The 144179-nt window shown below is 46.4% G+C and overlaps 1 protein-coding gene across 3 annotated transcripts; it reads left to right on the forward strand.

Annotated features, from left to right (window-relative positions):
* The first annotated feature begins 34806 nt into the window (after window positions 1-34806).
* BCR (BCR activator of RhoGEF and GTPase) lies at window positions 34807-106764 on the forward strand. 3 transcript variants are annotated; one of them, XM_073674109.1, is made up of 23 exons: window positions 34807-36247; window positions 68289-68455; window positions 71119-71223; window positions 71333-71518; window positions 72629-72736; window positions 76738-76798; window positions 76999-77051; window positions 78642-78782; window positions 80233-80354; window positions 80437-80605; window positions 81585-81704; window positions 81816-81891; window positions 82000-82104; window positions 82205-82279; window positions 82385-82485; window positions 84191-84325; window positions 84421-84480; window positions 84675-84784; window positions 84924-85063; window positions 86422-86556; window positions 86653-86758; window positions 98220-98382; window positions 102269-106764. In XM_073674109.1, the coding sequence occupies exons 1-23, from the start codon at window positions 35281-35283 to the stop codon at window positions 102356-102358; spliced, it is 3495 nt and encodes a 1164-aa protein (XP_073530210.1). In that variant the 5' UTR covers window positions 34807-35280; the 3' UTR covers window positions 102359-106764. The 3 variants fall into 3 exon arrangements, with proteins under 3 accessions (XP_073530210.1, XP_073530222.1, XP_073530215.1); XM_073674121.1 differs by having other exon boundaries at window positions 34807-36244; XM_073674114.1 differs by having other exon boundaries at window positions 34808-36247; window positions 82388-82485; window positions 102269-106762.
* The last annotated feature ends 37415 nt before the right edge of the window (window positions 106765-144179 follow it).

The raw sequence follows: 144179 nt of genomic DNA on the forward strand, positions 1-144179 counted from the left end.
GATTTGGGTTTAGGGTGGGTTGGGGAACTGCAGTTGAGATACTTTGTTTATGTTTTATACTATGGACTTATTATGTCAGTTATGTTATTTGAAAGATGGAAAATTTGTATTTGGAGTTTTTCAATAAAAATTATTTGATTTAAAAAATAAATTTCTGTGAGTTTGAAAGTTACGACATCATTCTCTTGCTATTTCACCATTTCAGAAATCCAGCTCGATCAGGGAAGGCGTGCAATTCTTTGGACGCTTTGTCACTTTGCCAGTGGAGCTGGACATTACGGCAATCAGTGTGATTCTATGAAGTTGCAGAGACTTGTACCCCACGCTTATCTACTTGTCACAATGTCATTTTCACATCCATTGTAAATAAGCAAACAATTCACAAAAAGTGATAGAGTAGTAAATTCCTAAATTACATGACAGAAAACATCCCAGTGACCAGTACAATAAGATAATAAAGGGATTTCAAGTGGCCCCAGCACATCACAGAGGACATTCCAGGATTGGTATACGAAACCACATTGTGTGCTACTGCTTAGAGAATACTAATGACCTTGGAGTTGTACAGAGGGCATCCTAAAGACCAGATCAGCATTGCACAGACCATTATACTTCACACAGAAAAAATGTAAAGCTCTAGGTGTGATGTAGGTACTAAGGCATTACACAGAGGACATCCTAGTAATCAATCTACATTATTTTGTGAGCAATAGAAGTCATAATAGTAATTCATGAGAGTGTTCATAATGCTAATTGGCATGGGCCTGATTATATTAATCTTTTTGGGACTCCAAGGAAGTATTTTTTCTATTATTGATTTTTTGGATCTTTTGAGGACATTACATTTATGTCGGCAAACATGTACTATTTATCTGCCACTGTAATCTCTTTCAATCGTATGTACGGTGGGTAGTATGTGCTATTTATTCTGTAATCTTTTTAACAGGATCCTGTGTACATGAGCAGATAATTCATTGTCTTGCTCTATACACTATTTGTTCTAATCTGTTTATTTGGATGCTGCACAGTATTTTCCTGGACAGCCTAGGTATCATTCTCTGTATTTACAGCAGCTATACTATTACATCACTTTGTATAACACTTTATATCAGGGGTGGGGAACTTTCGGGCCGCTTGCGTCCTTTTCTGCGGCCCCTGGGCAGATTCTCGGGGACCGCAGTGCTCGGGCCAGCAGCTGCGTTTTGCCGGTCGTGGGCCCTTTTATTGCTCCGGAGACTCCAAGCACACGGCATGCAGCGTTCAGTACAGAACGCTGCGGTTTGTGCACTGAAGATGCTGACGTACTTTGGAGTATGCGCGCTCTGTCTCACCAACGACGAGGACAACAGCGGCAGCCCCAGACCGTCATGTGGTGTCTATATGCCCACAGCCCCCCTGTGATGTGTATATGCCCTCTATCCCCTCCTGTGATGTGTACATGCCCCCAGCCCTTCCTGTGATGCATATATGCTATACAAATCAGCCAAGAGGAAACTCTTAAAATATAACTTTTATTAAATCTCGAAAATTATTTTTGTACCTCCAATGTCCAATATAAACTACTCATACACCCCTATTGTAGTCAAAACATCGCAACAAACCCCTCATATTGTGAAATAGAGAGGGCCAACAATACTGGTTCGGTCCTGATAGATATATCTATATGACGCGCCCCCTGGGCCTGTGCGCTGCTGCTGTGCAGGGGGAATACCCTGAGCTGGATCGCTGGGGGTTGTAGTTCTCCGTGGCGGTGACCCGGTCCGTGCCCAGGGCGGTCAAACCAGTGGCAGTCTAAATGTTGTAATAAGTGTCCGACTACGCCACCCGTGGATTGCGGTCAGTGGGGACCGCCGCTGCGCTGCCGACCGCTGAGGCTGATGTTGGTTGCGCAGCCGAGTATGGGATAACTCCCCACGGGAGGAGTAATTGCCTCAGGGCAGCTAATGTGAGAGATGATGGGAGTGATGGTGTGAGGGTCCCAGTGCTGATGGTGCTGGTGCGACAAGGAATCACAGAGACGTGTGGTGCAGTTCAGGGTCTTTACTGATGGTACAAGGCAGACCCTCCCGGGAGTACTGGCTAGTATAAGGGGCCTGGTCAGGCTGCGAGCAAGTAGGAGTTCCCCTGGCCAGGTGGAGTTGTAGGCCTCCCCGTTAATCTGCACTCTTCCTGGCTACCTTGCTGTCAGCGGTTACAAGTAGCCCACGTCCCTGAGTATACCGTGTGGTGCTCACCCGTATGGCTGGTGACTTGGGGCCTTCTGTTAGCCTCCGCTCCTGGATGGCGGCGCTGGTCCCTTCTTTGTGACTGAGCCTCCGGGCTTCTATGGCCAGAGGACCTGGAATCCCCTGCCGGCTGGTTTCTGCTGCTGGGTGTATATCAGTCCCCACAGCCTCGGACTCCTGTGTCCGGTTTTAGTGTCTTCGTCCAGGGCGAGCTTTGCTCAGCTCCAGCCCCTGGACTTCTGCTACTGCTCCTACAGAGCTCCTAGTTCTTCCTTTCCCTCTCCAGGCTCTGACTGCTCTAATCCCGCCCCAGACCAGTTTAAAAGGGCAGATTCCTCCCCTCCCAGGTCTGGGCGGACCGTGTTGCATGATTAGGGATCCTGACCAGAGAAACCTCCCACTTGCTCTCAGACATAATATCTCTATTACTGCGGCAACCAGACCCCTGGGGTGTCGCATTCCCCCCTAGTAAATTTTAGTACTCCGGGACTAAACACATTTTTGAAGAAACATAAATACAAGGTATAACAATAACAAATAACATATTTACAAGAAGCTTTAGTCTGTAGAGGTCACGGCGTTTCCGTGACCGGGTGTCCATATCACCCAACAAGGCGAAGTCTTGGCACAGAATAGGGGACCTGTCCAAAGCAAACCCCTTGCGTTGTCCTTGGGCGTGGCTGCAAGGGTAGACTAACTACTTTGGGCCGCAAGGAGGCCACGCCAGACAGGTTTTCTCTTCCGCGGCCATCTTCGCAAGAGGCACCAAGGTGCAACTATCTACAATACTGTTCCGGTTATCCAGTGTCCATAACCTGTTAGTCCAAATAAATCTGCAGGGTAACTGAGAAACATAATTAGTAACAGGCAACAAACATAAACCATAAACATTTTTCAATAAACAGTCAACTCTACAGTGCACTGGTTTAGATTCTCCAGCGAGCGGGCATCTGACCTCTAGTGACTCTAGTGGACCTACGGAGCTCACTAGCTGGTTCTGCACTACAGGGTGTAGGAGGTGTTATGGGCAAGCTGGGCAGCTTTCTGCGCACTCTTTGGCTCACTAGGGGCACAGCAGGCTCACTACTAGCAGAGGGTTGATCCTCCTGTACTGCTGGTGTGGACTCTTCTGCCTCTTGGGCCGGCTGCTCTTCCAGCTCTACCGGTTCCTCTGTAGGCACTTGCGGGGCTGGCTGGAGAAAGGTGAGGACGGGTACCACGACAGCACCGTTTACTTGTGTCCAAGACCGGGGGAAGTCTCCGAGTACGGTACTGATCATTTCTTCCCTTTCCTCTGCGGGTTGAGGGTTTTCTTGATCTTCTTCAGGGCTTTGCAGCTGCTCGGGACACTTTTTCAGGTGGTCTCTGGAGACAATGGCTGTGGTTTCTCCTCCATCCTTACTGATTACGCAGATTTTTGGGTTCTCATGGCTTGATGGCAGTACGGTGTACGGGTCCTTCTCCCACTGGTCGTCCAACTTGTGGAGCCGCCTCTTCCTCTTCAAGACCTGCTCTCCAGGTACCAGGGGAACAGCGGGAGCATACTGGTTATAAGCCTTCTCTTGCCTTTCTCTAGCTTGAGACAGACTTCGCTCGACGCTCTCCTGCACTTTCCGATACTCCTGCTGCCGTTCTGTATCCCAGTCTGCCTCTGGCGAGGTGTCCTCAGGCGTCAGGACTCCCATATCCAGGTCAATAGGCAGCTTACCAGGTCTTGCTCTCATTAGGTAAGCCGGGGTACAGTTGGTGGAACCTACAGGGATGTGGTTATACAGGTCCACCAGATCGGGCAGTTTCTCAGGCCACAGACTGCGTTCTTCCAGGGGCAGTGTTTTTAGCAGATCTATCACCACCTGGTTCATCTTCTCGCAGAGTCCATTGGTTTGAGGGTGATAGGGCGTTGTTCTTATCTTCTTGCAGCCATACAGGTTGCAGAACTCCTGGAAGACCTCCGCTTCGAAGGCTGGTCCTTGGTCTGTCAACACTTGGTCCGGGTACCCGTGTGGACGGCAGAAGTGCTGCTGGAAGGCTCTAGCTGCTGTTTGAGCCGTTAAGTCCTTGACCGGGACCACCACCAGGAACCGGGAGTAATGATCTACGATTGTGAAGGTGTAGACATACCCAGATCTGCTTGGAGCCAGTTTCACATGGTCCAGGGCTACCAGTTCCAGTGGCTGTCTCGTGATGATGGGCTGCAAGGGAGTCTTCTGGCTGGCACGGTCCTTTCTTCTCAGGTGGCCCGGGCCACAGTCTCTGCACCACCTCTCGATGGCTCCTCTCATGCCTACCCAGTAGAACCGTTCACGCAACAAGAACTCCAGTTTCTTCCATCCGAAATGCCCTGCTCCGTTGTGGTATGCCTCCAGAACCATAGCCGCGTCTCGTCTTGGGACCACTACCTGCCAGGTCAACTCATGTGTTCGAGAGTTAACCATTCTCCGGCACAGCTTCTCCCTGTAGAGGAACAGCTTACTTTTCTCCTTCCACAGTTGCTTGGTCTCCTCCGGAGCGTCTGGGTCAAGACGGGCATCGGCCTGGGTCAGCATTTCCTTCACCAAATGGACTGCGGGATCACTGTCTTGCGTCTCCGCCCAGTTGTAGTGGGGCAAGGGATTGAACGTCACGGAGCGCCTGTCCTTCACACGGTGGGAATACAGGGTAATCCCATGACGGTGGAACGCAGGGAGCTCAACTTCTTCCAGATCTTCTGGATCTTCCCCTACGTCCGGTAAGTTCGGCATTCTAGACAGGGCATCCGCGCTGGCATTTGAGCGTCCTGCCCGGTATTTGATGGTGAATTCAAAGTTGGACAGGCGGGCCATCCATCTCTGTTCCAGGGCACCGAGCCTTGCAGTGTCCAGGTGTGTCAACGGGTTGTTATCCGTGTACACGGTGAATTTGGAGGAGGCAAGGTAATGCTTGAACCGTTCGGTCACTGCCCACACTACTGCCAGGAACTCCAGCTTGAATGAGCTATAATTCTCAGGGTTCCTCTCCGTGGGCCGTAGCTTTCGGCTGGCGTAAGCGATTACCCGTTCTTTCCCTTGCTGGATCTGGGACAGTACGGCTCCTAGCCCGATGTTGCTTGCGTCCGTGTGGAGGATAAAGGGCTGGCTGTAGTCTGGATATGCCAGGATTTCATCCCCCGTGAGGGCCATCTTCAGCTGGCAAAAGGACTCCTCTTCCAGCTTCTCCCACCTAAAGGGCGGCTTCTGGTTTTTGGCTTTCCGAGATTGACCTATCAGGAGGTCCTGCATAGGGGCTGCCATTTTGGTGAAACCGGGAATGAATCTTCGGTAGTAGCCTACCAACCCGAGGAACTGTCGCACTTCCTTTATGCTGGAGGGTCTTGGCCAGTCCTTAATTACGGTGATCTTATCAGGGTCGGGAGCCACTCCGTCAGCACTCACCACGTGTCCCAGGTACTGCACCTTTGGTTTCAGGAGGTGACACTTGGAGGGTTTCACCTTTAGGCCGTAGTTTGCCAGAGCTTCAAACACTTCTGCCAGGTGTTTCAGGTGGTCCTCGTAGGTCTTGGAATAGACGATGACATCGTCCAGGTATAACAGGACCGTCTCGAAGTTCCGGTGTCCCAGACAGCATTCCATCAACCGTTGGAAGGTTCCTGGTGCGTTGCAGAGCCCGAACGGCATGCAGTTAAATTCACTGAGACCCATCGGGGTGGTGAATGCGGTCTTCTCCCGGTCCGCCTCTGCTACAGGAACCTGCCAGTACCCGCTAGTGAGATCCAAAGTAGAGAAGAAGTTAGCAGATTTTAATGCAGCTAAGGACTCTTCTATCCTTGGTAACGGGTACGCATCTTTGTGCGTGATACGGTTGACCTTCCTGTAGTCTACACACATTCTCATGGTGTTGTCTTTCTTTTTCACTAAGACTAGTGGAGCTGCCCAGGGGCTACAGCTGTCCCTGATTACCCCAGCCTCCTTCATGTCTCTAAGCATCCCCTTGGCGTGTTGATAGTGTGCAGGGGGTACGGGTCGGTATCTCTCCTTTATGGGAGGATGGTCTCCCGTGGGGATGTGGTGTTCTACCCCCTTTACTCGCCCGAAGTCTAGCGGGTGTTTACTAAACACTCTCTCGTACTCTCGAACCACCCGATAGACTCCCTGCCTCTGGTGTGAGGGAGTGGAGTCAGTACCCAAATGCAGTTGCTGACACCAGTCCTCCATTGGTTTCTTAGAGCCGTTACCTTCCTCTGGTTGAAATGGAGGCAAGGGTTCCACGGCCTGTACAGAATTCTGGTTTATGGTGAACAATTTGGCTAGCGTGGCATACCGGGGCAGGTGTACTTCTCTCTCCCCGATATTTATGATGCGAACGGGCACCCTCCCATGGCGTACATCGACCACCCCCCGTGCTGTCAAAATGGTGGGCCTACTGTCTGAGTAGACGGGTTCTACCATTGCTTGGTAGTCTCTACCTCTTAGACCAATAGCTGCCCGGCACCAAATCATCATCTCACTTTTTGGGGGCATGGCAATAGGGAACGGGTCACACATTCTCACGCTACCTATCTCACCACCAGATAGTTCCACCTGTTGCCGCTTCATCAGTGCCCGGATCTCTTTTTGGAGCACACGCTGCTGGCCGGAACTGGCGTTCTTGGCAACCTGCTGTAAAATGAGAATCACCTCTGCAAGACAATTTTCAATCACATTAGTTCCCAAGGTTATTCTAGGGTGACTCTCATGACGGTCTATGTCCACTATTATCAGTCCTTGTGCCGTCAGTTCGACTTTACCGATCTTAATGGTCACCTCTTTGAATCCCACCTGCGGCACGGGCTGACCATTGCTGGCGATGATACTCAGGTCGTCATCTGGGTAGCGGGTTATGTCCGAGTCATTCCAGTACTGTTTAAAGAGCACGTACGGGATGGTGGTCACCTGTGACCCAGTGTCTAGTAGGGCACTCATAGGAATGCCATCCAGTACCACAGGCAAGATTGGACGTCCCCCTACGTATTTATCACGCCAGTTTGATGGGCCTGATGGTCTTATGCCTGGGGGTTGGCCCTCTACCCCAGGTTGTGCCCGTTTAAATGACAGTACCTTGCTACATGTCCGGGTTGATTGCAGCGGCGGCAGATGGGTCGTCCGTCCTCGTTGTATCTGTCGCTGGGCCTTCCTCTGGCCGGTGGGGTCCTCCTCAGTCGGCGCCACGGGACGTCCTCCGGTCCGGATGCCAGCTGGATCTTTCCTGGAGAAGAGACCTGTAAAGACTGCACAGTTCTGGTTAGCGCGGCAACGCTCTTAGTCAGCTCTTGGACCTGATGGTGCAGGTCTGTAGCCGGGTCACTGTTTAAAGCCTGCGCATCAGCTCCCACAGGCCCTGCAGACAAGGGTGCCGTCTCCTGGTGGTAAGTGATAGCAGGGCGCCTGTGGGTCACAGCGCCACCTGGTGCCGGTTCTCGGAGCACCCGGATGGCTCTGTCCTTGAACTGTGCAAAGTCCAGGTCAGGGTCCTGTAAGGCCATTGCCCGCAACTGGGTTCAGTGGGCATTGCACAGTAGACCCTCAATAAATTGTTCAGTCAACAGCTTATCTTCATTTCCCACACTGTCAGGGTCTGCCTGCTTAATGGCTCTCAGGGCCTCTTGTAGGTTTAGAGCATAGTCTCTTATACTCTCATGTGCCCGTTGTTTGCACCCATAAAATCTTAGTTTTATTTCGGCTGAGGTGCGGGTATCAAATGTGTCTTTCAGCCGGGCTAGTATTTCTCTGACAGTCCTCTTCCTCCCAGGTGGCCAGGACTTTACCTCCCTTTGGGCTGCCCCGATTAATTGGGCCACCAGGATGCTCACTTTTTGCTCTTCTGTGAGGGGGGTACACCTGGAAGAGGCTATCCAGTCTTTCTCTAAAGTCATTTAGGGTATGTGACTCCCCTGAGTACTGGGGTAGCCAGGCTGCCCCCGGGATATAGGGCATGGTGAATGGCATGACTGTTGCAGCGGTTGCGCTGGCGGTGGCTGTGGCAGTGGAGCTCCCCTCGGTATCCGGCATCCTCCTCCCCCCTAGTGGACCGTGGCCTACCTTGCGATGCTCTTCTTCCGTAGGCCGCGGCTCCGCAGTCGATCGTCGGGGTTGAGGACCTGGCGTCGCGCTCCGATGACGTCAGCGTCGCTCTTCCTCCCTTCCAGGACCTTGCGCAGCGTCAGAGCGTGGGGCGGAGCGTGGGGCGGAGCTTCGGATCTCGCGCGCTTTCGGCGTCCACGCCCCTCTTCTTCCCGTGCGGCGTCCCGAAGATGGCGTCCGGATGGCGGGAAGAAGGCAGAAGACGGCGGGAAACGGTCCAAGATGGCGTCTGATGGCGGGAATCGGCTCCGGACGGCGGGAAACGACTCCGGACGGCGGGAAACTTCACCACAGGTAAGTATAAAAGTCTCTTTTTCAGGCACGCAGTACCCGGTGGTTGCGGGCACGAAATCCTGCCGACTACGCCAAAGTTGACGCGCCCCCTGGGCCTGTGCGCTGCTGCTGTGCAGGGGGAATACCCGGAGCCGGATCACTGGGGGTTGTAGTTCTCCGTGGCGGTGACCCGGTCCGTGCCCAGGGCGGTCAAACCAGTGGCAGTCTAAATGTTGTAATAAGTGTCCGACTACGCCACCCGTGGATTGCGGTCAGTGGGGACCGCCGCTGCGCTGCCGACCGCTGAGGCTGATGTTGGTTGCACAGCCGAGTATGGGATAACTCCCCACGGGAGGAGTAATTGCCTCAAGGCAGCTAATGTGAGAGATGATGGGAGTGATGGTGTGAGGGTCCCAGTGCTGATGGTGCTGGTGCGACAAGGAATCACAGAGACGTGTGGTGCAGTTCAGGGTCTTTACTGATGGTACAAGGCAGACCCTCCCGGGAGTACTGGCTAGTATAAGGGGCCTGGTCAGGCTGCGAGCAAGTAGGAGTTCCCCTGGCCAGGTGGAGTTGTAGGCCTCCCCGTTAATCTGCACTCTTCCTGGCTACCTTGCTGTCAGCGGTTACAAGTAGCCCACATCCCTGAGTATACCGTGTGGTGCTCACCCGTATGGCTGGTGACGTGGGGCCTTCTGTTAGCCTCCGCTCCTGGATGGCGGCGCTGGTCCCTTCTTTGTGACTGAGCCTCCGGGCTTCTATGGCCAGAGGACCTGGAATCCCCTGCCGGCTGGTTTCTGCTGCTGGGTGTATATCAGTCCCCACAGCCTCGGACTCCTGTGTCCGGTTTTAGTGTCTTCGTCCAGGGCGAGCTCTGCTCAGCTCCAGCCCCTGGACTTCTGCTACTGCTCCTACAGAGCTCCTAGTTCTTCCTTTCCCTCTCCAGGCTCTGACTGCTCTAATCCCGCCCCAGACCCAGTTTAAAAGGGCAGATTCCTCCCCTCCCAGGTCTGGGCGGACCGTGTTGCATGCTTAGGGATCCTGACCAGAGAAACCTCCCACTTGCTCTCAGACATAATATCTCTATTACTGCGGCAACCAGACCCCTGGGGTGTCGCATTTATAACAATCTTTGTCAAAGACACAAAAGATGAAATCAGGACACAATGGATAACCTCTTATATAGCATGTTGGGAAAAAAAACTGCAGTATTAATCCAGTCCTGGTCCATATATAACTTAAACAAAGTGATATAAAAAGTTTAACAATATGAGGGACTTTGTCCGGCTCCTTCCGCGAGAACTGTAATTGTGAGCGTCGTGCTCGTGGTGATTTTAGTTTCCCTAGTGACAGTCATTTACTTTTAGATACACTTGTGTACTGCCCTTGTTAGGGCGGGAGCAAATATCAGGGGTACGACAGTAGATTTTACTCTCAGTAAGGCTATGTGCCCACGTTGCAGAAATGAAGCAGAAAATTTCTGCATGTCCTTTCCCGGAAAAACGCTTACGGAATTTGGCAAGCATTTTTCGTGCGTTTTAGAAGCGTTTTTGACATGTGGAATTGCCTTGCGTTTTTTATTGCATTGACAAGGCAATTCCGCATGCGTAAACGCAAAATTAATGGACATGCTGCGGATTTTTGAGCGCATCAAAAACGCTGCGGAAAAATCCGCAGCATGGGTATTGAAATTGCGGATTCTCATTGGGGACCAAGGGGGACGGATTACCAAGCGCTTCACAAGCGTTTACGCTGCGGAAATTCCTCAGCATATACGCTTGTAAAACGCTACGTGGGCACATAGCCTCAAACAAACTAACTGAATTGGAGAAAAAAACCTGGAGGATGTCCACAGACAAGAGAATGGGTGTGACACACACATATTGTTAAAGCTTTTATATTACTTTGTTTAAGTTATATATGGACCAGGACTGGATTAATACTGCAGTTTTTTTTCCCAACATGCTATATAAGAGGTTATCCATTGTATCCTGATTTCATGTTTTGTGTCTTTGACAAAGACTGTTATATAGATACATCTATCAAAACCGAACCAGTATTGTTGGCCCTCTCCATTTCACAATATGAGGGGTTTGTTGCAATGTTTTGACTACAATAGGGGTGTCTGAGTAGTTTATATTGGACATTGGAGGTACAAAATAATTTTAGAGATTTAATAAAAGTTATATTTTAAGAGTTTCCTCTTGGCTGATTATATTGTTAATACTGAGGTTATTCGCTGCCGTAAGTTTAAGCAGGTTGTAGCTAAATTATTGATGCGTATATGCTCCTCAGCCCTTCCTGTGATGCGTATATATGCCCCCAGCCCTTCTTGTGATGCGTATATGCTCCTCAGCCCTTCCTGTGATGCGTATATGCCCCCAGCCCCTCATGTGATGCGTATATATGCCCCCCGCCTCTCCTGTGATGAGTATATGCCCCCAGCCCCTCATGTGATGCGTATATGCCCCCAGCACCTCATGTGATGAGTATATGCCCCCAGCACCTCATGTGATGTGTATAAGCCCCCAGCACCTCATGTGATGTGTATAAGCCCCCAACCCCTCATGTGATGCATATATGCCCCAGCCCCTCATGTGATGCGTATATGCCCCCAGCACCTCATGTGATGAGTATATGCCCCCAGCACCTCATGTGATGTGTATAAGCCCCCAACCCCTCATGTGATGCATATATGCCCCAGCCCCTCATGTGATGCGTATATGCCCCCAGCACCTCATGTGATGAGTATATGCCTCCAGCCCCTCATGTGATGTGTATATGCCCCCAACCCCTCATGTGATGAGTATATGCCCTCATCCTCTCCTGTGATGAGTATATGCCCCCTAGCCTCTCGTGTGATGAGTATATACCCCCCAGCCCCTCATTTGATACGTATATGCCCCCAGCCCCTCATGTGGTGCGTATGTGCCCCCAGCCCTTCATGTGATGAGTATATGCCCCTTATGTGATGTGTATATGCCCCCAGCCTCTCCTGTGATGAGTATATGCCCCCCGCCTCTCCTGTGATGAGTATATGCCCCCCAGCCCCTAATGTGATGCGAATATGCCCTCAGCCCCTCATGTGATGCGTATATGCCCCAAGCCCCTCATGTGATGAGTATATGCCCCCAGCCTCTCCTGTGATGAGTGTATGCCCCCCAGCCCGTCTGATGCATATATGCCCCCAGATCCTCCTGTGATGTATATAAGTCCCCAGCGTCTCCTGAGTTCAGAACTTACTGCTGCGAGTTCTTTTCAGAATTCATCACTGTAGCGTCGGCGTCCCTGCCCTCTGCTAGGCAGGGACGCTGTTCCCCTCACCTCTCCGCTCCGAGCCCGGCGTCCTCCTCCCGCTCTGCTGGCAGCGCGCGCTCCTTCCCGGCCACGGTGCTTAGGGCGCGCGCGCTCCCCCCCTCTTAAAGGGGCCACGCGCGCCATCCTAAGGAGCCCCCGGCCAATGGCCGGAGGACTTCACCATATATAAGGCACCTCCTCCAAAATGGAGGTGCCCGAGCAATGTTGTTGCACTGTTCACTACTCTGCTTCAGCCCTCAGGTCCCGTTTCCAGTTACCTGCCAGTTACCTGCCAGTTTCCTGCCAGATTGCTGTCTGATTCCTGCCTGTTATCCGCTTACCTGCTTGCTAGCCTGAGGTCCGACGGTCTGCCTTCCGACACCTGTCAGTCTGTCTATGGACCAGCTTGCCCGCTCACCTGGGAGCGCCCACCTGCTACCCGCCTGCTAGCCTACCTGGAGGTTCCGCCGTCACGTGCTGTGACCACCTGCCAGTCCAGAGACTCTTGCCCGCTCACCTGGGAGCGCTCATCTGCTACCTGTCTGCTAGCCTACCTGGAGGCTCCGCCGTCACGTGCTGTGACCCCCTGCCAGTCCAGAGACTCTTGCCCGCTCACCTGGGAGCGCTCATCTGCTACCTGTCTGCTAGCCTACCTGGAGGCTCCACCGTCACGTGCTGTGACCACCTGCCAGTCCAGAGACTCTTGCCCGTTCACCTGGGAGCGCTCATCTGCTACCTGCCTGTTAGCCTACCTGGAGGCTCCGCCGTCACGTGCTGTGACCACCTGCCAGTCCAGAGACTCTCGCCTGCTCACCTGGGAGCACACATCTGCCATCTGCCTGCTAGCCTACCTGGAGGCTCAGCCGTCACAGGTCGTACCTACCCTTTACCCAGAGACTGTCCCGGTCACTTGCCGTGACCTTCTGCCCGTTCACCCAGAGACTGCCCCGGTCACTTGCCGTGACCTCCTGCCCGTTCACCCAGAGACTGTCCCGGTCACTTGCCGTGACCTCCTGCCCGTTCACCCAGAGACTGCCCCGGTCACTTGCTGTGACCTCCTGCCCGTTTACCCAGAGACTATCCCGGTCACCTGCTGTGACTACCTGCCTGTCTTCCCTGGTCGCCACCCGCTTCCTTACAAGGACCGCCCCCTTGTATAAGTTGCTCAGAGGTTCCGCCTCCCAGACCCGTTACAGTTTGCTCGGGCCATGGAACCCGGTGGCACCCAAGCTCCCTCGCTCTCGGACCTTTGTCATGAACTGTCCCGTCAGAGGTCCCAACAGGAGTCCATCCTGAGTCACCTGCGGAATGTCAATTCTCGCCTGGACACTCTGACTGCTCCACCAGCAACCACCGCTAGTGTCTTGACTCGCAACCCGGCAGCTCCGCTGCCCACCAATACCATGGTATCCTGCTCCGGACCCTGGCTTTCTGCACCTCCTCGCTTCGGAGGCAACTCCGCTCTGGCTCGGGGCTTCATAAACCAGTGCACCCTGCACTTTGAACTCCTGTCCCACCAGTTTAACTCCGACCGGGCCAAAGTAGCCTTCATCATGTCCCATCTCACGGGGGAGGCACTGGCTTGGCTAAATCCTCTATGGGAGAGAGGAGACCCCCTGGTGTCCGACTTGCCTGCCTTTCTCACGGCTTTCCGGAAAGTCTTCGACGAACCCGGACGGAAGACCTCATCCGCATCGTCTCTGCTACGCCTCCGTCAGGGAAGTCTCACCGTGGGCCAATATGCCATACGGTTCCGTACCCTTGCCTCGGAGCTGGCCTGGGATAACGACGCTCTGGTGTCTGTCTTCTGGGAAGGTCTGTCCGGCCGTATTAAAGATGAACTCGCCGGTCGGGACATTCCTACCACTCTCGATGACTTAATAACTCTTGCCACCCGGATTGACCTACGGTTCCAGGAGCGTGCCAAAGAGGTCACCCGTGAGAGGAGGTTTCCACGTCTAGCTCCTACCTTCCAGAAACCCGTCACTCCCTCCGTTTCTCCCCAGGTACACTCTCCTGAGCCTATGCAGGTCGACCAGACCAAGATGGTCAAAACCCGTCAGGACTTACGCCGTGCCGAGGGGAGCTGCTTCTACTGTGGCAGCAAGGAGCACCGGATCCGTACCTGCCCGGAGAGGTCGGGAAATGCCTGTGTCTAGGTTCGCTCAGAGAGGTCGACCTAGACAAGAATAAATCCTCTCCATCTCTGCTGCTGTCAGTCTCAATTATCTGCGGGGAGAACCGTTTTTTTGAACTAGCCCAACTTGACTCTGGAGCAGCCGGGAATCTTATTTCACAGTCCCTGGTAGAAAAACACCGCATTCCCACCAAACCTCTGGCTGTACCCTTATCTGTCGCTGCCGTGGATGGGGGCCTCTTACCACGTCCCATCCAACTCATCACCGAATCCATTACTCTGCAGGTGGGAATGCTGCATTCTGAGAGCATCTCTTTTCATGTTCTGCCTGGACTCTCTCACGCCCTCTTACTAGGCCTACCTTGGCTCCAGAGACATGCACCCGTGCTTGACTGGAAGACCGGAGAAGTCCTTCGTTGGGGACAGGACTGCCATAAGACTTGTTTGGTTCCCGTTCATCCCGTCCGTCCTTCTCCTACCCCAACTAATCTACCTGGACTTCCGATTCCTTATTGGTCATTTGCTGATGTCTTTAATAAAAAGGAGGCAGAGACATTACCCCCTCATAGACCATACGACTGTCCTATCGACCTGTTACCCGGTACTACGCCTCCCCGTGGGCGTATTTACCCATTGTCCGCTGCTGAGACCCGGTCGATGTCCGAATATATTGAGGAGAATCTGGCCCGGGGATTCATCCGGAAATCTACCTCCCCGGCGGGAGCAGGCTTCTTTTTCGTTAAAAAGAAGGACGGCTCTCTCCGTCCCTGTATAGACTATAGAGGCCTTAGCCAGATCACGGTGAAGAATAAGTACCCCCTTCCGCTCATTCCGGAGTTATTTGATCGTCTGAGGGGGGCTAGAATCTTCACCAAACTGGACCTCCGTGGGGCGTACAATCTGGTCCGTATCCGTCAGGGGGATGAATGGAAGACTGCATTCAACACCCGGGACGGCCACTATGAATATCTGGTAATGCCCTTTGGTCTCTGTAATGCTCCTGCCGTCTTTCAAGAGTTGGTCAATGACATCTTCCGGGACCTTCTCTACTCCTGCGTAGTGGTGTACCTGGACGACATCTTGGTCTTCTCTCCGGATCTCCAGACTCACCGGAGGGATGTTCGTCAGGTCCTGCTCAGGCTCAGGCAGAATCACCTCTTCGCTAAATATGAGAAGTGCCTCTTTGAGCAGACCTCTCTTCCGTTTTTGGGCTACATTATTTCTCAGACCGGCCTCCGAATGGATCCAGAGAAACTGTCTGCCATCGAGAAATGGCCTCGACCGGAGGGGTTGAAGGCTATTCAGCGGTTCCTGGGCTTCGCCAACTACTACCGCCTCTTCATACCGCACTTCTCTTCCCGGACTGCCCCAATTTCCGCGCTCACCCGTAAGGGCACTAATCCCAGAGAGTGGCCGCCCGAAGCAGAGGAGGCCTTTGTTTCCATAAAACAGGCCTTCTCTTCCGCCCCGGTGCTGCATCGCCCGGACGGTAACAAGCAGTTCTTCCTGGAAGTTGACGCCTCCTCCTCTGGAGCCGGAGCGGTACTTACCCAAAAATCGTCTTCCGGGAGAATGGTAACTTGTGGCTTCTTCTCCAAACTCTTCTCCTCTTCTGAGCGCAACTATTCCATAGGAGACCGAGAGTTATTGGCCATCAAGCTGGCATTGGAGGAGTGGCGTTACCTACTCGAGGGGGCTCTTCACCCGGTAATAATCTACACTGACCACAAGAACTTGGCTTACCTCCAGCATGCCCAGAGACTTAACCCGCGCCAAGCCCGGTGGTCCTTGTTTTTGGCTCGCTTTGATTTTGTTCTTCATTTTCGCCCGGCTGACAAAAACATCAAAGCAGACGCCTTGTCCCGATCCTTTCTGGTGTCCGATCTCGAGGAAGAACCCAAACATATCATCGATCCCGCCAGAGTAATGCAAGTGGCTCCCGTGAGTCTAAATCGTCTCCCTCCCGGTAAGACGTTAGTTTCAGTACCTGATCGGGAGAAGATCCTACACTGGGGCCATTCGTCTAAACTAGCTGGCCACGCCGGTCAGAAAAAGACCCTCCAGCTTATTACCCGGCACTACTGGTGGCCTACCCTGCACAAGGACGTAATAGACTTTGTTTCTGCCTGTGTGTCCTGCGCCCGCAACAAAGTCCCGAGACACCTGCCAGCCGGTCGCCTCCTTCCGCTTCCTGTGCCTGCTGCCCCCTGGCAGCATATTGCTATGGACTTCATAACTGATCTCCCCGTCTCTGCCGGTTGTACGGTCATTTGGGTGGTCGCTGACCGCTTTTCCAAGATGGCTCACTTTATTCCCCTGCCAGGCCTCCCGTCTGCACCCGAGCTGGCTAAAGACTTTATCCGCCACATCTTCCGTCTTCATGGCCTGCCCCTGCACATCGTGTCGGATCGTGGGGCACAGTTCACCTCACGTTTCTGGAGAGCCACTTGTAAATTGCTAGACGTCACCCTGGACTTCTCCTCCGCTTACCACCCACAGTCTAATGGTCAAGTGGAGCGGATCAATCAGATCCTGACCAGTTACCTCCGGCACTTCGTTAATGCCCACCATTCTGACTGGGTGGATCTCCTGCCATGGGCCGAATTCTCTTACAACAATCACGAGAGCGAATCTTCCTCCAAATCCCCGTTTTTTGTAGTCTTCGGTCAGCATCCTCGGATCCCATTTCCCGTCTCCACCTCGGTGGATAATCCGGCTGCGGAATCTCTTGTTAACAAATTTTCCTCCTTGTGGGAGAGTACCCGGTCCGCACTTCTTCAGTCGTCCGAGCGTATGAAAATACATGCTGACAAAAAACGCCTGGATCCTCCTCAATTCCGTCCAGGGGATAAGGTCTGGCTCTCGTCCAAGTATGTCCGGCTCAAGATTCCTTCCTATAAGTTAGGGCCTCGGTTCATCGGTCCTCTGGAGATCATCAGTCAGATCAACCCGGTGGCCTATAAATTGAAACTCCCGGCCAATTTGCGGATCCCTAACTCCTTCCATGTATCTCTCCTCAAACCCGTGGTACTTAACTCTTTTTCCAAGTCTACAGGTACGCCTCCTGCTCCGGTTTCCGCTGAAAACGAGTTTGAGGTAGAGAACATTCTGGCCACAAAAAGGGTAAGAGGAAAGACCTTTTTTCTAGTAGATTGGAAGGGGTTTGGTCCTGAAGAGAGAACGTAGGAGTCCCGGGAGAACATCCATGCCCCTCTCATCCTTGCTAAATTTCTGTCTGGCCTAAAAAAGGGGGGGCCTAAAGGGGGGGGTACTGTAGTGTCGGCGTCCCTGCCCTCTGCTAGGCAGGGACGCTGTTCCCCTCACCTCTCCGCTCCGAGCCCGGCGTCCTCCTCCCGCTCTGCTGGCAGCGCGCGCTCCTTCCCGGCCACGGTGCTTAGGGCGCGCTTAAAGGGGCCGCGCGCGCCGTCCTAAGGAGTCCCCGGCCAATGGCCGGAGGACTTCACCATATATAAGGCACCTCCTCCAAAATGGAGGTGCCCGAGCAATGTTGTTGCACTGTTCACTACTCTGCTTCAGCCTTCAGGTCCCGTTTCCAGTTACCTGCCAGTTGCCTGCCAGTTTCCTGCCAGATTGCTGTCTGATTCCTGCCTGTTATCCGCTTACCTGCTTGCTAGCCTGAGGTCCGACGGTCTGCCTTCCGACACCTGTCAGTCTGTCTATGGACCAGCTTGCCCGCTCACCTGGGAGCGCCCACCTGCTACCCGCCTGCTAGCCTACCTGGAGGTTCCGCCGTCACGTGCTGTGACCACCTGCCAGTCCAGAGACTCTTGCCCGCTCACCTGGGAGCGCTCATCTGCTACCTGTCTGCTAGCCTACCTGGAGGCTCCGCCGTCACGTGCTGTGACCACCTGCCAGTCCAGAGACTCTTGCCCGCTCACCTGGGAGCGCTCATCTGCTACCTGTCTGCTAGCCTACCTGGAGGCTCCGCCGTCACATGCTGTGACCACCTGCTTATCCAGAGACTCTCGCCTGCTCACCTGGGAGCACACATCTGCCATCTGCCTGCTAGCCTACCTGGAGGCTCAGCCGTCACAGGTCGTAACTACCCTTTACCCAGAGACTGTCCCGGTCACTTGCCGTGACCTTCTGCCCGTTCAGCCAGAGACTGCCCCGGTCACTTGCCGTGACCTCCTGCCCGTTCACCCAGAGACTGTCCCGGTCACTTGCCGTGACCTCCTGCCCGTTCACCCAGAGACTGCCCCGGTCACTTGCTGTGATCTCCTGCCCGTTTACCCAGAGACTGTCCCGGTCACCTGCTGTGACTACCTGCCTGTCTTCCCTGGTCGCCACCCGCTTCCTTACAAGGACCGCCCCCTTGTATAAGTTGCTCAGAGGTTCCGCCTCCCAGACCCGTTACAATCACAAAGTGCTGACTCCAGACTGACGCAAGCCTGAAAAAGCAGTTGCGAGTAGTAACAGCACACCAAAGAGAAGCAGCTCCAGCCATCACATTAGCGGTGAGTTAATTAATTGTTTGACCAAATATAGTAGAATAAATTTCAAATTGATAATTTTTTATGGCCCGCGAATGCTGGTATAAATATCCAAATGGACCCTGGCAGAAAAAAGGTTCCCAACCCCTGCTTTATATCCACACTGTCTCCACTACTCATCTAGGCACTATATAAAATACAATATTTTATTGCTATATATATGGATCTTGCATACAATATTTAACTGATACTGCATATACTTACATTTTCCGTGGGCATGTGACAATGAAACACCACTGACACTGGCTCTATTTGAAAAAACAAAACCGACAGACATCCATGCACCCTGTCAGATCACTGTTTCTCCCTATGGCAGCTCACTTACAAGGATTTTTAGGGCTTCATAAAAATTATAGATTGATAGATATTCAATGCAATAAGAGAAAAAAAATCATTGTGATATATAAATCTGATGAGCGACACTTTCCGGATAGATTTTTCCCAGCAGGGGGTTTGAATTCAGTTCTTCTGTGTATATTTTTCAGATGTGATGGAAAAGAATATTTTCAGTTTACTAAACCAATAATCATTTCATGTACAGTGATGATTTTACTGGGCAAAAATTCTAAGTAATGTGAAATATACCAATATGCTTATAATTTTTGTCAACCTGTTTAATCCAACACAACTCATGGGTCTTTTTTTGTGTTAGCCAGTCTTACTTTTACGTAATGCGAGTTCCAGATATGGTAAATGGCAACCTGTCACATTGTACATGCAGTCGGATCTGCAGGCATTATGGTATAGAGGACAAGCTGAGCAGAGTGATAAATAGGTTTGCTGGAAAAGTTTCAGTAAAACTGGTATTTTATTCAATAAAATCTCTGGTATTTGGATAGGAGTCTAGTGTTCTATGGCTGCATGCCCAGTCATACAGTGAGGACTGTCAATCATTTAGCAGGACCGCCCACTGGACTCATATGCATACAGTCATCAGGGATTTCAGTTAATAAAATGCACGTTTTATGGAAATGGTTCCCACAAAAATGTATATAAATCTGATCAGCTCCTCCTGCTGAATAATATCCGGCCTGCAGATCAAATACAACTTTCATCATGACAGGTTCCCTTTAAGGCCACGGTCGCACTATCAGTATTTTTTCCCCAGGAGTGGGAGCCAAAACAAGGCGTGGATGATAAATGCAGAATTGGTGACTTGTTTCTATTATATCTCTTCTCTGATTGTTCCTCATCTTGTTTTGGTTCCCACTCCTGAGAAAAAATACTGACCAAATACCGATAGTGGGGCCGTTGCCTAAGGGTCAACGTAAGATAAGCTATACATTGCAAATTTTCCTAATAACATTTGTAATTCTCTCCCTTACAGAATATAGTGCATCTGTTACGTTTATAATGTTTAGTTTAGAGCAAAATGCATTCAATAGCCTATCCTCTCTAGTAAAGGAATTCAATAAATCACCACCTACAGATAAGCGTGCACAAAGCCAAACAGATCATATGAATGTGTCGTCTCTATATAAAGAGTTAAGTAGTTGAAAATCCAAATCAGTAATTTAGACGACATGTTCACAATGTGTAATTGTGTAGTCACGAGATATTTAGAAAGATCATTCTCTGTGACGGCTCACTGAACAAACTGGTTGTGGATTTCCAAATACAATAAATGGAACATTAGGTGAGATGACGGCTATTGTTTGCAAAGAGGATGATGACAACTCCATCAAGCACGGCCTGTAAACCTTGGTGGAATGTAAAATAGGTACATATTTAGGAGATCTTGCATGCACTATTTAATTGATACTGCATATGTTAAAGAAGTTGTGCATTACTTTATATTACCTCCCCAATGTATTCCCCCATGGCCCCTAAGACTTTTTGTAAATACCTTCCGTTGCAGATAATACCTGTGAGTGGCGCTATCGGTGGCCGCTCACAGGCATCACGTGACCCCGCGCTGACCCCGACAAGTGATGCGTGACTCAGCGCTGGGGTCCCCGCGGTGGCTGCTGGATTGTGGGCGGGGTTACCCCCTGCATCACACCCAGCATCCCCCGGGCTCTTTCCCAATGAATGGGGAGAGGAAGCGCACGTGGTGGATGCCGGGTGTAACACGGGGGGAGGGGGGGTAACCCCGTCCACAGCCTGGCATCCACTGTGGAACCAGGAAGATGAAGACCCCCGGCTGCCGCCAGCACTTGTCATGACATCAGCGGATGTCAGAGCAGGGGGTCACATGATGCCTGTGAGCGGTCAGTGATAGCATCGCTCACAGGCATTATCTGCAACGGAAGGTATTTACAAAAAGTCTTAGGAGCCCCGCGGGGGATACATTGGGGAGGTAATCTAAAGTAGTGGACAACCCCTTTAATTACACTTTCTGTGACACATGTGGCTAATGTAACACCACTGACACGATCTCCATTTTCACTTGTGCAACTCGTGCAGTTTCACAAAGGCACAGAAAATAAGAGACGCACTTTAACACCGTGTTCACATGTTCAGTATTTTACATCAGTATTTGTAAGCCAAAACCAGGAGTGGAACAATCAGAGGAAAAGTATAATAGAAACACGTCACCACTTCTGTATTTATCACCCACTCCTGGTTTTGGCTTACAAATACTCATGTAAAATACTGAACAAATACTGAACGTGTGACCATGGACTAATAGTTATATTACAGTTCACACAGTATTTTTTATTTTTGAAAAACTGCAATTTTTTTTTTTTAGCTAAACAAGAAGTCAATTTAAATGGAACGGGACATATAAAGCAAGGACTGATACTTTACTTTAAAGGCAACCTGACAACTGATACATGCTGTCCAGTCCACGGGCAGCATGTATCAGACCACAGCTGCATGATTTCAGCCATGTATGTTTAAGACCTCATTGAGATGTCTGTTTTTTGCGTATAAATGATACAGGTGCATCTCACAAAATTAGAATATCATCAAAAAGTTATTTTATTTTAGTTTTTCAATACGAAAAGAGAAACTCATATTATATGCAGGGTGGGCCATTTATATGGATACACCTAAATTAAATGGGAATGGTTGGTGATATCAACTTCCTGTTTGTGGCACATTAGTATATGTGTGGGGGGAAACTTTTCCAGATGGGTGGTGACCATGGCGGCCATTTTGAAGTTGGCCATTTTGGATCCAGTTTTACTTTTTTCAATGGGAAGAGGGTCATGTGAAACATCATGTGCAGCATCTGAAACAACGGATACTGGAAGCCTGCGCTAGCATTTCTTCTGCGGTGTTGCTATCAGTGTGTCAAGAGTGGGAGAAGAGGGTTGTATTGACAATCCAACACAATGGGCAGCACTTTGAACACATTTTATAAGTGGTCATAAACTTGTAAAAAACTCATGAAAGAAAAAAGTTACGTTAAAACCAAGCACACCATTGTTTTTCTTATGAAATTCTTAATAAGTTTGATGTGTCACATGACCCTCTTCCCATTGAAAAAAATAAAGTTGGATCCAAAATGGCCAACTTCAAAATGGCCGCCATGGTCACCCCCCATCTGGAAAAGTTTTCCCCCTCCTCTATACTAATGTGCCACAAACAGGAAGTTGATATCACCAACCATTCCCATTTAATTTAGGTGTATCCATATAAATGGCCCACCCTGTAGAGTCATTACAAACAGAGTGATCTATTTCAAGTGTTTATTTCTGTTAATATTGATGATTAAGGCTTACAGCCAATGAAAACACAAAAGTCACTATCTCAGTAAATTACAATACTTTATAACAACAGCTTGAAAAATGTTTTTAAAATCTGAAATGTTGTCCTACTGAAATGTATGTTCAGTAAATGCACTCAATACTTGGTCGGGGCTCCTTTTGCATCAATTACTGCATCAATGCGGCGTGGCATGGAGGCGATCAGCCTGTGGCACTGCTGAGGTGTTATGGAAGCCCAGGTTGCTTTGATAGCAGCCTTCAGCTCGTCTGTAATGTTGGGTCTGGTGTCTCTCATCTTCCTCTTGACAATAGATTCTCTATGGGGTTAAGGTCAGGCGAGTTTGCTGGCCAATCAGTGATACTGTTGTTTTTAAACCAGGTATTGGTACTTTTGGCAGTGTGGACAGGTGCCAAGTCCTGCTGGAGAATGAAATTTCCATCTCCAAAAAGCTTGTCGGAAGAGGGAAGTATGAAGTGTTCTAGAATTTCCTGGTAGACGGCTGCGCTGACTTTGGTCTTGATAAAACACAGTGGACCTACACCAGCAGATGACATGGCTCCCCAAACCATCACTGATTGTGGAAACTTCACACTAGACCTTAAGCACCTTGGATTGTGTGCCTCTCCACTCTTCCTCCAGAATCTGGGGCCTTGATTTCCACATGAAAATTGGAATTCTGGGACCTAGTGGAGTGTGTAAATGACTGCTTTCTGGACATCTGTTAAGTCAACAGTCTTCCCCATGATTGTGGAGTCTACTGAAACAGACTAAGGGACCTTTTTAAATGCTTAGGAAGCCTTTGCGAGTGTTTTTTTGTTAATTATTCTCATTTACTGAGATAATGACTGTGTTTTCATTGGCTGTAAGCCATAATCATCAACATTAACAGAAAGAAACACTTGAAATAGATCACTCTGCTTGTAATGACTCTATATAATATATAAGTTTCACTTTTTGTATTGAAGAACTGAAATAAATTAACTTTTTGATGATATTCTAATTTTGTGAGATGCACCTGTATCTGTGGTTTTCATGGATAACACTCATACCAATAATATACTATGGGGCCATTGGCATGCCCATTATTTTTCAGAGACATGTCCAATTTTGATCCAAGGGTTGGCAATGCAAGCCTGTGGGTCCGTGAAAAAAATTGGACCGCACTTTGATGATATTTGAGTTTGGTGTGATTTTTATTCACTGACAGAAAGGAGAAGGTGGAGAAACTTTCTTTCACCATGTACAAGAAAAACTGATGACACTAGTACCACACTCTGATCAAAGTCTGATCAAAATAATCGGTTTTTCGTACGCGAGGGAAAAAAAACAGACATCTGAATGAGGCCTAGCTGAAATGCTGAAGTGTTTCAAAGAAAAACATAATTTAAAAAAAACATGTCTTCTGTGCGGCTCTGTCCCCAGCAGCTTCTCACCGTCCGTTTCCCTGGAATGACGACTCTCTCCCTGAATGTGTGTATAGGGAGTGCTGTGGTTAATTTTTTTAATACCTAGATATCATTATTAATTTAGATAAAAACAATTTATATTTTTGCTATGTATGAAGTCTGCTTGAGTGTTTTCTAATTTTACATTGTGGAATGTCTGACTAAGATACTTGTTTCCTGAAAAGTCCTTGACAAGAAGGTTTACGCTGAGCCAAGGGAAATTTGTTACTAATAAGTCTATTTCGGTTTTCTGTAACAATGAAGTTCTGTTCTGTCTAGCTAATAAATATGGCGAGTCTTTGCTGCCACACGAGGAAGACTCTACCTGCTGACAATGCATGTCACATGTATTCTGTCTCTCTTCCTTCATCGATGAAGTATCTTAATTTGAATCTCACTGGCAATGTGAAGACCCTTTGCTGTCTATTCCAAAGTTCTCCTTAAAACAAAGAGGGTCTCCATAACAGGAGAGACCTATCATTCCAGGGCAGCGGGCAGGAGAAGCCACCAGGAATCGAGCCAGACAGGAGAAAGGTTTTTCTCTGAAACACCGCAGCGTTTCAGAGTTAGGGCACAGTCAGACGGCTGTATTACTTGTGTGAGGATGGCATCGCAATCCTCGGACTGGCCGTTGGCTCTCCTGACCCGAGCGTGACAGCATGCATTTCTATGCAGCAGTAACGCTCAGGTCAGGAGAGCCGATGGCCAGTCTGAGGACTGCGATGTGTGAGTAATACGGCCGTCTGACTGCGCCCTTAAACATACATGGCTGAAATCACGCAGCCAGCGTCTGATACATGCTGCCCGTGGATCAGCATGTCTCAGCTGTCAGGTTTACTTTAAAAACTGCAGTGGCCTCTTAAAAGAGAAAAAAACTGAGTAAAACTATAATAGCAGCTTCCTATAATCTATTGGTTTAGTTCCCCATCTTCAGATTGTCTACTAAATCTGAAGAACAGGAAGTAATCTCTGAAGAGTGTTTAGACAAGGCCGCCACACTTTCCATGCGCACAGAACAATCAGTAATAAAACGTTCTGTCAACGTAGACTGGTATTGTTCTATGCAGCACATTGTCCTGTTGACTACAGTATGTGCTGCCGAAAACAATGATTTTTAAAGGGGATGTCCTCTTTCAGTAAAGTGTTCTCCAAAGTCGATAACATATCAAACTCATGAAGTACTCCACCCTCCCTGGGCCAGCGCTGGTCAGTAATAAGTTTGTCATGCTATCAACTTAACACAGTTGAGGACCACTTTATTGAAAGTGAAGCTTAAAAATAATTTCAGCCACAAACGTTTTGCTCGTTTGTCAGGTGATCGGCAGCCTGCTTACATTGTCTGATTATCAGGAAACTAGAGGTCCTGATAAGCCTTTATTAGGCATTGTATGTATACAATCTTCCACTACGAAGAAGGAAACTCCTATGTGGAGCCCAGGGGATGGGGACTACTCGGCGCCCGGGCCTTAATGCCTGGTCTTGGGGGACGTCGCTGTGGTCGGCTCCCGGGCCCGTACCCTGGGGTCTCTCTTAAAAAGGGGATAATGAAATGTCAAAGTTCGCTGCGGCAGTCCACTGAGGCCGGTGTTACGGCAGCTTTGATGGTGTAGCTCCCCACAGGTGGAGCTAGGCCTCAGGGCAGCTATGTTTGACGAGGTGCACGATATGGCGGTGACCCAGCCGGGTCACAGGAAGAACATTGGACACACACACACGGTTTGCTTCTGTACCTTTTACTGGTGGAAATGCAGGTACCGTCCGGAGCACTGTAGGGTGAGGGGTGCACTGCAGGACTCTCCCCAGTGAGCAGGTGTAAGGCCTCCTGTTTCTTCGCCACTTAGTGTTAGTCTCTGGCCTGCCTGGAGCTAGGCCTAACTTAGTCTTTGTTCTGCACCGGCTGATCCTGTGGTAGGGCCTTCTGTTGGAGTACACACTCCCTGGTATATGGGGCCTCGGTAACTCCTGACCCTGGTATAACAGTCAGCGTTTGGTATTCCTGGGACCTGTAGTTCACCAGGGGTTGTGGTTGTCTTCTCCTGAGTATAAAGAATCCCTGCCGACTCGGACACAGTGTCCGGGATATGGTTTCTGGGGTGAGCTGGTAAGGCTCCTCTGCCCCCAATGCTACTCACTCCTCTAGCCTTCGGCCTACTCGGACCCTCACTAGGCTATACACACTGGCAGTTAGGTGGCTGCCTCTTCTGCTGTTCTCTGAGCGTCAGCAACGCTCCTAGCTCACTTAACTCGAGCTGCTTGAGTCTGACTGAGCTCCACTGCAGACTGACCTGTTTCTCTGTGTCTCACTCTGCAGGAACTGGCTGTGGACTCCAGACTGTTCAGTCTCCACTCTCTTCCTGAGGAGAACTCACTCACAGACTCTCTCCTTCTGTGTCTGAGCAGAAACTGCTGAATCACTGTCTGGGCTGCCTAGCTCCACCATCCCTATTTATATCCCTATCAGGCTCCCTCTGGTGGTCTGAGGTGGAAGGTGGAGGTGTGTGTATGCTGTGAGGGCCTCTTGTGGAGAAAACCTGAAATGCACCCCTCCGGGATCTGTGGCTCCATGCACAGCAGGGCGTCACACCTACATATCCTGAGAACAGGAGTTTGAAATGTGGCTCAGTGGCTAGCACCCACAGTCAGTGTCTCTACAGCTCCATACTAAGGTCATGTTCACATGGGTGTTAAAAAATTATGAATTTTTCAAGCAGAAACCACTTCAAAAAAGACATGAAATCACCACAGCCCTCAGAAAATGGTAACACAATGCAATTGTTTCCTTCTTCACACTACAAGTATGGCATCACTGTAATCATACTGCCGGAAGAAAATGTTACCAGGTCATAATTACCACACAATGAACGCCGTAAAAACAAGGTCCAAAAACAATTACAGAATTACAAGGTTCTCATTAAACTACTTCACCACACCTGGAATTTTTTGCCAGTTTTTCAGTACATTGAATGGTAAAATGAACTACAAAACTACAACTCGTCCCTTGGAAAAACCAGCCCTCATATGGATACGTCAGCGGAAAAATAAAAAGCTTGTGGCTCTTAGGGACGTTCCCATGTTAAGGATTTGCTGCGGTTGTAACGCTGCGTATTTATGCAGCGCCCAAAACCGCATCGGTCAGATGTTACAGCATAGTGCATAGTGAGTGGGATTTCTAGAAATCCCATGTCCACTGTGCATCTATGTGCACCTGTTGATCATCTGCGGAAACTGACATGCAGTGTGTCTTTCAGATCCGCAGCATGTCAATTTCTCTTGTGGGTACGCATGCGGATTTTCCCCATACACTTGCTTAGATGGGGAAAATCTGCATGTGTAAAAAAAAAAGTCACTAATTTGCATAAACTAGTGTGGACATGGTAGTGGGGACGTGATGCGGAAGTGCTGCAACGTCAGGGCCGCAGCGGGTCCTGGACGAGGGTACATAGCCTTAGATCACACATGTCAAACTCTGGCCTGTGGGCCAAATTTGGCACTCAGGTAGATTATATTTAGTGTGCGACGCCATATGGAATACTATGTGGGGCCATTATTCTGTATGGAAGACTATGTGGGGCCATTATTCTGTATGGAGGACTATGTGGGGCCATTATTCTGTATGAAGGACTATGCGGGGCCATTATTCTGTATGGAAGACATTGTGGGGCCATTATTCTGTATGGAGGACTATGTGGGGCCATTATTCTGTATGGAGGACTATGCGGGGCCATTATTCTGTATGGATGACTATGTGGGGCCCATTATTCTGTATGGAGGACTATGTGGGGCCATTATTCTGCATGGAGGACTATGTGGGGCCCATTATTCCGTATGGATGACTATGTGGGGCCCATTATTCTGTACGGAGGACTATGTGGGGCCCATTATTCTGTACGGAGGACTATGTGGGGCCCATTATTCTGTATGGAGGACTATGTAGGGCCATTATTCTGTATGGAGGACTATGTGGGGCCATTATTCTGTATGGAGGACTATGTGGGGCCATTGTTCTGTATGGGGGACTATGTGGGGCCATTATTTTGAATGAAGGACTATGTGGGGGCCATTATACTGTGTGGAGAGCTGTATGGGGATCACAGCTGCAGCATCATACTGTGTTGGGATCACCATACTTTGCCAGGGGAGCTATAAGGGGTAGGTATAGTGGGGTCATCATACCATACGTGTGGAGGGTACTCTGGAGGAATTCAATGTGGGATTTTCATACTGTGTTTGGGGGGCAATTTTGTTGGCATCATACTTAATGGTGGCAATGACAGGGCAATCTAGGGGCTTCAATAGGAGTAAAATTACTTTGGGCTGCAAAGTTGTGAGATATGCTCTTCTTAAACCCCACCGAATATAAAGGTTTTTTTTTAAAAAATAAATATCAAGGTTGGCCCGTGACTTTGTCCAAGTTTTTAATTTTGGCCCTCTGTGTATTTGAATTTGACATGCATGCCTTAGATAAAGGCGAGGAGAAAACAAAAGCGCAAAAATGGAAAATCGCCTTAACATGAAGGGACACAGCAAGTTTTTTTATGTAATAATAAGGCCACGTTCACACGTTGAGTATTTGGGGAGTTGTTTACCTCTGTGTTTGTAGCCAAAATCAGGAGTGGAACAATCAGAGGAAAAGTTCAGTATTTATCACCCACTCCTGGTTTTGGCTACAAATACTGAGTAAAAACATGACCAAATACTGAAAGTGTGAACGTGGCCTAACACAGACTGAAAACATGCTCCAAAATGAAGTGTGAAGGGGGCCAAAAAACGTTTTACTATGACCAAGCTCCAGCATTGTGTGCAGAGCAGTGTGCACTCCCGGGAGCGCCGGCATTGTGTAGGGAGCAGTGTGCACTCCCGGGAGCTCGGCATTGTGTAGGGAGCAGTGTGCACTCGTGGGAGCTCCGGCATTGTGTACAAAGCAGTGTGTACTCCCGGGAGTGCCAGCATTGTGTAGGGAGCAGTGTGCACTCCCGGGAGCGCCGGCATTGTGTACGGAGCAGTGTGCACTCCCGGGAGCTCCAGAATTGTGTGCGGAGCAGTGTGCACTCCCGGGAGCGCCGGCATTGTGTACGGAGCAGTGTGCACTCCCGGAAGCTCCGGCATTGTGTACGTTGCAGTGTGCACTCCCGGGAGCGCCGGCATTGTGTACGGAGCAGTGTGCACTCCCGGGAGCGCCAGCATTGTGTAGGGACCAGTGTGCACTCCCGGGAGCTCCGGCATTGTGTAGGGAGCAGTGTGCACTCCCGGGAGCTCCGGCATTGTGTAGGGAGCAGTGTGCACTCCTGGGAGAGCCGGCATTGTGTAGGGAGCAGTGTGCACTCCCGAGAGCACCGACATTGTGTAGGGAGCAGTGTGCACTCCCGGGAGCTCCGGCATTGTGTAGGGAGCAGTGTGCACTCCCGGGAGCTCCGGCATTGTGTACGGAGCAGTGTGCACTCCCAGGAGAGCCGGCATTGTGTAGGGAGCAGTGTGCACTCCCGAGAGCGCCGGCATTGTGTAGGGAGCAGTGTGCACTCCCGGGAGCTCCGGCATTGTGTACGGAGCAGTGTGCACTCCCGGGAGCGCCGGCATTGTGTAGGGAGCAGTGTGCACTCCCGGGAGCGCTGGCATTGTGTACGGAGCAGTGTGCACTCCCGGGAGAGCCGGCATTGTGTAGGGAGCAGTGTGCACTCCCGGGAGCGCCGGCATTGTGTAGGGAGCAGTGTGCACTCCCGGGAGCTCCGGCATTGTGTACGGAGCAGTGTGCACTCCCGGGAGCTCCGGCATTGTGTAGGGAGCAGTGTGCACTCCCGGGAGCGCCGGCATTGTGTAGGGAGCAGTGTGCACTCCCGAGAGCGCCGACATTGTGTAGGGAGCAGTGTGCACTCCCGGGAGAGCCGGCATTGTGTAGGGAGCAGTGTGCACTCCCGAGAGCGACGGCATTGTGTAGGGAGCAGTGTGCACTCCCGGGAGCTCCGGCATTGTGTACGGAGCAGTGTGCACTCCCGGGAGCGCCGGCATTGTGTAGGGAGCAGTGTGCACTCCCGAGAGCGCCGGCATTGTGTAGGGAGCAGTGTGCACTCCCGGGAGAGCCGGCATTGTGTAGGGAGCAGTGTGCACTCCCGAGAGCGCCGGCATTGTGTAGGGAGCAGTGTGCACTCCTGGGAGCTCCGGCATTGTGTACAGAGCAGTGTGCACTCCCGGGAGCGCTGGCATTGTGTACGGAGCAGTGTGCACTCCTGGGAGCTCCGGCATTGTGTACGGAGCAGTGTGCACTCCCGGGAGAGCCGGCATTGTGTAGGGAGCAGTGTGCACTCCCGGGAGTGCCGGCATTGTGTAGGGAGCAGTGTGCACTCCCGGGAGCGCTGGCATTGTGTACGGAGCAGTGTGCACTCCCGGGAGCGCTGGCATTGTGTACGGAGCAGTGTGCACTCCCGGGAGCTCCGGCATTGTGTAGGGAGCAGTGTGCACTCCCGGGAGAGCCGGCATTGTGTAGGGAGCAGTGTGCACTCCCGGGAGAGCCGGCATTGTGTAGGGAGCAGTGTGCACTCCCGAGAGCGCCGGCATTGTGTAGGGAGCAGTGTGCACTCCCGGGAGCTCCGGCATTGTGTAGGGAGCAGTGTGCACTCCCGGGAGCGCCGGCATTGTGTAGGGAGCAGTGTGCACTCCCGGGAGCGCCAGCATTGTGTAGGGACCAGTGTGCACTCCCGGGAGCTCCGGCATTGTGTAGGGAGCAGTGTGCACTCCCGGGAGCTCCGGCATTGTGTAGGGAGCAGTGTGCACTCCTGGGAGAGCCGGCATTGTGTAGGGAGCAGTGTGCACTCCCGAGAGCGCCGACATTGTGTAGGGAGCAGTGTGCACTCCCGGGAGCTCCGGCATTGTGTAGGGAGCAGTGTGCACTCCCGGGAGCTCCGGCATTGTGTACGGAGCAGTGTGCACTCCCAGGAGAGCCGGCATTGTGTAGGGAGCAGTGTGCACTCCCGAGAGCGCCGGCATTGTGTAGGGAGCAGTGTGCACTCCCGGGAGCTCCGGCATTGTGTACGGAGCAGTGTGCACTCCCGGGAGCGCCGGCATTGTGTAGGGAGCAGTGTGCACTCCCGGGAGCGCTGGCATTGTGTACGGAGCAGTGTGCACTCCCGGGAGAGCCGGCATTGTGTAGGGAGCAGTGTGCACTCCCGGGAGCGCCGGCATTGTGTAGGGAGCAGTGTGCACTCCCGGGAGCTCCGGCATTGTGTACGGAGCAGTGTGCACTCCCGGGAGCTCCGGCATTGTGTAGGGAGCAGTGTGCACTCCCGGGAGCGCCGGCATTGTGTAGGGAGCAGTGTGCACTCCCGAGAGCGCCGACATTGTGTAGGGAGCAGTGTGCACTCCCGGGAGAGCCGGCATTGTGTAGGGAGCAGTGTGCACTCCCGAGAGCGACGGCATTGTGTAGGGAGCAGTGTGCACTCCCGGGAGCTCCGGCATTGTGTACGGAGCAGTGTGCACTCCCGGGAGCGCCGGCATTGTGTAGGGAGCAGTGTGCACTCCCGAGAGCGCCGGCATTGTGTAGGGAGCAGTGTGCACTCCCGGGAGAGCCGGCATTGTGTAGGGAGCAGTGTGCACTCCCGAGAGCGCCGGCATTGTGTAGGGAGCAGTGTGCACTCCTGGGAGCTCCGGCATTGTGTACAGAGCAGTGTGCACTCCCGGGAGCGCTGGCATTGTGTACGGAGCAGTGTGCACTCCTGGGAGCTCCGGCATTGTGTACGGAGCAGTGTGCACTCCCGGGAGAGCCGGCATTGTGTAGGGAGCAGTGTGCACTCCCGGGAGTGCCGGCATTGTGTAGGGAGCAGTGTGCACTCCCGGGAGCGCTGGCATTGTGTACGGAGCAGTGTGCACTCCCGGGAGCGCTGGCATTGTGTACGGAGCAGTGTGCACTCCCGGGAGCTCCGGCATTGTGTAGGGAGCAGTGTGCACTCCCGGGAGAGCCGGCATTGTGTAGGGAGCAGTGTGCACTCCCGGGAGAGCCGGCATTGTGTAGGGAGCAGTGTGCACTCCCGAGAGCGCCGGCATTGTGTAGGGAGCAGTGTGCACTCCCGGGAGCTCCGGCATTGTGTAGGGAGCAGTGTGCACTCCCGAGAGCGCCGGCATTGTGTAGGGAGCAGTGTGCACTCCCGGGAGCTCCGGCATTGTGTACGGAGTAGTTTGCACTCCCGGGAGCGCTGGCATTGTGTACGGAGCAGTGTGCACTCCCGAGAGCGCCGGCATTGTGTAGGGAGCAGTGTGCACTCCCGGGAGAGCCGGCATTGTGTAGGGAGCAGTGTGCACTCCCGGGAGCGCCGGCATTGTGTAGGGAGCAGTGTGCACTCCCGAGAGCGCCGGCATTGTGTAGGGAGCAGTGTGCACTCCCGGGAGAGCCGGCATTGTGTAGGGAGCAGTGTGCACTCCCGAGAGCGCCGTCATTGTGTAGGGAGCAGTGTGCACTCCTGGGAGCTCCGGCATTGTGTACGGAGCAGTGTGCACTCCCGGGAGCTCCGGCATTGTGTACGGAGCAGTGTGCACTCCCGGGAGCGCTGGCATTGTGTACGGAGCAGTGTGCACTCCCGGGAGCGCTGGCATTGTGTACGGAGCAGTGTGCACTCCCGAGAGCGCCGGCATTGTGTAGGGAGCAGTGTGCACTCCCGGGAGAGCCGGCATTGTGTAGGGAGCAGTGTGCACTCCCGAGAGCTCTGGCATTGTGTACGGAGCAGTGTGCACTCCCGGGAGTGCCGGCATTGTGTAGGGAGCAGTGTGCACTCCCGGGAGCGCTGGCATTGTGTACGGAGCAGTGTGCACTCCCGGGAGCGCTGGCATTGTGTACGGAGCAGTGTGCACTCCCGGGAGCTCCGGCATTGTGTAGGGAGCAGTGTGCACTCCCGGGAGAGCCGGCATTGTGTAGGGAGCAGTGTGCACTCCCGGGAGAGCCGGCATTGTGTAGGGAGCAGTGTGCACTCCCGAGAGCGCCGGCATTGTGTAGGGAGCAGTGTGCACTCCCGGGAGCTCCGGCATTGTGTAGGGAGCAGTGTGCACTCCCGAGAGCGCCGGCATTGTGTAGGGAGCAGTGTGCACTCCCGGGAGCTCCGGCATTGTGTACGGAGTAGTTTGCACTCCCGGGAGCGCTGGCATTGTGTACGGAGCAGTGTGCACTCCCGAGAGCGCCGGCATTGTGTAGGGAGCAGTGTGCACTCCCGGGAGAGCCGGCATTGTGTAGGGAGCAGTGTGCACTCCCGAGAGCTCTGGCATTGTGTACGGAGCAGTTTGCACTCCCGGGAGCGCTGGCATTGTGTACGGAGCAGTGTGCACTCCCGGGAGAGCCGGCATTGTGTAGGGAGCAGTGTGCACTCCCGGGAGCGCCGGCATTGTGTAGGGAGCAGTGTGCACTCCCGGGAGCGCCGGCATTGTGTAGGGAGCAGTGTGCACTCCCGAGAGCGCCGGCATTGTGTAGGGAGCAGTGTGCACTCCCGGGAGCGCTGGCATTGTGTACGGAGCAGTGTGCACTCCCGGGAGCTCCGGCATTGTGTACGGAGCAGTGTGCACTCCCGGGGGCGCCCGCATTGTGTAGGGAGCAGTGTGCACTCCCGGGAGCGCTGGCATTGTGTACGGAGCAGTGTGCACTCCCGGGAGTGCCGGCATTGTGTAGGGAGCAGTGTGCACTCCCGGGAGCGCTGGCATTGTGTACGGAGCAGTGTGCACTCCCGAGAGCGCCGGCATTGTGTAGGGAGCAGTGTGCACTCTCGGGAGCGCTGGCATTGTGTACGGAGCACTGTGCACTCCCGGGAGCTCCGGCATTGTGTACGGAGCAGTGTGCACTCCCGGGAGCTCCGGCATTGTGTACGGAGCAGTGTGCACTCCCGGGGGCGCCCGCATTGTGTAGGGAGCAGTGTGCACTCCCGGGAGCGCTGGCATTGTGTACGGAGCAGTGTGCACTCCCGGGAGTGCCGGCATTGTGTAGGGAGCAGTGTGCACTCCCGGGAGCGCTGGCATTGTGTACGGAGCAGTGTGCACTCCCGAGAGCGCCGGCATTGTGTAGGGAGCAGTGTGCACTCCCGGGAGCGCTGGCATTGTGTACGGAGCACTGTGCACTCCCGGGAGCTCCGGCATTGTGTACGGAGCAGTGTGCACTCCCGGGAGCTCCGGCATTGTGTACGGAGCAGTGTGCACTCCCGGGGGCGCCCGCATTGTGTAGGGAGCAGTGTGCACTCCCGGGAGCGCTGGCATTGTGTACGGAGCAGTGTGCACTCCCGGGAGCGCCGGCATTGTGTACGGAGCAGTGTGCACTCCCGGGAGCGCTGGCATTGTGTACGGAGCAGTGTGCACTCCCGGGAGCGCTGGCATTGTGTAGGGAGCAGTGTGCACTCCCGGGAGCGCTGGCATTGTGTACGGAGCAGTGTGCACTCCCGGGAGCTCCGGCATTGTGTAGGGAGCAGTGTGCACTCCCGGGAGCGCTGGCATTGTGTACGGAGCAGTGTGCACTCCCGGGAGCTCCGGCATTGTGTACGGAGCAGTGTGCACTCCCGGGAGCTCCGGCATTGTGTACGGAGCAGTGTGCACTCCCGGGAGCGCTGGCATTGTGTACGGAGCACTGTGCACTCCCGGGAGCGCTGGCATTGTGTACGGAGCAGTGTGCACTCCCGGGAGCGCTGGCATTGTGTACGGAGCAGTGTGCACTCCCGGGAGAGGCGGCATTGTGTACGGAGCAGTGTGCACTCCCGGGAGCTCCGGCATTGTGTACGGAGCAGTGTGCACTCCCGGGAGCGCTGGCATTGTGTACGGAGCAGTGTGCACTCCCGGGAGCTCCGGCATTGTGTACGGAGCAGTGTGCACTCCCGGGAGCGCTGGCATTGTGTACGGAGCAGTGTGCACTCCCGGGAGCTCCGGCATTGTGTACGGAGCAGTGTGCACTCCCGGGAGCTCCGGCATTGTGTACGGAGCAGTGTGCACTCCCGGGAGCGCTGGCATTGTGTACGGAGCACTGTGCACTCCCGGGAGCGCTGGCATTGTGTACGGAGCAGTGTGCACTCCCGGGAGAGCCGGCATTGTGTACGGAGCAGTGTGCACTCCCGGGAGCTCCGGCATTGTGTACGGATCCGTGCGCACTCCCGGGGGACACCAGTGCCGGCCTCCCTCTCCTTCTCTCCCTCACTCCCTCCCTGACAGGGAGCGTTACACTTCGGCTGACACCGGGGGAGGAGCCGCGCCGGGCCCCGCCCACACATACACAGGGACTGACACAATAGAGAGGCCGAGGATACTACGAGAGGGACGTACGGAGACGGCTCCGGAGCTGAGACGCCCTGAACACATCCTCATATCACCGGAGAGTTGGGACCAGTGACCGGAGCACGGCAGCACATAGGCTGCAGGAGTCCTGGTAAGAGAGCGCTGTGGAGCGGGCCACTAGTGACATGGGTGCACCGGAGCCAGGCATACAGTGACATTTGGTGGCACAGACACCTGGCGAGGACAGAGCAGCCAGGTCCTCTATGGCACAGAGCTGGGTAGAAGACAACCTGGATGATCGCCCCTAGGTGCCCCATACACTGGTTACTCCAAACAGGCTCAGCTGGACACAGACTGGTGATGCCAGAAGCCCCATGCTGAGTTTCCTTGGCAAAGTGTCCCCCAGGGGCCCGGGTCAGGATGTTGGAGCCAGCAGGGTTCGTCGAGGCGTGGCGTGCACAGTTTCCGGACGCGGAGCCGCCACGCATGGAGCTGCGCACCCTGCGGGACATGGAGCAGGAGCTGGAGCGATGCAGAGTGTCAGTACGTAGACTGGAGCGGGAGCTAAGCCGGGAGAGGTTCCGTATGATCTACCTGCAGACGCTCCTGGCCAAAGAAAGACGAGGGTATGATAGACAGCGCTGGGGATTCGAAGAAAGGGATCCCCCAGGTGGTGGTGAGGAGAGACCTTTGGGTCCAGGGCGAGAAGAGAGGGCCCTGGGTCCTGGACGGGAGCAGAAGAGCCCAGAGGAAAGAATTAGAGGACCAGGTCGCAGGGAACCACCTGTCGGCGCCCCTGATCTGTCTCCAGGGGACGTACCTAGGGCCCCCCGCAGGTTATCAAGTTTGACAGAAAGGGATGCAGAACCTCGTTCAGAAAGACTTCGCAGGGCAGCATCTCATCCTGAAGGGAATCCAAGGCCCCTACAGCCTATAGAACCTCGCCGTGGACGCTCTTCAGACAGCAGTTGTGGCTGGGATGGCGACTATGAAGAGACCGAGTTGAATCCACGCTTCATTAGAGATAATGCACTACCTGGTCCTGGAGGTCACTGGGGAGGACCATGGCCTAGGCGCTCAGTTTCACCACAAAGCTTTGAGGATCTTGGCGGCGGATATACTCCTGACTGCAGCTCCAATGAGAACTTGACATCCAGTGAGGAGGAGTTGTCTTCTGGACCCTCAGGAAGGGTTTCACCTCGTGGTCCTTGGGGTCGGTCTCCTCCCTCTCCTGGCAGTGCCAGTCCTCCCACACCTCAGGCACCTGCTCGCCACTGTCAGCTGAGGGTATCTGAAGCCGCAATTGTTGGTGTGAGACGTAGTGGACAGATCTGGCCAAGTTGCATAGAGCCACCAGGAAGAGATGGAGGATACCATGCAGATGGTGGTGAGATTATTCTGTTTTATGTCTTTTTTCCTTCAACAGTCACCAAAATGTTTCAACATCATTTCACATCCTCGTTCTCTGCTTTTTTTAAACTTGAACCTATCTATCCTATCTATCCTCTACATTTGTAATTCAGTGTTAACGTTAATCTGTGAACTAAATAAGAGACCTGAAAGAAGTGATAATTAAATCTTACCGTTAACCATATTAAAGCTGGCAGTGCCCACGACCCTGTACATAAGTGAATTTTTTTGTAAAAGGCACCCCTCCAACGTTAATAGACCCACCCTATAATTCTTGGTTCAGACTTAGGCTACATTCACACATCCATGTGCTGTCCAGTTTTTTCTCAGACAGAACACTGACTCGTACATACATCAATTCTACAAACTGATCTGTGTCTCCGGTCCATGAACATGTCCTCAGATCAGACTCGGCCATTAAAGTCTATGCCGAGCTGTATAATATGGATGAAAAATAGAAGTCATACTTCTCTTTTTCATCCATATATATATATTCTTTTTTTTTTTAAGAGACTAAGGATAAATAAAGATCAGGCGACCTACCTGTTTCATAGAGGAAAAACAAACAGATAAGAACATTTTTTTTTATACCAAATTGAAGATAATTAGTTTGTAAAAATAGAAATGTGTGAATGTGGTCTTAGTGGGGAGAGGGTAGTAGCAGACATCACATATCTCTCGGTCTACAGCTGAACTAAAGGGTCACAATTATTATACTGAACATCAGTGACATCATCCATCAGGGGAGAGGCTGAAAGCCCCCCGAACATATTAGATAGCCAGGCTGCCCCTCACAAAGAGTAAGTGTCATTGTAGTGACTAACTGTCCAGTTGTGGAATTTGTCAGCGCTGTATAAGTAACAGAAATATAGAAGTGTTAGCTTAATAACAACCCCATATGAGTATTTCTGCATAATCCCTTCTGCCTTCCACCCCAATCTTTACCTTTCTCTCATCACTCTCTCCTCCGAGCCTTTACTCACAGTGCGCAGACATGGATTGTGTTCTCTAGATAGACATACAATTAAGCTTTCATATTTTCCCTTTCACAGCTGCGGTATCTGATCTGCGGCTCGCCAGCTGTTGGAAAACTACAACTCCCAGCATTCCCTGACAGCTGGAAAGCACCAGGATGGAGACCAGAGGTTAGCTGGTACTTGAACTTTCCCAACAGCTGGAGAGCCACACTCTGTCGACCACTGATGTAACTTCCTAAATAGTTAAATCTATACAGAGCTCATAAATTGGAAGGGAACTATGAATAATACATAGGTAAGCTTTCATGGCATTCTGGGAAGTGTATTTTAGTGAATGATCATGCTTTTAAAAGTTTTATAAGCCCCTGACTGTGCAGTGTAATCCTAAGGCTCTGTGCACACTGCATTCAATGCTATTGGTCACTTAATTCAGTTGTAAAAAACCCTTATGTTCTTTTGCAGTTATCCTGAACATATACACAGCAAGTTGTCTTTACATAGAAATGCATATGTTCATTCTTTTAAGCAGTTTTCGGGGTCTTTTTCAGGCGAGTTTCCAAACGGATCCACCTGTAAAAGACATTGTGTGCATAAACCTTAAGGGTTTTACACATCCACTTTTCATGGATTGAGTATGGACCGTGATTAACAGATCAGCCATATAAAACAGATGACACACTTAACACATACTTTGTACTTCCGAGATCTGAGTTTCCTCCGTTTTTCACTGATCCATTGTTGGGTGTAAACGGATAAATAAAATTCAGACCGTCACTTAGCGAAAACAATGGATGCAATACACAGGCTGTATGATGACACTTGAAGAAATTGGCCGATTTCTCATGGATGTAGAAGTTCACACAGATGTGTGACTGTAACGTTTGGTATAGGTTGCACCATAATGACTGAAGTGGGTTGAATGTAGGATCTCCACAGGATTCTCTGAAGCCCTACCCTGGCATCGCCTCTTGCTGCCTTTATTTGGGTTATCAACTACCTTGAGTCAAAAGTGAAGTTAAAATGTGCCTTGGAAATGTTTTATTACAGGAAGACTAAAATTCTTATAATGCTTTTATTACATTGTTATGATCCACCGTGCCTCTTGGAGTCATCTTAACATGATTGCCTCACCATGACACCCTCTTTTTAGATGGACGCAAGCCCTGTGTTTAGCTGATTGTCAAAGGTCTTGAATCTCAGCATTACTAGGCTTATAGAAAGGGAAAGAGAAGCTGTGAAGGTGTACATTTCAGCTACAGTGGAAATGTAGTGGTGGATGAAGTACGGTGGGGCAAGATGTACCTGCCAGAGAGCCACTAATCATTGCTTTTAAAATTTGGCCTAACCGGACATATGGAAAAGGGGTGTCTTCAAGAGGCCACTGCTTCCAGCTCCTGTAGTGTGTGTGTGAAGGACATCAGTATGTTTAGGTTTTTTTTCGTTTTAAAGAAGTTATCCGATCATGTGATGTTGAGAATTGAGCAGCTCTTATTTTCCTTCCAATGGAAGGACCTCAGTACCCGACAGCAGCTGCTACATTGAATGGAGCTTTGCAGTTGACATCCGGTCACCTCCGGAGCTAAAAACAGCTGATTGCTGGGTGAGCTGTTTGTTGGACCCTCCCCGATCTGATATCGATGACATATCTTGAGATGAAGATGGGTAATCAGTATCATATGACGGGACAACCCCTTTAAGTTATAGTGATGTGAAAACCACTCCGCAACCTCAATGTGTGAATATATCTTTATTGTTTTACCTCGTCCAGCAAGTCAGATATCTGCTAATCATATTAGTTAACTAGAGCAGCAAATTCTGATGATTGTGAGAGTCTACGAGTATGTGTCCTACATTCAGTCCTCTATTTCTAAGTAGGAGGAAGAAGAAGATGTAAGGCTTATGCTGACTAAATGTTACTGGGTTTAGCAGACGACCATTTAATGAGATTACTTGTATCGGTTAATTCTTTCTGTAAGACTCGTTCTGAACTAATGAGTCAGGAGTCATCCATGAGAGTCGAGCTCTGATGTTCGGAAACACCTGAGATGGAAAGGATTTGTTTCATCATCTGAAACATGAATACTACAGCAACACTGCTGACATCACTCTCTGTTCCCCAAAGCATTGCTTGTTCCATTTTACTAAATGCAGAACTCCCACTTAGGAGATTTAGCCCATCTCCTCCACTATCATATAATGCTAAATGTATCTAGATAAGTATTTATATGTTTTCATTTTATGGCTCTTTTTTTCCAGTTTGAAGGAGTAGAAAACCGGAAAGGAGCTGTTTTCATTCCTCGCACCCAGGGTGCATGTCATGTAAAGCATTCTTACATTTCTTGTAGGTGCAGCATGTCTAGTCTATATCTCCAGCTGACTGTCCTACTTCATACCACTGCAGTGGCTTGTGTAAAATTGTTCAGGCTTGGGGTCCATGTACACGGAATGATCGGCGCCACGATTGCTGATCGGAAAAACTTTACCAATCGGTGTATTTGTAATAGCCTGTTTAAACAGGCAGACCAGAGAAAACAATGCAAACTGACTGAGTACACCGCTCAGTGCTCATAGGCTGCAATGGCTCTCGTCAGTGCGTGACCTGTTTACAGCTGACAACGCACCGCCGTGAACGGTGATCTTATTTACTTCGCAAAAAGATAATTTCACCTGATGAACAAGCTCTTTGCTTTTTTCAATGAATGATCGGCAGCTTATTTACTCAGCAAGATAATCGTGAAACTGATATTTTTAAGAATGTTCAGTGGCTATTTTCTTTAAGTGTAAATGCAGCTTAAAGGGAATTTGTCAGCAGGTTTTTGCTATTTAATCTGACAGCATTATGAGGAAAAGACAGAGACCCTGATTCCAGCGATGTATCACTTAGTTTACTGGGTGCAATACCTGTGATAGGATTACATTTTTCTATGCTGTAGATTTAGCACTGATTATCCTTCTGTGTACAGTGTATTGTGACAGCTTGTTATCAGTGCTGGGGGAGTGGTTGGACTAGGAGGCACCCGGGCAGCTTGTCCTGCAGTGATGATCTACTTCTGATAAAACATTTGTTGTATGGAAACGGCAAAGCACAGCCCAGTAAGTGACACATCTCTGTAATCAGGGTCTCTGCCACTACATAATGGTGCTCTTAGATTTCATTGCAAAACCTTTTAAGGTCTACATCACCTTGTGTTGCTGCCATTTTTTCTATTCTTTCTTTGGCAGGTTTTCACATAATCAGTTTTTTATCCGTATTGTCATTTGTACGGCTATTTTGTAGCTCCATATGCCATCCAGTTTTTACATGAACAACTTAATAAATAATAAAAAGGCCTAATACAGTAAATGTATGTATGTAATGGATCAATGAAAAAACGCATAACATAAAGATGGTAACCTGGATGTGGTTTTAATCTCTCCAATTGACTTGTAATGGGTGAGTCTGATCCGGAATATGGATCAAAGAAGTACACGCTGTTTTTTTTTTCCCCTTTACTCATAGACCACCATAAAAATGTTCATGGGAACTACTACATAGACTTGCATTGGTCCTTGTGCTGTAATATGCTACCCGTTTTGCACATGGACAGCACAGGGGTGTTTAATACGCTCAGCTTCATTAGGCCCAACCGCAGGTCTCATAATCTGCAGTTGGGCCACAAAATGTGGCTTTAGTAAGGGCTAGACAACACGGTCACGTTGTGGCTGTGCGAATTGGCCCTCACGTAGGCGTATTGCCTGGCATATACCTCTAACGCAGTGGTCCCCAACCTTTCTTAGCTTAAGATCCACATTTCAACTCTGATAGAGAGTCATGAGCCACAACCATGTCCCCTGAGTAGTGACAACAAGCTCCTGCTTCCCAATTTCTCCATTTTAGTGACACCCAGAGTCCCCATTTAAAGGTATATTGACAACCAATATTTCCCCATAGAGATCACACCGAGGCAGTATATTTACATCTAAAGCGTTCCCACCTCACCCCACCTTCGGTATTTTTGCATGAAGCTATCACATCACAATATTGCATCTAGCACCAAGCTCCTCCTCTGACTGTCAGTATTCTCCTATACCAGGGCCATTATATGCTCATCCAGGCCTGCTCTTCTGTGCAGGGCTAATCACAAATGTCTCCATCTGGAAATCTGCTCCTCATAACTGTGTGCTAGACCTGGTGCTAATGTACCAAGCTAAGCTGGCAGACAGCGGCGAGCCCCACACCACGGACCTGCGAGCCACAGGTTGGGTAACACTGCTGTAACCTATGCCATATACATACAGTGGCATATATCACCCATAGACTTCAATGCTACAAAAGCTTATACTGTGAGAAGCTAAATATACTGATGGATTTGCATGAGAATTGTTCTGCAAAATGAGCCACCCTTGGGGCTTTTGTATATGTAGGTTTACACTATTATTTGTCCCAAGGTGTAAATAATTGGTTCATATCCATTCCTCAGGCCAATTATTTTTTTTCCTAATTTACCAGGCCCTGGTTAATGAACCACCACCAAATTATCATTAATTTATACATATAATCATCTAATTGCAAATTTCCTGTAATCTCCAAGCCATATGTGAGAACTAGTTTGTTTTATAATAATTTTTTGGATACGCCACCATATATACATCTGAATACAGTTGTTTTTTTTACAATCCAGGCCTATATGTCTTGCAGAATGCACTGTATAAATGTGACCTAGCCTAAGAGCCTCTTAGTGTTTTAGACACAATTTGAGCAATATGGTCAACATATTTCTGCTGTTTAAGGAAAAACCTTATATGAATACATTTTTCCCTTGGAGGGAAGGGAGGTAAACCGTAATGTTTCTCTAAATGGTCCGTTTAAGAGTGGGATTTTACATTTTGCAACCAGGCAGGTAAAGAATTTCACGCAAGTCCAAACCCTAGAAGGACATTTGTCTTCATTTGGGTAAATTAACAAATCACTATTCTTGCAAAAAGCAATCATGGTAGATTTCTTTCTTATCTATCTAGAAGCCTAAGGCACTCTGTGCTGCTGTGAGCTTTACTTAAAGGAAGAAGAATCTATGACTCCAGCAGGTGGTGGAGTTTGGGCATGCGTACACGCCTGTGTGCTTGGATCCTGTGAGGCGACACACTGTCACTATGGGTCTATGTTATGAAGCAATAGGCTCTCTGTATGCGGCTGTATGGTACCTCCATGGGGCATTGTGTTGTCACCTAGGGGCTATACTTAAAGGGAAGACACTTTGCAATATGGCATACAATGGAGCCAAATCTCTGTCTCTATGTATAAAACTAGAAGCACAAAAAGATATAATATGGGCCGATACCAGGCATTGATCCAAAAATGGGTGAGCCCCTAAACTATGATCAGACAATTTTTTTTTTTAGGTCTTGAAATTCCACCACTAGGACACCAGTGAGATCGGAGCAAGGCAAAGATTAGTAAAGTGATTCAACACTCTTTATAGTAAAAACAGATAAAATACATCTTTACCGCATCAGCAATCTTTAAAGCAGAATCCACATCAGCCGGAGTCCTCCATCTACGTCACACTTTCAGTATCAGTGTATTCATTGAATGATGTTCTTGTCAGTCCTGCTGAGACCATGAGTTCCATAAGCGATCACCGCCAACAGTACTGTAACAGGTTTCCATTAAACCTATGATAGTATTGTTGGCGGTGATTGCTTCTGGAACTACTAATCTCAGCAGGAAAGATAACAATATCATTTGATGAATACATCAATACTGCAGTTGTGAGGAAGAGAGAGGATTCTGGATTATGTGGATTTTGCTTTAAGGATCATTGATGCAGTAAAGTTGTATTTTTCAGCCTCTTCCTTTTGAACATGGTCAATATTAAGGAATGAGGTGTCTGTGGTACACCCTCATCTGTTTAAGAAGCCTAGTCACCCAGACATGGAGTGCACAACCTTTTCTGGTCCAAGGGCTGCAATGAAACTTACAGGGGTATTACCATTGTAAAAAAAAAAAAATTCTACTTATCAAAATTATACCATAAATGCCTGATGGATAGTAGTCCATAAAGAAGAAAAATCATCTAGGAGAATAAACGGTGTCCTTACTTTTTAGCACAAAGGAGGTGTGAAAGCTGTGTGTGAATCTGGAAACAGAGGTGGCTGTCTGTAAAACTCATTCATTTTTCCGTAGTAACAAAGAAGGAACAAGGGAAACCATTCTTCTAAAACTTATGGGAGACACAAAGGTGACTGTTTGCCACCCTGCTTTTCTTTGATAAGGAACTTCATGCAGACGACCACACACAGCAAGCATTTCTGTGACCAGGTGGTTGGGGGCTGCACTGAAGGCATCACAGGCCACATGTGCACCCTAGACCACATGTGCACCCTAGACCACAGATTGTGCACCTCTGTTGTAGATAATAGGCCAAGACATTAACTTGTCTAAGCTACCGCATTGTAGCAGTGGCATGGCAGTGCCATCAGGTACCAATATAAGGCACAATCCTAATGTGACCCACACCTTATCTAGTGCTGCTTTGATTTCTATTTCTAAAAGCAAATCCAGACGTGATTGCCCTGTATCAGAGGCAGCTAGGCTCATACACTTCAGTGGAGCAGCGCTGCAACCTTTGGACAAGTGTAGAGCTGTATTAAGGGAAAGGCAGGCGTGTTTCTCTAATGCTAATCCAACCGTTTAACTAGATGATTTTTCAGCATTTTGTTGACAACCCCCTTTTAAAGTTGTCCCTGCCCCGTACAAGAGAACAAGGCGGTCCTCTTTCCAAACCGCATCCCCCTCCTATCCCACATTAGCCGAATGCTGGTCCTGTGCTGTAATATTTGTGCCAGATTTCTATTCTATGAAAATGAATTCCCGTCTATGACTGTCCTTGGTGTCTACCAGTCTCCCTATGAGACAGGGTTGCCAACTTTGCTTTTTTATTTTTTCTGGACAGCTTATCAAAAATCACAGACAGACAATATTTTTTACGGACACATTGGAAAACCATAATAAATCATTATAATTATAAGTGATCCATGTCTACCGCCCATAATTCTGATGAGAAGACATCAGCCGCATTCACTGTAAAATGATGGTAATTACAGTCAAAATGAATCTATATAAGTTTCTTCAGCTTCAATAAAATCACAAAAGCCTTAAATTTGTTTTATTGAACAGGGCAAAAAAAGTGCCCTATTTTTACTGACAGTCCTAGAATTTCTGGATGGTTGGCAATCCTGCTATGAGATATACATGTCGTAAAAGGGTCATTTTTGGGAGGGTGAAGCAGAGTGCACTTTGGACTATGCCATTATTTGCGTTTTGCAAATTACAGGAGAACCCATATAAATATCTCCGGGTGAGATATTGTGCTGACAAGGCAGCTGGTTTAGTAGCCATATAACACTTGTTATCTCCTATTCCTCCTGTGTACTGGCGTGACGGCTACATTTATTGTCCAGCCTGCTACTACCCATTCATTGCCTCTCCTGCGTGTGCTTATTGAATTTTTATGGGCAGGATACATTGAGAAGATGGTGGAAGGAAAAGATGGACAGATGTTAATCAGGAGCATCTTGTAGAGACCATCTGTCTCCGCACAGTGGGCCGGGTCCCTGTCCTAAGAACAATAGCCTTGTTGCATGGAGCACCTGCTAATCCTAAAGCACTCTGATCCCACCAGGGCAAACAGAGGGCTTTCTTTTATGTCCCACGTGTCCCCCCCCGTCTCATCATATTCATCTTGAAATGCTGACATTGCTTCACTTTCGGACTCCCGGTGCTCTTGGGTATGATTATCTAGGGCATCTCTAAAAGGCTCATGCTTTTAATAACTCTGGGAAAAGGCAGTGGACACAGTGGGGGAATACATGACATGGAAGGGAAGAGAGAAGAAGAGGAGGAGGTCCTGTGACATTGAAAAAAAAAAAAGGAGCGATCATAAAAAAAGGAGTCAGATAAAGCGATGTCATGTGACATGGTGCAGCTCAGCGGCCAGATATTTACAGCCTAATCCCATTGTGTCCACTCAACCTTATCAGCCTCTGACCACCTCCAGCTCGGTAATGGCTGGGCTTTGTACTTGTCTTTTATACCACATCTCTCTACTCCCTTCTCTCCTCCTTTTTGGGAAAATGGCCCCTGCCCCCCACAGTAGGAATATTGCCTGAGTAAGCCCCAGCGTAAATATTTTATATGTTCTTCTAGCCATGCTGACCTTGTGCGGCTGTAGGAGTGATCCTTATTATGTAAGAGGTGATGGCAATGATCAGGATGGGAAACTGCGGCTGTATGTGAGCAGGATAGAAATAAGCTGGCGAGCACTCCTCCCGAAAATCCCCACCAAAATCTCTTTATTTTAATAATATATTTCCTGTTATTTATATAGTGCCAACACATCCCGCTGCCGGTGAATATGAGTCATTGCGTTTTGCTCCTCTCTCAGGTTGTTAAAGGGGTTTTCCTACCAGAATCATCTCGGACATAGTGATAGGATATGCAGTACCGCTATTGGTTTATGGGGGTTCAAGCGCTGGGTCGGAACCATACCGATTAGGAGATCTGGTGATTTTGCATGTGCAATAAGGCGAACACCCATCGGTCATAGCATGTAAAGTGCAGACTTTAATAATCATATGTCGTAAGTGCACATCCTCTGTGTTCATCAGCATCACAGCCGCTGAGTCTGTCCATAGAAATAATAATAATCTTTATATAGCGCCGACATATTCCACAGCGCTTTACAATTCAGACAATTTACATTATTGGCACTGTCCCTGACGCGCCCCTGGGCCTGTGTCGCGCTGCGTTGCGCACGCGGGAGCTTACCCGGAGCCGGATCTCTTGAGGGTTGTAGTCTCGTGGCGGTGATCCGGTCCGTGCCCAGGGAGTCAGACTAAGTGGCGCTGTATCAGCGGTGGATGATGGACGACTACGCCACCCGTTGAATGCAGCTATGGAGCTGCCGCTGCAGGGCAGACCGCTGAGGCCGGTGGAAGGATGGTGCAGCGTGGATGGTATAACCCCCAACGGGAGGGGTATGGCCTCAGGGCAGCCGACGTGGATGATGGGGGTAGCAGGAACCACTCAGAGACGATGCGGTGTAGTTCAGGGTCTTTACTGGTGACAAAGATAGACCCTCCCGGAGTACTGGCTAGCGGTTGGGGCCTGGTCAGTCCTTGAGCAGATGGGATCTCCCCTGGCCAGGCGGAGTTGTAGGCCTCCCAAACTAACGATACTCTTCTGGCTACCTTGCTAGAAGCGAGTATAAGTAGCCCACGTCCCTGAGTGTACCGTGTGGTGCTCACCCGTATGGCCGGTGACTCGGGGCCTTCTAGTAGCTTCCGCTCCACGACGGCGGTGCTGGTCCCATGCGTGTGACCGTGCCTTCGGGTTTCTTGGCCAGAGGACCTGAAATCCCCTGCCTGACGGATTCTGCTGCTGGGTAGGAGTTAGTCCCCACAGCCTCGGACTCCGGGTCCGGTAAGAAATCTTCTCAGTCAGGGCGAGCTCTGCAGCTGCCAGCCCCTGACTCTTTGTAACACTGCTCCCACAGAGCTCCTGTTGTTTCTTCCTATGCTGCTTCTCTTCTCTACTTCTGGCATGGCCCAGGAGCTGGGCCCAGCCGGAGCCACAGCTCCCTGTCAGCCCTCCTGGCTGAACTCTCCCTCTCAACTCTCTAACCCTGCCTCAGCCCCAGGTTTATACAGGGGAAGTTCTTCCCCTCCCAGGACTGGGCAGGAGGTGTGGCATGCATAGGATTCCTGACCAAGAGACCTCCCACCTGCTCTCAGACATAACATTGCTGTTACTGTGGAAACCAGACCCCTGGGGTGCCACATCCCCAGTGGGGCTCACAATCTACATTCCCCATCAGTATATCTTTGGAGTTTGGGAGGAAACTGGAGAACCCGGAGGAAACCCACGCAAACACGGGGAGAACATACAAACTCCTTGCAGATGTTGTCCTTGGTGGGATTTGAACCCAGAACCTCAGCGCTGAAAGGCTGCAGTGCTAACCACTGAGCCACCGTGCTGCCCTACCCTTTTGCTCATGGGAGATGGAAACAGAAGAGTGATTTTTGAAGACCTGGGATCCATATTGCCCGGATCAGTTCTAACCCCTTGGGTCCCAACCCAGCCACAAAACTTGCCTCTACATTTCTAATATACTGACGCCATACTTGGTGCCATACTTTTTATACTCGCTGTAGCAGTCCTTCAGTTCTGGAGCTTTTTTTTTTTTTGGTTAATAAATACTTTGTAACAGGTATACAAATTTCTTGTATGTGGTCATTTTTAGCAGTTTATGCTGTAACATAATTCTTGATTTACTAATATTTCCATTGTTGTGTTACCCAATTATTGGATTATTTCAGCAGCATATATTGCGACTTAATAGCTCCTGAATGTGGCTACCCATTTGGCTTGCGGTAGCCTGTGAGTGGAACGGTCCAGCTGACGTCTAGGTACCAGGTGCACTGCATCCAAAACAGAGGGTTGTCAGCCCACATGTGTGTTACACCTGTTTTTGCTGCCTGTAGTCTACATTGCCATTGGTTACTAATACAATGTGACCACTAGGGTGCACATGGCACATTGCAGAGTGATGGCATAACCGTACAGCTACTCCGAAGCTGATGGTACAGTGGAGATTCATGGTAAACGCTGAAGACTCCTGTAATTAATTACATTGACACAAAACTGGATTTGTCATACACGTAGAACTGAACCAAAATATATTTATACCTTGGCATTTGTGGCATTGAAGACTGTAGTTGGGTGTTTCCTGGCATAGCAGCAGTATTAGTCAGGATCGTGTTGTGTGACTTTCTCACACTGCACTACATCCAGCCATTGCAGAATAGAAACTTTGTTTCTTTCTTGTTCCTTTTCTTGTTATTTTCTTGTTCCATGATTTTGGTTTCATAGACGTACATGGGTTTTCACTATATTGAAACTTTAGTTTTACCTGATTTACCTTTGTGCATATTGTGAAGCATTAGTCTCATATGTTTGAAACTATTAGTCTTCTAAGGCTATGTTCACTGAGTGTTTTTTCAGCGTTTTTTTTTTCTGCAGCAAAACTTGATCTCTTGGCAGGAAAGAAGCTGCGTCAAAAACGCAGGTTTTGGTGCGTTTTTCAGGATTCCAAAGTCCAGCTTTGCTTCCAGCACAGAAGCATGAACACAGCTCACCAATTCCAGACCTGTGTGAAACCATATTAACCAGAATTACAAATATACTGTGGGGGGAGGTGAATTGTTCAGGAATAATTTTTCTAAGACCCTGGCAGTGCATTGAGTTTGTAGGGCACTATTTATTTTACACTATGATCTGCCATTGAGTTGCTCAGAGATTGTTTAATTTTACACCTCCATAGGTAACCGGTATAGTTCAATCTCACACCTAGGTCAGCCAATGTTTACACTGTACACATCACTAATTTAATTAAACTATACTAATCCCAACTGCCATCTCAGGTGACCAAGACAAGATGGTAAAAATCACAAAAATAAATGAGTTTCACATACTGCTGTACTTTTTTCTTTTTTTTTCCACTTAAAACGCAGCAAAACCTGATATCTATGTTCACACTAGGCGTTTTTTACCACCCATTACTTTCAATGGGGAAAAAAAAAACGCAGAAAAAACGCTGAAAGAAGTGACATGCTCTATTGTGCAAAAAAAACATGCAAATCACAAAATACTGATGACACAAAAACCAATGTGTGTGCATAAGATTTCTGAAATCTCAGACTTTGCTGATACTGTAAAACGCAGCTGAAAATTAGCATAAAAAAAAGCTGAAAAAATGCCTAGTGTGAACATAGCCTAAAGGTCTTGGCATTGGGGTTGCTGTGTTTTATTTGCCCCCTAGAGACGCCTATGCCAGTGATGTGTCACTTACTGCGCTTCTTGCTGTAGGTTTGATAAAACACCTTAACTGCTGCAGTTCTGCTAGTCTTCTCAATGATGAAGTCCTGCTATGTAGTCTTTGATATTTATGAGCTCTGTATATGATTACCACTGATTAGTAGCTTTCTGCCTATACACGGTGTAGATAAAAAGAGGTCAATGATGTGGGTGAGGTTATACACAGCCCATCATTCAGATAACTGGTAGATCTGCAACAAATAAAACTGTGATTTTATCGAAACTACAGCAAGAAGCCAGGTAAGTAATATACTGATCAAATTGGGGTCTTTGCCCCTACATTATGCTCCTTTCAGACTGGTGACATTTCTTCTAAAACAAGCCATTTGTCTTTTTTTAACTTGGTTATCTGGATATATTTACAAGATATCATCCTGAACAGTTTATTTATAATTGTTGGTAAATGAGAGTATTTCTGAGAAGTATCACTGGAAAACAGATGTAATGGGTATGATATCTGCAGGTATGCGATTCTGTCAAATCACAGCAAATTTGAATTGAGAATGGCCTGGGTTAAAGCACCACTCCAGCGATTGATTTTTTTTCAGCGCTGGAGTGGTGCTTCCAATGTAAGGTCCCTGACTGTAGTCTTATACTTACCTGTCACCGTCCGCACCTTTTTTCGGCACCATGGCGCCATCTTGTCCAGAAGTGAGAAGTTATGTCACAAGCTCTCAATGCAAGTCTATGAGAGCCAGAACGAGGCTCTCATAGACTTATATTGAAAAGTGACCTCCGGCTCAACCAGCAAACATTGGAGCGATCTAGCAGGTCACAAACTGCTGGAGACTGACAAGAGTGGTGGCGATAGAAGGTGAAGACGGCGGCTGGTAAGTATAAGAGTGGGGTCAGGAACCTGAAATTAGAAGCACCACTCCAGCTCTACAGTAAAAAACAAAAACAAAACGCTGGAGTGGTGCTTTATATATTGGCTCCTGGCCTGTGTTTCCATGAGAAGTCCAGTTTCCTAGTCTGCTGCTCATGTTTCCTGTGAGCACACCCTGGGAGCTGCCGTCACATAGATGGCTCGCATGCCCTTGACTATTTGCATTCCTGGCCCTCATTATAGGAGTATGTGGCACTTACATGTCACTTCTATTTATCATCCTGCGATCATCCGTGTTCATGCCCTCACCCAGTACATGTCTCTCTGTGAGATAACATCTCTGTGAAACTGGTTGTTTCCTAACTCGCTTATCAAGCTGGAAAAGCCGCTCTTTCAGATTCCTGTCTCCTCAGTGTAAGGGGGTGAGAGAGGGCAGGAGCCACGAGAAAAATGTGGAGGGACAGGTAAAAAAAAAAAATTGGCGCAGAAATCACATGAACCTTAGAGGAATGTGTGTGGGAAGAATTCTATATTGTATTCATGTTTTCAGCCTATGTGCCCGATATTTAATACCTCGTTGTCGTTCTATAATGGCACCGTTATAGAGGCTTGAGTCGAACACAGCTACTTGTACATGAGACTTTCATCTCCAACTATTGGCCTCATTCTGACGTCTGTCTTTCAAGGATAGAATACTTGCCTATTATTTTGTATGGTGCAGTTCACGTATGTGCTTATTTTTCCAGACTGGTCCCCCCCCCCGAAAAAAAATTAGAGATATGCTACTTTGATCCAAGTTACGGATCAAATATACCCGTATACACATATATGGGTCTGTGAAAATCCCGGGCAGCACATGGATGCCATCCTTGTGCTGACCATTATTAACACTGCAGTGCTATTTTTGATTTTTAAACATATGATAAAATCTAACACACTAACCAAAATCTGATCTGAAACACTGACTATAATTGGTACGTTTTCTGCATACGAGAAAAATCACTGATGTCCGAATAAGGCCTAAGTTTGTACACTGTTTATATACACTGGATCTTCTGGGCAGAAAGTCTGCTGCGTATTAGTGTATCATAGTTGTGGCTGACATTTTGCAAAATCTCGTCCACATGCTGTAGAGAGAATCTGATGGCCAGCACAGTGGATTTGAAATTGGCAGCATGCAAGTTTTGAAATTTGCTGTTGAAATTTTGCGATGGAAAGGGTCAAATGTGCAGCAAATAGATACAAAGAGTATACACCTAGAGCAGGGATGTCAAACTCAAACACACACAGAGGGCAAAAAGGGAAAACTTGGATAAAGTCACGGGCGAACCAGTATACAGTATAATGGGCCCCACATAGTCCTCCATAAACAATAATGGACCCCCGCATAGACCTCCATACACAATTTGTAGTGTCTTGCACAATTCCCTCGTGCCCTTCGACATAAATGGAGTCCCTTGGTCCATTAGAATCTCCTTAGGCAACCCCGTTCTGGAAAATATATAGACTAACTCCCGGGCTATACACCTGACCGAGGCGTTTTGTAGTGGTATAGCCTCCGGATACTGTGTAGCATAATTCAATACCACTAGGATATACTGATGCCCTCAGTTGACTTGACCAGGGGCCCCACTAGATTCATTGCTATGTGTTCAAATGGGACCTCGATGACAGGTAGCCATACTAGGGGACTGCGAAAGTGGGCCACCGGGGAGGTTAGCTGGCATATGGGGCAGGAACGACAATATCTCATTATTTCTCTGTAAACAACTTAGCCAGTAGAATCTCTGGAGAGTCCGTTCCTGAGTCTTATCTGTGCCCAGGTGACCTCCCAACACATGGGAATGAGCCATGTCTAGTACCCTGCGTCTATAGGGCCCTGGCACTAGCAAGAGCTCTATTACCTCACCCCTTGGCTTGGTTACTCTGTACAGCAAATCCCCATTCACAGCAAAATAAGGGCACCGACTGTCAGCCCCCGGCTCCTGAGGCACTCCATTTAGCACGGTAACATTTTCGAACGCCCCTTTCAAAGTTAAATCCCTGAATTGGGCAGTTCCAAAGTTTCCCTCGGACACCTCCAGCTCGGGGATATTGGCCTCAGGGGAAGCTACCTCATGACCATCGCCCACAAACGCACACATGGGAAACTCGTCAGTTACAGCCTGCGGCGAGGTTTCATCAGGGGTGATCTGGCTGTCGTCCGAGCAACCAGGCATCCCCACTTTCCCCCACATGTCCCAGAATAATGCAAAGTCCCGGACGATTATTATCGGGTGCATCAAGTCTTTAACGACCCCCATTCCTGTGATGTGGTGCCACAGTCTGTTTACATCCACTCAGGCCACAGGATAGTTGTTAGCATCCCCATGGATACACGCACCACCTTCCCAGGAACCAGCCGATGAGGGAGTTTGGCGCTTATCAGGGTTACCAAACTTCCTGAGTCCAACAGTCCAGACACTTGCACCCCGTTTACGGACTCTGAGCACACCTGAGGGCCTTCGCCATGTTGATGAACCGCGCTGCAGGCGGGGTATGCAAAATAGGAGCAATGCCAGCCTATGTTGCAGTCCATTGGTTCAGAGTTCATGGGACACCGGGCGGCTATATGGCCAGGGGCATGACCCCTCCAACAGAGGATGGAATGGGACTGATTACCCAGCTGCGATTCAGCTGCCTCCTGGTACTTTGGACGCCCACCCACTGAAGATTTAGTCCCCCTCTTTTGGAAGCCCCAGAAAGGTGATCTAACCCCTGCTTGACCACCCAGGGAACCCTCTACCGCCCGGTACCTCTCTACCAGGCCCACCAGGTCATCTGCATTTTGGGGATCTCACTGGGCAACCCAGGACTGAATCCGCTTCGGCAGAGCGTGCATAAACCGATCCATGACCACTCTCTCGACCATTTGGGCTGGGGAACAAGTCTCTGGCTGCAGCCACTTCTGTACCAGGTGTAAAAGATCAAAACATTTGTGACCGAGGAGGTTTGTCCCTGTGGAATTCCCAGAGGTGGACTCGTTGTGCCCTGACTGCATTGGTTACGCCCAGCCGCGCCAGGATCTCAGCCTTAGCTTGCTATACTCCTTAGCGTCCTGTAGGGCCAGATCAAAATACGCCTTCTGTGGTTCCCCCGTCAGATATGGAGCTAGAACCTCCGCCCACTGCTCCGGTGGTAGTCTCTCACGGTCCGCCACCCTCTCAAACACGGCCAGGAACGCCTCAGTCATCCCCCGGAGTCATCTTTTGCAACACCCCTTCCACGGTTTTCCTCACCTGGGTCTCGTCGCTTCGGCCTGGAGGTGGTGCGGCATCTCTGACACGGACGGCCTCCGCCAGGAGCGTCATCTGTTCCTGCTGCTGTCGCTGCTGCATCTGTAACTGTGAAGCTGGAATTGCTGTATCAACAATTTGTTGGTCTCCTGTTGAGTTTGCTGCTGATGCATATTCGCCTGCACCAGTTACTTTATCAGCTCTTCCATGCTGCTGGACGAACCTTGCTAGCTGGCAGCCTTCACCCAGGACATATACGGTTTCCTATAGCAGCCACACTGCCCCTTGGGATTCGTGCCCGCACTTCTAGCACCAACTTGTGAGGAGTCAGTTCTGGGTAGACGCAGGTTCACATAGGAATGCAGTCCGCAGGTTCACATAGGAATGCAGTCCGCAGATTCAAAAAACAAACTGGTGGTTTATTAAGTGTCCATAAACCAGTCAGGAAAACAAAACGTAACAGCCTCTTTCTGGCACAAAAAGGTATAACTGAGCAAAAACTCAAAAACTCCAAAATAACCAGTCCATACAGCACGGCCATAGCCTTTTAAATGAAGTGCCTTTCTCTGTCTCCAGCAGAGTCTGAGCAGCAAATGCAAGGTCTGCTCACCTTGCACAACATATAGCACACTGAGACAGGCGCAGCTGTTTTAAATCAGGCCTTCCAAGACATGGACTGGAGGTAAGTGAGCAGCTGATTCTCCCCCCCTTCTCCCAGCTCTTTCAGCTGCTCGTAAAACCCGGCCCTATAATCCAGGCCCATCAACCACCTCTCAGCACTATGTGTGCTGGAGCATGCTTTTCAGAGCCCTACATCACCACGGCTTGGCACCTTGGGGACACATACCTCCCGTTCACGACCTGTCCGGCTGCAACCTTACACTATATACTGTAATGCAGCGGCTTGCTTGGCATTACTGTAATAGTCCAGGTTGTGTTCTGGGCCGACCATGTACCTCCCCCTCAGGTGACTGGTCACATGACTGTGACATAGCACAGGTCCTGTATGCACAGAATGTCTGATCACATGACTGTGACATCAGCACAGGTCCTGTGGGTGTGTAATACAGGATATAAACCCTGGTAGTCTTGACACAGGGTGTGTGTGAAAGGCGTGAGGCCTGTTTCCTGTGTGGGACACCGTTGTAGTGAGGCCTGCTGAAGCCTTGGAGGGCCAGAGGCTTGGAAGATAGGAGTCCTGGAGGGCAAGAGGCTGGATTCTTGTGTGTGAGAGATGCCAGCAGCCTTGGACGACAAAAGGCCTGGAGACCACCCTTGGTAAGCCTTAGAGCCACAGTGGTGGCAGAACAAAGCGGACTGACGCAGCTACGACCCAGCAAAGGTAAAAACACTGTTGATGTGGACATTGATATAAGTGACTTTGCTGAGGGATGTAACTGGAGCCAAGAGGGCCTGTCTGCCATTTGAAAGGCTCCCGAATGTTATGTGTGTAATATGCCGGTGAGCCACTAAAATGGACTGTGTGATCAGCAGTTTATGAAGTATAATAAACTGCTGGAGTGTGAAAACTAGAAAAACGTGGCTGGTGTGCTTCAATTGACCCGGTGCAGCGAGTATCCCCCAGTATGATGACTAGCGCTGCCTTACAATACATATATATTTATATATTTTATTTATTTATTTTACTGTACAGTGGCATGTAAAAGCTTGGGCACCCCTAGATTACTGTGAACAGTTTAGCAAGTTAAGGGAGACACATTTCCTTTGTATTTTAGGCAAAAAAAAAAATATTGTCACTTTTTACATTTTAACAATTACAAAAAGGAAAATTGGCTATTGTAAAAGTTTGGGCACTCTGCATGGTTAGTTCCTAGTAGCAGGGGTGTATTAAGAGTAGCAAGGGCCCCGGGCAGTTTAGAAGGCGCGGGCTCCCCCCCACACACACACACATGATTTATCACGTGACATGTCACATGATCCCCTGTGATAGATCATGTGATAGTTCACGTGAAATTAATTTGGCACAATATTAATTATAATATTTTTTTTAGGCTGTGTGCCCACTATGCGTTTTTTAAGCGTTTCTGCAGCGGCAATTCCGCTGCAGAAACGCTTAAAAAACGCTTGGTAGAAGGTCTGCCATGTTCCCCAATGATAATCCACATGTGCTGTGCACATGCTGCGGAAATTTCCGCTGCGGATTATCATTGTGGAAAAATCCGCAGCATTACCAATTATTTTGCGGAAGTGCTGCGTTTTCGCCGCCATTGACTTGCATTAGAACGCATGGAATCCGCATCACTGCATCCATGCGTTTCAATGTGCGGATGGTACCCGGGTGTGGAGGACAGGAAACTCTCCTCCGGACCCGGGTACCATAGAACCTGTAAATAAGAATAAAATAAAAAATAAATATTATACTTACCTTCTGATGGCCCCCAGTGTTTTTATCCGATGCCTCCTGGCTTGCCGGCAGCTCGCGATGGTCTGAAAAGGACCTGCCGTGACGTCATTTAGTCATGTGACGGCTCACTTGACCGCTGACGTCGGCAGGCCATCAGAAGGTAAGTATATATTTTTTTATTTTTTATCATTCTTTTACGGACACACTATACAAATCCATGCTGGTTGCATGGATTTATATAGTGTAAGGCTATGTGCCCACGATGCAGAAATGCTCAGGATTTTTTCCTGAGCGTTTCTGCATCTCCCTGGCAGAAAAAAACGCATGCGGATTGTACATGCGTTTTCCTGCCAGGGACATGCGGAAATGGAGCGGTTACCCACTGACATTCCGCATGCGGATTGACAAGCGCTTTCCAAGCGATTAGCATCACTTGGAAAGTGCTTGTGACAGCTAGGTCACACTATATAAATCCATGCAAACAGCATGGATTTATATAGTGTGACCCGAGAGAGTGGTAAAAATAAATGTATACTAACCCTCCGATGGCCCCCGGTGTCCCGCTCACTCCGTTCTCCCTTGTCGGCAACAGTGAATTGAAAGACCTGCCGACGTCAGCGGCACGTGACCCATCAGCAGCGCTGCGCGGGCCGACAGAAGGTAAGTATACATTTATTTTTTATTTTATTCTTTTTTTACAGATTTTTTAATGGTATCTGGGTGTGGATGAGACTCTCCTCTCATCTACACCCGGGTACCAGCCGCACATTAGAACGCTTGGATTACGCATCTACATATACAATGATGCGTAATCCATGCGGTCTAATACAAGTCAATGGCGGCGAAGACGCAGCACTTCCGCAAAATAATTGGTAGTGCTGCGTTTTTTTCTGCAATGATAATCCGCAGCGGAAATTTCCGCAGCATGTGCACAGCACATGTGGATTATCATTGGGGAACATTGCTGCCCTTCTACCATGCGTTTTTAATGCGTTTCCGCAGCTGCAAAAACGCTACGGAAACGCATTAAAAACGCATCGTGTGCACACAGCCTAACCAAGTTGTCAAGCACTTTCCAAGTGATGCTAAAATCACTTGGAAAACGCTTGTCAACCCGCATGCGGAAATGCAAGTGAAGAACGCTTCACATCCGCATGTCCCTGGCAGGAAAACGCATGTACAATCCACATGTAAAATCTACATGTACAATCCGCATGTAAAATCCGCATGCGTTTTTTCTGCCAGGGAGATGCAGAAACGCTCCAAAAAAATCCGGAACATTTCTGTATCGTGGGCACATAGCCTTACATTAATTGTATGACTCAATATGGAGCACATGTAGCCATCTATACACAGCGGGAGGCTGCACGGTGCCATCTATACACAGCCGGAGGCTGCACGGTGCCATCTATACACAGCGGGAGGCCGCACGGTGCCATCTATACACAGCGGGAGGCCGCACGGTGCCATCTATACACAGCGGGAGGCCACACGGCGCCATCTATACTCAGCAGGAGGCCGCATGTAGCCATCTATACACAGCAGGAGGCCGCACGGCGCCATCTATACACAGCGGGAGGCTGCACGGCGCCCACCCCCAGAGACAGCAGGAGGCCGCACGGTGCCATCTATACTCAGCAGGAGGCCGCACGGTGCCATCTATACACAGCAGGGGGCCGCGCGGCGCCATCTATACACAGCAGGGGGCCGCGCGGCGCCATCTATACACAGCAGGGGGCCGCGCGGCGCCATCTATACACAGCAGGGGGCCGCGCGGCGCCATCTATACACAGCAGGGGGCCGCACGGCGCCATCTATACACAGCAGGGGGCCGCACGGCACCATCTATACACAGCAGGGGGCCGCACGGCGCCATCTACACACAGCATGGGACCGCACGGCGCCATCTATACACAGCATGGGGCCGCACGGCGCCATCTATACACAGCAGGAGGCCGCACGGCGCCATCTATACACAGCAGGGGGCCGCACGGCGCCATCTATACACAGCAGGAGGCCGCACGGCGCCATCTATACACAGCGGGAGGCCGCACGGCGCCCCCCCAGAGACAGCAGGAGGCCGCACGGCGCCATCTATACTCAGCAGGAGGCCACATGTAGCCATCTATACACAGCAGGAGGCCGCACGGCGCCATCTATACACAGCGGGAGGCCGCACGGCGCCCACCCCCAGAGACAGCAGGAGGCCTCACGGTGCCATCTATACTCAGCAGGAGGCCGCACGGTGCCATCTATACTCAGCAGGAGGCCGCACGGTGCCATCTATACTCAGCAGGAGGCCGCACGGTGCCATCTATACACAGCAGGAGGCCGCACGTAGCCATCTATACACAGCAGGAGGCCGCACGTAGCCATCTATACACAGCAGGAGGCCGCACGGTGCCATCTATACACAGCAGGAGGCCGCACGGTGCCATCTATACACAGCAGGAGGCCGCGTGGCGCCATCTATACACAGCGGGGGGCCGCACGGCGCCATCTATACACAGGGGGGGCCGCACGGCGCCATCTATACACAGCAGGAGGGCGCACGGCGCCTTCCATAGTGGGAGGCCGCACGGCGCCCCCCCCCCCCAGAGACAGCAGGAGGCCGCACGGCGCCAACTATACTCAGCAGGAGGAAGCACGCATGCAGTCACGCACACACACAAACATATACAGACATATACATACACGCATAAACACATTTGAAACACAAAAATACATATAAACAGACATCACACAATGACGTCACAGCTAGGAGACACGGCCGCTCACAGGGAAGTTAACTGCTGCAGTGCTGGCCCGGCCGATTGAAGAAGTAGCGGTGGCCGCTGCTGGGGGAGCGGTCCGGGGGCCCCCCTCCCGCCACTGCTACCGGTATGTGCCGCGGCGGCCCGCACATATAATGAGGGCAATCCGGCATTAGACACCCCGCCCGGAGCCGCCGGCCCCCTGCAGACTCGGGGCCCTGGGCGGTAGCCCGGATTGCCCTCATTATAATCCGCCTATGCCTAGTAGCACCCCCTTTTACAAGTATCACGGCTTGTAAACTCTTTTTGTAGCCAGACAAGAGTCTTTCATTTCTTGTTTGAGGGATTTTCATCCATTCCTCCTTGGAAAATCCTTCCAGTTCTTTGAGATTCCTGGGTCGTCTTGCATGCACTGCTTTTGCGGTTTAGCCACAGATTTTCAATGATGTTCAGATCAGGGAACTGTGAGGGCCATTGTAAAACCTTCAGCTTGCTCCTTTTTGAGGTAGTCTATTGTGGATTTTGACATGTGTTTAGGATCATTATCGATTTGTAGAAGCCATCCTCTTTTCAACTTCAGTTTTTTTACAGATGGTGTTATGAAGAATTTGTTGAAATTTCATTGAATCCATTCTTCCCTCTACCAGTGAAATGTTCCCCATGCCATTGGCTGCAACATAACCCCAAAGCATGATTGATCCACCCCCATGCTTAATGGTTGGCAAGATGTTCCTTTCCTGAAATTCTGTGCCCTTTTTTCTCCGCACATAGCTTTGATCATTGTGGCCAAAGAGTTCTATTTCAGCCTCATCAGTCCACAGGCTTTGTTTCCAAAATGCGTCAGGCTTGTTTAGATATTCTTTTGTGTACTTCTGACGCTGAATTTTATGGTGATCACGCAGGAGAGGTTTTCTTCTGATGACTCTTTCATGAAGGTCATATATGTGCAGTTGTCTCTGGAGTTGTGGTACATTGCTCTACTGTTCAGAGTCTGCTAAGTCTTTCTGAGGGTCTTTTGCAGTCAGCGGGTCCACTACTTTTACATCAATGTCTGATTGGCCTGGGTCCCACACTCGGCACCCCCGTCTATCAGCTGTTATTGGTACCAGCGGCGGCCGGAAGTGCTTACTTGCGGAGCTTGGCCGTCTAGCTGTATTGGCCGCCGCTGGCCTCCCATTCAATTCAATGGTAGGCGGATGTGTAGTACCCCGCGGCGGCCACTACAGCTAGACTGCAAAGCTCGGCAAGTAAGTACTTCCGGTCGGCGGCCGCCGGCACCGAAAACAGCTGATCGGCAGGGGTGCCGGGAGTGGGATCAGACATTGATGCTCTATCTTACGGATGGGGCATCAATGTAAAAGTAGTGGACAACTTTTTTTAAGGTCTGAAACCTTGGCCACAGTTATCTAAGCACACAAATCTCCAAGGGTGCCCAAGCTTTTGTATCGGCCTATATTACAGTGGGGAACATAAGTATTTGATACATTGCCGATTTTGCAAGTTTTCCCACCTACAAAGAATGGAGAGGTCTGTAATTTATATTGTAGGTACACTTCAACTGTGAGAGACCGAATATAAAAAAAAAAAAAAAAAAATCAAGAAAATCACATTTTATGATGTTTAAATAGCATTTTATTGCATGAAATAAGTATTTGATACAATAGAAAAGCAGAACGTAATAGAATCATTGAATGGTAGAGTTGGAAGGGACCTCCTGGGTCATCTGGTCCAACCCCCTGCTCAAAGCAGGATTCACTAGATCATCTCAGACAGATGTCTGTCCAGCCTCTGTTTGAAGACGTCCATTGAAGGGGAACTCACCACCTCTCGTGGCAGCCTGTTCCACTCATTAATCACCCTAACTGTCAAAAAGTTTTTTATAATATCTAATCTGTGTCTCCTCCCATTTAGTTTCATCCCATTGCTTCTAGTCTTTCCTTGTGCAAATGAGAATAAAGATGATCCTTCTACAATGTGACAGCCCTTGAGATATTTGTAGACAGCTATTAAGTCTCCTCTCAGTCTTCTTTTTTGCAAGCTAAACTTTCCCAAATCCTGTAACCGTTCCTCATAGGACATGGTTTGCAGACCAGTCACCATTCTGGTCGCTCTTCTCTGAACTTGCTCCAGTTTGTCTATGTCTTTTTTAAAATGTGGTGCCCAAAACTGTACACAGTATTCCAGATGAGGTCTGACCAAAGAGGAGTAAAGACCGATAATGACTTCACGTGATCTAGACTGTATGCTTCTGTTAATACATCCCAGAATTGTATTTGCCTTTTTTGCTGCTGCATCACACTGTTGACTCATGTTCAGTCTATGATCTATTAGTATACCTAAGTCTTTTTCACATGTACTGTTGCTTAGCTCTATTCCTCCCATTCTGTATATGCTTTTTTCATTTTTATTGCCCAGATGTAGTACTTTGCATTTTTCCCTGTTAAAAACCATTCTGTTGGTTGCTGCCCACTGCTCCAGTTTATTTAGGTCTTTTTGAATCCTCTCTCTCTCTTCTCTAGTATTAGCTATCCCTCCTAGCTTTGTGTCATCAGCAAATTTAATCAGTTTACCCTCAATTCCTTCATCTAAATCATTGATAAAGATGTTGAACAATACAGGTCCCAGGACGGAGCCCTGTGGTACCCCACTTGAGACATTCATCCAGCTGGATGTGAAGCCATTTACAACCACCCTTTGAGTCCGATCACTAAGCCAGTTATGAATCCACCTAACAGTTGCCTGGTCCATTGCATACTTGGTCATTTTTTCAATAAGGATGGTGTGAGATACTTTGTCAAATGCTTTGCTGAAGTCAAGATATACTATATCTACAGCATTTCCCTGACCCACCCAGTCAGTGATTCTGTCATAGAAGGAAATTAAGTTAGTCTGACATGACTTGTTAGTTACAAACCCATGCTGACTCTGGTTAATCACTTCATTCTTATCCATGTACTTACATACATGTTTAATAATTTGTTCAAAGATCTTTCCTGGTATAGAAGTCAGACTCACCGGCCTATAGTTCCCTGGGTCCACCTTCTTCCCCTTTTTGAAGATAGGAACAACATTTGCTCTTCTCCAGTCTTCTGGGACTTCTGTTCTCCAAGAATTTTCAAAGATTATGGAGAGTGGTTCTAAAATTTCTTCTACGATCTCCTTCAGTACTCTGGGGTGTAATTCATCTGGACCTGGAGACTTGAACTCATTTATGTTAGCTAAATATTCCCTCACAATCTTTCTGTTTACAGATAACTTGGATTCCTCTATTCCTTTAAAAGGACAGTGAAGATCAGTTGATGTTACATTTTCTTTCTGAGAGAAAACAGATGCAAAATAGGAATTAAAAAGTTCGGCCTTCTCAACATCCTTTCTTACCATTTCTCCATTTTCATCCTGTAAAAATCCTATAGCATCTTTGACGGCACCATCGACGTAGCCAGTTGTTCACCTGTAGAATCTTATTCCACCTCATTGTTCCATGGCCATCCACTGGGAGGATGGATGAGAAGACCACCTGCGCTCCCAATTCTTTCACTTTCTTGCCTAAGTCTTTAAAGTCACTGCAGATGGTTTCCAGGTCCTTTCCTGCGGTGTCATTTGTCCCCACATGTATTAGCAGGAATGGGTAGTGATCTGTAGGTCTGAAGAGTCTTGATATCCTGTCAGACACATCTTTAATTTTTGCTCCTGGAAGACAGCACATTTCTCTTGAGGTTATGTCTGGTCTGCAGATAGCGGCCTCTGTTCCTCTTAACAGGGAATCCCCCATGACCACCACTCTCCTTTTTTTCTTCACAATATTCTTCTTTCTCCATCCAGGAGGATTCTGAGGGCTTACAAGGTTATTCATTGCTGGCAAAGTCTTATTTTGCTGTATTTCTTCATGGTTCTCCTGCGTGAGAGCCTGGTACTGGTTCCTGAGCAGTATGGGTGCTGACTGCCTCTCGATCCTCCTGCTTCTGTGGGTCACATGCTTCCATTCCTCTGTTTCATCAGGTGCAGTTCGAATTTCTTCTCTTACTGAATCATGAAGAGATAATTCTGCTCTAAGAACTCTTCACCTTCCTTAATGATTTTCAAGGTAGTTAAACTCTCTTCTAGATTTCGCAACTTTTCCTCCAACAGGGACACAAGCTTGCATTTCTTGCATGTGAAGTTTGGCTTTTCCACTGGCAAGTCTGTGAACATGTAGCAGGATATGCAGCTCACCAAATGGCTCCTGGACTCTTCCATGTTGTTATTGTTAATGTTCTGAAAACAGTGAAAAGAGCTTTAAAAAAAAGCCTCAAAATGCGCGCGCCGGTAGGCGCGCGGTTTACCGATGTCCTCTTTTCAGCTCCAACAGCCAAAATCCAGTGTTCTTTGAGCTCGCGGAGACTCTTCACTTACCCCAAAATGCAGTGGGAATATGCAAATTATCTCCTCAGGACTCCTCCCCTGGTTTACCGATGTCCTCTTTTCAGCTCCAACAGCCAAAATCCAGTGTTCTTTGAGCTCGCGGAGACTCTTCACTTACCCCAAAATGCAGTGGGAATATGCAAATTATCTCCTCAGGACTCCTCCCCTGGTTTACCGATGTCCTCTTTTCAGCTCCAACAGCCAAAATCCAGTGTTCTTTGAGCTCGCGGAGACTCTTCACTTACCCCAAAATGCAGTGGGAATATGCAAATTATCTCCTCAGGACTCCTCCCCTGGTTTACCGATGTCCTCTTTTCAGCTCCAACAGCCAAAATCCAGTGTTCTTTGAGCTCGCAGAGACTCTTCACTTACCCCAAAATGCAGTGGGAATATGCAAATTATCTCCTCAGGACTCCTCCCCTGGTTTACCGATGTCCTCTTTTCAGCTCCAATAGCCAAAATCCAGTGTTCTTTGAGCTCGCGGAGACTCTTCACTTACCCCAAAATGCAGTGGGAATATGCAAATTATCTCCTCAGGACTCCTCCCCTGGTTTACCGATGTCCTCTTTTCAGCTCCAACAGCCAAAATCCAGTGTTCTTTGAGCTCGCGGAGACTCTTCACTTACCCCAAAATGCAGTGGGAATATGCAAATTATCTCCTCAGGACTCCTCCCCTGGTTTACCGATGTCCTCTTTTCAGCTCCAACAGCCAAAATCCAGTGTTCTTTGAGCTCGCGGAGACTCTTCACTTACCCCAAAATGCAGTGGGAATATGCAAATTATCTCCTCAGGACTCCTCCCCTGGTTTACCGATGTCCTCTTTTCAGCTCCAACAGCCAAAATCCAGTGTTCTTTGAGCTCGCGGAGACTCTTCACTTACCCCAAAATGCAGTGGGAATATGCAAATTATCTCCTCAGGACTCCTCCCCTGGTTTACCGATGTCCTCTTTTCAGCTCCAACAGCCAAAATCCAGTGTTCTTTGAGCTCGCAGAGACTCTTCACTTACCCCAAAATGCAGTGGGAATATGCAAATTATCTCCTCATGACTCCTCCCCTGGTTTACCGATGTCCTCTTTTCAGCTCCAACAGCCAAAATCCAGTGTTCTTTGAGCTCGCGGAGACTCTTCACTTACCCCAAAATGCAGTGGGAATATGCAAATTATCTCCTCAGGACTCCTCCCCTGGTTTACCGATGTCCTCTTTTCAGCTCCAACAGCCAAAATCCAGTGTTCTTTGAGCTCGCGGAGACTCTTCACTTACCCCAAAATGCAGTGGGAATATGCAAATTATCTCCTCAGGACTCCTCCCCTGGTTTACCGATGTCCTCTTTTCAGCTCCAACAGCCAAAATCCAGTGTTCTTTGAGCTCGCGGAGACTCTTCACTTACCCCAAAATGCAGTGGGAATATGCAAATTATCTCCTCAGGACTCCTCCCCTGGTTTACCGATGTCCTCTTTTCAGCTCCAACAGCCAAAATCCAGTGTTCTTTGAGCTCGCGGAGACTCTTCACTTACCCCAAAATGCAGTGGGAATATGCAAATTATCTCCTCAGGACTCCTCCCCTGGTTTACCGATGTCCTCTTTTCAGCTCCAACAGCCAAAATCCAGTGTTCTTTGAGCTCGCGGAGACTCTTCACTTACCCCAAAATGCAGTGGGAATATGCAAATTATCTCCTCAGGACTCCTCCCCTGGTTTACCGATGTCCTCTTTTCAGCTCCAACAGCCAAAATCCAGTGTTCTTTGAGCTCGCGGAGACTCTTCACTTACCCCAAAATGCAGTGGGAATATGCAAATTATCTCCTCAGGACTCCTCCCCTGGTTTACCGATGTCCTCTTTTCAGCTCCAACAGCCAAAATCCAGTGTTCTTTGAGCTCGCGGAGACTCTTCACTTACCCCAAAATGCAGTGGGAATATGCAAATTATCTCCTCAGGACTCCTCCCCTGGTTTACCGATGTCCTCTTTTCAGCTCCAACAGCCAAAATCCAGTGTTCTTTGAGCTCGCGGAGACTCTTCACTTACCCCAAAATGCAGTGGGAATATGCAAATTATCTCCTCAGGACTCCTCCCCTGGTTTACCGATGTCCTCTTTTCAGCTCCAACAGCCAAAATCCAGTGTTCTTTGAGCTCGCGGAGACTCTTCACTTACCCCAAAATGCAGTGGGAATATGCAAATTATCTCCTCAGGACTCCTCCCCTGGTTTACCGATGTCCTCTTTTCAGCTCCAACAGCCAAAATCCAGTGTTCTTTGAGCTCGCGGAGACTCTTCACTTACCCCAAAATGCAGTGGGAATATGCAAATTATCTCCTCAGGACTCCTCCCCTGGTTTACCGATGTCCTCTTTTCAGCTCCAACAGCCAAAATCCAGTGTTCTTTGAGCTCGCGGAGACTCTTCACTTACCCCAAAATGCAGTGGGAATATGCAAATTATCTCCTCAGGACTCCTCCCCTGGTTTAATATTTGATATAGAAACCTTTGTTTGCAATTACAGAGGTCAGACATTTCCTTGACCAAGTTTGAACACACTACAGCAGAGATTTTGGCCCACACCTCCATACAGATCTTCTACAGATCTTTCAGGCTTCGGGGCTGTCATTGGGCAACATTGAGTTTCAGCTCCCTCCAAAGATATTCTATTGGGTTCAGGTCTGGAGACTGGTTAGGCCACTTCAGGACCTTAACATGCTTCTTACGGAGCCACTCCTTAGCTGTTCTGGCTGTGTGTTTCGGGTCATTGTCATGTTGGAAGACCCAGTCACGACCCATCTTCAATGCTCTTACTGAGGGAAAGAGGTTGTTCACCAAAATCTTACAATATATGACCCCGTCCATCCTCCCTTCAATACGGTGCAGTCTTTCTGTCCCCTTTGCAGAAAAGCACCTCCAAAGTATGACATTTCCCCCACCATGCTTCACTGTTGGGACGGTGTTCTTGGGGTTGTACTCATCCTTCTTCTTCCTCCAAACACGGTGAGTGGAGTTGATACCAAAAAGTTCTATTTTGGTCTCATCAGACCACATGACCTACTCCCATGCCTCCTCTGGATCATCAAGATGGTCATTGGTGAGCTTCAAATGGGCCTGGACATGTGCTGGCATGAGCAGGAGGACCTTGCGTGCCCTGCAGGATTTTAATCCATGACGGCGTAGTGTGTTACTAATGGTAATGTTTGAGACTGGTCCCAGCTCTTTTCAGGTCATTGACCAGGTTCTCCTGTGTAGTTCTGGGCTGATTACTGATCTTTCTTAGAATCATCCTTAACCCACGAGGTGGGTTTTTGCATGGAGCCCCAGACAGAGGAAGATTGACAGTCATCTTGTATTTCTTCCATTTTCTAATAATTACGCCAACAGTTGTTGCCTGCTCACAAAGCTGCTTGGCTATTGTACTGTAGCCCATTCCAGCCTAGTGCAGGTCTACAATTTTGCCCCTGGTGTCCTTAGACAGCTCTTTGGTCTTGGCCATGGTGGAGTGGTTGAGTGTGTGGATCTTTTATACAGGTAACCAGTTCAAACCGGTGCAATTAATTCAGGTAATGAGTGCAGAGTAGGAGGGCTTCTGAAAGAAAAACTAACAGGTCTGTGAGAGACATAGTTCTTGCTGGTGATTTCATGCAATAAAATGCAATTTAATTATTTAAAAATCACACAATGTAAGTTTCTGATCTTTATTTTTAGATTCTGTCTCTCACAGTTGAAGTGTACCTATAATAAAAATGCTTTGCACACTCTTGGCATTCTCTTGATATATATAATATTGGAAATGTGACATCTTTAATTTTAGGCCTCTTAGAGATAATTTCATCTTCAACTAGCTTAACTGTTTATAATAACAGTAATTCTGACCAGGGGTGCCAAAACTTTCACATGCAGATATATATACTGTAGATAGATATTATAAATCTAATGTGGATATGCCATAAATGTACGAGATGGGAATACCCTTTAACTTTTCACTTCATTGGGTTTCCATGTTTCATATTTGCTGCAGAATTTCAGTTTCAGAACTGTAAAGTATAAGTGAATGTTATTTTGACCAAAAATCTACTTAATTACCGAGTAAAAGATTCACAGTCCTTTTTAGACTTGCTGCAGAAGTTCAGAAATGTGCCATCCCCTATTTGTTGTGGATTTGGGCGGCAGATTTAATTTATGGACAAATTGGTTGAAATCTGCTAGAAACTGTAGTTAAATCTAAAATTGTTGCGGATTTCTAGGCTTGTTCAAAAGTATGATAAAGATGTGTGTGTAAGCCCAGCCATATATACTATAATATGGAAATGGATAGATAGATCTATCTTGCGGGTACGCTGAGATTTCTGTGCGGATTTTCCCCATAGACTTGTATTAGATGAGGAAAATCCACAGGTAAAAAAATTCACATGTGTTTTTAGTGTATTTCTGCAGCGGAAAATCATCAAAAACGCATGTAATTCGCATATGACTATATCAATAAAGTTTTGTCAAAGCCAAATACCAGGAAGTATCACAAATAACGGCCTTTTATTTAAAGCATAACATGCCAAAGAGACAAAAAACGCAGTGTTAAAAGCACATGTTAGGCTATGTGCCCACGTTGCGGACCTGAAGCATATTTTTTACGCTTCTCCCTGGCGGGAAAATCGCATGCGGATATTACATGCGGTTTTCCCGCCAGGTAGAAGCGTTTGTGAGGCGTCTTTGCATGCATTTCCGCATGCGGGTTATCAAGCACTTCTCCAAGCATCACTTGGAAAAGTGCTTGACAACTTGTTCAGAATGGTAAAAATTAAAAAAATAAACTTTATACTCACCTTCTGATGCATTCTCTGCCCCGTCCGGAGTCTTGAGCGGCTCACGCTGTTGTGTGCAGGACCTGCGGTGACGTCATTGAGTCATGTGGTGGGTCACATGACTCGATGACGTGGCAGGTCCTTCAGACAACAGCGCGACGGAGGGAAAACATCAGAAGATAAGTATAAACTTTATTTTATTCTTTTTTTTACAGGTTCTTTGGTACCCAGGTCTGGATGAGAGTCTCCTCTCATCCAGACTTGGGTACCATCCGCACATTGATTCCGCTGCGCTTCCGCAAAATTAATGAACATGCTGCGGATTTTTGACCGCAGCATATACGCTGCGGAAAAATCCCCAGCATGGGCATTGACATTGCGGAATGCCATTGGGGACCATGGGGTGCGGATATACATGCGTTTTTCAAGCGTTTACGCTGCGGAAATTCCGCAGCATATACGCTTGAAAAACGCTACGTGGGCACACAGCCTTAAAAAAAACACACGCAAAAACGCAAGTAACCCAATTTAAATGATGGGTGCAGAAATTCGGCCCCATCAAAAACTCACCGAAGGCTCAACGTAGGAACGTAGCCTTACAGTACTGCAAAGAGTAAGCTACTCCTGTTTTCAGAAGAATAATGTATTTTTCTATCATTTAACTCCATGCCAATGCCCTAGTGACATACTCTATTTCATGCTGGCTATTTTTGTGGTTTCTCTCCTTTTAGATGGGTCACTTTGCAGGACACCCCCTGGCGGGACAGAAGAGCAAAGGACACAGCATGAACTTATGCCATATATTGATGATTCCCCCAGCTCCTCTCCTCAGCTCAGTGCTAAGAGCCACAGCAGCAGAGATACCCTTTCCTCTGCATCTTTGGATTCCAGTAAATCGGTGAGTAGTATTGATAGGACCAGATATTTATAAGCCTGATTAAAATCTTGCTTGTATTATGTCACCAATGACTTACTGACCGCCAAATCCAAGCGACACTACTGTCCTCTTCCTCCTGGACCTGTCCTCTGGTTTTGACACTGTGGACCATTCCCAATTACTACAGACTCTCTCATATCTTGGCATCACAGACTCGACCCTATCCTGGATCTCGTCATACCTAACAGACCGGACATTCAGCGTCTCCCATTCACACACCACCTCCTCACCTCGCCCCGTATCTGTCTGTGTCCCGCAAGGTTCAGTCCTAGGGCCTTTGTTCTTCTCCATTTACACCTTCGGCCTGGGACAGCTCATAGTCTCACGGCTTCCAGTATCACCTCTATGCTGATGACACACAGATCTACCTCTCTGGACCTGATATCACCTCCCTTCTAACCAAAATCCCACAATGTCCGTCCGCTATTTCATCGTTCCTCTCTGCTAGATTTATAAAACTTAACATGGACAAAACAGAATTCATCATCTTTCCCTCATCTCACTAACCCCCCCCCCCCCACGGACCTATCCATTGAAGTAAATGGCTGCTCATTCTCCCCAGTCTCGCAAGCTTGCTGCCTCGGGGTAACACTAGACGATTATCTATCCTTCAAACCACACATCCAAGCCCTTTCCACTTCCTGCCAACTCCAACTCAAAAAATATTTCCTGGATCCGTATATTCCTTAATAGAGAGTCTGCAAAAACCCTAGTCCATGCCCTCATCATCTCCTACCTCGACTACTGCAACCTCCTACTCTGTGGCCTCCCTTCTAACACTCTCGCACCCCTCCAATCTATCCTAAATTCTGCTGCCCAACTATTCCCCCTGCCCCCCCCCCCCCCCCCCGCTATTCCCCCGCCCGCTTCTCCTCTTTGTCAATCCCTGCACTGGCGCCCCATTACCCAGAGACTCCAGTTCAAAACCCTAACCATGGCATAAAAAGCCATCCACAACCTGTCTCCTCCATACATCTGTGACCTAGTATCCCTGTAATTACCTACACGCGACCTTCAATCCTCACAATAGCTCCTTCTCTACTCCCCTCTTATATCCTATTCCCACAATCGCATACAAGATTTCTCCCGTGCATCCTCCCTACTCTGGAACTCTCTACCCCAACATATCAGACTCTCACCTACAGTGGAAATTTTTTAAAGGAACCTGAAGACCTACCTGTTCCGACAAGCATACAACCTACAGTAACCATCATTCCACCATACCGCTGCACGACCAGCTCTACCCTCACCTACTGTATCCTCACCCATCCATTGTAGACTGTGAGCCCTTGCGGGCAGGGTCCTCTCCTCCTGTACCAGAAGGTGACTACTATTGTCGGAGTATTGTGCTTGTTTTTTAGTATGTATACCCCTTTTAACATGTAAAGTGCCATGGAATAAATGGCGCTACAATAATGTCTGTTTATGACACTTCTATTGCACAGATGCACACCTTGGGCAACATGCAGGACTGGGGTCTTAAGTAGTATTCTACAAAACCACATGGCCATTAACAAAAAGCAGACCATTAGCAATTAAATTCTAATAACTCAGTAGAAAGTTGCTGTGACTTTTAAGAAGTGGCTGTTTGTCACCTGCACTTCGGACTGTCACTAGCTGCGCAACAAACACCTAATGGACCCTTGGCTATATACCACATGTGGTCACCCTCAGCTTTACCCGAGGAAAACAGCTGGTCATTGCAGTATTCTAGAGCCTGCCCAATGACTACCAGCTGATCGCAGCTTGTCCTCATTTAGAGTAGGGGTTGTTCAGGGAGACCTGCTCAAATAGCCTAATTCTTCTATGGAGAAGTAACCACAGACAGTAAATCGTGGTTGAATCTCAGGGAACCACACAGGCTGACGGCAAATTTGGACGTCCATAAAACACTATCCGTGTATGGACTTTTCTGCATGGACTGGCTGCAGGTCTCCTGACCCGAACTAGACAGCCTCATAGATATATACTAGGCTGCTGAGTTCAGGTCAGCAGACCCACGACCAGTCCGTGCATCACGGTCCATACTTGGACCATGTTTCACGAATGTCTGAATTCATCCTGAGCTATGTCTATTCTAAAAATCTCTATCAAGATCTTCTAAAACTTTAGTTAAATGACTGGATCAAGTGGCTGTTAGCCAAATACCATGAGACATTTTCACTGTTGCTGAGATATCTTCTTAGTCTCTGACAGAGGGATGTTGGGGGGAGGGTGACTCCTTCAGAGGTATTAACCCTCAACTGGTGAGGTGGGGTTTTTGTCACGCAACTGGTGATGTGGGGTTTCCTATACCCCAGTGTTTAGAAATCTCTTATTTTTACAGAAAATGCAAAGATCACGTTTGTTTTAATCGTTTTCTTATTGGCGATTGATTACACATGAGTATAGCAAATTTTTGACACCCACAAATGGATGGAAGCTAGTGAGACACGTATCCTCATACCAGCATTTTTCAATGAATGGCAGCCAAACAAAAATTCCATGTGGTGTGGCAAACCCCACCTCACCCGTTGAGGGTTAAGTGCTCCTGATCTCCAGAAGACCTTCATGGCTCCACATACGCAGTCCATCTCCCAGTCTGATATGATGTTTACCTTTGATGGTTCCTCTCTGTTTTATAGAATGAGTTGGATCTGGAGAAAGGCCTGGAGATGAGGAAATGGGTCCTGTCAGCAATTTTAGCTAGTGAAGAAACATACCTGAGTCATCTGGAAGCCTTGCTGTTGGTAAGTGTATAGATATTACTGTGCTTTTCATTTCATCACCAAGTCATTTATATGAGTATCCAAAGTTTTTTTTTTTTTTTTTTTTTTTTTTTACCATTTTGTCTTGTAGCCAATGAAACCTCTTAAAGCAGCAGCAACAACTTCACAGCCTGTTTTGACCATCCAGCAGATAGAAATTATTTTCTTCAAGGTTCCAGAGTTGTATGAGATCCACAAGGAATTTTATGATGCCTTGTTCCCTCGAGTCCAAAAATGGAGTCATCAGCAACGAGTTGGGGATCTTTTCCAAAAACTGGTCAGTGAAGGTTCTCCAACATAATTTAGTGTTTACAAGTCCTGTTGGTTTTCCTGTGAAGGAAATATTTTTCAATAAATGTTTTTTGAAAATATTTGTTTGAAAATATTCTGACGTTAAAAAAGGCCTTTGGTGCTGGGTATGTGCCCTGTGTTCCCCATCGTTTGTTACAAAGAAGGGGTTGATGACATTGCTGAGTATATATGTCAGGGCTCTGTTGTCTGATATCCCGGGACCAGGGGCTCCTTTCCTGTACCTAGCGCTAGGGGTGCCCTAGCTATCCCTGCTTCCCAGATTACTTGTCATGGTGAAGATCCCGGGGTCACGTACCTTTCTGAGCTCCTGAATCTTCCCTTAGTCTGTTCCCTCCCCCACCCAGGGGATTGGGGAATAGAAATGTATGACAATACACAAACCAGACTTACAAGGGAATACATAGAGGGATAAAAGAAAATACTAATCACACAAATAAGCACTCACAAACAACAGAGCGGAAAACTGGGGAGTGAAGGAAGGAAAAAAAAAAATAAGAGTGGATGAGGATTTGCACACAACCGTATAACCATGCAACAGTCTTTAGTTAAACACTCCAAACGCCTCCTCAAACAACCAACTCCTCCAGCTACTGAACCAGTCAGCATGAAACTAAACCTGGAAAGCCATGATAGCCAGAGGCGAGTATATATAACCGGGGGGAGTGGCCAACACTGAACAGCTGAGACCATTAATGCTGGAAAGCACTAGAAACTCTCAACTGAACAGTTTAACCGCTGCGCTGCTAGCAGAAACCTGCACCGTTTAATATGATGGTGAAGTGTCGCGGTAAACCCGTGACAATAAAGTTTTTGGAATCTAGCAACCTATATCATAGGACTGTATATGTCTGCAATCTCATTGATGAATGAGTGAATCCCTGTTACACTTAATAAATCTATCCTTACTTTGTACTCGAGAAGAGTTAAGTTTTATGGTATTATATCAAGTTGGTGAGTACTAATTTGCCATTTTTTCCAATTATATAACTATTTACCTTTGCTATTTTCACTCTGCACCTTTTTTTTAAATTATTTTTCACCTTTTTAATTCTTTCCTCGCTCTTTCCATGTACAGGCCAGCCAGCTGGGTGTGTATCGCGCCTTTGTTGACAACTATGAGGTTGCTATGGAAACGGCAGAGAAATGTTGTCAAGCTAACGCTCAGTTTGCTGAAATTTCCGAGGTGAGAAGAGCATTCGTCCCTTCATGCTTAAAATAAAGTGTGCAACATAAGAAAAAAATAATTTTAGTGAATTCATGATTCCTTGATAATGCAGAAAACTATTCTCTGTTACCATCTGCTATAGTTTTAAAGGGGTTTTTCTATAATTGCCATTTATCACCTCCTGGCAGGATAGGTGATTGATGTCTGATCATTGTGGGGGCAACTACAGTACTAGAACCACCACCACTTGCTAGAACGGGGGTGTCGAGCACGGCCTGTCCACGTCATTGCACGATTGCAGAGAGAAGGAGTTTGAATGGGGCAGTTCTCGATTTTTCACTTCCTTTAAAACTCCTCCTTAGGCCTCCTTCACACGTCCTGGTGATTCCTGTACAGGAAAAAACAGTACTAGCGAGATCCGTGGTCCATATGCCATCTATAAGTCCATATGTGACGTCCGTGTGACACGTACCGGCTCCTGGGAAAAGCAGTACAGTTCACGCTGATCCCAGGTGCCGGCTGCTGAAGGCAACTCTCATCATGTCCCCTATTCGCGATGAGAACAGCACGAGCAGGAGACAATAATGGGAGTTGTATTCAGCCCCCGCTGAGTACAGCCAGTGTAAGATGAAGAATTAAATTAAAAAAATGGTGTGGGCTACTGCGTCATTTTCATAACCAGCAGAGGGAAAGCCGACCACTGGGGGCTGATATTGCTAGCCAGGGAAGGAGCCATTAACTATAATATGTTCCCTGGCTATTGATAACAGCCCACAGCTGTTTGATTAGCACTTACTGGCTAGATAACGGGGACCCCAGAAAAAAATTGATGTAGGGTCCCCCTATAAAATCTACCCATCAAAGGCTAAACAGACAGCTGCCGGCTGATTATAATAGCAAGGGAAGGGGCCATGGATCCTGGCCCCCTCCAAGGCTAATAAAATCAGCCCTCAGCGTCCCCATAAATTATTAATTAATTAATAAGATGCGCCAAATTTGCCACTTAGCTTCAGCTCTTCCCACTTGCCCTGGTGCAGTGGCAAATGGGGTAATAGGGTTGGGGTTCATGTCAGCCTTGTATTGGCAGCTGGCAGGAAGTCCAGGGGTTAGTAATGGAGCTACGTCTATAAAACACCCCCATTACTAACCCCATAGTAATAGTTTGTAAATTATCACACAGCCTGACAAAAATCCTTAATTTGAAATAAAAGTCCACAACCTGTTTGACACATTTATTTAAAAATAAAAAACACATTATACTCCCCTAACACCTAATCCCAGAATCCCATTGTCCCCTGTAAAAAACAACAAAAAAACAAAACAAAACTGAAAATAAAAAAACAACCATATCCCTCACCTGTTTGAAGTTGAAAGAACCCATAGTGTCCCACGCCGTAATCAATCTGTGCGACATGTGCTCTTCAGCATGAACAGTGGCATGAGCCGACCGCTCATGCTGAAGAGCAGGTGAGAATGACTCGCTGAAGCGAGAGCGGGCCCAAGAACTGCGGTGACCTCAGTGAGTTTCTCACGGTGTTGCGCTGGGCACACTGAGTTTATGGTGAACTGTGTGAGCTCAGCGCAACACCGTGAGAAATGATGAGCGCTGCTTCCAGCAGCTGGCACGGGGGATCAGCGCGAACTGCACCGCTGATTCCCAGGTGCCGGTACGTGTCACACTGATGACACACAGATGTGATTTTGTGTGTGTTGCACAAAAAAACTGAAATGTCTGCGGGTTTTTTACACTGACACACAATCCGAGTGAAAAACCTGACATGTGCGCACACCCATTAAAAAACGGACCGCATATGGACATACAAAGCGGACATGTGAAGGAGGCCTTACTGTGAAATAAGGGAGAATTGAGGGGTTCTGAAATCCGCCCCCCCTCCATTTTATTGATCGGTCAGGATCCCATTGGTGGGGACCTCTAGTGATGAGACTTTTATGATATATACAGTACAGACCAAAAGTTTGGACACACCTTCTCATTTAAAGATTTTTCTGTATTTACATGACTATGAAAATTGTACATTCACACTAAAGGCATCAAAACTATGAATTAACACATGTGGAATTATATACTTAACAAAAAAGTGTGAAACAACTGAAAATATGTCTTATATTCTAGGTTCTTCAAAGTAGCCACCTTTTGCTTTGATGACTGCTTTGCACACTCTTGGCATTCTCTTGATGAGCTTCAAGAGGTAGTCACCGGAAATGGTCTTCCAACAATCTTGAAGGAGTTCCCAGAGATGCTTAGCACTTGTTGGCCCTTTTGCCTTCACTCTGCGGTCCAGCTCACCCCAAACCATCTCGATTGGGTTCAGGTCTGGTGACTGTGGAGGCCAGGTCATCTGGCGTAGCACCCCATCACTCTCCTTCTTGGTCAAATAGCTCTTACACCGCCTGGAGGTGTGTTTGGGGGGGGGGGTCATTGTCCTGTTGAAAAATAAATTATGGTCCAACTAAACGCAAACCGGATGGAATAGCATGCCGCTGCAAGATGCTGTGGTAGCCATGCTGGTTCAGTATGCCTTCAATTTTGAATAAATCCCCAACAGTGTCACCAGCAAAGCAACCCCACACCATCACACTGCCTCCTCCATGCGTCACGGTGGGAACCAGGCATGTAGAGTCCATCCGTTCACCTTTTCTGCGTCGCACAAAGACACGGTGGTTGGAACCAAAGATCTCAAATTCGGACTCATCAGACCAAAGCACAGATTTCCACTGGTCTAATGTTCATTCCTTGTGTTCTCTAGCCAAAACAAGTCTCTTCTGCTTGTTGCCAGTCCTTAGCAGTGGTTTCCTAGCAGCTATTTTACCATGAGGGCCTGCTGCACAAAGTCTCCTCTTAACAGTTGTTGAAGAGATGTGTCTGCTGCTAGAACTCTGTGTGGCATTGACCTGGTCTCTAATCTGAGCTGCTGTTAACCTGCTATTTCTGAGGCTGGTGACTCGGATAAACTTATCCTCAGAAGCAGAGGTGACTCTTGGTCTTCCTTTTCTGGGGCGGTCCTCATGTGAGCCAGTTTCTTTGTAGCGCTTGATGGTTTTTGCAACTGCAATTGGGGACACTTTCAAAGTTTTCCCAATTTTTTGGACTGACTGACCTTCATTTCTTAAAGTAATGATGGCCACTCGTTTTTCTTTACTTAGCTGCTTTTTTCTTGCCATAATACAAATTCTAACAGTCTATTCAGTAGGACTATCAGCTGTATATCCACCAGACTTCTGCACAACACAACTGATGGTCCCAACCCCATTTATAAGGCAAGAAATCCCACTTATTAAACCTGACAGGGCACACCTGTGAAGTGAAAACCATTTCCGGTGACTACCTCTTGAAGCTCATCAAGAGAATGCCAAGAGTGTGCAAAGCAGTCATCAAAGCAAAAGGTGGCTACTTTGAAGAACCTAGAATATAAGACATATTTTCAGTTGTTTCACACTTTTTTGTTAAGTATATAATTCCACATGTGTTAATTCATAGTTTTGATGCCTTCAGTGTGAATGTACAATTTTCATAGTCATGAAAATACAGAAATTTCTTAAAATGAGAAGGTGTGTCCAAACTTTTGGTCTGTACTGTATATACAATATTATTGATAAATGTCCATTGTTTGAAAGCTCTTTTAAGATAAAACAACCACATCTTTACATGTAGTTGACTATCTTGAATTAAATTCTTCTTTCGCACTTTGCAAGAATTGTATTTACTTGTGACCATCCTTTGATGTTATTGATTTTTCTTATAAATCAACTGATTTATTTTGGAGTCTTATTAGGCTGCAGAATGCATACTGGATTTCCATTGGACTACTTATGAACTTAAAGACTACTTCTGGTTTTGTGTGCAATCAAGTATAGATAAACGTTAATCTCCCATGTTCTTTTGGCTTACATTTGTTCTTAATTTATCCATATACAAAGACTGTCGGTAGTTATTAAATCTAAGATGAAATTTGACTGAAATGAAAATAACATGAATATCCTGGAATTTTTGCTTCTAGAATTTAAGAGCCAGGAGCACACGTGAGTCCAAAGAGCAGCCGGCTAAAACCTCCCTGGAGGGTGAGTGAATGCACTTCTAAAGGGTTAGGGATGGGCTGGTTGGCATTGTTGGGGCAGGACATTTTATGATCTTCAGAAACTTGCTTATAATGGCCAAATTGGTGTTGACGGGAATACTGGAATATTGGAGTCCTGGGTGTGTCATCCTGTTTTATGCTGTAATGGTAAAATGTGCCACCCTGTCTGTTCTTTGTCTGTAGCTCTGCTCTATAAGCCAGTGGATCGTGTGACACGCAGTACACTTGTTCTACATGTGAGTGATTTTATATTATATGTGACTATATTTTATGTAGTCAAACGCCAATCATTATACAATTTTACAGTGATGTTCCCCCAATAGTTCAGCTGTGGCTTTTGATTTAAAGAGGACCTTTCACCATGTTGAACTAGACTCACAATATAATAATGGCTGTAGAGAGGAATAAAACATTTATTTGTGTTTATTTGCATCTACTTTATGAAGATATTAGCAATCAAAGTATTTAGCCCCTAATGAGTTAAATTTTGGTTAAAAGGGAATCAATCAACAGGTTTTACTATGGAATCTGAGAGTAGCATGATACAGGGGCCTAGACCCTCATTCCAGCGATTGTATCATTTCCTGGACTGCTTGGTGTAGTTATAAGATAAAATCCCTGTTTCTCAGCTGTAAGTGTAGCAGTGCTCAGAATGCTGAGCTGTGTATAACCCCACCCACACCACTGATTGGCAGCTTCATGTGTACACTGTGCTTTGTCGTCAAACTGTCAGTCAGTGGTGAGGGCAGGATTATACAGATTCTCTGGAATGCCTGGCACGCCACACCTAGTCTGGCAGTGATAACCTTCTGCTGGTAAAACACTGATTGTATTCAAATTACATCAAGCTGCTGATAAAGTGACATATCGCTGTAATCAGGCTCTCTGCCTCGGCATTATGTTGCTCTCAGATTAAATACTAAAAAGTCTGCTTACAGATTCTCTTTAAGTCCAAGTGCATGCTAGCAGTTTTCATTGGGGACGTGTACTTCTTCCCCCTGTATGATGCTGATAATACTAATGCTGATAATAATAAGGAGGCAGCAACGCTCAAAGGAAAGAACACCCCCTCCATAGCTTAGAGCAGGTTTCTCCGTGTGAGAGATGTAATGATACAGCTCTGATATCCTTGTTTAATCACCTGCATGAGTCAGTGTGTGGGGATGGGCAGTGCAGCTGAGTTTAGCTGTGTTACATTACAAACCCTTCTATCAGTGCTCATCCTTTCAAAGCACAGTCACCTTTGCTGTACCCCCCCCTCCCTCTGCTACACTGCCTGTTCAGAGCTGAGAGCTCAAAGTGTTCATATCACACTTCTGTCTGCTGTTCTCAGCAGGTTTATAATGTTACATAGCTAAATTCAGCTGTGCTACCCCTTCCCCTACACTGACTCAAGCAAGAGGTTAGACAAAGATCAGGCTGTCTGCCATTATAAATCTCACACATTGAGAAACCTACTCTGGTCGGGGCATGTTCTTTTTATCCCATGAGTGTTGCTGCCTGCTTTAGATTGGTCAGCATCATACAGGCGAAAGAAATATACGACCCCAGTGAAAACTGTTTGATAACACCCACTTGAACTTAACAAAAATGAACTCATTAGATGAAAAATTCTTTGATTGCTAATATCCCATAACAGGAAAGTGAAATAAAAAAAATAAATGTATTCTACTCTGCAGCCACTATTACATCCTGCATCCAGTTTAACATGAAAGAATGTGTAAAGCCCTGATTTTTATTTATTCACATAAATTCCAGCCTACAATGTAGAGTTAGATGACACAAATAAATACTTTGTGATTGCTGAATCATTTTAATGCTTGTAGGACTTACTGAAGCATACACCAATTGGGCATCCAGACTACCCCCTACTTCAAGATGCACTTCGAATTTCCCAAAACTTCTTATCTAGCATCAATGAGGAGATCACACCACGTCGGCAGTCAATGACTGTTCAAAAAGGAGAGGTAAGTGGCCACTGTAGAGGGCTGAGTATTAAGATTTGGAAATTACTTTCTCCACACATTTATATAGCATTCACATATTGGCTTTTAACCCCATTGGGACCATCCGATTTTTCATTTTTACACTTTCATTTTCTTCTTTCCCTTCTTCCGACAGCCATAACTTTGATATTTTTCCGTCAATATATCTGAGCTGTACGAGGGATTGTTTTTTTGTGGGACGAGTAGAAGTTTTGAATTACATTATTCATTTTACTATATAATGTACTAAACATTGAGAATAATATTCCAAGAGAGAGGAAATTGTGAAAAAAATGAAATTTTTGGCTTTTATTTTCATTAAAGCAGTCTTGTTTTTGTCATTTTTATCCTTTGCCTTCTCTCAATAATATCATTTTCAGTTACAATCTCTGGGCACCTTTACTTCTTTTTCGGTTTTTTACTTTTTGCTCCAGACCAATAAAGTTTCCATGATATAGTTACCTAGAGATTTTGTGCGCTAGTTGACGTTAAAACTATCCTGAACTTCACTGTAGACACAAATAAGCAGAAATCTATTTCCTGACATGGCTGATGATATTCTTGACCCATGTTATAATACTGGCCCTATTGACTGATGTTGGCATCATTGTATCATATAGGATAAACATAAATTCTGGAGCAATTTACTGTTTATTAGGTAGTAACATAGTTTTTAAGGTTGAAGGAAGACTAAGTCCATTTAGTTCAATCCATAGCCTAACATGTTGATCCAGAGGAAGGCAAAAAAAAACCATGTGGCAAACACTAAGCTCCACATTGGGGAAAAAAATTCCTTCCCGACTCCATACGACAATCAGACTAGTTCCCTTGATCAACGCCCTATCAAGGAATCTAGTATATACTATATAACCTGTAATATTATACTTTTGAAGAAAGGCATCCAGGCCCTTCTTAAATTTTAATAGTGAATTACTCATTACAACATCATGCGGGAGAGAGTTCCATAGTCTCACTGCTCTTACAGTAAAGAATCCGCGTCTGATTATGATTAAACCTTCTTTTCTCCAGACGCAGAAGATGCCCCCTTGTCCCCATCTCAGGCCTCAGAGTAAAAAGATCAGTAGAAAGGTCTTTGTACTGTCCCTTTATATACTTGTACATAGTAATAAGATCACCCCTAAGCCTTCGTTTTTCCAGACTAAATAACCCCAAGTGTAATAACCTGTCTTGGTATTGCAGACCCCCCAGTCCTCTAATAACCTTGGTCGCTCTTCTCTGCACCCTCTCTAGTTCAGCTATGTCTTTCTTATACACCGGAGACCAGAACTGTACACTGTATTCTAAGTGTGGTCGCACTAGTGACATGTATAGAGGTGAAATTATGTTCTATTACGGACTTAGATGGCAGATAAATTGATGTTTTGTTTTGTTTTTTTCTATTAATGTGTTTTCCTATTTTCTTCTTCAATAGCATCGACAGCTTTTGAAGGACAGTTTCATGGTAGAGCTGGTGGAAGGAGCTCGAAAGCTGCGTCATGTCTTTCTTTTCACTGATCTTCTTCTTTGTGCAAAGTTAAAGAAGCAGTTAGGAGGGTATGAGTCTATTGTTGGTTAAAATATGGTCTATTCAGAAAAGTGACAATGTCTAATAATTTTAATATTTCTAAATACTCAGGAAAAGTCAACAGTATGACTGTAAGTGGTACATTCCTCTTGCGGATCTGTCATTCCAACCTCTGGATGAATCAGAAACTGCAATCAACATTCCCCTTATACAAGACGATGAGCTGGAAACTATCAAAGTTAAAATTTCACAGCTGAAAAGCGATATCCAAAGGGAAAGGGTATGTCTTATTTACCTTTAAGGCCACGGCCCCACTATCCGTATTCGGTCAGTATTTTTCCTCAGGAGTGGGAGCCAAAACCAGGAGTGGGTGATAAATGCAGAATTGGTGACTTGTTTCTATTATACCTTTTCTCTGATTGTTCCTCACCTAGTTTTGGCTCCCACTTCTGAGAAAAAATACTGACTGAATACTGACCAAATACTGATAGTGGGGCCATGGCCTAAGGGGGAGTATGATGTGATTTGAGAATATATTTATAAGAAGTCTATAGTCTTGTGTGTAATTATAATCATTGGCTCCCCCCATTTGGGAGTTTGTAAATAATTAATGTATAATTGGTGAATCTGATGTCATAATTTACCAATTATGAAGACCTGAGCACTGGTGTCTTGGCTGAGCAAGGAAATTCTGTAGGAACTTGGGGAAGGTGTGTATTCACGGTGGTGGAGAAGATTAGCATTTTGACTTGTCTGCCCACCACTGTATTGGGCTGCACACTGCAGTGGGCACTGTAATACCACACCTCAGGTGTACATTTCAAATATCCGGTTCATGTTAATTAGACAGTGAATTAAATTAAGTCAAGTTTCTACATGACATCTAAGGAGTATTAAAATGAATGCACTATAAAAAAAAATTGTCATGAAACCAAAATGTTTGACATTGAATGGTGACTTTGGCCGCGAGAGCAGTTCGCTATAAAAGTGAATGGGGTTGTATTGCAACACCTACACTACCATGACAAGTAAGTCGTAAAAAAATCAGACTCTGTTAGGTTTTTTGTGACTTGTTTGTCGCAGTAGTGTAGCTGTCGCAATGCAGTACCCATCCCACGCACTTCTATAGCGCTGCAATTTAGCAGCAGCACTGAATGAACTTGGTCTCATGATGGCTGACCCAACCAAAGCCTTATACTAAACATGTTGAGCATAATATCCACAACGGCAAACTGAAATACATTATGTACTGGTTTTAGAAGGCAAGCAAGGGAGGAAAGGGTCTGGAGCGCCTACGCAAGAAACTTTCAGAACAGGAGTCCATGTTGCTGCTATTGTCCCCAAGTATGGCCTTCCGAGTGCACAATCGCAATGGCAAGGTGAATTTCCCTCAAATGTTCTGTATTTATGCCATAGTTAGTATCCCATTTCTAATACCTGTCATGCCAGCATGCTTACTGTCTTACCTTTTTCAACTTACATTTTTATAGGGTTACACATTCCTAACGTGGTCTGATTATGAGCGGGCAGAGTGGGGAGAACACATACGAGAACAGCAGAAGAAATGTAAGTGTTCATCTGATTAGTAGAGCTTGTACATCATTCCTTTTATTGTGCTTCATAGAAATGTCTAGTATTAGTTTTGTGTTTCTTAGTGTCTTCCTTTATATTTAGGCATGAAAAGCTTCTCACTTACGTCCCTGGAGATTCAAATGTTAACAAATTCTTGTGTGAAATTACAGACAGTACACCGGGTTCCTCTGACCATTGGGAAAGAAGGTGAAAACACTTGGTGGCTATATGTGAAAACAGTATCACATGTTGTGCCTGTCTTTTGATTTTTAATGTCTTCTGATGACATGAATATTTTTTCCTATAGATGATGAGTCTTCTGGTCTCTATGGGTTCCTGAATGTTATTGTCCATTCTGCTTCTGGATTCCAACAGAGCTCAAGTATGTGAGATTGTCACCTGTACGAACATCACACACTAGAATACAGTTTTCACGTTATGCATAAAAGTGAATCATTTCTGACATTGGCATCCTTGTTTGTCCCAGCAGATCTGTTCTGCTCTCTTGAAGTGGATTCCTTTGGGTATTTTGTTAACAAAGCAAAGACGAGAGTTTACCGGAACACCACTGAACCCAGCTGGAATGAGGTGAGGATTCTGTGCGCTATTCAGACCTCTGGGATTAAAGGGGATTTCCCACAAACAAAAGTTCACTTTAATTAATAGATCTTGGAATAATAATAAGTTTCAAGATTTGTTCCTGTGCTGAGATAATCTTATAAATGTCCCCTGCTGTGTACTGTGTAATGGCTGTGTCTGACCGTACAGGAACATGGTCTGATCATACCACAGCTCCTGGGCAGGGGGGGAAGGAGAAGAGTTTACATACAGGACAGTATGGGGATCGCAGTTGATTCTTTTTGGGAGGTAAAACATTTCGCTGCCAGCTTTTAAACAATGTTTTACTTCAAAGAAAGAATCATTTGTGATCCCTGCTGTAATGTCTGTATACTCTCCCCCCCCCCCCTCCCTCTTGCTGGTTTTTACTACACATTTGCAAAACAAATAAAAAATCTAATGTGTATTCTCCTGTTAAGGTAAATCAATCTGCATCACAAAAACAAAAAAGCAGAAAGTATCAGAAGGGAGCAAAACATACTTCATTTTGATTAAAAAGGCAGAGTTATGAACACTGGACTGTTGATTTCTGATCTGCCTGCTAGTATACAAAGTCTCTCTGGTTTCCGAAGCGATTTGGTTCTCCTCCAATGAGCACCATTGGAATACACCTTGTACTGTGCCCATTGCTGCATTATTGGGACCACACTTCACATCTATACAGTCAGTCCAAAGTGCACACCTTTTGATCTTGTGCAGCTAAAGAAAGTATGTGAAATTCATTATATGACTAGGCAAACTCATTTTACCTAAGCAATGAATGCAACAATTCTTCCATACCATATATCTTTCATTTAAAGAGATTATGCATTACACCAGTGCTCCCCAACTTTTCTGACCTGAAGAGCCACATTCAGCTATGAAAGAGGATTGCGAGCCACATTCAGCTCCCACCTCCCTCACAATAACGAAACACAGAGCCCCTGTTACTGGCATAATGACAGCCAAAGCTTTTCCACAGAAATCACACTGAGGCAGTATACCAAGATCCAGAGGTTCCCACAATACCTCCATTCAGTATTCTCCCGTCAATCACTCCCACCACACTGTTAGATCCAGCTTCAAGCACCTCCTCTGACAGCATCATCTGGTCTCCAGATAATTTAAGTATGGTAATTTCCAGAATATGCACACCCAGATCTGCTCTTTTGTGCTGGTCACTCACAAAATTCACCATCTGGAGACCTGCTCTGCATAGCTGTTTGCTAGACCTGGAGATAATGCGCTAAGCTGGCAGGCTGCCACGAGCCACACATCATGGGCCTGCGAGCCACAGATTGGGGCCCCCTGCATTACACAAATATTACATTTTGTATAGAAATCTGTACCTTTTTGCACTTGCATAATGGGGTTTTTCACCACTTTGTTATTGAAGACCTTAGGATAGATAATCAATATCAGGTCAGTGGGGTTCCGACACCCCCAAAACAGTGTATAAAGCGGAACACTTCTGGAAGTTGAACCCCCACTGATCTGATATTGATAGAGGGAGGGTGGGGCGGTTTTCTAATTTAGGCATACCTATTGTACCTACTGTATTACTTCCCAATGGGGCATGTGGGAAAAAAATGCGAAAGCAAACAGCCATTTTAATTAGTTGATGGTTCATAACTGATGTAAAAAGGTGAAACACAAGGAAACTATTTCTAGCATTCATTGGTTTCTTTATGTACAGGAATTTGAGATTGAACTGGAGGGCTCCCAGACTTTACGCATCCTGTGCTATGAAAAGTTTTATAATAAAAACAGACCTGTGAGGGAGGATGTTGGTGAGAGTAGTGAACGCTTGGTGGCCAAAGGACAGGTGCAGGTAAGAGCAAATGTTAGCAGGATGCTTGTCAGTTCAGAATAATAACATTAAGATACTGTCTTTCAGCTTACCCAGTTTTCTGCTTTTTGCTACAGTTGGACCCTCAGCTTGTTGTAGGAAAGGATTGGCAGCGGTCAGTGGTCTCCATGAATGGGGTAAGCTCACCTAAAATGCTGTTTAGGTGCATTGTGCCTTCTGTGCGTCTCCAAACCTTACCTGTCCTCCCCTTACCATCCAGCGCTGCATTATACCGCTGTATAGCCTTACATTCACCTTATCCCACTTGCCACCCCTGATTGTATTTTGGCCTTCATATCAATCCCTAGAATCCTGATCAATTTCTTTATAGATAGAGGTCAAACTGTCAATGAAGTTCATAAGCCGAGAGTTTAGTCTGAAGCGTCTCCCATCTCGAAAACAAACAGGAGTTTTTGGAGTAAAAATTGGCGTTGTTACCAAGTAAGTGTCTTGTATTAGATTCTAACTACAAAAATGTTCTGAAGGTGTTTCTTTCATGCTGAGCCAATGGGAAAGGTGCAGCTTTGTATCCTAAATGTTGCCTTTTGCTTTCAGTAAGTGTAATTATTTGTTTTGATAGGCGAGAACGTTCCAAGGTGCCATATATAGTACGGCAATGTGTGGAAGAAATTGAGAGACGTGGCATGGAAGAAGTTGGCATCTACAGAGTTTCTGGTGTAGCCACAGATATTCAAGCACTGAAAAATGCATTTGATTCAAGTAAATATTATGGTGTAAGGCACGGGTGGGCAATTAATTTTCCTGAGGGGCCACATGAGAGATCGTAACTGTTAAGGAGGGCCGAACCAATAGGCTGAAATTAATTCTGCTCAATATTAATATTAACATATTAATTACAATTAATACTAATATAAATAATTATATATCTTAATATTGAGCAGAATTAAATATGCTGACATCCCCCTATATACAGTAGGAGCCCCCACATAGCCTCCTACATTCAGTGGGAGCCCCCACATAGCCTCCTACATTCAGTGGGAGCCCCCACAAAGCCTCCTACATTCAGTGGGAGCCCCTATATAGCCTCTTATATACAGCGTGAACCCCCCCACTTAGCCACCATAAATACATACAAATATCCCATAACATAAAAAAAACACATACTCGCCTCACTCCCGTTCCCCCAGTGCACTGCTCCTGTGCACTGAGACTCAGCAGCAGTGCGATTAAATGACGTATCTCGTCTGCTGTCTCACACGCTGAATGGTGGAAGATGGAGCCGCTGGCCCTGTTCTCCACCAATGTATCCACTGCTGTCTGCATCCTGAGAATGGGTAGAGCAGTGGCAGCGGAGGCCATGGTGTGGCTTGCGGGCCACTGTTTCAGGTCTTGGGCTGTCTCGGTCCGCGGTTTGCCCAGGTCTGGTCAAAGTGGTAACGTTTCTCCTTGTGGAGAGTGACAAGCCAAGCCTGGCATGTCAGAATGAGGAGACTTCTAAACCATTCATGTTCTTCTGGGAAATTAAATATGCAAATTGTCTCTTCAGACAGGAAGAGGACTAGAATTCTAGTGCCACTTATTGGAAACAACGATCCTAAAAGTCCATATCTACTCTTTAACAAACCTTGCAATACGACTTAGGATAAAAGCCAAACCAGAATCTCCAATTCATATTGCAAGGCTTGTTAAAGTGTCGATATTGACTTCTAGGATTGTTACTTTCTGTAGGTGGCACTAGAGTTCAAGTCCTCTTTCTCTCTGATGAGACAATTTGCATATTTAGGTAAGTATTATGAAATTGTAATACAGGGCAGTGGATAATGTCATAGTAATTGGTTACATATATTAGCAGTTGGTTTATTTAAGGGAGCTTATACAATTTCTGTAAGCAAAATTGTTATTTAGAAATGGAAACCATACTGAAGGACCATGCGCCGGGCAGTCTCACAAGTCATTGTCCTACTGCACCTTCATTCTAGGTATTTTTAACTGTAGCCAAACAGCTTCTGTCAAGGATCTTGTCATGTATGTTTGTGCTGTAAGGAGCATCAAACCTTTTTATCTTTTGACAAAAATACTAGATACTGAAATAACACTGTATTTTTCTTTTCTTTAAGATAACAAGGATGTGGCTATCATGATGAACGATATGGATGTTAATGCCATTGCCGGAACCCTCAAACTATATTTTCGGGAACTACCAGCACCCCTGTTTACTGATGAATTGTATCCCAACTTTGCAGAAGGAATTGGTGAGTTTTCTAAACTTTGCTTTCAAGAATCGCAGAAATCATTGTGAATGTAATGCGATCAGCTATTAACATTCCATGGATCTCTTCATTTCTCAGCCCTTTCAGACCCTGTTGCCAAAGAGAGCTGCATGCTGAATTTGCTGCTGTCACTGCCAGAGCCCAACCTGCTAACTTTCCTTTATCTGCTTGACCATCTCAAAAGGTACGTCAGTTTTTCTTGTATGAGTTCTATCATGGTTTTCACGAATAGAATTCATACCTATTACAGTATGTAGGGCTGTTCACATATTAATTTATTCTCTGAGTGGTCTGCACAAAATAATGGAGACTGTTTTTTGCGTACGAGAAAAATCACTGACATCTGAATGAGGCCTTATGTTTAACAAGTGTGCTGGAGCGATAAATATGTGTAACCTACTAGCATGGGCTTTTTAGAAGGTTTGCACCATTTTTTTTTTGTCATTGTGAAGCGACAACGGAAGCAAAGGCTTCTTTTACAATCTTATGTTGCTCACATTCAGAAAATGTTCACAGATAGAGGGGCATGTGATGAGACACAGCCATCAGCCTTTTGCATTGAATCATGCTGAAAAATGTTCTGCACAGCATGTTTCAATTTAAAAACTCATTATTCTATAACTTGTTAAGCAAATAAAGGTCTGAAGTTAATTCTAAGCATTGCTTTTTCATTTGGTAGCAATCAAGTGGGTTGTGCCACCATAAATAATGCATTTAATTAAACAGAAAACGTGGAAATAAATGGTTTTGTAATTTACAGTCATTAAAAATTATGCTCCGTTCAAAAAATAACAAGCTTTCATCTTCTGAAGTTTGTCCCCCTGGCCCCATTCCATTCCATCCTCCCAGTGGCCGATCAGCTGGCTGAGCATGCGCAGCTCCTGTCATCATAAGAGTTCCCCCACCTCCCCACCCCCAGTGTGCACAACTTATGTGAGACGCTCCCTGTGCTCACACAGGTCTGATAGCGAGCGCAGGATGCAGATTGCTGAAAAACACGGGAAGCGTGTGCAGTGATTTTTGCCTCCCTTCGCTCACACATGTCTGACATCTTGGGTGAGAACGTTTTGCTTCACATGCGCGAGATCGGAGCTGTGTGAGCGCTGGAAGCGTCTGTCTGCACTCGCGCTCACACAGCTGTGACCACGCGCATGTGAAGCAGAACGTTCTCACCCAAGATGTCAGACATGTGTGAGCGCAGGGGGCAAAATCACTGCACACGCTTGCCGTGTTTCTCAGCAATCTGTATCCTGCGCTCGCTGTCATACCTGTGTGAGGTGAGCGCAAGGAGCATACGTTGTGCACACTGGGGGAGGGGAGACTCTTATGGTGGCAGGAACTTTGCGTGCTCGGCCAGCTGATCGGCAACTTGGATGACGGAATGGAATGGCGTCAGGGAGCATACTTCAGAAGGTGAAAGCTTATTTTTTTAACCAGATCATAATGTTTAATAACTTACTTAATTACAAAACCATTTATTTCCATGTTTTCTGCTTAGTTAAATGTATTCTTCTAAGAGTTTGCATTAAAGGGGTTGTACCACCATAAAGTGCAGACCAAAGAGGTGCCTAGTTCTGAACCATAGGCAGCATGAAAACAGACAGTGATGTTTGGAAACAATTAATTATTCTAAAAACCAGTAATGTCTGAGAAAAAACAGAGTTTAGAAACAAGCTGGGATAACAACAGACAGTCATGGGGCAGCTCTCCACTGCATTTTCCCTGCCCTTGGCTTGATTTAAAGGTCTCTCCCTCTCCGTGACTATTCTCCCCATTTCCAGCTTATTATCAGTCGTCTTTTTTCTAAAACGTTGCAGAGTTTCAGATAAAAACATCTGTTTGTGCCAAGGAGACTGTTCCTCTTTCTTGCTGCCTGTGGTTTGGGCAGAATTCAACTCCCTTGCATGTTAGTTTAATTCATATGCAATAAAGATATTATTAGACTGAAAAAGAAAAACAACAACAAAAAAATTTGGAGCGAGAGAGCAGAAAGTTTTGGATTGGCTAAGTAAACAATTTGGTCCTAATAGCCTGTAAGACCATGGAAGACAACTAAAATCCACAATCGCAGAAAGAATTCCTTGGTAAATGAAGACTTTCACAACACCAACAAATCAAGAACACTCATGAGGTGGCCATATAATTATCAAAGTTTACAATCAAGAGGCCTTCGTGGATGAATCACTGGTAACACTCAAGAACCGCAAACTCCAATCACACTTTGCTAGAAGACATCTAATTATACCTGCCCCATTCTAGATCAAGATGTCATGAACAAATTCAACAAAAACAATGACAAAAAAACTTACCTAATAGCTTCCCAAGGTAAGGTAAGGAAATATTCATCAAAGGTCCAGTCAGTCACCTGATCTCAACCTGATGGAGCATGTTTTTCACTTTCTGATGCAGAAAGACCCACAGATAAGCAGCAATAGAATACTGTTGCCTTAAAAAGTCTAATAAAGCATCTCAAGGGAGGAAACTCTTGCATTATAAAAGGGTTTTCCAAGTAAGGGTTAAGTCATAATTTAAATTAAAACTCATTGGCAACACTCAAGTGAAGGCCCCAATGAAAGGGAGAGGCAGGAATTTTCACTGCCTCTTCCTCTCCTTATGGCTCTGGTTGGGCTTTAGCGGCAGTCCTTATTTTATAATGGAGCTAGTATTTTGGTTCACTCTACATTTTGTAATAAAGTTGCATGAGTTCGCTACTTTAATTTGGTATACTCCTCATACAGTATCAGTCAAAAACTTGGACACGCCTGTTCATACAATAGTTTTCCTTGTTCTTACTTGAATGTGCACATTGTATATTGCGACTGATGGCAACAAAACCACAAAAGAGATCCCATAGAAACAAGGAGTAAAGAAATGCCTGTGACACAAACAAGAATATGTATTAAACCTTAGAGTTCACAAAGCACCCCACTTTCACTGAAAACAGCTTTATACCCCCTTGGCGTTCTCTCAAGCAGCTTCATCAGATGGAATGGTTTCCAACGAATATATATGCCTCTTCAAGAGCTCAAAGTTTCTACACTCTTATTGAGAAATACATCAAGTTTATGGAAAGACTCAATGTTTACAGTGTTTACCCTTATTTTTCAAGACTTCTGCAATTCACCTTGGTATGCTGAGTATCAGCTGCTGGGTCAAATGCTGACTAATGGCAACTCATTCTTACCTAATCAGTGTTTGGAGTTTATCACAATTTCTGTGATTTTGTTTATTCACCTCTTAGTTATCACTTTTGCCTTGTGGCATGGTCTCCATCATGCTGGAAAAAACATTGTTCAACACCAAATTGCTCTTGGATGGTTTGGAGAATTTGCTCTTGCAGGGTGTGTAAATACTGTTTTTAATACATGGCAGTGTTCTTAGGCAAGATTGTTGGTGAACCTTTTCTTCTCCTGAGAAAGTACAGGGATTAGACTGCAGAGGACTGTTGTGAAGTATTTTTTTGCAGCCCCTTTTAGACTGGGGCATCTGTAAGTATAGTACGTAAATATACTACAAGAACACGTTCTACCAATTATCCAGGTGCAATTTGGTGATGAACATTGCTTTTTCTGGCATGATGGAGACCAAGTCACAAGGCAAAAGTGTTAACCAAGTGGCACAGTGAGCAAAATATTGAACTTTGAGGTCAATGGCTAGGAATCTACTCAAATCTCTTATACTTTAGTATATCTGCCCGGGAGATGTGGTATGATCAGGCCATGTTCCTGCACGGTCAGACACAGCCATTACACAGTACACAGCAGGGGCATATTTATAAGATTATCTCAGCACAGGAACATTTTTTTTTTAACACATCCAATTTTGGGACTTGCATTTTAAATAGATATTCTTCTAAAATATATTTTGTTTTTGGGACAACCCCTTTAAACCCTTCACGACCCTGGACATACCCAGTACATCATGGTTCGGAAGTGCTGGGTGCGCGCAGTCGCTGCCGGGTGTTCTGCTAATATCATATCTGACACCCTGCACTCACTGCCAGGAGCGGTGCTGTTTAATCCCCTAAATTCTGCAGTCGATATCGATCACCGCATTTAGAAGGCAGGGAGAGGGAGGGAGCCTACTCCGCCCTCCGATCGGCACCCCTGCAATGTCATCGCGGGTACCTGATCGTTGGTATGGTGACCCGACGCGTTATCATGATGACATCCTGGTCACCAGGCTCTAGCAAGCTTGTTAGACCATGCGGAGAGCATGGTCTAAGTAGTTTGTGTGAGAGCAGACTGACAGTTATAATGCAGTGCAATGCATTATAACAGCAATCAGACTTCTGAATGTGAAAGTCCCATAAAGCGACGAAGTAAAGAAGTTAAAAAAAAAAAAAATAGCACAAATATTTAAAAAAAAATCACAAAATACAAAATTTATGAATACAATATATATATTTTTTATTTTTATGTAAAAAAATAAACAAAAAAAGTACATATGTTTGGTATTGCCGCGTCCGCAATGACCCGCCACATAAAACTGTCACACTAGCCCTTCAACGCACACCGTAAAAAAATAAAAAATGGAGCAAAAAACAATGCTTTTTCAACATACCGCCAAACCAAAAAAAAGTAGAATAAAACGTGATCAAAAAGATGAATGTAAATAAAAATAGTAGAGCTGAAAACTTAATCTTGTCCTGCAAAAAAACAAGCCGACATACAGCTCAATCAGTGGAAAAATAAAAAAAGTTATAGCTCTCAGAATACAGAGATGCAAAAATAATTATTTTTTCAATAAAATGGTTTTTGTGTAAAAGTGCAAAAACGTAAAAAAATGATATAAATGAGGCATCGCTGTAATCGTACGGACCTGAACAATAAAGCTGCCTTATCAAGTTTACCACATGCAGAACAGCATTAAAAAAAAAACCAAAAGATCAATTCTTGAATTGTTGGTTTATTCTGCTTCCCAAAAATTGAAATAGAAAGCGATCAAAAAAACAAGCCCTCACATGACTCTCTCGGCTGAAGTATGGAAAAATTATAGCTTTCAAAATATGGCAATGCCAAAACTTGTTTTTGCAATAAAAAGCGTTTTTTAGTGTGTGACAGCTGCCAAACATAAAAAATCGATATAAATCTGGTATCGTTGTAATTGCACCAAAGAGTAAAGTCGTCTAATCAATTACACCGCATGAGGAACAGCGTAAAAAATAAATGAATAACAATTCTTCATCTGCTGTTGATTTTTTTTTTCATTCTGCCTCCCAAAGATCGCGGTATGGCTCGGCTCACATTTATCCTGTGATTTGCGCTGAGCGCCTACACAGGGGTTTCCGTGTACATCTCTGAAATACGTGATTCAGACGGAAACCCCTGATGGAAGATTCCCTATAATGAGGCAGATGAGGACACTGGACGTTGTCTGGCCTATGATCCGGTGGTGTACGTCTTTTTAGGCGCGCATTAAAGCACGGTCGACCAGTTTTGTGCACTTCTGAAAAGGAGACTGCTGAACAGAGGCCAGACGAACTCCAGAGTAACTCTCCTGCTTCATTATAGTGAATTGATCCCTCAGGGTTTCATCTGAATCACGTCATTCGAAGATTTAGATGGAAACCCCAAATAAGTGCTCACCGTAGAGCGCCAGTTAAATGTGATCCAAAATGTTATGTAAAATGTTCCCAGCAAAAGTTTCAGATCACTCCACAAAAAAAAGCAAGTCCCCATTCAAGTCCGTCATCTGTTAACGGAAATATAAGGGTTTCCACATTACTGGTAGCACAAAGGCTCTGGAAAAGCTAAATGGCTCCTCAGCCCCCAAAATGTCTGTAGCGATAAGAGCCCGCCTAATTTACAGGTGCGTGTCTCCAGAAGCATGAGCTGGGCACTACAATGTAGCTGCAATTTGCAATTGTTTTCAATTGTCACTCAGCAACATCCACTGCTGCTCGTTGCTGGAAAACACACATGTCGTCAATCGTCACTACACCTGTAGATAAATTCCCAAACTGATATCATTTCCAAAATATGGTCACTTGGGAGGGGGGGGGATCTGCTTTTCTAGCACTTAGGGGCTCTGTATATGGAGTTCGCAAACTATTCTAGGTAAATCTGTGCTCCAGGAGGCAAATAGCGCTCATTCCCTCCGGAGTCTCGCTGTGTGGCTAAGCAGTACTGTGCAGCCACATATGGGATATTTCTACATTTACCAGAAATTGTGGGACAAATTTTGGTGCCATTTTTTTACCATTTGCCCTTCTGAAAATGTGAAATCGGGAGCCAAAACAACATTTTGGTGGTAAAAATGTAATTATTTTTTCTTCACTGCCCAATGGTATAAAATTCTGTGACACACCTGTGGTGTCAATATGATCCGTGCACCCTAAGATGTATTCATTGAGAGGTGTAGTTCGTAAAATGGGGTCACTTATGGGGGTTCTGCTGTTCTGGCACCTCAAGGGCTCTGCAAAAATCTGAACCCCAATATGGCACTTCTTCCCTTCTGAGCTTTGCACTGTGCCTTAAAAGTAGTTTTCGACCACACATATGGGATATCTGTGTACTGAGGAGCAATTGCACAACACATTTTGGGGTTTTCTTCTCCTATCCTTGTGAAAATGAAAAAATTTGGGGCTAAACATTTTTCTGGGAAAAATTTTTTTTTTTTCATTTTCAGAGTTCAACGTTGTAAAATTTTGTGAGGCACCTGTCGGTTCAAGGTGCTCATCACATTTCTAGATAAATTCCTTGAGGGGTCTAGTCTCCAAAATTAGGTCACTTGTGGGGGTTTTCCACTGTTTAGGCACATCAGGGGCTCTCCAAACGTGACATGGTGTCCACTAATAATTCCATCAAATTTTGGGTTCAAAAAGTCAAATGGCGCTCCTTCCCTTCCGAGTCTTGCCGTGCGCCCAAACAGTAGTTTTCCTCCACATATGGGGTATCTGCGTACTCAGGAGCAATTGCACAACAATTTTTGAGGTCCATTTTCTCCTTTTACCCTTGTTCAAATTAAAAAATTGGAGCTAAAAACATTTTAGTGAAAATGTGTAGCAATAATAAATTAATAAACTTCTTGAATGTGGTTTTGAGCACCTTGAGGGGTGCAGTTTTTAGAATGGTGTCACTTTTGGTTATTTTCTGTCATACAGACCCCTCAAAGTAACTTCAAATGTGATTTGGTCCCTAGAAAAAATGGTTCTGTAAATTTTCTTGGAAAAATGAGAAATCACTAGTCAACTTTTAACCCTTCTAAGTTCCGAAAAAAAATTGTTTAAAAAATTGTGCGGATGTAAAGTAGACATGTGGGAGATGTTATTTAACTACCGTATTTTGTGTGACATAACTCTCTGGTTTAAGGGCATAAAAATTAAAAGTTTGAAAATTGCCAAATTTCCATTTTTTTCACAAATGCAAGTCATATCAAACTAATTTTACCAATATCATGAAGTACAATATGTCACGAAAAAACAGTCTCAGAATCAGTGGGATCCGTTGAAGATGTTCCAGAGTTATTACCACATAAAGTGACGCTGGTCAGAATTCTAAAATTTGACCTGGTCATGAACCTGAAAACAGGCTCTGGGGGAGAAGGGGTTAAGGAAAAAACCGTAGGAACTGGTATGCAAAAAAATGGCAGCAGTTTCCATTGACTGAAATATTTGGCTGTGGCTTCAGAATAGTACAATAATACAAGTGCTTCTCACTAAATTAGAATATCATCAAAAAGTTGCTAAGGTGTTATGGAAGAGCAGGTTGCTTTGATAGCTGCCTTCAGCTCGTCTGCATTGTTGGGTCTGGTGTCTCCCATCTTCCTCTTGACAATACCCCATAGATTCTCTATGGGGCTAAGGTCAGGCGACTTTGCTGGGCAATCAAGCACAGTGATACTGTTGTTTTTAAACCAGGTATTGGTACTTTTGGCAGTGTGGACAGGTGCCAAGTCCTGCTGGAGAATGAAATTTGCATCTCCGTAAAGCTTGTCGGCAAAAGGAAGCATGAAGTGCTCTAAAATTTCCTGGTAGACTGCTGCGCTTTTTTTTGGTCTTGATAAAACACAGTGGACCTACACCAGCAGATGACATGGCTCCCCAAGCCATCACTGATTTGTGGAAACTCCACACTAGACCTCAAGCAGCTTGGATTGTGGCCTCTCCACTCTTCCTCCAGACTCTGGGACCTTGATTTCCAAATGAAATGCAAAATTTACTTTCATCAGAAAACAACACCTTGGACCACTGAGCATCAGTCCAGGTCTTTTTCTCCTTGGCCCAGGTAAGATGCTTCTGGCGTTGTCTATTGGTCATGAGTGGCTTGACACAAGGAATGCGACACTTGTAGCACATGTCCTGGATACGTCTGTATGTGGTGGCTCTTGAAGCAATGACTCCAGCAGCAGTCCACTCCTTGTGAATCTTCCCCAAATTTTTGAATGGTCTTTTTTTAACAATCCTTTCAAGGCTGCGGTTATCTCGGTTGCTTGTGTACCTTTTTCTACCACACTTTTTCCTTCCACTCAACTTTCCATTAATATGCTTGGATACAGCACTCTGTGAACAGCCAGCTTCTTTGGCATAGCAATGACCTTTTGTGGCTTACCCTCCTTGTGGAGTGTGTCAATGACTGCCTTTTGGACATCTATCAAGTGAGCAGTCTTCCCCATGATTGTGGAGCCTACTGAAACAGACTAAGGGACCTTGTTAAATGCTTATGAAGCCTTCGCAGGTGATTTTCGTTAATTATTCTAATTTACTGAGATAATGACTTTTGTGTTTTCATTGGCTGTAAGCCATAATCATCAACATTAACAGAAATAAACACTTGAAATAGATCACTGTTTGTAATGACTCTATATAATATGAGCTTCACTTTTTGTTTTGAAGAACTGAAATAGAATATCATCAAAAAGTTAATTTAATTTAGTGAGAAGCACTTGTATGTGTATATAATGCACACACACTCGCCCTCTCTTATACACAGTGCTCAGTATAAATGAGTGCACCCCAACAGATTTGTCAGAAAACCTTTTTCCTTTCAGAATTAGTTTTTTCTATGGGATAACATACTGCAAAATACTCCCAGAAATGTGGGCCATTGATTCAAACAAAATTTGTTATTTTGCACATCCATAAAAGCACTTTCCTAACAAATTCATTCAAGATCATGTTGCAAAAATAAGCACATCTCAGTGAAAATCTTAGGAGAAAAGCTAAAGTTTAGACGACAAAAATTCTAATTAACAAGAATTCAACCTCTGGTAAGATTAATTATTCATTAAACTGGTGTCCAGCAGACCGTTTACAATAAAAGGGCGTTACTTAACAAAGGCAACCCCTTGCAATTTCATGCTGTCAACAGTGGCACCATATGGAAGAGAAATGTATAAGACTTTAGCGAAAATAATTTCTTTACACGAAAGGTGAAGGCTGCAAGAACATCAGCAAAGATTTACTTAAGTCAGAATTCTGTAGTAAAAGTGATACAAAAATTTAACAAAGATGGAACAGCAATCATCTTACAGTGGCCGACCATGGAACACTTAAACATGTTAACAGGAGCATCTTTTGATGAGAAGGGTTGAAGAAAATCGACTTGCAAGGGCTCATGCTGAAAAATATGAAACTACCGGGACTCTATATTGTGGAGTGATGAGAACAAGATAAATGTTTTTGAAATTGATGACTTCAAAACTGTATGGTGTCACAAAGGTGAGAAGTACAAAAGAAAAATGCATGGTGCCAACAGTGAAACGTGGTGGCAATGTGGGGCTGCATGAGTGCTCCTAGTGTCTGGGAGCTACATTTCATTACTGGTATCATGAAATCACAGATGTACTGCTCTATATTGAAAGAGAAGGTGCTAGTATAACTCCATGCCCTTGATTGACGTGCACGTCAGCATGACAATGATCCAAAACACACATCTGCTGCATTTCTGAAGACGAACAGGGAGAAAGTGATTCAGTGACCAAGTATGTCTCCTGATCTGCACCTATGGGAAATTCTGAAGAGAGAAGTTGGGCCTAACTCTCCATCCAGCATCCAAGCTCTAAAAGAGGTCATTCTTTAATAATGAAAAAAGATACATGTCACAATATGTCGGCAACTTGTTAATTCCATGCCTTTCTGCTAAACCATCACCCTTTTCTTCTAAGCAAGGCTCACTTGTTGAGGCACAATTTTTAAAAAAGTGTAATAAATGTGGCGCAAGGCATATATTCAAGATTTTGGTGTGAGTTAGGTTAGAAATCTTGCACTTTTAGCTTTGTGAATCTCTACTCTTTTGTTCTAAACATTGATACATCACATCCGCATCTTCTAATTTTTTCAATATATCTTTATTTATTCGTTTATAAAAGAAACAGAGGTACAATCACAAGGCACTAACCATACCAAAATAAAGAAGAATCACTGTGAGAGAGTAATAACCATAGATCGTGTTATCAATTCCAAGAATCCACACAGTCTAGGACCTTAACATAAAACGTATACTGAAGGCAGAATATTAATTCCCTAAACATAATCTCACAGTCAAAGTGATCGAACATCAACATACGAGTAAGTTCAGAGGAAGAAAGAAGGAGAAAAGCAGAAGAGATACTGAGAGAAGAGAGAGGGAAGGTGGGAGGACGGGAAGAAGTGGGGAAAGGGGAATATATGTAAAGGATGGGGTTGAAAAAATGTGTACTCAGTTATCCCTAATTAGAACCAGATATTCAGCAGAGGATCTAAATTCCAGCCAGTAAAGTCAAGGTTTATAAAAGCGGTCATAGGAATTATTGATCATAGAGTTCCTCCATAAGCATCACTTCATTCATCTTCGCAAACCAGAGGCAAATTTCCATAGTAGAGGAATACATGCTCTGGTTGCCACGGTTAAGTGTTTCAGGATTGAGTTTCTGTATATTTTTAATGGTATATCACAATGATGGAGAAGGATGAGAGCCGGGTTCAGGTCAGAGATGAGGTCTGTGAGTTTAAGTATCACTTGTACTTTTTCCCAAAAAGGTGAGCGTACCCTACAGGACCAAAAAAATGTGTAACTGGTCACCCTCCTCCTCCCCATATCTCCAACACATGGGGCTTGCATCTGGGAAGAACGAATGCAGGCGAGTAGGGGACCCTATACCATCGAGATAGTAATTTATATCTGGCTTCATGCAAGTAGGAGCAGATAGAGGATTTGTACGTTAAAATAAAAATACACTGCCACAGATCCCTTGACAGTGAGACCCAGGTCATTCTCCCATTGGATTTGAACACGGGTGTTAGGTTGTTCTGGGGGCTCGATCAGCAGAGAGTATGAGAAGGACAATGTATGTTACAAGGCACCTGTGTCCGAGCAAGCAGTTTCGAATGCTGTCTTGTTATTGTAGAACAGCTTTGAAAGGAAAAAGTGGGAAAACTGACTCTCCAGATTCCTAGTGGGAAGAGCTGCATCTTCTATTTGAAAATTGATATAGAGGCTGCTTAATAAGCTGAAGCTGATATTTTAATATTTGCATTGATATCTTCTATCAAGCTAATGTTAATTTTTTACCTTGATTTACTGTAAGCAAGAAGATTATAATGTGAAGAAATGGAACCCGTCCTAAATTTTTCTCTCAAGAATTCTCCAGATTTTAACACAGAATCAAATCAAGTAACTAATTCTTTATGGTACTGTGATTATATCTTTTATTTTTCTTGTCAGGGTGGCTGACAAAGAGAGTCAGAATAAGATGTCCCTTCATAACATTGCCACAGTCTTCGGCCCAACTTTACTCCGCCCTTCAGAAAAGGATAGCAAGATCCCTACCAACTCCTCTCAGCCGATCAGTATGGCAGACAGCTGGAGTTTGGAAGTGATGTCACAGGTAATGTGGAAGAATACTTTGAGAAACACATTTTTTTTAGTTTGAAGGTAATTTAGAATTTTTTTAGTTACAAAATTGTCTATTTTTTATCAACTTTTTATGTAAAACGTTTTTTTAATATTTTTTTTCTCCATGTTTCTATTTATATTGAAAAAAAAAACGCAATAAACTTTGCAGTTTTCATTGGTCAATAATCTTCAGTACAAGCTGACACTCCTGTTCTGTAGGGATCACTGTTCAGTAGTCGTCTCATTATCATAGCAGGCAGGAATACTTCAAATGTTTCATGTGTTGTGTTTTTTTTCATTATTTATACACACACTTCTCAACATTGAAATTGCAATGTCAAGAATTAAAAGTCAGGTAATTATGGAAATAACAGCAGCAATAGACATGTTAATGTTATGTAAACGATGAAAAGATGTAAAAAACATTTTCAAAACATCTCGATTTATTAAGTACTGAGTATGATCACTACGTGTAGAAATCCCCGCACTTACACACCTTGGCTGATATCAATGAGGTTAGTAATGGTTATCTGAGGAGTTCTGCCATGCTGAATGCTCTTCGTGAACATTCATAAAAAAGCGGGCACAGTTAAATAACAATAAATAGAATGTTAACCAGCGTAAAATTAAAAAAGTCACAAGAAGAGGAAGATAACACACATAGAAGACTGTCCATCCAAAAATACAAAAATAGTTATTAGGGTCAACCGGACACATCTAAAAACAATTAAAAATAATATGGCAGCAGAATCCTATCACAGCAAAAGAATCTCAACTCTTCGATTATAAGGTAATAAACACCAGAGTAGTCTGCATACACCTGAGATAAGATATGTTTTGTATTTGGCATCCAATACATATGCAAATTTAATATTTAAAAAACAAAAACATGTCAAAAAGATAAACACCCAGTAAGAATATATAGTGCTGATGATCGATAACAGTATAAAGCAGAATACATAAATAGAAAGAAAAGACTGTGATAATGTACTAAAATATGTGTAAAGATATATTATTTTTTGTATCTGAGGAATAAACCCTGGGAAAAAATACACTAAGTGCTAATATTCCCTTAACTCCGTAGCATTATAGCACAGAATGCAAGTGAAGGAAAAAGACACGAGGGACACAAATGAAAAAATGTCTATAGAGAATAAAATGCATCCAAATACTAGGTTCTTCTTTTTGTTTCATTTGTATTCTGCACTAGATTGTTATTGATTTTAGGGAATATTACCCTGGCAAAAAAGTGCTATATCCCTTTGATATACATTTTTTGTATCTTTACACATACTTTTGTACATTATTACTTAGTCTTTTCTTTCTACTTATTTGTTTTGCATTATAATGTTATTCATCATTAGCACTCTGTATATTCTTACTGGGTTTTTATCTGTTTGACATGTTTTTGGCTTTTTAAATATCGATTCCGCATATCTTTGCTAGTTCTGCTTTCTTATGTTTTGTATTTGGCATCCTATACATATACATCTTATCTCAGGTGTGTGGGGATCATTCTGGTCTTTATTAACTTATGACTGAAGGGTTGAGTTTCTTGTCCAGTGGTAGGATTCTCCTACCATATTATGGTTTTTAATTGTTTTTAGATGTCTCTCTGGTTGTCCCATATTTTTGTATTTTTTGGATGTGCAGTCTTCTGTGTGTTATCTTCCTCTTCTGGTTGAATGCACTTGGGCTCGTAAATCCTCAAGATCCGCTGCTGGCAGCTCCCTTTTGCAATTGTTGACCAATGACATCCCATATGTGCTCAATGGGGGACAAGTTTGGAGATGGTTTAGGCCATGCAGGCTGCTCACAGTAGCATGAGCAACTTGCGGCCTTGTGTTGTCATATTGAAATATGGCTGCTGGAACACTTGGGAGAAATGGCCTTATTACTGGTTCCACCACCAAATCAATGTAACATTGAGCAGTTAGTGTACCTGGAAAAAAAACTGGAGGAGTCCAGTGACCGTACATTATCTGCCTCACACCATAAACTTGGGAGTAGGACTGGTGTGATATTCCCTCATAAAGGCCTCTTCATGGCGTTGCCCACATGGTCTCTTCAGATTTGAAGGATGGAGCGTAGTGATCCAATCTGTACTGGAAGTGAAATATGTCACATACCAAGCCTAATGCATCAAACTGTGTCTGTACAAACCATCAGAAGGTGCTTGCATGGCATTGAACTATGAGCCAGACGTCCAGCTACAGGTGTTGATCTTAGGTCACCGCTCTCAAAGGCTATCATGGTGCAGAGAAAGACAGCAATGGAGGGTTAATTGGAGGTCTAGCCTCTTCAGCAATGAGTCACGCTTTTTTTGTCTTTCACTCAATAATTGCCAGAGATTAGAAAAAATATATCACTAGGGGGTTAAAGGCATCTAGAACCACAGGACAAAAAACCCATTAAGAAACATGTAATTTTTTTTTAGATATGCACCAAGAATAGATCAGAGAAACAAAAAATGGCACCAAAAATACCTATACAAAAACGTATGGAGTATATACCTCAAAATGGGGCAAACACACAGAATTAGGCTACGTTCCCACAATGAGCTTTTGGTGTGTTTTTGATGATGCGTGTTTTCTCTGCGTCAAAAATGTAGCGTCTTACAGTTCTAGCAAAGTGGATGGGATTTTTCTTTTTAACGCTGCATAAACTGACCTACCGTGTGTTTTTCAAATCCACAGCTTGACAATTTCTTTTGCGGGTACGCTGAGTTTTCTGTGTGGAATTTCCACATAGACTTACATTAGATGCAGAAAATCAGCAGGTAAAGAACGCACATGCGCTTTTAGCGCGTCTGTGACGGAAATGCATGAAAAATGCATGTGATCCGCACCGAAGTATGTCAATAAAGTTTTGTCATAGCAAAAAAAACAGGAAGTATCAAAAACAATGCAGCTTTATTTAAAGCATGACACACCAAACGGAGACAAAAAAAAGCGCAGCATTAAAAACGCATGTTAAAAAGCTCACACAAAAACACAATGAAAAAAACGCAAGTAACCTATTTTAAATAGTAGTTGCAGAAATTCTGCAACATCAAAAACGCACCAAAAGCTTATCGTGGGAACAGCCTAACGAACAAAAGGGAGTCAGTAGGTGCATAACTCCAATCTCAGCAAGGTAGCAACACCTGTCAGATATACACTGACATACAAGAGGTTTTGGTGCGCTTTTTGTGTGCGGGAAAAAACACAGCCTTTTACAGTAACAAAATAAAATAAAATGAATGTGATGTCTAAAATCCCTTTCACATAGCGCATTTTTTTTCTTGAATCTTTTAACCTGTGGTGCATTTTTTTAAAAATCGCAGCACGTCCATTCTTTCAGTGTTTTTAATGCAGTTTTCCCCAAAAGGCTTAGTAAAAAAAAAAGCAACAAAAATACATGTAATTTACACTGCAGTTTTCTGGCCTTGACCTGTGTGTTGTTAAGGCAGAAAAAAATGCGTCAAAAACAGTACCTGTGGAGATACCCTTACTTGAACAATCATACATAACAATTTTATGCATAGTTCAAAATGGCTTTAAATAGCTTACGTAAGAATAGTAATTTTGTGTACAAAGGCTTTCTATTCTGTGGATCAACCAACCCGAGAAACACCTATTTGGCCGCATCATTGCTAGTCTTTACACACGAGACTGCCAATTATAGCTCCATTTTCTAGGTGTTTGCTAATATTGGAGCTACACCAACTGAATTTCTCTGTGGTTGGACTCAATAAAATACTGCAAAAAAAATGTGTATATATCTGAAGGCAAGAAACGCAGTGGATAGAAAACATTTTAGATTTGCATTGTTTTATATTGTAACTTGTTTTGAGCCTGAATTTCTGTTTTACCTTTTTTTCTTTGATTATCTTCCAGGTGCAGGTTCTGCTGTATTTTCTACAACTAGACACCATTCCCACCCCAGACAGCAAACGTCAGAGCATACTTTTCTCAACTGAAGTGTAATCCAGTACTCCCCACCGCGAGACATATTGCTGCAGCAGAGCAAGTGTGCGGCCTCTGTGGACTTTTTTTACCAGCCTTTTATCGTCTCCCAGGAGAGGGAGCTGTATGAATGAGGGACAGCAATTTTTCTTTAATCCATATGAGGCTTGCACTAGAATATTACTAGCACTGAAAGTGCTATGTTTCTAATTTATTTATTTATTAGCTGATAGATAAGCTGTAGTTCATCCGTGGAGCCATGGCTTCCATTCCTAAGAGACAGAATTTTGTAGAAGACATCCATTTCTCTTCAAGAAACAAACCATCCTAAGGATTTTCTGTAGATTTGTTCACCAAAATAGAAAATCCAGTGCGTCCTTTCCTTTATACAAATGATTGCTTTGTATGTCTAATGAACCCGAAATGTCATGTTCTCTGGTTACAATTTTAGATAATCTTGTTAGAAGTTGAGCTCATACTTGTCAATGCACAGTGTTAACATGATATATAAATGCAATAGCTAATAATGAATATATCTAGGATTCTTTCTAATAAGCTTCAGATCTTGATGGCCTATCCTGACACCTACCAGCCAAGCCAAGACTGACCTGCTGCTGAATTAACCTTTCCAATGCTGGATATATCTGAGGTCCACCTTTTTAGCACTGCGATGTTCTTTGCAGGACGTCCTTGTGCCTGTTGTTTCAGGTGTATTTTGTAGTAGTTTTTAGAACATTTTTTATTGTCTGTTGTATTTGCAGCATGTTTTAGCTGGCTCTTTCTTCTGACTGGCCTTTTAAGAATTATAGCCAAAAAATGTCGGGATCCAGTTTTATGCAGGAATTGTAAAGTGTATTTTATCATAACCAGTTCATTCTCAGCCCATTGGTATAGACAAGTGTATGCTTTACACTCCAGGTGTACATCACCGTGCAGCTACCCTTACATTTACAAGATATGATTGTTAGAATATGATCTCATGGCCTTGGCTTATTTCTTTAATTTGTGCAGCATCAACCAGCGGATGCATATACCATGTCATCAGATAAATTGTCTACACTGGGATCTAAAGCCATAAAGTGAGTTACTGACTTCATCCAAGTATTTCCTCCACTCCGAGGCTGACGAAATAATGTCTTGGACAATGTTACAATCTGAAAGCGGAGCTGGTCTCTGCCTTCAGGTGCTTCATATTGTGGACCACAGGAATTCACTGCCAGAAATGTGGATACATTGTCTCCATATACTTCACTACCCTGATGTACAGTTTTTGGAGCGATCTGTACACAAGGAGTACAAAGGCATGTTATGTGTGTGTTGTGCTATGAAGTAGGCTGCCTTGCTTTTTTGGGGAGTTATTGTAGGGCAGTTACTGAGCACATATGGCAATTTTGTGTCTGATGTCTTGTAATGTGGAGCCAGAATCCTCCTAAGGCTATGTGCCCACGATGCAGAAATGGTCCGGATTTTTTCCTGAGCGTTTCTGCATCTCTCTGGCAGAAAAAAACTCATGCGGATTTTCCTGCCAGGGACATGCGGAAGTGAAGCGTTCTTCACATGCATTTCCGCATGCGGGTTGACAAGCGCTTTTCAAGCAATTTTTTGCATCACTTGGAAAGTGCTTGTCAACTTGGTCACACTATATAAATCCATGCAAACGGCATGGATTTATATACTGTGACCGAAAGAATGGTAAAAAATAAAAAATAAATCTATATTTACCTTCCGATGGCCCCCGCAGTCTTGCTTTGCTCCGTCCTGGCTTGCCGGCAGATCGCGGTACACTGAAGGACCTGCCGACGTCAGCGTCGTGTGACCAGTCACATGACTATGACGTCAGAGCAGGTCCTCCAGTCCATCGCGATCTGCCGGCAAGGGAGGACAAGCGCAGCAGGGGCCATCAGAAGGTAAGTATAACATTTATTTTTTATTTTATTCTTTTTTTCACAGGTACTATGGTTCCCGGGTCTGGATGAGAGTCTCCTCTCCCCTTGACCCGGGCACCATCCGCACATTGAACGCCTGTATTCCGCATGTGCTTATCTAGTGAAGCGGAATTCATGTGTTCTAATGCAAGTCAATGGCGGCGAAAACGCAGCACTTCCACAAAATAATTGGTAGTGCTGCTTTTTTTTCCGCAATGATAATCACCATGGCAGGCCTTCTACCATGCATTTTTAAGCGTTTCTGCAGCGTTTTTGCTGCTGCTGAAACGCTTAAAACGCATCGTGGGCACACAGCCTAAGGCTATGTTCACATACAGCAAAACAATGCTGTCTTGGCAGTAAAAACGCTGCATTCAAACAGCAGGTTTTGCTGCACTTTCGTGGCGTTTTTGCAACTTTACTTTTAGCTGCAGACGACAGGGTTTGTCCTCAGTAGATGTTTAATAAAGTTTGTTTTATTAAAAACGCAGTAAAACCTGTTTGCTGCGTTTTTGCAGTGTTTTTGCACTTTTTCATTGCTTTCTATGGATGAAAAACGCTGCAAAAACTTTGAAAGAATTTTCATATTGCAGATTTCAATAACGCTGCATTTGTCAAATTCAGTCAGGAGAAAAAGAAACGTATGCATGAATTTCTGAAATCTGTTACCTTTTGCAGGAACTGTAAACGCATCTTCTTCTTTGCATAAAAAAAAATACGTTGTATGTGAACATAGACTAAATGATTTAGTGGAGGGGAAAAAAATAATTAGACAAATATTGGAGAATCCTTATTTAGGGTTGAAAGAAATTACTTAAATGTGAAACTTCCTCATGCCTCTTCCACCATGTTGTCTTCGATAATCAGAATCAAGTTCTTAGAACTTTGTCAATCAGTGGACTATAGAGAAATAATTTATCTACGTTGAATGTGTTAAGAACCAGCAATGTCAAATCAGAATCATTCAAAACTGTGAAGTAATGTTACCTGGCTTGTTAATAGCGGCTAAACAGAATGTGACACAAAAAAACTAACAGAGCAACAGTAGTAGGGTCAACTTTAGAACGGATTTCCACATTGGTTAGAAATGTTTCAGATATTCCATTTGGATTTATGGGCGGAAAAACGACGCAAAATAGATAACATTTGAACCTATTTTAACAACATGTTGCAGACTTTTTTTGTTTAGAGAATGACCTGCAATGCAGATTTTTGAAGTGATAGCATGTTTGACTTTAATGGGGAAATCATAATGCAAATCAAATTCTTTTGTTGTGAATTACCTCCAAAAATATGCAGAAGTGTAAACTGTTCTGAGAATAAAAATGGTACACTCATCTTAATTTTCTACCATACTCGTGGGAAGGCTTTCCTGCTCCCCCTTCCAATCTCTGTTTACTGGTCCCTCTAAGTTGTGTTGACACTTGACAACTTCTGTGGTCACTTGTGCTGACAACAATCACTGTACTAGAAAGTACATGGAACCAGGGGACACCAGAGAAGGTAAACCAGGGAAATGGAATAAAGAGAGGAATCTGAAGTTTTTTTTTTCAAGATCAATTGTAGGAAGATAAAAAATCTGCAAAATTTCATGTGGATTTTCTGCCCAGTTTCCCTGCAGATCTTGGATTTTATTTGTTGCAAAATCTTCAGCAAATCTGACACATTTGGACATAGCCTGAATTTTTTTTATATACTTGTGTAGTTTTGAAGTTTGGACCACCCCCAAAAAGGACACTGCCTAAGTTTTATAAAATTTTATATTCACAGATCCAAAGCCAGTGTCAATTTATTAAACATTTGATATTTTTTCGATTTACCAGTTCTCTTCTAAAAAAAAGTAACTTGTAATGTGAATTTACACTTAAAACTTTTTTTAATGATTTGTAGGTAAATAATAACACCCATTCTATAGTAAGTCACCGAAATGTCACTTAACAGCACTTTCAATTAATGGCTTCTACTTGTGGTAGTATAGGAGAAATGAGATTTAGTTCACACTCAGGTAGCCTTCATCTATAATGTACCTGTGTGGTTTTCCCTCCTATGTAGTAGCCTGATATAGTGTCTTTATGGCTCCATATAAAGAGCATTATTTGTAAGTGTTGTTCTGATGCATTGGTTTCTCTACTAGTTGTCCAATGGCTTGCTGATATGAAGGAGCAAATTCTGATTTACCACAAACCTTTATGGGCAACTTTTTATATGAAAGCATTTTACACTTGTTCTATTTTACTCTGTCCTGTGTACAGAGTCGGCATTTATTACAATTAGGAGGATTCTGAAAGCCACTACCATTAGAATGTTTCCGCTAAGATAAGCTTGGTATTTTCACCCCAGTTTTAGGGGTAAGAACAAGAAGCCTAGATACATTGATGGTTTTTAGTTTTTTTATTTTCCAAATTTAGATAAATAATATTTAAAAAGGGAATTATATTGTATTTGTTTAAAAATCCAAATGCATTTTTAGCCTCTGTTTGTACACAAGCTATTCAATAAAACTAAAGCTGGAACTAAATTTTGTCTGCTAAATGTATTTATTACAACTTCTTAAACTGGGCAGGACATCGGGGAAGAAATAAAATATATGTAATTTGTAGAACTTAATTATTACCTCAGTTTCAAGGGCTAGTTACAACAGAGCAAAGGAAACTGATTCTTAGGCTATGTGCCCACGATGCAGAAATGCTCAGGATTTTTTCCTGAGCGTTTCTGCATCTCCCTGACAGAAAAAACGCATGCGGATTGTACATGCGGATTTTACATGCGGATTGTACATGCGTTTTTCCTGCCAGGGACATGCGGATGTGAAGCGTTCTTCATGTGCATTTCCGCATGCGGGTTATCAAGCGCTTTCCAAGCGATTTTAGCATCACTTGGAAAGTGCCTGACAACTTGGTCACACTATATAAATCCATGCAAACGGCATGGATTTATATAGTGTGACCGAAAGAATGTTAAAAAATAAATATATTTACCTTCTGATGGCCCCCGGTGTCTCTATTCGATGCGTCTCGGCTTGCCGGCAGCTCGCGGTACACTGAAGGACCTGCCGACGCCAGCAGTCACGTGACCCGTCACATGACTAAATGACGTCATGGCAGGTCCTTGAGTCCACCGCTATCTGCCGGCAAGCCAAGACAAAGACACCGGGGGCCATCAGAAGGTAAGTATAATATTTATTTTTTATTTTATTCTTTTTTTTACAGGTTCTATGGTACCCGGGTCCGGAGGAGAGTCTCCTCTTCTCCAGACCCAGGTACCATCCGCACATTGAAACGCTTGGATTCCACATGTACAGATGCTGTGATGCGGATTCCATGCGTTCCAATGCAAGTCAATGGCGGCAAAAACGCAGCGCTTCCGCAAAATAATTGGTAGTGCTGCGTATTTTTCCGCAATGATAATCCGCAGCGGAAATTTCCGCAGCATGTGCACAGCACATGTGGATTATCATTGGGGAACATGGCAGACCTTCTACCAAGCGTTTCTTACGCGTTTCTGCAGCGGAATTGTCACTGCGGAAACGCTTAAAAAACGCATAGTGGGCACAAAGCCTTAAACTGGGAGAACAAAACAGAGAAGATCAGGGAGTGTGAAGTCAAACACCTAACCTCTTTATATACACTACCGTTCAAAAGTTTGGGGTCTGTAAGGCAGCACTAGACATCATAATGGGGGTTACTTGCTTCGCTGCGTCAATCAATGCACACGTGCAATGTCTTTACGTTTTTCTCACAATGTTGCAGTTTATTACTTCATAAGCCACAGTTCACCAGGTCCAACTCCGTGGCACGCCGACACACATATCTACAATATTCATGAGCCAAGTGGCACACAGGCCCACTTGCTCCAGGTTACAGCCTACGGCAAGGTAATAAATTATCAATGTCCATATCAACGTCCATGTAACAAAGTGTATTACCTTTGCCGGGTTTAGCTGTCTCAGTCCATTTAATCCGCCACCACTGTGGCTTTGTGGCTTCCCAGGTAGGGGTCTCCAGCCGTCGTTCCCTCAAAGGCCACTGACATCCACACAGGATCCAGGCTTTGCCTTTCAGGACTCCTCACCAAGCCTCTGCCTTCCAAGGCCACTAGCATCCACACAGGATCCAGTCTCGACCTTTCAAGTACCAGGCTTCACTCCAAAGCCGCTGCCTTCCAAGGCCACTAGCATCCACCCAGGATCCAGTCTCGACCTTTCAGGTACCAGGCTTCACTCCAAAGCCGCTGCCTTCCAAGGCCACTAGCATCCACACAGGATCCAGTCTCGACCTTTCAGGCTGCCAGGCTTCACTGTATCACGGTGTCCCACACACACGGGGAACAGGCCTCACGCCCAACACACCGAACACACCTGTCTCCCATCAAGCAGGGTTTATACATGCATCCTGTGCACACACACACACATACTGACAGGACCTTGCTGATGTCACAGTCATGTGATCAGTCACCTGAGGGGGAAGGTACAGGGTCAGGTAAAACACATCCTGGACCATTACCGTAATGCCAGCAAGTCGCTGCATTACAGGTCATTTAGAAATGTCATTATTTTTGAAAGAAAAGCACATTTTTTTCAATGAAGCTAACATTAAATGAATCAGAAATACACTCTATACATTGTTAATGTGGTAAATGACTATTCTAGCTGCAAACGTCTTGTTTTTTTTGCAATATCTACAAAGGTGTATAGAGGCCCATTTCCAACAACCACCACTCCAGTGTTTTAATAGTACATTGTGTTTGCTAACTGTGTAAGAAGGCTAATGGATGTTTAGAAAACCCTAGAAAACCCTTGCACAAGTATATTAGCCCAGCTGAAAACGGTTTGGCTGATTTGAGAAGCTATAAAATTGACCTTCGTTTTGAGCTAGTTGAGAATCTGGAGCATTACATTTGTTTGTTCTATGAAATTCTCAAAATGTGCAGAAAAAAGAGAACTTTCATGTGAAACTTGACAGTCTATACTTGTTCTTAGAAATGAAGGCTATTCCATGCGAGAGATTGCCAAGAAACTGAAGATTTCCTACAACGGTGTGTACTACTCCCTTCAGAAGAGAGCACAAACAGGCTCTAACCAGAGTAGAGAGAGAAGTGGGAGGCCCTGCTGCACATCTGAGCAACAAGACAAGTACATTAGAGTCTCTAGTTTGAGAAATCGATGCCTCACAGCTCCTCAACTGGCAGCTTCATTGAATAGTACACGCAAAACGCCAGTGTCAACTTTAACAGTGAAGAGGCGACGCCTGGATGCTGGCCTTCAGGCAAAGTGGAAAAGAAAAAAACATCTGAGACTGGCTAATAAAAGGAAAATAATATGGGCAAAAGAACAGACAATGGATAGAGGAAGATTGGAAAAAAGTTTTATGGACAGACAAATCAAAGTTTGAGGTGTTTGGATCACACAGAAGAACATTTGTAAGACGCAGAACAACTGAAAAGATGCTGGAAGAGTGCCTGAAGCCATCTGTCAAGCATGGTGAAGGTAATGTGATGGTCTGGGGTTGCTTTGGTGCTGGTAAAGTGGGAGATTTGTACAAGGTAAATGGGATTTTGAATAAGGATGGCTATCACTCCATTTTGCAACGCCATGCCATACCCTGTGGACAGCGCTTGATTGGACCTAATTTCATCCTACAACAGGACAATGACCCAAAGCACACCTCCAAATTATGCATGAATTATTTAGGGAAGAAGGAGGCAGCTGGTATTCTATATGTAATGGAGTGGCCAGCGCAGTCACCAGATCTCAACCCCATTGAGCTGTTGTGGGAGCAGCTTGACCGTATGGTACGCAAAAAGTGCCCATCAAGCTAATCCAACTTGTGGGAGGGGCTTCAGGAAGCATGGGGGGAAATTTCTCAAGATTACCTCAGCAAATTAACAGCTAGAATGCCAAAGGTCTACAATGCTGTAATTGCTGCAAAGGGAGCATTCTTTGACGAAAGCAGAGCTTAAAGGAGAAAATTTATTCTTTCAAATAAAAATCATTATTTCTAACCTTGTCAATGTCTGGACTATATTTTCGATTCATTTTGCAACTCATTTGATAAATAAAAGTATGAGTTTTCATGGAAAACACAAAATTGTCTGGGTGACCCCAAACTTTTGAATGGTAGTGTATGTACAATAAGCTCTGGCAGCATCTTAATCCTCTTTTCCAATTTAAGACCTCATGCAGACATCCATGGATCTCGGACTTCGATGCACTGATTGGCTGCAGCTGTCTCGACTCAAGCGTCACAGGTTCATATGTTTCTATGAGGCTGTCACGCTCGGATCAGGAAAGCCGCGGCCAGTCCGTGCATTAGCGGTACGTGCTCAGACCGATGTGCACAACAGTCTACATGAGCCCTAAGACCACAGCCCCTCTATCAGTATTTGCTCAGTATTGTTTCCCAGGAGTGGGTGATAAATGCAGAATTGTTGACTTGTTTCTATTATACCTTTTCTCTGATTGTTCCTCACGTGGTTTTGGTTTCCACTCCTGAGAAAGAAAATACTGACCAAATACTGATAGTGGGGCCATGGCCTAAAACTTATCGTTCATGTGTGCAGGAGAGATGGCTCTCTGCTTGCTACGGGTGGGTTTAAACCACCCGACTTGCTGCATTTAACGACTGCTGATCATCTACTTGTTTGCGGATCGGCTGTTGTTTAATAGCATATTTACACAGACAGACTGCATTTCCTATGTGCACTGAATGATCAGTATGGCTCCGTGCCCACGTTGCGTATTACAAGCGTATATGCTGCGGAATTTCCGCAGTGTAAACGCTTGTAAAACGCATGTATATCCGCACCCCGTGGTCCCCAATGGCATTCCGCAATGTCAATGCCCATGCTGCGGATTTTTCCGCAGCGTATATGCTGCGGTCAAACATCCGCAGCATGTTCATTAATTTTGCGGAAGCGCAGCAGAATCAATGTGCGGATGGTACCCAAGTCTGGATGAGAGGAGACTCTCATCCAGACCTGGGTACCAAAGAATCTGTAAAAAAAAAAGAAAAAATAAAGTTTATACTTATCTTCTGATGTTTTCCCGGTGTTTTCCCGCCGTCGCGCTGTTGTGTGAAGGACCTGCCACGTCATTGAGTCATGTGACCCGTCACATGACTCAATGATGTCACCGCAGGTCCTGCACACAACAGCGTGAGCCGCTCAAGACTCCGGACGGGGCAGAGAATGCATCGGAAAGTGAATATAAACTTTATTTTTTTTATTTTTTACCATTCTGCTTCTTTTTTTTTAACTATTACTTAGTCACACTATATAAATCCATGCCGGTTGCATGGATTTATATAGTGTGAACAAGTTGTCAAGCACTTTTCCAAGTGATGCTTAAATCACTTGGAGAAGTGCTTGATAACCCGCATGCGGAAATGCATGCAAAGACGCCTCACAAACTCTTCTACCTGGCGGGAAAACCGTATGTAAAATCCGCATGCGATTTTCCCGCCAGGGAGAAGCGTAAAAAATATGCTTCAGTTCCGCAACGTGGGCACTTAGCCTATTAGATAAAACTGCCATTTTTCTCGGCAACATCTATCATGCTTTCACAAAAGGATGCGCTGCCAAGAACGATGATTCTAGAGCAAGCTTAAAAATTATTTCACCTGACAAGCGAGCTTTTTGCTCACTCATCAGGTGATTGGCAACCTGTTTACACTGCCTGATTTTTGGGAAACAAGCGTTGCAAGGAACTCTCATGAAATTCACGATAAGGCTGTCTAACTTAAGTCTGTATACCCAATGAATGTACCTCCAAGAGTGCTGCATCTGTTTGTTTTGTTTTGCATTGCAGTATCTGATTAGATATTTCACTTTGTTAGAAACTGCTAAAGCTGAATTCACATGAATGAGTGAAATTTCGAGTTGTGATTGTGGACCTATGTGTCTGTGTGCAGCTCTGTGCGCTCATCTATATCTCATATGAATCCACATGCAAATCAGGCTGCACAGCTGAAATTACGCTTGTCTGAACTAGCAGCAATATGAGTTGGGCGTCTTAATCCATAATTTCAGAAGGATCAACTGTCTAATGCCTTTGAAATGTTTGTCCCATGCCAGGAAATGATAGTTCAACGTGCCTGATCTGGCAGTGGCTTATTCCTCTCTTCTCATTCAGAACACATGTATGCTCAACTGAGTTGAGAATGCATGTCCTGTAGAAAGTTTCTGAGTGTTCAGCTAACAGCCGTTGAAAGTGTATGGTCAGGTTAACTTTTTATCATTTATATATTACAAGAAACCGCACCGCCTGCAAATATAGCTTATCCTCCCTTTGAGTGCATTTTAGACAGCTGCTCTACCCTTGCATTGTACTATTTATCTATAAGCACAATTATTTCCTGGGTGCGGTATAAGTGAAGAGGGTTTAGATAAATAAATACAAAGCAAGTACAATAAACATGATCTATCAGTGCAGATTTATGCAGAGGGCGAGGACCCTGCCCACAAGGATTTACAATCTACTAATCTGGACATATTTTAGGAGAAGGGATTTCTTTTGTGTGCTTTGCTAAGCAATTTATAACATTTCATATTATCGATCCATGCTAAAAAGCTAAAGCAACCCTCCTTTCCCAGAGGGAGACACAGTAGGGATGGGTGTAACTGTAGTTTAACCTGAATTTTCAGGTGATGTGAGGAGTTGAATCTGAATGTCAAATAAATCTTAATTGTGCAGTAAATGTTGATTCATGACTTCTAAGCTTATAGCCTGAACATATTTCAGACACTACACATCATATCATTGCAACATTGGCAGACTGGTGAGGAGTCTTTCTGCAATATTTAGTTTTCCTTGTGAGAAAATATTCTGATTTCACATTTCTTGGACGTGAATGAAATGTAAGTCACCATGCATTGCTGGATGCTTTAATACTTTCCTGTTTGCAGGATTCCTGTACATGTTCAGAAACCTCAGTTATCCAAAGTTAATACAGTATGGCTATGTGCCCACGATGCAGAAATGCTCTGGATTTTTTCCTGAGCGTTTCTGCATCTCCCTGGCAGAAAAAACGCATGCGGATTGTACATGCAGATTGTACATGCATTTTTCCTGCCAAGGACAAGCGGATGTGAAGCGTTCTTCACTTGCATTTCCGCATTCGGGTTATCAAGCGCTTTCCAAGCGATTTTAGCATCACTTGGAAAGTGCTTGACAACTTGGTCACACTATATAAATCCATGCAAACAGCATGGATTTATATAGTGTGACTAGTGTTGAGCGATACCTTCCGATATCAGGAAATATCGTATCGGATTGGATCGGACCGATACTCAAAAAGTATCGGATATCGCCGATTCCGATACCGGAAACCAATGCAAGTCAATGGGACACTAATATCGGAATGAAAATAAACCCTTTCTTTCCTTGTAGGTTAATTCTACATGAAGTAAAACAACTAACAATAATGTAGAATGTATTATGCGAAAAGCCGGCAATTCATCAGCGGCATACACCGGTACCCGACAATTTAGAACAGAAAGAATAGAGCTTCACACATAGATTAGATAGATAGAAACATGTCAGCCACATATATATGAAGTACAGTGACAGTGTTGCTTACTGTACTTGTCATTTAGTGTAAAGGATTTATTAAAAAAAATAATAGTGTTTTCATGCACCGTCTCTTTAAAAAAGCCGGCCGGCAATTCAGCAGCGGTACCCGACAATTTATAACAGACAGAATAGAGCTTCACACATACATTAGATAGATAGAAACATGTCAGTCACATATATATGAAGTACAGTGACAGTGTTGGTTACTGTACTTGTCATTTAGTGTAAAGGATTTATTTAAAAAAATAATAGTGTTTTCATGCACCGTCTCTTTAAGAAAGCCGGCCGGCAATTCAGCATCTGTACCCGACAATTTAGAATAGAAGGAATAGAGAATTATACATAGATTAGATAGATAGAAACATGTCAGTCACATATATATGAAGTACAGTGACAGTGTTGATTACTGTACTTGTCATTTAATGTTAAAATAAAGGATTTATTTAAAAAAAAATTGGCGTGGGGTTCCCCTTAATTTTAGTCTCTAGCGGAGGTTAAGCAGACAGCTGGGGCAGATGTTTGAAGCCTGGGAAGGGGGTAATACCCACGGAGCTTCCCAGGCTACTAATATCAGCCCCCAGCTGAATACATAGCCTTTACTAGCTATTAAAATGGGGGACCCCCCCCAAAAAATGACGTGGGGTCCCCCCTAATTTAATAGCTAGCAAAGGCTAGGCAGACAGCTGGGGGCTGATATTAATAGCCCAGGAAGGGAGCCATGAATATTGGCCCCCTCCCAGGCTAGAAACACCAGCCGTCAGCCGCCCCAGAAATGGCGCATCCATAGGATGCGCCAATTCTGGCACTTAGCCTTGCTCTTCCACGCTGCTCTGGTGCGGTGGCAGGGGGTAATAGGGCTGGGGTTGATGTCAGCTTATAATGCCAGCTGACATCAAGCCCAGGTTAGTAATGGAGAGGCGTCTATAAGACACCCCCATTACTAACCCCATAGTCAAAGTTAAAAAAAAAAACACAAACACCCAGAATAAAGTCCTTTAATTGAAATAAACACACAATTCTTTATTGTTCTAAATTAAACCATACTTACCATCACGCCCATTCCAGCTGAAGCCAACGATCTCCTGCAATAAAAGAAAAATAATAAAGCAACCTCATCCTTACCTTTCCATGGTTCCCAGGACAGCTCCAGCTCTGCTACATCGAGATGACAGGCTGGACCGCAGCAGAACGCTGCCATCCAGCCTGTCATCCCGCGGACACTGAGAAGCGCAGGCATGCTTGCGCTCCTCAGTGTCTCTCTGTGACGGCATCCAGATGAGCCGACAATGAACTCGGCTCACCTCATGCACGTCACTGACAGCGTGGGAGAATTCTCCTGCACTCAGCGCTTCAGCGTGAGAATTTTCCCACGCTGTCAGTGACGTGCATGAGGTGAGGTCATGTCCAATGAACTCAGCTCACCTCATGCACGTCACTGACAGCGTGGGAGAATTCTCTCCCTGAAGCGCTGAGTGCAGGAGAATTCCCCCCCGCTGTCAGTGACGTGCATGAGGTGAGCTGAGTTCATTGGACATGACCTCACCTCATTCACGTCACTGACAGCGTGGGAAAATTCTCCTGCACTCAGCGCTTCAGCGTGAGAATTTTCCCACGCTGTCAGTGACGTGCATGAGGTGAGCCGAGTGTTATGTTCTGCTACCAAAGCTAAGGAAAGAGAGGAGATCTGTCCCTACTATAGGACTCAGCTGAATCCCTACGATGTAACAGGGAACCTGATCCTGCGATCAGACCTGCTAAAGTCCTAATCTAGTCTGTACGGAGACCTATAGATGTGGGGAGGGAATCCCTACAAGTACTAAGGACTGGGAGGAATATGGGACACCTCCTAACAGAAATAGTAGCAGACAGACGAACAAACAAAATAGATAGAACATAGAGGTCCGTAGACCAAGCAAACTAACAGAGCAAGATACAGAGCACAGGCTAGCTAGAAAGTAGATATACAATGAAGTCCAGCAAAGCCAGAAGGGCGGAGCAGGATTAAATAGGCCAACAAGGTCATGTGACCAGCAAAGGAAAAAAAACCTAAGAGCAAGGTTCTAACAGTACCCCCCCTTCTAAGAGGATCCTCCGGATCCCCTAGGACCAGGCTTATCAGGAAATCTCCTGTGAAACGCTCTGATAAGTCTGGACGCGGAAACATCATCTGACCTCACCCAAGAGTTATCCTCGGGTCCGAAACCTTTCCAGGCCACAAGATACTGCAAACTACCTCTATACCGTCTAGAGTCAAGGATGCGAGAAATTTCATATTCCCCGTCCTCCACCACCGGAGGAACAGAGGCAGAGGCGTCACCATCCGACACAACAGCTTTTTTTAACAGAGAGACATGAAAGACCGGATTAATTCTCCAGGAGGTAGGAACCTCCAACCTAACAGCAGATTGGTTGACAACCTGAAGCACCTTAAAGGGCCCTACAAACTTGGGACCCAATTTCTTAGAAGGAATCCTCAACCGCAGATTCCTAGAGGACAACCAAACCATGTCACCAACAGCGAACAAAACCTCCTGTCGTTTCCTATCAAAGTAGTCTTTAGATTTTCTGTTGGCCTCCTGAAGATTACCACGCACATCCGTCCAAACTCTCTCCAAATCACCGGAAAAATTCTCCTCCTCAGGCACGGCAGATCCCAACTTGGAGAACGACCCAAACGACGGATGTCTCCCAGAACAACAAAAAAAAGGCGAACAACCAGCAGAAGAAGATGTATGATTGTTCAGAGCAAATTCGGCAAGTGGCAGAAACTCAGACCACCCCTCTTGATTGTCTGCCACAAAACAACGCAAGAACTGCTCAACATCCTGGTTTTTCCTTTCTGTCTGGCCATTAGATTCAGGATGATATCCGGACGAAAACGACAAATGAATTCCCAACCTGTCACAAAAGGCACGCCAAAAACGAGCCACGAACTGAGGACCCCTATCAGAAACAATGTCAGTAGGAACGCCATGAAGTCTGACAATTTCCTTGACAAAGGCCTTAGCGAGAGTTTTAGCGCAGGGCAGTTTGACGAAGGGAACCAAGTGACACATCTTGCTAAAACGGTCCACGACCACCCAGATGACAGTAAAACCCTCAGAGGGGGGAAGGTCAGTTATAAAGTCCATAGCCAAATGTGTCCAAGGAGCACTGGGGACCTCCAAAGGACAAAGTAACCCCGCAGCAGGAGTATGTGAGGACTTAGATCTAGCACATATAGTACATTGGCGCACCCACTTAATGACTTCCTTCTGCCATCCAGGCCACCAAAAACTGCGACCCACCAGTCTCTTGGTCTCAGAGATTCCGGGATGACCTGCCAACCGAGATTCGTGACACTCAACAAACAAATCTCTCCTAAAGGTCCCAGGCACAAACAACCTCCCATGAGGAGTGTTAGATGGGGCATTCTCCTGAGCTTTAAGAATCTCATCTTCCAAAACGGAGTCTAAAGCAGCAATCACAACACCTTCTTGTAAAATGTTTTCCTCTTTCTCAGCACCGACTATGGGAGAAAAACTGCGAGACAAGGCATCCGCCTTAACATTCTTAGTACCAGGGATGTAAGTAACGGAGAAATTAAACCGCGAGAAAAACAGTGCCCACCTAGCCTGACGGGCATTCAGGCGCTTGGCAGCATCAAGATATATCAGATTTTTATGATCCGTAAGAACCTGAACGGGAAATTCCGCACCTTCCAAGAAGTGGCGCCAGTGTTCAAATGCGAGTTTAATAGCCAATAATTCCCGATTACCAATATCGTAATTCAATTCAGTCTCCGAAAATTTTTTTGAAAAAAAGGCACAGGGATGTAATCCATCCCCGTTATCCTGAGACAATACTGCGCCAACCCCCACAGAGGAAGCATCAACCTCAACCAAAAACGGCCTAGTAACATCAGGCTGCATAAGGATGGGAGCAGAGGTGAACCTCTCCTTGAGATACACAAAAGCTTCAATGGCCTCAGAAGACCACTGAACCGCATCAGCACCTTTCCTGGTGAGATCAGTCAGAGGTTTGACAATACTAGAAATTTTTTTTATGAATTTTCTATAGTAATTGGCGAAACCCAAAAACCTCTGTATCGATTTCAAACCAATAGGCCTAGGCCATTCCTGCACAGCCTGAACCTTAACCGGATCCATCTCAAAACCTTTGCTGGAGATAATGTAGCCCAAAAAACTAATTCTCTGTACAGCGAACTCACATTTCTCCAGCTTAGCAAAAAGCGAATTGTCCATTAATAACTGTAATACCTCACGCACGCTCCGCCAATGAGACTCCAGATCTGGCGAATAAATCAAAATGTCATCCAAATACACAACCACATTTTTACCGATCAAAGGTCTAAGGATGTCATTAATCAGATTCTGAAAAAATGCAGGAGCATTAGTAAGACCAAAAGGCATAACCAGATTCTCAAAATGACCCACAGGAGTGTTAAAAGCAGTCTTCCATTCATCACCCTCCTTCATGCGCAACAGATTGTATGCCCCCTTAAGGTCAATTTTAGAGAACCACTTGGCCCCCATTAACTGGTTAAACAGATCAGGAATCAATGGCAGTGGGTAAGGATTGCGTACCGTAATTTTGTTAATCTCACGAAAATCCAGACAAGGACGTAAACCGCCGTCCTTTTTTTTTACAAAAAAAAATCCAACCGCCACAGGAGACTTAGAGGGCCTAATGTGACCGGCGGCCAAACTTGTCTGTATGTATTCCTCCAAAGCCTTCCTCTCAGGAATAGTAAGGTTAAATAAACGACTTTTAGGAAGAATCGCTCCAGGGACAAATTCAATAGAACAATCATAGTCTCTATGGGGAGGCAAAACCTGCGATTCTTTCTCAGAAAAAACTCTCCAAAAATCCTGAATAGGAACAGGCAATTCTCCCCTATCCAAAGCTGCAATACGCCCGTTACAACACTTGTCATAACATTTATGGCTCCAGGATTTAATTTCACTGGTAGACCAATCCAGTACAGGATTGTGAAATTTTAACCAGGGCAAACCCAATATTACTGGAGAAGGCAAGTTATTCAACACTACCAAATCCAATTTCTCATGGTGAACACCATTAATAGTGAGAGGAAATTCACTGACCTTGAGAGTAATATTCTTCAAAGGGGAGCCATCCACAGAAACCACAGCAATGGGGGATGATAAAGGTTCAGGTTTTAAATTGAGTTTTTCCACGAATCCCCCATCAATTACATTCAGTGTAGACCCGCAATCAACAAACACCCGAAATTCCATTAATTTTTCCTGAGCAATCGTGGAAGCAGCTAAAAATATACCCTTGGAATTTAAACAGGCAATACGGGCGTGACTGACCATTTTTTTTTCTTTCTTCATACGAAGCTCACAGCCTTTAATCAAATGACCAGATTTTCCGCAATAGAAGCACAAGCCTTCCGAAAAACGACGGTCTTTTTCTTGAGAGCGAGGTGCCACCGATCCAATCTCCATCGGTTCACCACTGTTAGTACACACATTATCATAACCAGAAACTGACATAGCAGAGGATTTGCTCTCATTAACCCTAGCACGCAGTCTTCTATCCACCCGTATAGCTAATTGCATAGCCTGTTGCAAATCCTCAGGTGTAGGATAAGCAATTAGCAGGTCTTTAACCCTTTCACTGAGCCCAGCAAGAAATAGACTTTTCAGAGCAGAATCGTTCCACCCTGTTTGAGTGGACCAACGACGAAAATGAGTACAATATTTTTCGACATTACCTGATCCTTGTTTTAAACGTCTCAACTCAGTCTCAGCTGATGCCACACGGTCAGGATCATCATATAATAGTCCTAAAGCAGAAAAAAAAACTATCCACTGATCTGAAGCATGTATCACTAGGTTGCAAAGAAAAGGCCCACTCCTGAGGCTCTTTGCGCAAAAGTGACATTATGAACCCAACGCGCTGGGATTCATCCCCAGAGGACTTGGGTCTCAAACGAAAATACAATAAGCAAGCATTTTTAAATGAAAAAAATTCTCGATGTTCACCAAAAAATAAATCCGGCAAACATACCTTAGGCTCCAAGAAATATGCTCCAGGACAGTTACTCACGTGCTGACGGAGCTCGGCCACTTCCAGAGAGAGTCCCTGCAGGTGTTTAGCCAAATCCTGAACCGACACCATGATGGAACAAAAATAAAAAAAAAAAAAAAAAATCTTTCCTTAGAGAATTTGCAGGCTGGACTTACTGTTATGTTCTGCTACCAAAGCTAAGGAAAGAGAGGAGATCTGTCCCTACTATAGGACTCAGCTGAATCCCTACGATGTAACAGGGAACCTGATCCTGCGATCAGACCTGCTAAAGTCCTAATCTAGTCTGTACGGAGACCTATAGATGTGGGGAGGGAATCCCTACAAGTACTAAGGACTGGGAGGAATATGGGACACCTCCTAACAGAAATAGTAGCAGACAGACGAACAAACAAAATAGATAGAACATAGAGGTCCGTAGACCAAGCAAACTAACAGAGCAAGATACAGAGCACAGGCTAGCTAGAAAGTAGATATACAACGAAGTCCAGCAAAGCCAGAAGGGCGGAGCAGGATTAAATAGGCCAACAAGGTCATGTGACCAGCAAAGGAAAAAAAACCTAACAGCAAGGTTCTAACACCGAGTTCATTGGACATGACCTCGGCTCATCTGGATGCCGTCACAGAGAGACACTGAGGAGCGCAAGCATGCCTGCGCTTCTCAGTGTCTGCGGGATGACAGGCTGGATGGCAGCGTTCTGCTGCGGTCCAGCCTGTCATCTCGATGTAGCAGAGCTGAAGCTGTCGTGGGAACCATGGAAAGGTAAGGATGAGGTTGCTTTATTATTTTACTTTTATTGCAGGAGATCGTTGGCTTCAGCTGGAATGGGCGTGATGGTAAGTATGGTTTAATTTAGAACAATAAAGAATTGTGTGTTTATTTCAATTAAAGGACTTTATTCTGGGTGTTGTGTTTTTTTTAAATACTTTACTAGAAATTCATGGTGGTCATGTCTAATATTGGCGTGACCCCATGAATTTTGGGCTTAGGGCCAGCTGATAATGCCAAGCTGGCCTTAACCCCTTTATTACCCAGTGAGCCACCGCACCAGGGCCCTGGATGAGTTGGGTACAGCGCCAGAAGATGGCGCTTCTATGAACGCGCCATTTTCTGGGGCGGCTGCGGACTGCAATTTGCAGCGGGTGGGGCCCAGAAAGCTTGGGTCTCCCTGCGCTGCAGATTCCAGTCCCCAGCTGCCTAGTTGTACCTGGCTGGACACAAAAATAGGGCGAAGCTCCACGTATTTTTTTTTAAATTATTTCATGAAATTCATGAAATAATTAAGAAAAAAAGGGCTTCTCTATATTGTTTAGTCCGGCCAGGTACAAATAGGCAGCTGGTGGTTGGGGGCAGCCTGTTCCTGCCTGCTGTACCTGGCTGGACACAAATATAGTGCGAAGCCCCACGTCAATTTTTTTTTAATTATTTCATGAAATAATTTTTTTAAAAAAGGGCTTCCCTATATTGTTGTGTCCGGCCAGGTACAAATAGGCAGCTGGTGGTTGGGCGCAGCCCGTTCCTGCCTGCTGTACCTGGCTGGACACAAATATAGGGCGAAGCCCCACATCAATTTTTTTTTAATTATTTCATGAATTTCCTGAAATAATTAAAAAAATTGACGTGGGGCTTCGCACTATATTTGGGTCCAGCCCGGTACAGCAGGCAGGAACGGGCTGCCCCCAACCACCAGCTGCCTATTTGTACCTGGCCGGACACAACAATATAGGGAAGCCCTTTTTTTCTTTATTATTTCATGAATTTCATGAAATAATTAAAAAAAAAATACGTGGGGCTTCTCCCTATTTTTGTGTCCAGCCAGGTACAACTAGGCAGCTGGGGGATGGAATCTGCAGCGCAGGGAGGCCCAAGCTTTCTGGGCCCCCCCCCCCGCTGCAAATTGCAGTCCGCAGCCACCCCGGAAAATGGCGCGTTCATAGAAGCTGGATGCTGTACCTGGCTGGCATACAAAAATATAGCAAAGCCCACGTCAAAATTTTTGGGAAAAATTAATTAAAAAATAAATAATAATTTAAGGACTGCATCTTTATTAACTCCTCAAATGTCATTTAGTGTTAAAATAAAGTATTTATTTAAAAAAATAATTGGCGTGGGATCCCCCATAATTTTAGTCTCTAGCGGAGGTTAAGCAGACAGCTGGGGCAGATGTTTGAAGCCTGGGAAGGGGGTAATACCCACGGAGCTTCCCAGACTACTAATATCAGCCCCCAGCTGAATACCTAGCCTTTACTAGCTATTAAAATGGGGGACCCCCCCAAAAAAATGACGTGGGGTCCCCCCTATTTTAATAGCTAGCAAAGGCTAGGCAGACAGCTGGGGGCTGATATTAATAGCCCAGGAAGGATGCCATGAATATTGGCCCCCTCCAAGGCTAGAAACACCAGCCGTCAGCCGCCCCAGAAATGGCGCATCCATAGGATGCGCCAATTCTGGCACTTAGCCTCGCTCTTCCACGCTGCCCTGGTGCGGTGGCAGGGGGTAATAGGGCTGGGGTTCATGTCAGCGCCAGCTGCCATGAAGCCCAGGTTAGTAATGATGGGCGTCTATAAGACACCCCCATTACTAACCTACAAAGTGTTAAAAAGAAAAAACACACTACACCAAGAAAAAAATAATTAATTTGAAATAAAACACACAATTTTATTTAATTCTTAGTTTACTAAAAAAAAAAAATAGTTACCTGTCCACATTCCTGCGCTGATCTCCCATGCACAGCTGTCACATCTGGAGATGGTGACAGCTGTGCATGGCTGCTGTAAGCTCACACTGCCGGGAACACGTCTGCTCCCGGCAGCGGGAGCCCCTGACTGAGGTCACCGGAGTGCATTCAGGCAGCGCAGCTCCGGAGACCTCCTTTACGGCACTGCTGTACCGTGGGAATTTCTCACGATACAGCAGGGCCGTAAAGGAGCTGACCGGAGCAGCGCTGCCTGAACTCCGGTGAACCCGCTTATGCAATGACGGGGCTGCTTTACGGCCCCATCATTCTAGCGGCGGCAGCGGTTCAGAGCGGTCACATTCTATGTGGCTGCTCTGAACTGGAGATCTTCGTGGGACACTCGAGGACTACTACGGAGGGGTAAGGATAAGGTTGTGGTTTATTATTTTATATTTTATTACAGGAGATCGATGGCTTCGGGGAATTAGGTGTCTAGGTGAGTATAGGTGTAGTTTTTTATTTTTTACTTTATTTTAGGTGGCGATCGGCGGGGACAGGTAATGTATGAACTAATTTATTGTAGGCAACCACTGGCCACCAATGACATGTATTTAAAATTTATTGGGGACACAGTAGGGCAATTTAAATAGCAGGATCAGGCTGATGGGAACTACTGCTCCCATCGAGCTGATCCTGCTGGCACGAGTGGACGGGGGACAGACATAGGCCGATGGGAGTAGTGTCACATCGGCCTATGTCTGCCTGCACGCACACACCCGCTGACATCGCACAGACACCGCACACAACCGCAGACACCGCGCACACATCGCACACACCCGCACACATCGCACAGACACAGCGCACACCCGCACACACTCGCAGACATCGCACAGACACCGCGCACACCCGCACACATCGCACAGACACCGCGCACACCCACACACATCGCACAGACACAGCGCACACCCGCACACAGTCGCAGACATCGCACAGACACCGCGCACACCCGCACACACTCGCACAGACATCGCGCACACCCGCAGACATCGCACAGACACCCACACACACCAATCATGATGTGTCTGATCGTCTGGGAGGTGAGGCTGACCTGTGCGGCCGTGGGAAAGTTCATGTCAGTTCATGCAATGCAGTCAAACATGAGCTCACATGAGCCCTCTGAGGGCACCGCGGCGACTTCAAATGAACAGCTGATCAGCATCACCTGATACCTCAGCTGTTCATTTGAAATAACCGGCGGGAAAGCGCAGCACAGAACGGGAAAGCCGGCGGTGAAGTCTTTTCATTGCCGGCTTCCCCGCCCGGGTCCTTCGCTCCCCGCTCCTTGGTGCTGCGCTCCCCGCCCGGTCCTAACTTACGATCGGGATGGGAGGTGGCGAGGGAAGCGGAGGATCGGGGTGGGAGACTGCGGGGAAGCAGTATGGGGCTGTGTGATTGTTTAAAAGCCGGCGGCTTTTTACCGCCCGCCGGCTTTTAAACAATCAGGAGAATTCTCTCACGCTGGGATGGCATTCTGATGACAGGCTGGATCTCAGCTGAGCGCTGCCACCCAGCTTGTCATCCTTCAGAGACACTGCAGAGCGCAGGCATTATGGGAACTTCCGATTCCGGTATTCGATATCGTAAAAGTATCGGAATTAAGCATCGGAATTCCGATACCGCGAATATCGGCCGATACCCGATATTTCAGTATCGAAATGCTCAACACTAAGTGTGACCCGAGAGGATGGTAAAAAATTAAAAAAATATATATATACTTACCTTCCAATGGCCCCCGCAGTCTTGCTTCACTCCGTCCTGGCTTGCTGGCAGCTCGCGGTACACTGAAGGACCTGCCGACGTCAGCGTCGCGTGACCCGTCACATGAATAGATGACGTCAGCGCAGGTCCTTGAGTCCACCACGATCTGCCGGCAAGAGAAGACAAGGAGACCAGGGGCCATCAGAAGGCAAACATAATATTTATTTATTTCTTATTTTATTCTTTTTTTTTTACAGCTACTATGGTACCCGGGTCAGGAGGAGAGCTTCCTCTCCTCCAGACCCAGGTACCATCCGCACATTGAAATGCATGTATTAAGCATGTACAGATGCAGTGATGCGGAATCCAAGCGTTCCAATGCAAGTCAATGGCGGCGAAAACGCAGCGTTTCCGCAAAATAATTGGTAGTGCTGCGTTTTTTTCCGCAATGATAACCCGCAGCGGAAATTTCCGCAGCATGTGCACAGCACATGCGGATTATCATTGGGGAACATAGCAGACCTTCTACCAAGCATTTTTTAAGCGTTTTTGCAGCTGCGGAAACGCTTAAAAAACGCATCGTGGGCACACAGCCTAATGGAATGTAGGGGGTACAGCTGCAGTTTCTACACAAGGCATGTAAGGGGCTGTAAAAATGCAAAAAAAGCAGATTAGGCTAAGAATGCCATGTGCTTGTGCATATAAGGCTATGTGCGCATGATGCCTTTTAAACTCTGGCCAACCTGCTGAGTCTTTCAAGCATAAGATGTCTCAGACAACTCAGGCTTTTTTCCTAGAAGCACCTTTTTTTTTGCTTCCTGAGTGTTTTTCCGATTGTTTTGGCCACCAGCGTTTTTTTTTTTAAGGGTTTTGCCATGATTTTTTGTGATGTAGTTTTTACTGTCGTTTTCTGGTACTGTTTTTCACTGCATTGAATAACGAAGAAGGTGCTTATGTGGCACCCCAGGGGTCTGGTCTCCACAGTAATAGCAATGTTATGTCTGAAAGCAGGTGGGAGGTCTCTTGGTCAGGAATCCTATGCATGCCACACCTCCTGCCCAGTCCTGGGAGGGGAAGAACTTCCCCTATATAAAACTGGGGCTGGGGCAGGGTTAGAGAGAAGAAGAGTAGAGAAGAAGAGGAGCAGCTTAGGAAATAAAGATCAGGAGCTCAGTGGGAGCAGTGCTAAAAAGAATCAGGGGCTGGCAGCTGAAGAGCTCGCCCTGATTGAACAGTTACCACCGGACCCGGAGTCCGAGGCTGTGGGGATTAACCTTGACCCAGCAGCAGAAACCGACCGGCAGGGGATTTCAGGTCCTCTGGCCAAGAAACCCGAAGGCACGGTCACACGCGTGGGACCAGCACCGCCGTCGTGGAGCGGAAGCCACTAGAAGGCCCCGAGTCACCGGCCATACGGGTGAGCACCACACGGTACACTCAGGGACGTGGGCTACTTTTACCCGCCTCTAGCAAGGTAGCCAGAAGAGTACAGTTAGTTGGGGAGGCCTACAACTCCGCCTGGCCAAGGGGGATCCCATCTGCTCAAGGACTGACCAGGCCCCGACCGCTAGCCAGTACTCCGGGAGGGTCTATCTTTGTCACCAGTAAAGACCCTGAACTACACCGCATTGTCTCTGAGTGATTCCTGCTACCCCCATCATCCACGTCGGCTGCCCTGAGGCCATACCCCTCCCATTGGGGGTTATACCATCCACGCTGCACCATCCTTCCACCGGCCTCAGCGGTCTGCCCTGCAGCGGCGGCTCCATAGCTGCATTCAACGGGTGGCGTAGTCGTCCTACATCTACTGCTAATACACCGCCACTTAGTCTGACACCCTGGGCACGGACCGGGTCACCGCCACAAGGACTACTACCCCTATCCAGATCCGGCTCCAGGTATCCCTTGAACATGGCCCAGGGGGCGCGTCAGCTTTTGGCGTAGTCGGCAGGATCTCGTGCCCGCAACCACCGGGTACTGCGTGCCTGAAAAAAGAGACTTTTAAACTTACCTGTGGTGAAGATTCCCGCCATCCGGCGCCATCTTCAGCCTTCTTCCCGTCATCGGTGAAGATTCCCGCCATCCGGCGCCATTTTCAGCCTTCTTCCCGCCTTCCGTGGAGTTTTCCCGCCGTTGGACGCCATCTTGAAGACGCTGCGCGGGAAGAAGAGGGGCGTGGACTCCAAAAGCGCGCGAGAACTGAAGCCCCGCCTCACGTCCAGACGTCGCGTAAGGTCCTGGAAGGAGCCCAGCAGACGTTGACGTCACAGGAGCGCAACGGAAGGTCCTCAACCCTGACGATCCACTGCGGAGCCGCGGCCTACGGAAGAGGATCATCGCAAGGTAGGCCACGGTCCACTAGGGGGGAGGAAGATGTCGGATACGGAGGAGAGCTTCACTGCCTCAACCCCCGCCAGCGCCAGCGCTGCTGCAGTCATGCCTTTTACCATGCCCTATATCCCGGGAGCAGCCTGGCTACCCCAGTACTCAGGGGAGTCACATACCCTGAATGACTTTAGAGAAAAGCTGGATAGCCTCTTCCAGGTGTACCCCCTCACAGAAGAGCAAAAAGTGAGCATCCTGGTGGCCCAACTAACCGGGGCAGCCCAAAGGGAGGTAAAGTCCTGGCCACCTGGGAGGAGGACTGTCGCGGGGATACTAACCCGGCTGAGGGACACCTTTGATACCCGCACCTCAGCCGAGATTAAGCTTAAATTCTATGGGTGCAAGCAGCGAGCACATGAGAGTATAAGGGACTATGCACTAAACCTACAAGAGGCCCTGAGAGCCATTAAGCAGACCGACCCCGACAGCGTGGGAAACGAGGACAGGCTGTTGACCGAACAATTTATAGAGGGACTATATTGCAATGTCCACCGAACCCAGTTGCGGGCCATAGCCTTACAGGATCCTCATCTGGACTTTGCACAGTTCAAGGACAGAGCCATCCGGGTGCTCCGAGAACCGGCACCGGGTGGCGTTGTGACCCACAGGCGCCCAGCTATCACTTACCACCAGGAGGCGGCGCCCTTGTCGGCAGGGCCTGTGGGGGCTGATGCGCAGGCTTTGAACAATGACCCGGCTCCAGACCTGCACCATCAGGTCCAAGAGCTAGCTAAAAGCGTTGCTGCGCTAACCCGAACTGTGCAGTCTTTACAGGTTTCCACTCCAGGGAAGATCCATCTGGCATCCGGACCGGAGGATATCCCGTGGCGTCGACCAAGGAGGACCCCACCGGCCAGAGGAAGACCCAGCGACCGATACAACGAGGACGGACAACCCATCTGCCGCCGCTGCAATCAACCCGGACATATGGCAAGGTACTGTCCTTTAAACTGGCACAACCTGGGGTAGAGGGCCAACCCCCAGGAAAAAGATCACCAGGCCCATCGAACTGGCGCGACAAATATGTGGGAGGACGTCCAGTCTTGCCTGTGGTACTGGATGGCATTCCTATGAGTGCCCTACTGGACACCGGGTCACAGGTCACCACCATCCCGTACGTGCTCTTCAAGCAGTACTGGAATGACTCGGATATAACCCGCTACCCTGACGACGACTTGAGTATCATTGCCAGCAATGGTCAACCCGTGCCGCAGATCGGATTTAAAGAAATGACCATTAAAATCGGTAGAGTCGAACTGGCAGCACAGGGACTGATCATTGTGGACATTGACAAGCGCGAGAGTCACCCAAAGATAACTCTAGGAACTAATGTGATTGAAAATTGTCTTGCAGAGGTGATTTTCATTTTACAGCAGGTTGCCAAGAACGCCAGCTCCGGCCAGCAGCGAGTGCTCCAGAAAGAGATCCGGGCACTGATGCGACGGCAACAAGTGGAACTCTCCGGCGGTGAGATTGGTAGCGTAAGAATGTGTGACCCTTTCCCTATTGCCATACCCCCGAAAAGTGAAATGATGATTTGGTGCCGGGCAGCTATTGGTCTGAGAGATAGAGATTACCAGGCCATGGTAGAGCCAGTCTACTCAGACAGTAGGCCCACCATTTTGACAGCCCGGGGGGTAGTTGATGTACGCCATGGGAGGGTACCCGTTCGCATAATAAATATTGGGAAAAGGGAAGTATACCTGCCCCGGTATGCTACGCTAGCCAAATTATATACTATCAACCAAAATTCTATACAGTCTGTGGAACCCTTGCCTCCATCTCATCCGGAGGAAGGTAACGGCTCTGAGAAAATAATGGAGGATTGGTGTCAGCAACTACATTTGGGTACTGACTCCACTCCCTCCCACCAGAAACAGGGAGTCTACCGGGTGGTTCAAGAGTACGAGAGAGTGTTTAGTAAACACCCGTTAGACTTCGGGCGAGTCAAGGTGGTAGAACACCACATCCCCAGGGGAGACCATCCTCCCATAAAAAAGAGGTATCGACCCGTACCCCCTGCACACTACCAACACGCCAAGGGGATGCTTAGAGACATGAAGGAGGCTGGGGTAATCAGGGATAGCTGTAGCCCCTGGGCAGCTCCACTAGTCTTGGTCAAAAAGAAAGACAACACCATGAGAATGTGTGTAGATTACCGGAAAATTAACCGTATCACACACAAGGATGCGTACCCCTTACAAAGAATAGAGGAGTCTTTGGCTGCTTTAAAATCTGCTAACTTCTTCTCCACCTTGGATCTCACTAGCGGGTACTGGCAGGTTCCTGTAGCAGAGGCGGATCGGGAGAAGACCGCATTCACCACCCCGATGGGACTTAGCGAGTTTACCTGCATGCCGTTTGGACTCTGCAACGCACCAGGAACCTTCCAGCGATTGATGGAGTGCTGTCTGGGACACCGGAACTTTGAGACGGTCCTGTTATACCTGGACGATGTCATCGTCTACTCCAAGACCTACGAGGACCACCTGAAGCACCTGGCGGAAGTGTTTGAAGCTCTGGCAAGTTACGGCCTAAAGGTGAAACCTTCCAAGTGTCACCTCCTGAAACCAAAGGTGCAGTACCTGGGGCACGTGGTGAGTGCTGACGGAGTGGCTCCCGACCCTGATAAGATCACCGCAATCAAGGAATGGCCAAGCCCCTCCAGCGTAAAGGAAGTGAGGCAGTTCCTCGGGTTGGTAGGCTACTACCGAAGGTTCATACCCGGTTTCACCAAAAAGGCAGCTCCTATGCAGGACCTCCTGATAGGCCAGTCCAGGAAGGCCAAGAACCAGAAGCCGCCCTTCAGATGGGAGAAGCTGGAAGAAGAGTCCTTCCGCCAGCTGAAGATGGCCCTCACGGGGGATGAAATCCTGGCGTACCCTGATTATAGCCAACCCTTTATCCTCTACACCGACGCCAGTAACATCGGGCTAGGAGCCGTACTATCCCAGATCCAGCAGGGGAAAGAACGGGTAATTGCTTACGCCAGCCGAAAACTGCGACCCACCGAAAGAAACCCTGAGAATTACAGCTCATTTAAGCTAGAGTTCCTGGCAGTGGTGTGGGCAGTCACCGAACGCTTTAAGCACTACCTCGCTTCTTCCCGGTTCACCGTGTACACGGATAACAACCCGTTGACACACCTGGACACTGCAAGACTCGGTGCCCTAGAGCAGAGATGGATGGCCCGCTTGTCCAACTATGAGTTTACAATCAAATACCGGGCAGGACGCTCCAATACCAACGCAGACGCCCTGTCCAGGATGCCAAACCTACCGGACGTAGGGGAAGATTCAGAGGAACTGGAAGAAGTTGAGCTCCCCGCGTTCCACCGTCATGGGACTATCCAGTATTCCCACCGTGTAAGAAGTAAGCAAACCGCTACGTTGAACCCCTTACCTCACTACAACTGGGTGGAGACGCAAGACAGTGACCCTGCCGTCCGTCTGGTAAAGGAGATGCTGACTCGGCCAGATGCACGCCTTGACCCAGACGCTCCGGAGGAAGCCAAGCAACTGTGGGCTGAGAAGAGTCGACTGTTCCTTTACAAGGGAAAGTTGTGCCGCAGAATGGTTAACTCCCGGACGCATGAACTAATCTGGCAAGTAGTGGTGCCAAGAAGAGACGCAGCTATGGTGATGGAGGCATACCACGACGGAGCTGGGCATTTCGGATGGAAGAAGCTGGAGTTCCTGCTGCGCGGGCGGTTCCATTGGGTAGGCATGAGAGGAACCATCGAGAGGTGGTGCAGAGACTGTGGCCCATGCAACTTAAGAAGGAGGGACCGTGCCAGCCAGAAGACTCCCCTGCGGTCCATCATCACCAGACAGCCGTTGGAACTGGTAGCCTTGGATTATGTAAAACTGACCCCCAGCAGAAGTGGCTACGTCTACGCGTTAACCATCGTGGATCACTACTCCCGGTTCTTGGTTGTCGTCCCCGTCAAGGATTTAACGGCTCACACAGCAGCTAGAGCCTTCCAGCAGCACTTCTGCCGTCCGCATGGATACCCGGAGCAGGTACTGACGGACCAGGGGCCTGCCTTTGAAGCGGAGGTCTTCCAGGAGTTCTGCACCCTGTATGGATGCCGGAAGATAAGAACAACACCCTATCACCCGCAAACTAATGGACTTTGTGAGAAAATGAACCAGGTGGTGATAGATCTCCTGAAAACATTGCCCCTGGAGGAACGCAGTCTGTGGCCTGAGAAGCTGCCCGACCTGGTGGACTTATACAACCACATCCCTGTAGGTTCCACCAACTGTACCCCGGCTTACCTAATGAGGGCAAGACCTGGTAAGCTTCCTGTTGATCTGGAGATGGGAGTCCTGACACCCGAGGACACTTCACCAGAAGCCAACTGGGACACAGAGAGGCAGCAGCAGTACCGAAAAGTACAGGAGAGCGTGGAGCGTAGTCTCTGTCAAGCTAGGGAAAGACAAGAGAAAACTTACAACCAGTATGCTCCCGCTGTTCCCCTGGTGCCCGGAGAGCAGGTCTTGAAGAGGAAAAGACGGCTCCACAAGTTGGACGACCAATGGGAGAAGGACCCGTACACCGTACTGCCCTCAAGCCTCGACAACCCAAAGATCTGTACAATCAGTAAAGACGGAGGGGAAACCACAGCCATTGTATCCCGGGATCACCTAAAGAAGTGTCCCGAACAGCTACGGAACCCTGAAGAGGAACAAGAGGACCCTCGACCCGTAGAGGAAAGGGAAGATATGGTTAGTACTGTGCTCGGAGACTTCCCTCGGTCTTGGACTCAAGTCAATGGTGCTGTTGTGGTACCCGTCCTCACGTTCCTCCAACCAGCATCCCAAGTGCCTACGAAGACACAGGAAGAACTGGAAGAACAGCCGGTCCAGGAGGCAGAAGGCCCCACACAAGCAGACCAGGAAAATCAACCCTCTGCTTATAGTGAGCCTGCCGTACCCCTAGTGAGCCAAAGAGTCCGTAGACGGCTGCCCAGTTTACCCTTGACAGCTCCTATACCCTGTAGCTCAGGACCAATCAACCAGCTCCGTAGGTCCACTAGGGTCACTAGAGGCCAGCTGCCCATACGGTGGAGGTTCTAAATGTTCAAGCTATTTTATTAATGTTTACCTGTTTATTGTTGCTTGTGTATAATTATGTGTTTCTAGTTATTTATAGGAGTCTTTGGTGGATTTACCGGGAATCCTTTGTACATATGTTGGAGCGTAACCCAGGACGGACTGAAAGACTGTTAAGGACTCGGGGCATGACAGACCCCTACCTGGTTACGTCTCCCTGTGTTGGTGAAATGGACACCCTTGTTTTCCTCAAAAGTTACACCTGGTTGCGGACACGCCGTGACCACCTTATGTGTTGTCTCTATTAGAATGTTATTGTTTGCACCTTGTTATGTTTACAAAAGTATGTTTAGTCCCGGAGTACTAACTTTCACTAGGGGGGAATGTGGCACCCCAGGGGTCTGGTCTCCACAGTAATAACAATGTTATGTCTGAAAGCAGGTGGGAGGTCTCTTGGTCAGGAATCCTATGCATGCCACACCTCCTGCCCAGTCCTGGGAGGGGAAGAACTTCCCCTATATAAAACTGGGGCTGGGGCAGGGTTAGAGAGAAGAAGAGTAGAGAAGAAGAGGAGCAGCTTAGGAAATAAAGATCAGGAGCTCAGTGGGAGCAGTGCTAAAAAGAATCAGGGGCTGGCAGCTGAAGAGCTCGCCCTGATTGAACAGTTACCACCGGACCCGGAGTCCGAGGCTGTGGGGATTAACCTTGACCCAGCAGCAGAAACCGACCGGCAGGGGATTTCAGGTCCTCTGGCCAAGAAACCCGAAGGCACGGTCACACGCGTGGGACCAGCACCGCCGTCGTGGAGCGGAAGCCACTAGAAGGCCCCGAGTCACCGGCCATACGGGTGAGCACCACACGGTACACTCAGGGACGTGGGCTACTTTTACCCGCCTCTAGCAAGGTAGCCAGAAGAGTACAGTTAGTTGGGGAGGCCTACAACTCCGCCTGGCCAAGGGGGATCCCATCTGCTCAAGGACTGACCAGGCCCCGACCGCTAGCCAGTACTCCGGGAGGGTCTATCTTTGTCACCAGTAAAGACCCTGAACTACACCGCATTGTCTCTGAGTGATTCCTGCTACCCCCATCATCCACGTCGGCTGCCCTGAGGCCATACCCCTCCCGTTGGGGGTTATACCATCCACGCTGCACCATCCTTCCACCGGCCTCAGCGGTCTGCCCTGCAGCGGCGGCTCCATAGCTGCATTCAACGGGTGGCGTAGTCGTCCTACATCTACTGCTAATACACCGCCACTTAGTCTGACACCCTGGGCACGGACCGGGTCACCGCCACAAGGACTACTACCCCTATCCAGATCCGGCTCCGGGTATCCCTTGAACATGGCCCAGGGGGCGCGTCACTTACGTGTCTTTTTTTGTTTGTTTTTTAAGCAAAAACAATGGCAAAACACTACAAAAGATCTTTTGAGCTTTCCATTGACTTGTATTATAAGGTACAGAGCATCTTCTGAGTGGAAAAAGGCTGAAGAAATGGTCATGTCACTTATTTTAACCGCTTGTTGTTTTTAGAAACCTGAAGCAGTTACAAAATGTTCCACAGCCTGAACATTGGCACAGCTAGTCCTTTTTTACATAGAAATTCATCTGCTCATTCTTTTTTGAACATTTTCAGTTGGTTTTTAAAGGTGCTTGCTGCCTGAAAAAGGTATCTTGTCCACATGCCCTAAAGATGTTTCGAGACAGAAGAAATTTACTGGGGGCATAGATGTGGTGAAAATAGATCAAATCACACATACTTGCCTGCTGCCACCCCGTGGCTGCAGCACAGGCCACTCTAATGGCCTGCACCAGCAATGAAACTGAAGACCTCAAGGTTCTGTCATGGGACCGCTGAGGCTTGTGATTGGCTGCAGCAGACAGGTGACTAGAATGGCACGTCAATAGTGTTGAGCGATACCTTCCGATATCAGGAAATATCGTATCGGATTGGATCGGGCCGATACCCAAAAAGTATCGGATATCGCCGATTCCGATACCGGAAACCAATGCAAGTCAATGGGACACAAATATCGGAATGAAAATAAACCCTTTCTTTCCTTGTAGGTTAATTCTACATGAAGTAAAACAACTAAGAATAATGTAGAATGACATGAAAAGCCGGCAATTCATCAGCGGCATTCACCGGTACCCGACAATTTACAACAGAAAGAATAGAGCTTCACACATAGATTAGATAGATAGAAACATGTCAGTCACATATATATGAAGTACAGTGACAGTGTTGCTTACTGTACTTGTCATTTAGTGTAAAGGATTTATTAAAAAAAATATTAGTGTTTTCGTGCACCGTCTCTTTAAAAAAGCCGGCCGGCAATTCAGCAGGGTACCCGACAATTTAGAACAGACAGAATAGAGCTTCACACATAGATTAGATAGATAGAAACATGTCAGTCACATATATATGAAGTACAGTGACAGTGTTGCTTACTGTACTTGTCATTTAGTGTAAAGGATTTATTAAAAAAAATATTAGTGTTTTCGTGCACCGTCTCTTTAAAAAAGCCGGCCGGCAATTCAGCATCTGTACCCGACAATTTATAACAGACAGAATAGAGCTTCACACATAGATTAGATAGATAGAAACATGTCAGTCACATATATAAGAAGTACAGTGACAGTGTTGCTTACAGAACTTGTCATTTAGTGTAAAGGATTTATTTAAAAAAATAATAGTGTTTTCATGCACCGTCTCTTTAAGAAAGCCGGCCGGCAATTCAGCATCTGTACCCGACAATTTAGAATAGAAGGAATAGAGAATCACACATAGATTAGATAGATAGAAACATGTCAGTCACATATATATGAAGTACAGTGACAGTGTTGATTACTGTACTTGTCATTTAGTGTTAAAATAAAGGATTTATTTAAAAAAAAATTGGCGTGGGGTTCCCCTTAATTTTAGGCTCTAGCGGAGGTTAAGCAGACAGCTGGGGCAAATGTTTGAAGCCTGGGAAGGGGGTAATACCCACGGAGCTTCCCAGGCTACTAATATCAGCCCCCAGCTGAATACCTAGCCTTTACTAGCTATTAAAATGGGGGACCCCCCCAAAAAAATGACGTGGGGTCCCCCCTAATTTAATAGCTAGCACAGGCTAGGCAGACAGCTGGGGGCTGATATTAATAGCCCAGGAAGGGTGCCATGAATATTGGCCCCCTCCCAGGCTAGAAACACCAGCCGTCAGCCGCCCCAGAAATGGCGCATCCATAGGATGCGCCAATTCTGGCACTTAGCCTCGCTCTTCCACGCTGCCCTGGTGCGGTGGCAGGGGGTAATAGGGTTGGGGTTGATGTCAGCTTATAATGCCAGCTGACATCAAGCCCAGGTTAGTAATGGAGAGGCGTCTATAAGACACCCCCATTACTAACCCCATAGTCAAAGTTAAAAGAAAACACAAACACCCAGAGTAAAGTCCTTTAATTGAAATAAAGACACAATTCTTTATTGTTCTAAATTAAACCATACTTACCATCACGCCCATTCCAGCTGAAGCCAACGATCTCCTGCAATAAAAGAAAAATAATAAAGCAACCTCATCCTTACCTTTCGATGGTTCCCAGGACAGCTCCAGCTCTGCTACATCGAGATGACAGGCTGGACCGCAGCAGAAAGCTGCCATCCAGCCTGTCATCCCGCAGACACTGAGAAGCGCAGGCATGCTTGCGCTCCTCAGTGTCTCTCTGTGACGTCATCCAGATGAGCCGAGTTCATGTCCAATGAACTCAGCTCACCTCATGCACGTCACTGACAGCGTGGGAAAATTCTCCTGCACTCAGCGCTTCAGCGTGAGAATTCTCCCACGCTGTCAGTGACATACATGAGGTGAGGTCATGTCCAATGAACTCAGCTCACCTCATGCACGTCACTGACAGCGTGGGAAAATTCTCCTGCACTCAGCGCTTCAGCGTGAGAATTCTCCCACGCTGTCAGTGACATACATGAGGTGAGGTCATGTCCAATGAACTCAGCTCACCTCATGCACGTCACTGACAGCGTGGGAAAATTCTCACGCTGAAGTGCTGAGTGCAGGAGAATTTTCCCACGCTGTCAGTGACGTACATGAAGTGAGCGGAGTTCATTGGACATGACCTCGGCTCATCTGGATGCCGTCACAGCCAGACACTGAGGAGTGGAAGTATGCCTGCGCTTCTCAGTGTCTGCGGGATGACAGGATGGATGGCAGCGTTCTGCTGCGGTCCAGCCTGTCATCTCGATGTAGCAGAGCTGAAGCTGTCGTGGGAGCCATGGAAAGGTAAGGATGAGGTTGCTTTATTATTTTACTTTTATTGCAGGAGATCGTTGGCTTCAGCTGGAATGGGCGTGGTGGTAAGTATGGTTTAATTTAGAACAATAAAGAATTGTGTGTTTATTTCAATTAAAGGACTTTTTTCTGGGTGTTGTGTTTTTTTAAATACTTTACTAGAAATTCATGGTGGTCATGTCTAATATTGGCGTGACCCCATGAATTTTGGGCTTAGGGCCAGCTGATAATGCCAAGCTGGCCTTAACCCCTTTATTACCCAGTGAGCCACCGCACCAGGGCCCTGGATGAGTTGGGTACAGCGCCAGAAGATGGCGCTTCTATGAACGCGCCATTTTCTGGGGCGGCTGCGGACTGCAATTTGCAGCGGGGGTGGCCCAGAAAGCTTGGGTCTCCCTGCGCTGCGGATTCCAGCCCCCAGCTGCCTAGTTGTATCTGGCTGGGCACAAAAATAGGGCGAAGCCCCACGCATTTTTTTTTAAAATTATTTCATGAAATTCATGGAATAATTAAGAAAAAAAGGGCTTCCCTATATTGTTGTGTCCAACCAGGTACAAATAGGCAGCTGGTGGTTGGGGGCAGCCCATTCCTGCCTGCTGTACCTGGCTGGACACAAATATAGTGCGAAGCCCCACGTCAATTTTTTTTTAATTATTTCATGAAATAATTTTTTTAAAAAAGGGCTTCCCTATATTGTTGTGTCCGGCCAGGTACAAATAGGCAGCTGGTGGTTGGGGGCAGCCTGTTCCTGCCTGCTGTACCTGGCTGGACACAAATATAGGGCGAAGCCCCACGTCAATTTTTTTTAAAATAAGTCCTTTATTTTAACACTAAATGACATTTGAGGAGTTAATAAAGATGCAGTCCCTAAATTATTATTTATTTTTTAATTAATTTTTCCCAAAACTTTTGACGTGGGCTTCGCCATATTTTTGTATGCCAGCCAGGTACAGCATCCAGCTTCTATGAACGCGCCATTTTCCGGGGTGGCTGCGCACTGCAATTTTCAGCGGGGGGAGGGGGGGGGGCAGAAAGCTTGGGCCTCCCTGCGCTGCAGATTCCATCCCCCAGCTGCCTAGTTGTACCTGGCTGGACACAAAAATAGGGAGAAGCTTCACGTATTTTTTTTTTTTAATTATTTCATGAAATTCATGAAATAATTAAGAAAAAAAGGGCTTCCCTATATTGTTGTGTCCAACCAGGTACAAATAGGCAGCTGGTGGTTGGGGGCAGCCCGTTCCTGCCTGCTGTACATGGCTGGACACAAATATAGTGCGAAGCCCCACGTCAATTTTTTTTAAATCATTTCAGGAAATTCATGAAATAATTTAAAAAAATTGATGTGGGGCTTCGCCCTATATTTGTGTCCAGTCAGGTACAGCAGGCAGGAACGGGCTGCCCCCAACCACCAGCAGCCTATTTGTACCTAGCCGGACACAACAATATAGGGAAGCCCTTTTTTTCTGAATTATTCCATGAATTTCATGAATTTAAAAAAAAAAAAACGTGGAGCTTCGCCCTATTTTTGTGTCCAGCCAGGTACAACTAGGCAGCTGGGGGCTGGAATCTGCAGCGCAGGGAGGCCCAAGCTTTCTGGGCCCCACCCGCTGCAAATTGCAGTCCGCAGCCGCCCCGGAAAATGGCGCGTTCATAGAAGCGCCATCTTCTGGCGCTGTACCCAACTCATCCAGGGCCCTGATGCGGTGGCTCACTGGGTAATAAAGGGGTTAAGGCCAGCTTGGCATTATCAGCTGGCCCTAAGCCCGAAATTCATGGGGTCACGCCAATATTAGACATGACCACCATGAATTTCTAGTAAAGTATTTAAAAAAAACACAAACACCCAGAAAAAAGTCCTTTAATTGAAATAAACACACAATTCTTTATTGTTCTAAATTAAACCATACTTACCATCACGCCCATTCCAGCTGAAGCCAACGATCTCCTGCAATAAAAGAAAAATAATAAAGCAACCTCATCCTTACCTTTCCATGGCTCCCACGACGGCTCCAGCTCTGCTACATCGAGATGACAGGCTGGACCGCAGCAGAACGCTGCCATCCAGCCTGTCATCCCGCAGACACTGAGAAGCGCAGGCATACTTCCACTCCTCAGTGTCTGGCTGTGACGGCATCCAGATGAGCCGACAATGAACTCGGCTCACCTCATGTACGTCACTGACAGCGTGGGAGAATTCTCCTGCACTCAGCGCTTCAGCGTGAGAATTTTCCCACGCTGTCAGTGACGTGCATGAGGTGAGGTCATGTCCCATGAACTCGGCGCACCTCATGCACGTCACTGACAGCGTGGGAGAATTCTCACGCTGAAGCGCTGAGTGCAGGAGAATTTTCCCACGCTGTCAGTGACGTGCATGAGGTGAGCTGAGTTCATTGGACATGACCTCGGCTCATCTGGATGACGTCACAGAAAGACACTGAGGAGCGCAAGCATGCCTGCGCTTCTCAGTGTCCGCGGGATGACAGGCTGGATGGCAGCGTTCTGCTGCGGTCCAGCCTGTCATCTCGATGTAGCAGAGCTGAAGCTGTCCTGGGAACCATGGAAAGGTAAGGATGAGGTTGCTTTATTATTTTACTTTTATTGCAGGAGATCGTTGGCTTCAGCTGGAATGGGTGTGGCGGTAAGTATGGTTTAATTTAGAACAATAAAGAATTGTGTCTTTATTTCAATTAAAGGACTTTTTTCTGGGTGTTTGTGTTTTTTTTAAATACTTTACTAGAAATTCATGGCGGTCATGTCTAATATTGGCGTGACCCCATGAATTTCGGGCTTAGGGCCAGCTGATAATGCCAAGCTGGCCTTAACCCCTTTATTACCCAGTGAGCCACCGCACCAGGGCCCTGGATGAGTTGGGTACAGCGCCAGAAGATGGCGCTTCTATGAACGCGCCATTTTCCGGGGCGGCTGCGGACTGCAATTTGCAGCGGGTGGGACCCAGAAAGCTTGGGTCTCCCTGCGCTGCAGATTCCAGCCCCCAGCTGCCTAGTTGTACCTGGCTGGACACAAAAATAGGGCGAAGCGCCACACATTTTTTTTTTTAATTATTTCATGAAATTCATGGAATAATTAAGAAAAAAAGGGCTTCCCTATATTGTTGTGTCCGGCTAGGTACAAATAGGCAGCTGGTGGTTGGGGGCAGCCCGTTCCTGCCTGCTGTACCTGGCTGGACACAATTATAGGGCGAAGCCCCACATAATTTTTTTTTAATTATTTCATGAATTTCCTGAAATAATTAAAAAAAAATTGACGTGGGGCTTCACACTATATTTGTGTCCAGCCAGGTACAGCAGGCAGGAACGGGCTGCCCCCAACCACCAGCTGCCTATTTGTACCTAGCCGGACACAACAATATAGGGAAGCCCTTTTTTTCTTAATTATTCCATGAATTTCATGAAATAATTAAAAAAAAAAAAACGTGGAGCTTCTCCCTATTTTTGTGTCCAGCCAGGTACAACTAGGCAGCTGGGGGATGGAATCTGCAGCGCAGGGAGGCCCAAGCTTTTTGCCCTCCCCCCCCCCGCTGAAAATTGCAGTCCGCGGCCGCCCCGGAAAATGGCGCGTTCATAGAAGCTGGATGCTGTACCTGGCTGGCATACAAAAATATGGCGAAGCCCACGTCAAAAGTTTTGGGAAAAATTTATTAAAAAATAAATAATAATTTAGGGACTGCATCTTTATTAAGTCCTCAAATGTCATTTAGTGTTAAAATAAAGGATTTATTTAAAAAAAAAATGGCGTGGGATCCCCCATAATTTTAGTCTCTAGCGGAGGTTAAGCAGACGGCTGGGGCAGATGTTTGAAGCCTGGGAAGGGGGTAAAACCCACGGAGCTTCCCAGGCTACTAATATCAGCCCCCAGCTGAATACCTAGCCTTTACTAGCTATTAAAATGGGGGACCCCCCAAAAAAAAATGACGTGGGGTCCCCTCTATTTTAATAGCTAGCAAAGGCTAGGCAGACAGCTGGGGGCTGATATTAATAGCTCAGGAAGGGTGCCATGAATATTGGCCCCCTCCCAGGCTAGAAACACCAGCCGTCAGCCGCCCCAGAAATGGCGCATCCATAGGATGCGCCAATTCTGGCACTTAGCCTCGCTCTTCCACGCTGCCCTGGTGCGGTGGCAGGGGGTAATAGTGGTGGGGTTCATGTCAGCGCCAGCTGCCATGAAGCCCAGGTTAGTAATGATGGCCGTCTATATGACACCCCCATTACTAACCTACAAAGTGTTAAAAAGAAAAAACACACTACACCCAGAAAAAAATAATTTATTTGAAATAAAACACCATTTTATTTAATTCTTAGTTTACTAAAAAAAAAATAGTTACCTGTCCACGTTCCTGCGCTGATCTCCCATGCACAGCTGTCACATCTGGAGATGGTGACAGCTGTGCATGGCTGCTGTAAGCTCACGCTGCCGGGAACACGTCCGCTCCCGGCAGCGGGAGCCACTGACTGAGGTCACCGGAGTGCATTCAGGCAGCGCAGCTCCGGAGACCTCCTTTACGGCAGTGCTGTACCGTGGGAATTTCTCACGATACAGCAGTGCCGTAAAGGAGCTAACCGGAGCAGCGCTGCCTGAACTCCGGTGAACCCTTACGGCCCCGTCATTCTAGCGGCGGCAGCGGTTCAGAGCGGTCACATTCTATGTGGCTGCTCTGAACTGGAGATCTTCGTGGGACACTCGTGGACTACTACGGAGGGGTAAGGATAAGGTTGTGGTTTATTATTTTATATTTTATTACAGGAGATCGATGGCTTCGGGGAATTAGGTGTCTTGGTGAGTATAGGTGTAGTTTTTTATTTTTTACTTTATTTTAGGTGGCGATCGGCGGGGACAGGTAATGTATGAACTAATTTCTTTTAGGTAACCACTGGCCACCAATGACATGTATTTAACATTTATTGGGGACACAGTAGGGCAATTTAAATAGCAGGATCAGGCTGATGGGAACTACTGCTCCCATCGAGCTGATCCTGCTGGCACGAGTGGACGGGGGACAGACATAGGCCGATGGGAGTAGTAGTGTCACATCGGCCTATGTCTGCCCGCACACACACCCGCACACACACACCCCGCACACACACCCGCACACACACCCCGCACACACACACATCCCGCACACACACACCCCGCACACACACCCGCACACACACACCCCGCACACACACCCGCACACACACCCCGCACACACTAATCATGACGGGTCCGGGAGGTGAGGCTGACCTGTGCGGCCGTGGGAAAGTTGATGTGAGTTCATGCAGTCAAGCATGAACTCACATGAACCCTCTGAGGGCACCGCGGCTACTTCAAATGAACAGCTGATCGGCATCACCTGATACCTCAGCTGTTCATTTGAAATAACCGGCGGGAAAGCGCAGCACAGAACGGGAAAGCCGGCGGTGAAGTCTTTTCACTGCCGGCTTCCCCGCCCGGGTCCTTCGCTCCTTGGTGCTGCGCTCCCCGCCCGGTCCTAATTTACGATCGGGATGGGAGGTGGCGAGGGGAGCGGAGGATCGGGGTGGGAGGCTGCGGGGAAGCAGTATGGGGCTGCGTGATTGTTTAAAAGCCGGCGGCTTTTTACCGCGCGCCGGCTTTTAAACAATCAGGAGAATTCTCCCACGCTGGGATGGCATTCTGATGACAAGCTGGATCGCAGCTGAGCGCTGCCATCCAGCTTGTCATCCTTCAGAGACACTGCAGAGCGCAGGCATTATGGGAACTTCCGATTCCGGTATTCGATATTATAAAAGTATCGGAATTAAGTATCGGAATTCCGATACAGTGAATATCGGCCGATACCCGATATTTCAGTATCGGAATGCTCAACACTACACGTCAATGGATGTTTATCTGATAGCACATCGCTCCAGTCAACTGACTGCTGCAGCTAATCATGGGACTCCGAGGCCATGTGACAGAAGGGGGAGAAAGTTGTGCCAGGGCAGAGCACCAGAGAGGTCTGTGCTGGATCACTGGAGGTTGCAGTAGGTAAGTTTGTCTTATTTTGTTATTTTCACCCCATTACCTTGGTAATATTTTTGTTCAGGCCATACAATTCTTTTGATCAAACATATTTCCTAGGAAATTTCTGGGCATATGTATTTTTTTTACATTCCTATAGGCCCCCAATCACCACGTGGGGGCTAATAATGTGTCCCTTTTGCCTCAGTCTGGCCAATTTGCACATTCTATACAGTTTATTTCACTTTGTGGGAAAGTTGTTCGGTCATCAGCACTTGCTTTGCTGCTCTGGGGTCCTGGTTCAAATCCCACCAAGAACAATATATACCAGGAGTTTGTATGCTCTCCCTGAGTTTGCGTGGGTTTCTCCCGGGTACTTTTGGTTTAATCCCACACACCAAAGACATATTGATAGGGAATTGAGATTGTGAGCCCCATTGGGGACAGTGATGATGTCTGTAAAGAGCTGCGGAATACGATGGTGCTAAACCTGGCACATTCCCTTGAAAGCACTGCATTTTGGCACGCCTTCGTTGATTCCATCGGGGCTTACGTCCGAATCCACCTTCCCCCGCAAAACTTATTTCTAACATGCGCCAACGTGCGCGCACGTCATTATCTCCGCCAATTGACGTGATTGCGGTTGGGTTGTCATGGCAGCCGGAGGTCAGCTGATGACTCCCATGCTTGTCATTACGGAGCTCTTTTGAAACCCTGCCTGTGGCCAGGCTTTGAATGAGACCATGATTTCTGCTATATGCACCTGTCGCATTGCTGTATATAGCACAAGCGATCGGACGATCGCATCTTCAAGTCCCTTAAGGGGGCTGACAACAACAGTAAAAAGTAATTAAAAAAAAAAATTATTTAAAAAAAAAAAAATGAAAAAAACCCCCTAAAAGTTCAAATCACCTTCCTTTTCCCCCTTTAAAAATAAAGATATGTGCATTTTTAAAAAATGTTTAATATGTGGTATCGCTGCATTCAGAAAAGTCCGATGTATCAAAATATAAAAACAATTAACGCGATCGGTAAACACTGCAATAGTAAAAAATTCAAGAACACAAAAGTTGCGTTATTTTGGTCTCCGCAGCTCCTCAAAAATGGCTGTAACAAGCGATCAAAAAGTCACGTCTATTCCAAAATGATACCAATAAAAATGTTGTCTCGCCCCACACAAAAATAAACCATCACACAGCTCCATTGGCCGAAAAATAAAAATGTTACGAGTCTCGTAAAATTGCGACACAACCCCAAAAATGTATTTTTGCAAACAGATTTTTTTCTCACCACTAAAAACTGTACATGTTTGGTGTCACCGTAATCGTATTGATGAGGAGAATCGTATTGCTTGGTGATTTTTATCATAAAATGTACACTGTAAAAACAATTCCCAAAACACAATGTCAGAATTGTGTTGTTGTTTTTTTTTTCACAATTTCACTGCATTTTAATTTTTTTTCCCGTTTTCACGTACACTATGTGGTTAAAATGAGTGGTGTCATTCAAAAGTACAACTCGTCCGGAAAAACACAATCCCTCACTTGCCAATGTGGGCAGAAAAATAAGAGTTATGGCTCTGGGAAGAAGGGGAGAAAAAAAACGGAAACGCAAAAACGCAAATTGACTGTGGCGTGAAGGGGTTAAAGTGATTGTCTGGTGAAAACAAACCTATTCACGTAGTAGGTGACAACTTACTGATTGGTGGGGTCTGACGATTGGGACACGCACCAATCATCAGAACGGGGAATTTTATCCCCAAACGGGCACTTTTATCCCAATAACATAATTGTAACGCTGGTGGGTGTGGACCCACTGCGCCACAGGCTGGGCTAACCCTGGAGGGGCGCAACTAAGTACCTGGTATTCACTAGAGCCTCTTATGGTGAATAACCTTGGCCGCAGGTAGTCACCACGTACCACGCCAGGGCAGTCCCTGGGTCTGCAGCAGCTGATCGGAGGGTGAGAGACATGGGTATGAGATACAGGAGGATGAAGACAAAGACTTGGTCAGACAATCCGGGGTCAGGGTAGACATCACAGGATCAGAGTACAAAGCAGAGGTCAAATAGGAAGGGTACACAAGCTGGGTCAATAACGGGAGAATCAAACCAAACAAGTGCATAAACTGGACAAGAGCAGACAAACTAACTAGGAA

The sequence above is a fragment of the Phyllobates terribilis genome, unplaced genomic scaffold, assembly GCF_046119375.1.
Source record: "Phyllobates terribilis strain yellow unplaced genomic scaffold, ASM4611937v1 Scaffold_1__5_contigs__length_1240528914, whole genome shotgun sequence".
NCBI lineage: Eukaryota > Metazoa > Chordata > Amphibia > Anura > Dendrobatidae > Phyllobates > Phyllobates terribilis.

Coding starts and splice junctions, on each gene's coding strand:
- BCR (XM_073674109.1), top strand. CDS start 35,281: ATGTTGGAGCCAGCAGGGTTCGTCGAGGCGTGGCGTGCACAGTTTCCG. Junction 72,737..76,737: donor AGTTTGCTGAAATTTCCGAG/GTGAGAAGAGCA, acceptor TTTTGCTTCTAG/AATTTAAGAGCCAGGAGCAC. Junction 84,785..84,923: donor AAAATTGGCGTTGTTACCAA/GTAAGTGTCTTG, acceptor TTGTTTTGATAG/GCGAGAACGTTCCAAGGTGC.